At 41.8% G+C, this 136,765-nt stretch overlaps 16 protein-coding genes and 1 long non-coding RNA gene across 25 annotated transcripts in view; 9 read left to right on the forward strand and 8 right to left on the reverse strand.

The window, feature by feature from the left end:
• Positions 1–13,492: 13,492 nt before the first annotated feature.
• gale (UDP-galactose-4-epimerase) lies at positions 13,493–17,134 on the forward strand. Of its 2 annotated transcripts, none has more exons than XM_085390709.1 (11): positions 13,493–13,650; positions 14,300–14,429; positions 14,623–14,738; positions 15,091–15,204; positions 15,505–15,681; positions 15,762–15,875; positions 15,991–16,057; positions 16,160–16,245; positions 16,333–16,410; positions 16,559–16,673; positions 16,796–17,134. In XM_085390709.1, exons 2-11 carry the CDS (start codon positions 14,309–14,311, stop codon positions 16,855–16,857), a joined length of 1,050 nt encoding a protein of 349 aa, XP_085246835.1. In that variant the 5' UTR covers positions 13,493–13,650; positions 14,300–14,308; the 3' UTR covers positions 16,858–17,134. The 2 variants fall into 2 exon arrangements, with proteins under 2 accessions (XP_085246835.1, XP_085246836.1); XM_085390710.1 differs by having other exon boundaries at positions 14,626–14,738.
• A 153-nt stretch (positions 17,135–17,287) lies between these two features.
• Positions 17,288–21,035, forward strand: zbtb8a (zinc finger and BTB domain containing 8A). 2 transcript variants are annotated; one of them, XM_085390707.1, is made up of 4 exons: positions 17,288–17,591; positions 18,762–19,624; positions 19,719–19,888; positions 20,038–21,035. In XM_085390707.1, exons 1-4 carry the CDS (start codon positions 17,527–17,529, stop codon positions 20,353–20,355), a joined length of 1,416 nt encoding a protein of 471 aa, XP_085246833.1. In that variant the 5' UTR covers positions 17,288–17,526; the 3' UTR covers positions 20,356–21,035. The 2 variants fall into 2 exon arrangements, with proteins under 2 accessions (XP_085246833.1, XP_085246834.1); XM_085390708.1 differs by lacking the exon at positions 17,288–17,591 and adding an exon at positions 17,609–17,848.
• A 2,341-nt stretch (positions 21,036–23,376) lies between these two features.
• hmgcl (3-hydroxy-3-methylglutaryl-CoA lyase) lies at positions 23,377–27,882 on the forward strand. The gene is made up of 9 exons (XM_085390712.1): positions 23,377–23,528; positions 23,698–23,781; positions 25,513–25,620; positions 25,731–25,826; positions 25,950–26,098; positions 26,192–26,255; positions 26,344–26,532; positions 27,392–27,517; positions 27,644–27,882. The coding sequence occupies exons 1-9, from the start codon at positions 23,433–23,435 to the stop codon at positions 27,743–27,745; spliced, it is 1,014 nt and encodes a 337-aa protein (XP_085246838.1). The 5' UTR covers positions 23,377–23,432; the 3' UTR covers positions 27,746–27,882.
• Positions 27,883–29,032: 1,150 nt separating this feature from the next.
• On the reverse strand, positions 29,033–31,641 carry gjb3 (gap junction protein beta 3). Its single transcript, XM_085390713.1, has 2 exons — positions 31,487–31,641; positions 29,033–30,798 (listed from the first exon to the last, which is right to left on the reverse strand). Exon 2 carries the CDS (start codon positions 30,749–30,751, stop codon positions 29,891–29,893), a length of 861 nt encoding a protein of 286 aa, XP_085246839.1. The 5' UTR covers positions 30,752–30,798; positions 31,487–31,641; the 3' UTR covers positions 29,033–29,890.
• A 3,174-nt stretch (positions 31,642–34,815) lies between these two features.
• gjb10 (gap junction protein beta 10) lies at positions 34,816–36,779 on the reverse strand. The gene is made up of 2 exons (XM_085390723.1): positions 36,640–36,779; positions 34,816–36,251 (listed from the first exon to the last, which is right to left on the reverse strand). Exon 2 carries the CDS (start codon positions 36,156–36,158, stop codon positions 35,373–35,375), a length of 786 nt encoding a protein of 261 aa, XP_085246849.1. The 5' UTR covers positions 36,159–36,251; positions 36,640–36,779; the 3' UTR covers positions 34,816–35,372.
• Positions 36,780–37,516: 737 nt separating this feature from the next.
• Positions 37,517–46,122, reverse strand: ppie (peptidylprolyl isomerase E (cyclophilin E)). Of its 2 annotated transcripts, none has more exons than XM_085390721.1 (10): positions 46,053–46,122; positions 45,680–45,778; positions 45,542–45,585; positions 44,287–44,313; positions 43,793–43,874; positions 43,604–43,707; positions 43,391–43,514; positions 43,088–43,273; positions 38,604–38,746; positions 37,517–37,730 (listed from the first exon to the last, which is right to left on the reverse strand). In XM_085390721.1, the coding sequence occupies exons 1-10, from the start codon at positions 46,081–46,083 to the stop codon at positions 37,662–37,664; spliced, it is 909 nt and encodes a 302-aa protein (XP_085246847.1). In that variant the 5' UTR covers positions 46,084–46,122; the 3' UTR covers positions 37,517–37,661. The 2 variants fall into 2 exon arrangements, with proteins under 2 accessions (XP_085246847.1, XP_085246848.1); XM_085390722.1 differs by lacking the exon at positions 46,053–46,122 and adding an exon at positions 45,878–45,965.
• A 2,538-nt stretch (positions 46,123–48,660) lies between these two features.
• pabpc4 (poly(A) binding protein, cytoplasmic 4 (inducible form)) lies at positions 48,661–60,563 on the reverse strand. Its single transcript, XM_085391142.1, has 15 exons — positions 59,943–60,563; positions 57,471–57,664; positions 53,607–53,722; positions 52,530–52,669; positions 51,813–51,907; positions 51,601–51,738; positions 51,387–51,482; positions 51,044–51,313; positions 50,187–50,277; positions 49,995–50,090; positions 49,738–49,868; positions 49,567–49,657; positions 49,331–49,461; positions 49,125–49,249; positions 48,661–49,027 (listed from the first exon to the last, which is right to left on the reverse strand). The coding sequence occupies exons 1-14, from the start codon at positions 60,133–60,135 to the stop codon at positions 49,148–49,150; spliced, it is 1,884 nt and encodes a 627-aa protein (XP_085247268.1). The 5' UTR covers positions 60,136–60,563; the 3' UTR covers positions 48,661–49,027; positions 49,125–49,147.
• A 421-nt stretch (positions 60,564–60,984) lies between these two features.
• zpcx (zona pellucida protein C) lies at positions 60,985–63,572 on the reverse strand. The gene is made up of 9 exons (XM_085392473.1): positions 63,153–63,572; positions 62,969–63,081; positions 62,827–62,900; positions 62,583–62,754; positions 62,393–62,498; positions 62,228–62,313; positions 62,080–62,156; positions 61,148–62,003; positions 60,985–61,062 (listed from the first exon to the last, which is right to left on the reverse strand). Exons 1-9 carry the CDS (start codon positions 63,570–63,572, stop codon positions 61,041–61,043), a joined length of 1,926 nt encoding a protein of 641 aa, XP_085248599.1. The 3' UTR covers positions 60,985–61,040.
• Positions 63,573–66,741: 3,169 nt separating this feature from the next.
• tmem54a (transmembrane protein 54a) lies at positions 66,742–71,312 on the forward strand. Its single transcript, XM_085390523.1, has 6 exons — positions 66,742–66,900; positions 67,825–68,021; positions 68,378–68,437; positions 69,545–69,739; positions 69,828–69,965; positions 71,036–71,312. The coding sequence occupies exons 1-6, from the start codon at positions 66,867–66,869 to the stop codon at positions 71,159–71,161; spliced, it is 750 nt and encodes a 249-aa protein (XP_085246649.1). The 5' UTR covers positions 66,742–66,866; the 3' UTR covers positions 71,162–71,312.
• Positions 71,313–71,379: 67 nt separating this feature from the next.
• Positions 71,380–76,397, reverse strand: LOC146646379 (putative histone deacetylase 1-B). 2 transcript variants are annotated; one of them, XM_085390522.1, is made up of 14 exons: positions 76,243–76,397; positions 75,427–75,539; positions 75,235–75,352; positions 75,084–75,158; positions 74,822–74,960; positions 74,050–74,191; positions 73,881–73,973; positions 73,686–73,794; positions 73,449–73,589; positions 73,179–73,287; positions 72,675–72,805; positions 72,442–72,594; positions 72,255–72,306; positions 71,380–72,151 (listed from the first exon to the last, which is right to left on the reverse strand). In XM_085390522.1, the coding sequence occupies exons 1-14, from the start codon at positions 76,292–76,294 to the stop codon at positions 72,124–72,126; spliced, it is 1,455 nt and encodes a 484-aa protein (XP_085246648.1). In that variant the 5' UTR covers positions 76,295–76,397; the 3' UTR covers positions 71,380–72,123. The 2 variants fall into 2 exon arrangements, with proteins under 2 accessions (XP_085246648.1, XP_085246647.1); XM_085390521.1 differs by having other exon boundaries at positions 72,424–72,594.
• Positions 75,546–78,433, forward strand: LOC146646380 (uncharacterized). Its single transcript, XR_014908704.1, has 3 exons — positions 75,546–75,846; positions 77,043–77,127; positions 78,322–78,433. It is a non-coding gene; the product is annotated as an uncharacterized LOC146646380 (long non-coding RNA).
• lck (LCK proto-oncogene, Src family tyrosine kinase) lies at positions 77,347–93,051 on the reverse strand. Its single transcript, XM_085390519.1, has 13 exons — positions 92,891–93,051; positions 91,102–91,214; positions 90,548–90,608; positions 89,548–89,638; positions 87,742–87,840; positions 87,487–87,590; positions 85,174–85,323; positions 84,926–85,078; positions 82,627–82,806; positions 80,651–80,727; positions 78,828–78,981; positions 78,609–78,740; positions 77,347–78,518 (listed from the first exon to the last, which is right to left on the reverse strand). Exons 2-13 carry the CDS (start codon positions 91,207–91,209, stop codon positions 78,322–78,324), a joined length of 1,506 nt encoding a protein of 501 aa, XP_085246645.1. The 5' UTR covers positions 91,210–91,214; positions 92,891–93,051; the 3' UTR covers positions 77,347–78,321.
• Positions 93,052–95,420: 2,369 nt separating this feature from the next.
• On the reverse strand, positions 95,421–98,867 carry fam167b (family with sequence similarity 167 member B). 3 transcript variants are annotated; one of them, XR_014908890.1, is made up of 3 exons: positions 98,431–98,814; positions 97,042–97,969; positions 95,421–96,831 (listed from the first exon to the last, which is right to left on the reverse strand). XR_014908890.1 is itself a non-coding variant. In XM_085392212.1 (3 exons), exons 1-3 carry the CDS (start codon positions 98,865–98,867, stop codon positions 97,706–97,708), a joined length of 666 nt encoding a protein of 221 aa, XP_085248338.1. In that variant the 3' UTR covers positions 95,421–97,705. The 3 variants fall into 3 exon arrangements, 2 of the variants coding, with proteins under 2 accessions (XP_085248338.1, XP_085248337.1); XM_085392212.1 differs by having other exon boundaries at positions 95,421–97,969; positions 98,431–98,745; positions 98,781–98,867; XM_085392211.1 differs by having other exon boundaries at positions 95,421–97,969.
• Positions 98,868–100,765: 1,898 nt separating this feature from the next.
• LOC146646383 (myotubularin-related protein 9) lies at positions 100,766–108,707 on the forward strand. 2 transcript variants are annotated; one of them, XM_085391924.1, is made up of 11 exons: positions 100,766–101,284; positions 101,583–101,639; positions 102,075–102,183; positions 102,317–102,442; positions 104,139–104,312; positions 104,856–105,073; positions 105,148–105,309; positions 106,198–106,343; positions 106,602–106,818; positions 106,904–107,055; positions 107,202–108,707. In XM_085391924.1, the coding sequence occupies exons 1-11, from the start codon at positions 101,100–101,102 to the stop codon at positions 107,300–107,302; spliced, it is 1,647 nt and encodes a 548-aa protein (XP_085248050.1). In that variant the 5' UTR covers positions 100,766–101,099; the 3' UTR covers positions 107,303–108,707. The 2 variants fall into 2 exon arrangements, with proteins under 2 accessions (XP_085248050.1, XP_085248051.1); XM_085391925.1 differs by lacking the exon at positions 101,583–101,639 and having other exon boundaries at positions 107,202–108,705.
• A 154-nt stretch (positions 108,708–108,861) lies between these two features.
• Positions 108,862–112,317, forward strand: tdh2 (L-threonine dehydrogenase 2). The gene is made up of 9 exons (XM_085391927.1): positions 108,862–109,126; positions 109,255–109,458; positions 110,039–110,081; positions 110,166–110,236; positions 110,324–110,473; positions 110,566–110,738; positions 110,817–110,907; positions 110,990–111,259; positions 111,345–112,317. Exons 2-9 carry the CDS (start codon positions 109,269–109,271, stop codon positions 111,488–111,490), a joined length of 1,134 nt encoding a protein of 377 aa, XP_085248053.1. The 5' UTR covers positions 108,862–109,126; positions 109,255–109,268; the 3' UTR covers positions 111,491–112,317.
• Positions 112,318–113,627: 1,310 nt separating this feature from the next.
• Positions 113,628–127,554, forward strand: srrm1 (serine/arginine repetitive matrix 1). Of its 2 annotated transcripts, XM_085390970.1 has the most exons (17): positions 113,628–113,759; positions 114,670–114,759; positions 119,084–119,206; positions 121,360–121,530; positions 121,880–121,974; positions 122,071–122,319; positions 122,412–122,594; positions 122,690–122,809; positions 122,914–123,122; positions 123,319–123,399; positions 123,918–124,004; positions 124,212–124,347; positions 125,070–125,159; positions 125,359–125,838; positions 125,943–126,123; positions 126,467–126,643; positions 126,732–127,554. In XM_085390970.1, the coding sequence occupies exons 1-17, from the start codon at positions 113,739–113,741 to the stop codon at positions 126,840–126,842; spliced, it is 2,604 nt and encodes an 867-aa protein (XP_085247096.1). In that variant the 5' UTR covers positions 113,628–113,738; the 3' UTR covers positions 126,843–127,554. The 2 variants fall into 2 exon arrangements, with proteins under 2 accessions (XP_085247096.1, XP_085247097.1); XM_085390971.1 differs by lacking the exons at positions 113,628–113,759; positions 114,670–114,759; positions 119,084–119,206 and adding an exon at positions 119,214–119,581.
• A 3,114-nt stretch (positions 127,555–130,668) lies between these two features.
• clic4 (CLIC family member 4) overlaps positions 130,669–136,765 on the forward strand; it is a 17,396-nt gene continuing 11,299 nt past the window's right edge. Inside the window, exon 1 of the mRNA XM_085390934.1 lies at positions 130,669–131,006. Coding sequence (XP_085247060.1) covers positions 130,938–131,006 — 69 coding nt within the window. The 5' untranslated portion in view covers positions 130,669–130,937. The remainder of the gene's footprint in view (positions 131,007–136,765) is intronic.

A 136,765-nucleotide genomic window follows, 5' to 3' on the forward strand; every position in this document is an offset into this window, starting at 1 on the left:
GGCAAGTCAGAGTCGAGTCTCAAGTCACTGGTGTAAAAGTCCAAGTAAAGTCACAAGTCTGAAATTTTGAATTTCAAGTCCTTTCGAGTCTTTAAAAAAAAAACGAAAAAAAGCATGTTGCAGTTATGCTAAATGTAAATATTAGACCATGTAATTTTTAAATCTGTGTTTTTCTCAACACATGACAAAATAGTGAACTTAGAAAATATACACAAATTGTGAAATTGCACCTCTTTAAAATGCAGCTCAATTAAACCTAGCTCCAAGAATAATTTTCACCGACAGTTCTGAGATAAGCTGCATGTTATTCTTGGATGCGCTTGTAGGACCGGCTTTAAAATCGCATGACAAAAATATCATACATAAATAAATGATATTTTTAAAAAATATATAATTTAAAAAAAAACTGCATCACCAACGTAGCCTGGAAAACATTTGCTAGTTAGATGAAGTCAGCTATCTCATCGTAGCATATTTATATGCATATTTATAATTATACGGTTCTTGGAGTGAGTGCATACACTCATGAAGTTTAGTAACTTCCGGTCACTGCAACAAGCCCCGGTACAGTTTACCGACGGATGGGTGCAGGACCTTGAAATGCACCGTGTAGAACGAAAGACCATCGTACGTATCATAAGTTTACCAGTCTCACAAATCGTCGTCATAAATACACAATCGTTAACCGTTTATTAATAGGACCTTTGAGCTCAACGGTAATTAATTAGTAGTGGAAATAATTTCTGGTAGCATCACAGAAATGTAGCAGTGACAATAATATTGTATGCTGTAATCGTACTGGGCAATTAGTGATACAAAAAACCTGTTTTATCCTGTGAATAAAAGTATATGTTTTTGTCAATGTACCATAATAACAGAAGCGAAACACAATATTCTGTCAGGACAATTCACTATTTATGCACAATAAACAAAGGAGCATAGCGCGACAATTTCTGTTCAGCGCCAGACTTGCTTGTAACCTATATCACCAATTATGTTAAGAAAAATGACGCATTAACTACAACAGCAGACTGACCTTTGTGGAAATGCTTGGAGCAGACTAACCTGTGAGCTGGAGGGTTCTGGGACGTTATATTTGGTCTTTGAATGGCTGCAATCCAGTCGCATCTTTGTTACTTCGGAAACATGGCTCGAACAATTTCTCTTCAACGACGTAATCCGATAACAACCGATCTCTTTACCCGTCGGCTTCCCGTGGCTGTCATGCGACCAGCTATTGCAGTTAATAACACAACAGCTTCTTGACATTTTTGTGTTTCTTTTTATCGCTGTGTGACTGGTTTCAATTGAAAGCCTGCGTGCGCTAGTACCGCTTGCCACGAGTTCCCAGAATCCTTTGCGGTTCTACCCGTGAATGACGTCACATTTTCAATCTCTATATAATATGCATGTTAAATTTTATATTTGGGGTAAAATATCAAGTCTTTTCAAGTAAACCGGTTCAAGTCCAATTCAAGTCCCAAGTCATTGGTGTAAAAGTCCAAGTCAAGTCACAAGTCTTAGAACATTATTTCAAGTCAAGTCTAAAGTCATAAAATTAATGACTCGAGTCTGACTCGAGTCCAAGTCATGTGACTCGAGTCCACACCTCTGTTACAGCCACACGTTGACTTTAAAAACGTACCTACTTTCAGCCGCTCCTTTATTCACCGGGGCCGTCACAGCAGGTAACTCTGCACGTGTGATTGGCAGATTTTTTACACCAAATCAAACGTCCTTAGATGAATGTGTAAACCACTTTATCTTTCATTAATATAATAAATGCTATGTCATCATGACATATCTTTGTCTCCTGCTCTCACAGTTCTCCGCTGAGATTTATCAAAATCTAACAAATGCACAAGTCTTGGAGACATTTTGAGCTCAATTATCAAGTCCACCCTTAACACATGTACATTTCTTGACATTTGATTTGGGAATTTTCCAAACAAAGAATTCACAGAATTGGTACACTCTTCATTAGATTGCATAATTTGCATTCTCTTGTAATTGTGCTGCTTCCTTGATTATTAAACGATCACCCTAATTAGGGAGCATAATAGGGTTAATCAGACTCTGCTCGTCACACTTATTATTCCTCCAAAAAATGAAGGAAAAAGATACAGTACTTGATTAATTATATCAGCCTTTTCATCAGCTGGGCTACCATCCCCCCCCCCCCCCCTGAAATTAATATCATGTTGTAAATGGAAGGAAGGAGCTGGCCGGACACAGACAGATGAAAGATTTCACTCAAATTAATTAAGCACTAATTATGCGGCGGGAGTTGGGAGCAGTTTGCATAATGAGCTCTATCAAAAGAGATCAGTCATGAAGAGGGACTGTAGAGTTTCTATACAGCCTTCAGATCATACAGACACACCACTGCACTGCACGAAGAGGGCTAGCAGAGAAGTGGGAAGAGGGTTAAAGCACTTCGAGGCTTGAGTCGTGAGGTTGAGGAGTGTTTTGTTTGGTTTGTCAACATGCCGAGGATCAGAGCCTTCCTCACTTGTGCTACAAATATGGATTATTCCATTCTCACTTAAAGGTATCACATCTGTCCCGAGGCTGTGTATGTAATTTTTTTTCTCCCAGCTTAAGAATGAGATAATGAATTCCCTGGTCTGGCAAGAGCAAATAAGAACAGAATGTACCTATAAGTCCAAGCTAATCACAAACAACCTGCATCCACACTCGAGGGAGCTTTAAAGACCCTAATCACCTCCCACTCCAATTCTTGTGGTGTTCTGTTATTGCTGATCAGGGACTACACTGTGGCTATCTATTTAGACAATGGGAAAAGGGATTAAATAGACAGAAACTCTAGGTCTTAATCGCCTGTTTAATCACTGCAACTGTGCAGTCTGTGGAGCTGAGTTACTTGAACTGATTTGTGCCATAGCAGCAGCAATCATGCATTGGCTAATCAGGGTGCACAGCCCGGAACTGCCCTTCAAGGTCTCCGAGTGGAATTACAAAGACTATGATTAGTTAATCAAATGAAGAACCCAATGTCCTTTCTTTATTTGTGTATACACCTTATCTAAATGGAAATTGTATAGCTGAGGCACTTCCAGAAGGGCACATCTACATGTGAATGATCCTCCTCGAGTCCTTGGCACTGAATGCAGAATAAGATCTTTCACTCCCAATCATCGTGTTATGGCATTGTGGGGACTTTTACATGTCTGAATGATATTTGTTGTCGATGCGCGTGCGAATGATGCAATCACTCCGTCTGTTGTCAAGTAAATCACAAAGCAGTAGACGGCAACTCTTCGAACGCTCGTGATGATCTGTGGCAGAATGTCAAGACTATTACTTTGAGAAAGGAGAGAGGGGGAAGCAGACGGACAGCTTTCTGATTATGACGATAAACAAAAAGGAATGAATCAAATGTGCAAAAGGCTAGTATGTATGTATGTGGCACAGAGATGCTGTATGTAAGCCTTTAATCATGTTGGGTGTCTGCTAATCAGGTAGCCTCCTCTCATTGTTTCCTAGCAGAATCCAGATGATCTTTCCATCATCTGGATTCACTTACTGGTAATATCACAAATCTGTTGTAAAGACAACCAACCAACACATCAAACAAATACACCAAAGATTAAAGTTGTGTTTAAGCATCTATATGTGTTACTGATGCTCAGCTCATCTAAACTTTAGTCTCTCCTCTCAGCACACAGAGGTCAGAGCGACCTTCCAGGAATGGTGGTGCTATGGTCCAGAGAATTGATTGGTCAGTATCATAACCTGCTCCAGAAAGGTTATCTGGATAAGATGAAACCCTGCTTTGTAAAACTGGGCCCTGTTCTGACAGTAAATTAAGAAAATATTGAAAAAGTCACCATGTGGAATACACAGTTCTGTTCTTTAACTCTACAGGTGACCGTTTTCATGTCATCATTTTAGCTTTTCTTTTATGATCTGCTGACTCATATCTTAGTGACCGGCAGTAGTGGCACATCCATCCTTTTTGGTTCTTTTGGACACAACTGGGTTCCATGATTAACCGAAGCAACGCCATGCCAGAACCAACTGGACCATAGAGTCATCAGGAATGTGCTTATTGAGTTCGCTCATCAAAGAAGCCAGTGTTTAAATTTCCGTAAGCTTCTACACTAAGGACTTGTTTTTGCAACTACAGGAGATTACAACAAATGTAGATTAAGCCACTTACTTCACTTGTCTGACCCAGAAGTTAGGTCCATCTTTCATATACAGTCTATCGCCTGGTTTTTGTCCTTCTGTAATAAATTTTTCTCCTGGACATTTTTACTAGTTTGCATTAATTTGCTAATGCATTAATGGCTTGTGTAGGTTTTCTCTGCACAAAAACATTTCTGTTATGTTCCTTTGTGACTCACCTAGTTCATTTAAATCAGATTCAAAAAATATTTTGAGTCATTTTCACTATAATCAAAACATCTAAAACTCCGGTAAAACCTTCACTTGAACTACAACTGAATTTTAGCATCAACAGTCAACAACATGCTACATTTTAGTTGCTTCCAGTTGCTTTTAAATAACAAATATGTTCTGGGTTCACTACATGGTGTGCAAGAGTGTACAAGTCCAAGCTGGGAATGCCATAAAATGGATGCATCCGTGTATCTTTTATTGAAATGCTCATGCTAATGAAACAAGAATTCCAAAGGATGCTGTAAGAGTGTCGTCGACTGGGCCCAGCCAAACGCACATTATCATACACAGCCATTAAATGCGCTCTTTTCTTTTAGGTATTTAAAAAGCGTAAAATGCTTCCCCATATTTCCCCCCCACTATTTATCACTCATAACTGTGCGCTGAATTACATTTAGATTGATTTTAAATAAAGTCATTTTTTAGTGTTAAAGCTTTCTCTGCCTTCTGTCAGACATGCTGTTTGACATTGTGACTCTTGTTCGTAAGGAGAAAAGAATTTCCCTCCATTGCTTTGTGATAACTTCCTTCCAGGGCCAGCAGACTTGACCCGCACACTCCTACTAGAATCACCTCTATTATTAGTCCATGACAGCAGCCCCGTGGAGGGCGGGGGCCTCCCTGAAAGGTACAGGGTCGCGGATGTCCCAATCCATCTCTGTCTGCCAAGCGATTGATTGTGATTTAGTGCACGGGGCACGAGATGGTGGGGTTCCTTTCTGATGAGCGATAGGTGGGAACCCTTTGACTCCCAGCACATGGCAAGCAGAGGCAGGGCTATGATGAGGGGTCACAGGCAGCTGATGGGGGTAACTATGGTGGGTAGAAGCAAGGTGGGGGTTGTGTGGATCACAAGATAGAAGATGTCAGAGATCCAGGACAAAGCCCCTCTTCCCCAGCAGACAACCAACCGCCCGAGTCCATCACTTTACCCATCTATCACCCATCCGGCTTTGTGGGCAGCGTAGCAGTTGCCTGCTAATTGTTCATCATCAGGGGGATCCATCATCAGCAACGATCAGTGTGAATAGAGAGGGGCAGGGAGGCCACATCAAAAAATATAAGCCCCTATGAGGGGCGTCGTGCCAGCTGCTTAAAAAAGTGGGTTTAACCCACTGAAAGAATGAGTGACATTACCACCCCGGATTTACCTCCAAGACATATGAACACCAAGAGTGTAAGATAGAGCTGATTGGATGCTTAGAAATGAACAGCTTCTTCATTTTTGGATTCTGAATCAGGATTTTTCCAATATTGTGCTCTCAGAAACTCTGGGCACATACTGTGTCTGCCTTGATTAGGAGACTAAAATATGGCCAGAGTGAAGAGGATATATTTGATATCCTGTCAGATGCTCCAATTTCCCAGTTCTCCTCTAAATATTACCGACCCCAGACAGATATGCATAATACACAATATCTGACTGGAAATCAGAGGGAAATGGCTTTCACTTTTTTCTTTTTTAATTTCATTTTTAAATCTCAGTACTCAGGAGCAAAGTTCAGACAGAAAATATTCATCCCGCTGTTTTTTTTTTCTCCCACTTCAGGCCTGGTGTGAGACACAAGCTGCTCTAGGATGGATGTTAAGCCCAGCCGCAGCCTCGCTTCACTGGGCCGCTCCGGCAGCTTAACTCCATAATCAACCTGAGACCAGCTTTGCTAGGAAATACACTGCACGTGTTAGGCTGCATTTTTATATAATGAGGGGGGTTATCTGCTGTTTACTTTTTATTATCCACCCAAACATCCATTAGCCGTTCTCGCTTACCCTTTTAGAGGGTCGCGCAGGGCTGGAACTCCAAACACAAACGCCGTAGCCAGCCAAACCCAGAACCTTTTTGCTGCGAGACGCACTTCATACCATCGTGATTTATATATTTTTGTTTTTGTCCATTTAGATTTTATCCAAAAACATTGTCTCAAATACGTGTGACCTTAATATTATGAGGCCAGCAGTGAATAAGGCCAGCATATTGTCAATCACAGGAAGTTGTGTCAGCCAGGTCAATGTGTAGCCAGTAACCTGAGCTGCTGTTGACAGAACAGGGACAGGTGCACCAGCCAAACTAATCCATACATGCATGCCAGACACAGGTCATCCATTAAGGCAGATTGATTCAAAGCATTAAAAGACTGTTCCTCAACAATCCCTCACCCGGCCTTACCTTTGCTGTTGCCACGATACCAAATTGCAGTAATTCAAGATGGCCTGAACTGGAAAGGGAAAGGAATGTTCACTGTTTGCCCAGCTAATGCTGGAAACATTTTGTCACACAGCGGCCGAGGGAACATTTCTGGAAGTTTTGTCTGAGCTTTAGAAAATGAAAATGAACTGGTTGGTTTAGCATCTGATGTATTAGATATAGAGACTCTTTATTTAACCCGAATTTCTTGCTGCAGAAATATCGAGTACCTCGGGCTCGTGGGAGGACTTATACCCTGCGTGGCCATTTCACATAATAGCCTTGTACAAAAACATATAAACCAGATTTCACTTTGATTCAGTGTTATTATCAAGCCCACTCCTGTGAGGCCCCAAATGCCAAATAAAGGTTTACTGGCAGAGGCTAGACATCTGCTGCTTTCTGATTGGTTGATAATGCAGCAGTAGTCTCACCTGTTTTCCACAGCCCAGTGCATGGTAAACACCCTGAGTCAGACTTGCAGGGAGAAGGAGCCCATCTGGTCAGCAGCATTAACAACTAGCTCTTTAACAATGGCTTCCAGGAAAAGGAGAAGGGCACAACAGGCCATATCAGCCAATAAAAACAGGCTATGCATGACATTTAGCGCCTGATGTGGGGCTTAGGAGTATACAGGTTACCTACTGTCCACACCAGCCTCTGGCAATAAAACAAAAGCCAATCTCACAGAGTGAGGGGGATGCTGTGCATAAAGCTGCCTGTTTCAGCTGTTGATCTTATAAAATCTGTATAAAGATGCACACGGAGCATCAAGGAAGAGGATCATTTTCATATAAACATCAAGCAGCATAAAAAGCTCTTTTTTTTCTGCTATGCACAATAGTTTTCAATAATCAAACGGACCGCGAGAGTTAATGGATAGGCTCGTTTAGAAAGATGAAAAACATGAAAAAGTGCGAGACAGATAAGAGGAGAAAACCACGTCTACTTCTAGATGTGGACGCATATCTACAGAAAACCACTGAGGAGGTTATTTGACTAAACAGTGCCATCTACTGTTCTGCTGTTAAACTCTGAAACTGCAAATGTCACATTGCTGAATTTGTGATCACACCAGCTTCCTCACTGCTCTACAAACAGTTTTTCATTATTGTCAAACCTCCTGTGGAGCTGAACTAACGCACATTGCTACAAGAGGCCGGACAGGCTAGGAAACGGAGGCACCTCGGGTTTTTAAATATCTGATCGTGTCTGTTTTTTGCAACTAGGACGCAGAGGATGGATGCAAACTCTAAATAAGATCTAGGATTTATCAAGAGGGATGTGAAGACAGAAATGTTCGGGGTGGAGTTTGAACAGCAAGCAATGGGCTCTCTACAGCTGCTGGCACTAATGAGGATAATTACCCCCGTAATAACATTAGCCTATCTGAGGGAATGGAGGGGAAGGACAAGTGGTTGTGTTTGTGTGTGGGAGGGTATTCAAGCTTGTGTGTGTGCGTGCGTGCTCGTGCCTTTCCTTCTATCTCACTTGCGGTCTCTCCCTCATTCCCTGAATCTCAATATCTCTTTGTTAGCCCACAATAATTGTATTTGGGCCTCATATCCGCCATATCAGATTCGAGTTTGTACAAGGTAATTAGCAGAGGAAGGGAAGCCTCCACACCAGGAGGACAAATGCCCCCATGACATCATTCTGGCTCCACTCAGGAGGGGAAGCTTTTTCCCCTCGCTCCCTCTTACTCATCTTTCTTGTCATTCGGCTGTCAAGAAAGCGCAGTTAATGGGGGCAGACTTGTAGTAACAGGCAAAAAGTTGATGACATTGAAAAGGAGAAGAGCCGGGATTAAGAAGATAAAGAAATGAAGAGATGGAGGAGAAAATGGGGTGGAAAGTGATTTGAGATGAGATGGAGGGCTGTGTTTTTGCAGCAGGCCTGTAATCTCCAATCAGCTTCTACTAACAGACAGCAGGGGAAAGTTCCTCGGCGTTAATGCAGCTTGCCATTCAGAAGGAGCCGGTGTATCCAGCTGGGAGTCGGGGGATGAGGGGAGGATTAACGGGCACTCAGGTGGAGAGAGATGAAGAGAATCAGACGGAGACCCCGCGGATGGTCACACCCTCTCTCCCTCCATCTCTCACGCTCCTTTTTATTTTTGATGAACAAATGTACTCCGCCGTTTTAAAAGTGGAGTGGCGAAAGAAGGAGGAAATGATAGAAGCTTTACTTTAGGGGTGACTTCTCTATCTGTTGATGATTCTAATTTGGATCTGTCCTCCAGAAGACAAATCAAAAGCTTCTCCTGTATAGTGAAGGACTTGGATCTAGTATCTGCCTGCCGTGAAAGAACATCCCAGATTTTCCTTACAGATCAGTAAAATATGATCAGACAAATTTAAAAAGCTCCACAACGTAGAAGTGATTTACTCTTATGCTCTAATGTATCATTGTAAAAAAGTCAACTATATGCAGAGGCATTGTCAAATTAGTCATTCATCATATCAAATGAAGCACGACTGACAAACATCATGTCTTTTAATTTTATTTCTTTTTTTGGCTGATCCCATGTGCTGGTTGAGACATTTTTTCCTGAAGCCTCCTCATCAGCTGCTCCTCTAAACTGACTTAAATTAATGGCAGGTAATCTGCAGATGCCAGCTGTGCAGCATCACTGCCTTCCTCCAAATGATCAAAGAGTTCTTCCTCTTCTTCCTCGTGGCTACACGGCCTTTCATCGACTTCATCTTTGCAAAGAAGATTAAAAAAAAAAAATAGAAATAAAATATGTATGGTGTAGTTAAAATGGGTTTGCCATCCAGCTGAGAACAGTTAACAGACCTTGTTGTCTGAGAACTCACTTCTCTGAAAGTATTGTGGGAGATGCGACAGCAGCAGAGCGAGTCTGTCTGTCTCGAACAAGGCTGAACAGAAATGGGACTAAAAAGATAAAGAAATGAAGAGATGGAGGAGAAAATAGGATGGAAAGTATTTTGATAGACCCTAAGACAATTTTGTGTCTTGGCAGTTTAAGTCAATGCAGGTGAATGATGGTGCAACACATGTGAGTAAGGTCTGCACATTTTGTTGCTACTGTGTCATCTCAGCTTTCAGTCCAGTTTTGTTTCAAACAGAGGCTCTTTACTGAGGGATGATGGAACATATGACTCAACGCCAGCTTTTCTCTCTTTAGTAAAAATAGATCTTTCTCTCCATCTGCAGTAATTTATATTTTGTGGTATGGCTATTTTCTGGGACCTTTTCACACTTCCATATCCATATCTGAAAAACCTAAGGTAGGGAGAGCACTCATCCCTGCCTGTGCACGTACAGTTAGGCCCACATGTTTTAGGACAATGACACATTCTTTGTAATTTTGCCTCTGTAAACCAGTAAAATTAGGGGGAAAAAGTTTCACTGTCCAAAAATCTATGGATCAAAATGTACACAGACCCCTCGCAGAACAGGGGATTCATAAATAACAGACTGTGAGATCAGAAATAACATGAATGACATTAAGTCAGTGTAAAGGCGGGATGTAAAAAAAAAACAGCTTGCAGAGTGTGCAACAACTGCATGCAGGTTGAAGCAGCTTAAATACTTTATATTTTTGCAGATAAATTGAGATAGCACAAGTTTTCCTGTTTAAATTCATACTTCTCTGGTTAACTATTATACTTTGACAAGATGATAGTCAAACAACAGGTAACAGTTAACAATGTAAAAGCGTATTTTATTGTAACCTACCTTTTAAGCCACATGGATCATTCGGTATTCCAGAAATAAAGGGTCTGGTATCTTTTACAAAGTCATTTTGGTGATTATTATCCAGTGTTTGTTGTTTTCCATTGTGCAAAATCAGTTTAAATATTCTTTAGTATTCTTGATTAGATGATTTCTGGATGAAGGGGTGTTAAACTGGCACAGGACACAGTTTAATCTAACAGAAATTCTTAGTGAAACACTCAGTTGTGTATAAAAACTGAAGGTCTGCTCAAACCTGAACAGAAATGTTGGGATCATCTCCTGTCAGGAAGTCAGTCCCAGTCCTCCTCCGGTTCAAGCCTGGAAGAGGGTAGGCTGCGCTCTCGCAGCCAAAGGTGATGTCACTCCCTGGATAGCTGGAGAGATTTATGGGACCTCAAAGGATACAGCAAACTGCAGTAAAAGGAAAGGAACACCCCAGTGTTTAATCGCCTAAAACTGCTCCATGTCAAGATAATAATGCATTTACAGTTTTAAAATATGAACTTTCCTAAACTATGATGTATGAAAAACAGAAGTACATTAACTGGAATAACAGGGTCCCCTCCTGCTGAGGTTTTTGGTTGTGTTACTGCTGCTGGCAGCCTCTCTCAGCTGGCAAATACTGGGGTGGGTCCACCCATCTGAGCCACACACAGGGACTTTCTCCTGGCACGCACATGAAGGCTCTGGCTTGGTCCTGTGTCCCTTCTTTGGTAATTTAATCTGGCAACCAAGGCAATCTCCACAGTGGTCATATAACTTCTAAGCTCCATCTGGGTCACGTTACACGTTTGCACACAGCATCTGTAAGTGTCCTGCACCCAGTCTGCAGAGCAGCTGTCCGGCACTGGAGGGCAGAGGTGCTCGTCGCACTCCCTGCGACCCTCCACCTCCTCCCACAGCCGCAGACGAATATGGTGCTGGGTCTGCAGCCTGGGGGAGCGTGCACCATTACATCCATGCATACATAGACACAAGCAGAGCTGAGGCCTGCTGCTAACACACATCAGTGCACAAAGTCAAAAATGAAGTCTAAAGTAACCAACTGAGGCCAGACAATGTAACTGCAAAATGAACCACATTCATAAGAGAGACTGCATTCCTGTTTTTCTGCTCTCTTACAGTCAAACATGTTGTTCCTCCTCTGAGTTTTAAATGTTTCCTTCTGTCTCCTCTCCTCTGTCCTCTTCTGAATGGTTGATTTAGTTTTTTTTATTAATACCATTGAACATTGCTGAATTATATTGCCATGCTCGTGCCCCTCCTTTGAGATTTCTTCATCAGCTTCGATTCCTTCCTAACAAAGAGATGGAATTTACAGGGAATGAAGCGAGCAAACTTCATCTCTCAGGTATCTCTTTCCTTTTTTTTTCTTGCTTTACTCACAATTCTGCTGCCTTTCATCGTGTGCCAGTGAGACAGGACTGGAAACTGGGATTTACAAGAGCTACGGGAGATTCTGTGCAGTCTGCAGGTTTCAGGTTGAAGAACTTTTGTCAGCTATGATATTCACGTCTCTTAGAATTATGACTGAAACTTTAACAGATATAACTTACATTCAAGGTGCTGTATCTGACCAGTGAGGAAAATCATCATGTTTAGATTCACTAAAACATGAAGTCATTTTGCATCTGCGTGTTCGTTTTTTGTTGTTGTTGTTGTTTGTTTATTTTTACAGAGCCTGCTATTATTTTTGGGATTTGAAATGTTAGCCTGCAGTTTGTGTCTTAACCCTGTAACACTACCATATTTGACGCATGGGTTCTCTAAATCAGTGTGGTTTTATTTTAATTTCTCAGAGAGTTTAATAAATACTCCAGTTTACAAGAAAATTGATTTCTGGCAACTATTTCACAGTACAGGCATTAAGGGGTTAATATAATTGATTTCAGCTTCCCAAAAAATGTTTTAAAGTGTTCACTGAGATGTGCTGTGTAGCTTAACTGAGTTTCATAGGCTGCTGTGTCATAAAGACACTGGTGACTTAATTATTTGGGTTGGAGCAGGGTTCGGTCACCAGCAGCGGCTGAGACTGGGTGGAGGGCAGTTTGTTCAACCACGTCTTAATGTCATTTGCTTAAATCAAATCCATAAACATGCTATAATAATACGTTGTAATACTATATCATATGAGGCATTTAAATGCTATGAGGCCTGGTTTAAAAGCCTTCTGTGTTTGTGTTTACTCCTGCGAAGCTGCACTGCCGGTAAGTCCGGTGTTTAGGTAACGTGGCACTTTTCCTTTCGCCATCTAGTGTGGCTCTGTGCGTACACAGAGGTGGAGGCTCTGCACAAACGCTTCCTTGTGTAAATGGCAAAGAGGCGTGGCTTACCTCACACGTCACGTCGCTCACGTAGCACGGCAAGAGGATTGGAGATCCGTGAAGTTAATGAAGATGCGTCATTAAAATCCGTTTGATGCTTCAAAGTAAGAAATAAATTTGTTTAATGTTCCCAATAAATGTTAATATTACATTTATAAAAGAGCACAGAGGCTGCACATTTAGGGGTCACCCCAACAGATCATCTGCCTCACCTTTTCTCCAGCGTCCTCCTCTGTCACCCCAACACTCTCCATCAATGAACCTGTTTTCCTCCTCCTGCTGCATCCAATATATATTCAGTGTTCCTCTCCTGCACATGTCTCAGCCCCATCCCTCTAACTTTAACTCCAAACCTGAGCTGTCCTTCTGGTCACTAGCCTCCTAGCCTCACATAAGAAGGTTCTGGGTTTGAATCCAGTCTGGGGGTCTCTGTCTTGAGTTCGCACGTTTTTCCTGTGCTTACCTGGATCCTATCTGGCTTCCTCCGACAGACCAAAGACAATTAGTAAAGTAAGTATATAGGTAAATTTTGGTGAATTAGATTAGCAGATGAGAATGGATGGATAGACTGCTACTAATAAAGCATCTGATGGCCAGTGGGGTTAAAGTATTTATCAGTGTAACATTAATGGATGTCAGAATTTAAGGAGTAAAGGAAAAAGCGACAGATCTAAAACTAAACTAAACTGATGGACTGTAAAGAAGTCCATCAGTTATATTTATCCCATATGGTTTTACAGAAGTTGATTTCGCTTTCTTGAAACTAAAGTGAATTTACCATTTGTGCTTTTATTTTGAAAGTAGGCGTATAGGAAGTTGTCTGTTAAACTTTCGCTTGACTCCGCCCCACGTTTTACAGGAAGTAAAGAAATGTCTACAGGAAAAACTAGAAGACTTCACTGAATGAACTGACGGATAAACCTTCAACACTCACCTCTTCTGCTTCTGCTTCCGACAACGTTTATCAAGAGTCTCCACCGGAAACGCCTTTTCATCTCTCAAAGAGAAACGGTGAGTATTTTACAGAAACTCTAAATGAAAGTGAACTGTTGTGTCATTTTAGCACTTATTACTTAGGTTATGTTTTTATTCTTCAAGTAATATTATCAGTTTCGGTTATTTAGCCTGAAGAAGCAGCTTTTACTTTTTTCTCTTTTTAAAAACAAAAAGCCTTCAACGTTGCTCTGATCCAATATTTCATCCATTTGAATTAACTATAATATGTGGAGTTCTGTAGAGAGATAAAGTATAAGCCTTGAGATATTCTGATTGCTTCCGTGGAACAAACAGGATGTCTTCAAGCTGAGTAATAACTGTAACTGAGTGATAAAGTTTCATCATACAAAGTGCAGGGAAGTTGTGGCCTGTTGGAAAGAGAATATCACTCTCTCGAAAGATAAGATGGCTCTTAACAATAGCCAGTAGTCACTGACGTGTTATTCTTCGAGCAATATAATTGTTTCATGTGGTTGGACAGGTGAAGGCTTGAACCTGCTGACGTGGGACAATACAGGTGTGTCACTTGGCTTTAGACAGGTGTGTCAGGATAAAGCATCTCCTCATCCTCCAGTCAGGGTGGCATAGTTTTGCTTCCACTACAGCATTCAGACTGAGAGAGGATTTTGATTGACTTGATGTTATTGTATCTTTTATCCATCAGACCCAAAGAATGGCAGAGAAGGTGCTGGTCACAGGTGGAGGAGGCTACATCGGGAGTCACTGTGTGGTGGAGCTCATTGAAGCAGGCTACCAGCCAATCGTGGTGGATAACTTCAGTAACGCTGTGCGAGGTGAGCTCACCAATTAAGAGCTTTTACTGAGAAAATTACTGAAAAAACTGTAGGGTCTACCTTACAGGCAACTGATTTGGATTAATTAAAATTGAATTGAATTGAAAAGTAATCAGCGTGATACTTAGACCTAGTGTTTCTGTATGTGTGTGTGTGTGTGTGTGTGTGTGTATCCATTGTGTTTTGGATTGAGGAGAAGGGAATGTGCCAGAGAGCATACGCAGGATAGAAAAGCTCCTGAAAACCAGCATTGAGTTTCATGAGCTGGACCTCCTCGACCGCCCCGGCTTGGAAAAGCTGTTCAAAAAGGTCAGAAAGTTGTTACACTTGGTTTGTTTTTCCTAATTATTCATCTGCATCTGCTACTGTTTTAGAGAGTGCCAACAGTGTACACACTTTGATTTGTAAAGTCAGTGTGTTTGGGGTTGTTTGGCTAAAAAAAAACAGCCCGGTTTCTGCTTTACTGTTACACACATAAAACAATCAGCAAGAAGATAAATGCACCACCATTTAACTTTTTTAGCCTTTGTTTGTTTCCTTAAAAATGTCCCTGCTGGCCTGCATAAACTGTCATGAAAAGCAGTTCATTTGTAGTATTTGCATGCCTTAAATCTGAAACCGGCCTGTGTCACACATGTGCTTCTCTGTTTGTGTGCTGCAGCATTCCTTCAGTGCTGTGATTCACTTCGCGGGGCTGAAAGCTGTGGGCGAGTCGGTGGAGAAGCCGTTACTCTACTACAAAGTGAACCTCACCGCCTTCATGAACCTGCTTGAGGTCAGTCAGTAGCTCCTGGGTAAACTGATCTCAGATCTGCACTTTCAATCTTTGCTCTGCACTCATTATTAATCCCTGCTCTGACCTTATTCTGTGTTTGCTGAGCGCACACCCGTGTGTTCATTTGAAAATGAGCTGATAAATTCTAAAACCGCATCCTTCTGATATGTTATGCATGTGGAGCTCATCATAACAGCCAGAATCAGCCTTTTTTCCTCAGCCCTGAGCTGTGGACTGCTGACTCGCTGGCCACTGATTGTGTGTATGTGCCGTGTTTATGTGCATCTGCACGTCCCCCAGGTGATGCAGGCTCACAGAGTGCGCAATCTGGTCTTCAGCAGCTCCGCCACAGTATATGGAGACCCCCAGCGCCTCCCCATAGATGAGCAGCACCCCGTGGGAGGCTGCACTAACCCCTACGGGAAGACCAAGTACTTCATCGAGGAGATGGTCAAGGACCACTGTAAAGCTGAGAAGGTAAACTCAGAAGAAAGACATTCACAGACGCACACACTTCCATCTCCTGAGTTGTCTCATTATTCCTTCTCTGTGGGCAGGACTGGAATGCTGTGCTGCTGCGCTATTTCAATCCAATCGGAGCTCATTGCTCCGGTCAGATAGGAGAGGACCCTCAGGGTATCCCTAACAACCTGCTGCCATATGTTGCCCAGGTATCTAAAGTCTCTGCCAGATGCCACGCTGTGCTCATCATAGTGATTGTATTTCAGTCTTTCATCTGTCTCCATGAATCACATGACTCCGATTTGCTTGCATTGCTTAATTTAGGTCGCCGTTGGGAGACGAGAGTGTCTGAGCGTATATGGGAATGACTACGACACGATCGATGGCACAGGTAACGAAATTACTGCAAATCACTGCACTTGCTTTGAAATAGCACTTTAAATAGCAGCCAGATACTCGGTACCATGAAAACGAGGCTCCTTTCTCTTTGCAGGTGTGAGAGATTACATTCATGTTGTGGATCTGGCAAAGGGACACATAGCTGCTCTAAAGAAGCTGAAGGAGGACTGCGGGTGCAAGGTATAACAACTTGGAGCAAATTTCCATCACGACCATTGTCACATAGATGCTTTAGATATTTATTAGTGTGTGTGTGTGTGTCTGTAGGTTTACAACCTTGGGACAGGAAAAGGCTACTCAGTGCTTGAGATGGTGAAAGCCATGGAGAAGGCTTCCGGAAAAGAGGTGAGTCATCGTGGTTACTGTGAGAGCTGAATCATGTTTATAGTCTGTTTTCTAGAAGTGACGCAAAGCACGACCAATCTGGCACTGTGGAAATACCTCTGATCACCTTATTTTTCCATGTAATTAACATAATGTGTTTTCTGTTTAGATCCCATATAAGATCGCCCCTCGCAGAGGCGGAGACGTAGCTTCCTGCTACGCCGACCCTCGCGTAGCTGAGAAGGAGCTGGGCTGGAAGGCTCAATTTGACCTGGAAAGAATGTGTAAGGACAGCCACGCTGGAAAATCTGATTCTTCTCCATGATTGCTCTTCTACAGTCAAATAAATGCGTTGTAGCATCTCCCGTATGATCTGTGTTTTTTCTTTGCACTCCTTTCCATGCAGGTGAGGACCTGTGGCGCTGGCAGACCATGAACCCCACCGGATTTTCTAACGGCACTTGCTGACGCAACCCGAGCAGACTGTTGCTTAAAAATCCTCTTTTAAAATCACCAAAGGGAACCACCAGCTTCCTCATTGGCGCAATGACACATAAGACCTCAAGAGAAGCTGCATTGTTTTTATTTTTGTTAAACTCTAATGATTCAGCTGACTACAAGAAGAGTATCTAAATGTTTGTTTACTCTTTGCTGTTAGATCAGACTTAACAACTGATATTTTCTCTATAAATGTATTGATCTGTGAGCCATAACAATGAAAGAATAAATTAATTTTCTTACTGAATAGCTGAAACGCGCACTTTGCCTTGACTGTCTGGAGTGATTGTGACCCCGGTTTTTGTTGTTATATACATATAAAAAAAATTCTGAAATACGGGGGCAGATTAAAGATTCGGACCTGTGTGGTAAGGTTAGAGGAGCATCATGAGCCCTGCACAAATACTGTATGAATATCGCTCCTTTCGCAACGAGGGCGTCTGTTTAAACGGGGCACTGGGACTTTAAATGGCTCCTTGAACCCTCGGGCACCCAGTTAATAAACACCCACGTCAGCACTGTGCTCCAGTCGGTCTAACCGGGTTTCGGTCTTTAGGGCTGAGCAGGAAGTGCCTGACTGTGGACCCTGGACGAGCAAAGAAAAGAGCGGAGGGGGGGAAAGGCAAACGGGAATTAAACATGGATATGGTGGCGGACTTGGGGGCGAGCAGGCTGTACAGGGCGCCGGGTGAATCGAGCCACCAGTGAGTATCGATGGATTTTGTCAGGGGGGGTAAGAAGGCGTGGGGCGTAAGCGGGTCCTGCCGACACCTCGCGCCTGCGAAGCAGTCGCTCGCTTTGGGCAGCAGTCAAATCCTCCCCGCTGCTCGCCGGACCTCCGGAGAGAAGTGGGGGTGGTCTTGAGGATGAAAACGGGCGTGTTAGTGCGTCGTTGCCCTAGACTGTTACACAATGCGAATAGATGTGTTTTTCCAGCTCGCAGCGCGCTCACTTGCCGGAGGTTTGTGTCTGTTTTTCTATTGTGTGCTGGCTGAAGCCTGAAGTGGGCGTCGCTCCAGGACAGACAGACTGGGCTGCCCGCTTTCCTCTCGCAGGACTGCAGCACTGTCGTGTTGCTTTGTAGGTCGAAGGATGTCTGATTTTACGCGGAAGAGCTCGGTGGGGACGGTAGTCTTGATTTCGCGTGCCGTGAAAGGCACCGTGGAGTCCTGCGGGCGGGCGTTGCACCGTGGGTTGTCGGGCGCTGCGGAGGTTGTCACACAGCCGCGCTGATGGCTCATTAAACACGAAAGCGTGCAATCCCGAGCCTGCACGAGCACGGATTGAACAGGTTACCGTGAAATGAGAACTGTTCTGAAAATCAGGGTGCTGGACATTTTTTTTTCTCTTTGCGTGTCCGGCTGCAGTGTTTTATTTTCTCTTCCTACAAGTCTGACGCGTTTACTCCATCGGGGGTTTCCGGAGCGCGTGAGACCTCAGAAATGATTAAAGGTTTTGTCACCCGATGCTCTCTGACTGACTTGAGTCGGGTGTAACCCATTAGGAGAAGATTTTGCCTGAAGGATCCTTCAACAAATCAAAATGCAGAAAAAAGTCAGGTGGGCGGGCCCTCTGCTGAGCCCGTGTAAAGACAAAGATGCAATAATTGACAGCTGCAAGCATGTGGTGATGCTGCTGTGTTTGTTATGCTCAGATCAGTGTGCCATGATTACCATTGTAGGCTGTTACCAGACCATTAAAATCCAGGAGCCCGTGTTTCCTTTATTTATCTGTTAATTTGGCATTGGGAGAAGTTCAGTAATAAATGTCCACCGGGTCTGTGGGACCTCTGTCATTTCTTATTTTCTTGATAAAGAAGTGAGTGTGTCCTGCATACAGAGCTAGTGAGCAAGCTGTCATGTTGTCTCCTGCAGGCAGCCTCAGAGGTGGTTCAACACGGCCGACATCACAGTGTCTCACCAAAGCAACATGCTGAAGCAGCTCAACCAGCAGCGTCGCCAGGAGCTTTTCTGTGACTGCAGTGTGTTGGTGGAGGGCCAGCTCTTCAGGGCTCACCGCAATGTTTTGTACGCCAGCAGCGGCTACTTCCGCATGCTGCTGTCCCAGGGGCCCGATGACTCTGTCAACGCCACCTTCGACGTCTTCAGCCCCGAGACCTTCACCGTCATCCTGGATTTCATCTACTCCGGCCAGCTGGACCTCTCCAGTCACAATGTGATTGAAGTTATGTCTGCAGCCAGCTACCTGCAGATGAACAACGTCATCAGCTACTGCAAGAACTTCATCAAGTCCTCCTTGGACATCAGTGTGAAAGATGAAGACAGCGATCGCTGCCTCAGCTTGTCTGAGACCTGTAGCTTTACCAGCGGAGCAGGAGAAGACTCCACAGAGCAGCATCAGGGCCCCTGCTCTGTTAGCCCTCCACCTGCGCTCTGGACTCGGGACAACTCCAGATCACAGTCTAGCTTTATGGGAAAGGACTCGGACCAGGATCCTTCGGCCTCAGCCCTGAAGACTGACCCTAACAGCCCTGTTAACGAGCTCAGTGCAGATGCAGAAGACCTCCAGGACCCTCAGGACCCTTTGTACACCTTGCCTGGATCAGAGCGTCGGCGTGGAAAAGGGAGCACAAAGAGGCGAGCGTCCAACAGCGCTCGGTCCAACCAGCACGAAGACTTGGACATCCAGGAGGCACGGACACGAAAGGCTGAAAAGGCAGAGGAGCTTTACGCTACTCTACCACCGATTGTGGGTGTTATTGGACACTTTAATAAAGGTGTGTGCTGCCAGAAGATGATGATGACTGGAACACTTGGACAGAGATGATAGGAAAAAGTCAAATGTCACAATTTCTCTGTTCCTCTTTGCAGATTCGAATCCTACCATGCGCTTCAAATGCCCCTTTTGCACACACACAGTGAAGAGGAAAGCAGACCTGAAGCGTCACCTGCGCTGTCACACCGGGGAGAGGCCGTATCCATGCCAGGCCTGCAATAAGCGCTTTACTCGCCTGGAGCATCTACGCAGCCATTTTGAGACAGTAGGTGTTTTCACAGCAGATGGTAAATTTACACTTTCTTCTGTGTCCGTGTCGGCTTTCAGCTCCAGGAAAACAAGCTGCTAAACAAATTTACTCTAATATTGAATAAATCTTTATCCGATCTTTTCTTTTTCTTTTTAATCTCCCAGATTCATCAAGCCAGGAAGCTGGTGTGCAGGAAGTGTAAGTGTCAAGTGACCGAGGAGACCGGGCATGTGGTGTGTGAGGGCACGAGACGCTACCGCATGTGCACAGCGTGCATCCAGGAAGTGGGCTGTGACGACGTCCCCATGAACAGCCTGGAGGGGCACAACGAGGAGCCGGCACTGTTACTGGGCGTGGACGGGGAGGAGGAGGGGGACACAAAGAGGAGCTGGATGGTGACTGACGACGATGACCTGGCAGAAGACTCGGGCGCCGACCTCATCATCCAGCAAGTGGACGTCAGCGACGAAGAGCTGCAGTGAAACTGGACCAAAGTGTGCGTGTGTTTGTGTGTGTGCAGATGCGTAACCATATTTGAAGTGTTTGTGTTTTAAAGTGCCCCTGGTATGCTTATTTTCAGTTTAGGGGTTTACTACAATAAGTTTACATTCATTAGTATTCAAAAATCATTTTTCTCATATTGTACTGTGCATAGTGTTACTGCTGCTCCTCTTTTCACCATCGGCCTGAAATGATCTGTTCTAGGAAAGCGAGGTATCCAGCCAGAGTTACAAGTACCCCAGAGAGTACTTTAGCAAGAGCAGTTAATTAAATTACAATTTCATTAAAGAATTGATTGAACTTAAAGAATTTTTGGCAGATAATTAATTGAAAGTAATGGTTAAAAAGAAGAATTGGGCAAAAATAGTCATGCATAAATGATTCAAACATATAAGAAATGATCAAAAATGAAATATCCTGCTAAAAGCACAGCTAAAATCTTTAGCTAAGAGAATATGCAGTTCAAATGGTTCAATAGTGGATGAATATAACAGTTATATAACAGTTACAATTAAAACACAACAGAAAAATAAAACCTGTTTTCTAGGCTGTATTATAACACAACTAAAGATGGTTAGCCGTGCAGCATTTTTGTGATTTCTACTGTCATTAGTTTTTTTTTTTATTAAAAATGGAATAAAAGAAATTCACCAGGTCTTCAGTTCATCAGCCGGAGGGCACAAAAGCTTGTTTTCATTCTTCCAGCCTCGCAGAATACTTGGTTTGCTGACATGTTTTACATTTCGTTTGTAGAAAAGAGAAAAATGGCAGACTTTTAGGCAGTTGGTGCAACTGGATGTAGCTGAGGCATTCTTTGTTTAGCTGCTAAACTGGCATTTTACATGGTGACATAGAGAAGTAATGGAAGAACAGCCAGTTTCACAGGCAGTTTCACTTCAGTGTTTTGTGTGGGTGGGTGAAACTTTACTTTTAATAAAGGTGTGAAGAATAGGGAAAAACCCCAAAAGCTTAACAGGGGCACTTTAAAGCCATGCAGGAGAGTTTATGCATAAAATGTGGGATTCACTCATGTAAAAACATACGTTTATGATATGTTGTGTATTAGTTTAGTCTTTTCTTATCAGTTTGTTGAGCTTTGTCAGAAAAAAAATGAAGGTTTTCTGTTAAGCTTCATAAAGATATGCAGTATCTGAAGCATGCATATTATGTGTTTCCTTTGCTTCAATCATAATATGATATTATAATCTTTTCAATAAGCTTTTTTTTCTCTCGTGCATGAAAAGCTTTGGTCCTTTTGGCTGCTTTCTGCCAGCCTTTCAGCAAAAAGGTGAAGAACAGAATGATCACCTGTATCCTGTAGGGACAGTCTTTTTAAATGTTTTGTTATGATATGCAGTATGATACAAACGCATAATTTATTTGTTTGTTTGTTTGTTTTTTACTTTTGGACACATTAAAGATATTTTTATAAATTTGTTTCTGGGTCTTTAACTTTAATCACGAACAACCGAACGACTTCTCATTCAAAGGAGGCTCTGTTTTTTATTATTCTTATAGGAGTATTAAATGGTGTAAAGTAAGATAGAAGTAAAGTCATAGAAAAATAAATAAGATAAAGGACAACGATTGTGGGAAAACTGGTAACAGTGAAAAAGTGCAATAAACTAAACCTGAAAAAATTATAAAATTTTGTACATAGTTTTGTCATCTTGGAACAAATACATCAGTATATACAAAAACTTTACAACTCTGAATGCAAATTGCATGTTACCAATAAAATCAATTCTGGAGTCATTACGGCATCTGTGATGGAAAAGTTTAAATAATAAACGACAAAATATTACAACAATGTTGAATATAACCTATTTAAACAGGGGAAAATTGGATCAAGATGAAAAATTCAGTCATCTTCCAGTTAATTATCTCACTTTCTTGTACCTCGATGTAAACTTTCTATAGTTTGCTTTCATAATGGTGTGTTTTGTAGACACTGACAATGATTTTCTTACATCTTCAAGAATGTTCTTGGTTCGATGTTGTGGGGAGGTTTTTCTTAACCATGGAAATAATTCTGTGATCATTCACTTTAGTTGTCTGCTGAATTTCTTGCTATTCCTCTGATACACCTACTTTTGTTCTTTAAACCTTATTCTGAAAGTTCCTGTCGTGGAATTTTTTAGTAATAAAGTCTGCAACACGGTCAGCTGTGGTCAGGCTATTTTAATTACTGCATGCAGGAGAGCCAACACACATCAAACATCACAGTTCACAGTCATGCGAGCTCTGCCCTTAAGATGTTGCAGGTCTCTTTTATACCCACACACAGCTCTCGGTATCTTTTCCGTTACAACAGGTTTTTTGTCCCATGGGCTGTTGCTGGGCAGAGAGCAGTTTCCCATGAAGATCCCGGCACTGGTCTTCTTGGGAGTTTCGTCCTTGTACGCCCTTACAGTTAGCAGATAACACAGTGAAACATTGTTTCACAAGGTCATATTGACACATAATGTGAAAACTAGAATTTTCCCCATTACATTACAGATAAAAGCTACCAAACACAAGTTCAACACTTCGACAATAAATCAACTCTATATGTTTTATCTGGTTAAACTGCCTTGCCATTTACCACTGAAGCTCTGAAAATGAAGGACCACGAACACATAGTCTTTCATCCATAGTTTGCCACTGTAATAGTGTACAGATGCAAAATTACAAATATTGTGGACCTAATTATATTTTAAAAGGAAAGGAAACATATCTGGCCACAAGGAAAACCAAAAGTGAGCTAAATTAAAAATTAAAAGATAATAATTAATAATCTGGTTTTGCTTGAAGTTTCTTCCTGCTAACATTGAGTTTTCTCGTTCCACTGTCCACAAGTGCTTGCTCACAGTGGGTCGTTTGATTTTGAGTGTATTGTAGAGGATACAAAGCGCCTGGAGGAAACTATTATTGTGATTTGGCGCGTCATAAATCATAAACAATTCTTTCAGTTCCACCCTTTCGCCCATAGATGGCGTCCACGCGGTGCTTTCGTGAGCCTGTGAGGACTCCGCGCCTGGTAGGGACGTCGTGACGTCAAACCGGAGGCTGGACCATCATGGCGACTGTCATGAAGCTCGTCCACAGGAACGCTTTAACGTCGCTTATGGGGCAGCACTGCCTGTCGTTCAGCTCCGCGGCGGCGCACAGAGCAGTGAGTTTGAATTGTGTGTGATATGACGCGCTGCTTAGATGCACGGCCGTGTTTGTCCGCTAGCTGTTAGCGTCCCCTGCTGTTATGCTAATTGTCGTTACATGTTCGAGGCCCCTAACCCTAGCTGATGGTAATTTAACACCACTTGTTTCTTCTGTTCGTGTTTTAGGCTGGAGTAAGAGCGGCCCAGGCTTTTCCAGGGAAGGTGAAAATAGTGGAGGTGGGACCAAGAGACGGCCTTCAGAATGAGAAGGTAGCGTGTGTTTACGATGGCGCAGGCGCATAGTTCGTGCTTTGCGTCACCAGGTGATAACAGAGTTACCCGAGTTAGTTATGTCGATCCTTACCAGGGCTCTAGACTAACTTTTTGACATGGGCGCACCGGTACGCCTAACTTTAAAAATTTAGGCGTACCGGCACAAAAGTTAGGCGCACTCAAATTTTTCAACCGCATCGCTTAACACCGCAGTTTTACATGTGCACTTTCTTTGGGGGGGGAAGTCCATACAGACAATATTAATTTCTAAATTATTAACTAACAAACTTGTGCTTAAAGTGCTTTGTCAATATTGTAGAAAATGTTAAAAACTTAATCATCATCTTGGCCTCCTCTGACGACCTGTTTGCTGCTGTCTGCTGCTGAAAGGCCGTGGGGAGAGGGGACACTTGGGCAGTGCATTTACTGCAGCATATAATGTGTTTTCTGGATACACTGTGCTTTTTCAGCATTCAAATATTGATGGCACCGTGTCAGAGCACTGGCTATGAATTTCAGACAGATCAGGCCTTAACTTAACAAAAAAGTTATCAATAGTTCTTTTCATCTTTTCTTATTACCCACAGCTACAGTACATCCACTTCTCTCAGGCCTAGGCTGCTCACTAGGGCTGAGTATCATCACTGATTTCTATAATCCATTCAATTCCGGTTCTCAAAGTCCTGATTTGATTCAATTTAGCCTCAGACAGTCAGAAATATTATAATTCTGATCATTTATCAGTACTGATACACATGAGACTTCATCAGAATTGTGAAAATCACAGCAGATGCCTTTGTGTGAAAGTAACTGAGAATAAAACACAGGAAAACATGAAGGAGATTTTCCTGGTCTGGCTTTTTATAGCAGATAACCTTAAAAATATTCTGCAATTTTGCATAATTTTAAGAAATTTAAATTTCTTCAGTATTGAACAGCAGAAATTAGGCTTTCTTGTCCGAGGTCATTTAAGTGAAAAAAGAAAAAGCGCTGTAAACAACGCTAGACTGGTGGGTAATAAGCGAATGAATAATGCAGAAAACAGATTTGAGACGGGAAACTGTTCCTGAAGTACAGAGAGAGAGAGAGAGCTGTGCAGGAAGTGTGATTTTTATCGTGGTGGAAGCAAAACAGCAAAAGTCAGAGGGAATTCATGACGACATTGATCAAATGTGAAGCGCAGTTTGCTGCTTCTTTTGCTGCAGGCTCGGTGAATTTTGGTTGGAGAGAGGCAAAACCTGCAGCTCAGAATCAGCGCAAAAAGACGTAAACACAGCGCGGACCCGAAGAATCGCTAAGCTCCGACAGCGTGTCCGTGTTCAGGCCGTCGGGTGAGAAAGCCGAGAAAGACGAAGCTGATTCTGATGTGTTGGGTCCGCTCCGTGTTTAGGTCTTTGTGTGGAATCCGTTAATGAATTGATATCGCTTTATTCAAGCTACTCACCTCTCTCTTCCACCTGCACTTTCAACTGGACCACGGCCAATCAGAGAGGTCCCGCCCCTGACTATCTCTGATTGGTTTAGTCCACGATAGGGGCATAATGTGTGTCTGTTGTTGACCACACGGAGAGTTACAGAGATTTTTTTTTTGTTACCGGAACAGTTGGTCGCACCTGTGCGACCAAATATTTATTTTTAGTCGCACCACTGAAAAATTTGGTCGCATTTGCGACCAAATTGGTCGCACTCTAGAGCCCTGCTTACATAACCAACTCTTTGCACTTTCAGACTCTTGTACCAACAGAGGCCAAAATTAAATTAATTAACATGCTGTCAGAGTCGGGGCTGTCCGTCATTGAGGCTACCAGCTTCGTCTCCCCAAAGTGGGTTCCACAGGTGAGTATGCACACGCACACACAGTGCTGGCACATCCGGCTAAGGGCAATACACAAACTGCATGACTTCTTTCTGTCACTGCTGACCGGTTTCTGTCATCCAAATGTTAGATGGCAGACCAGGTGGAGGTGATGAAGGGTATCAGCAGGAAGCCCGGGGTGACTTATCAAGTCCTCACCCCCAATCTCCAGGGTTTCCAGGCTGCTGTGAGTGTCAAGCATCCAATCTCATCAACCGTCACTACATAAACATCCTCCATCGCCATCTTCACACACAATCGTTGGTGCTTCAGTTTAATTCCTCACAAGAAATGCTCTTATTTACTTCAGGTCAAGGCAGGAGCCCCAGAAGTAGCCATATTTGGTGCTGCGTCTGAGCTCTTCAGCAAGAAGAACATAAACTGCTCAGTAGATGAGAGTTTACAGCGCTTTGACGAGGTTATGAAAGCGGCTAAAGAGGCCGGTGTGCCAGTTAGAGGGTAAGAATAGTGGCCTCCCCTCAACTGTCAGCAGATCTTTAAATCACTTCAATTGCCCTCTAATTCTTGCTTATGTGCTTCTTGTCATCACAGTTATGTCTCCTGTGTCGTCGGATGCCCGTATGAAGGCAAGGTGGCACCTGAAAAAGTGGCACATGTGAGTTATGGCTTGTTTAAAAAAAAAAAAAAGCAAAACTATTTTGCATTAATTGATGTTGCCGCTCAATCTGTCCTCTGCCTCACAGGTAGCTAAGCGGCTATACTCCATGGGCTGCTACGAGATTTCTCTGGGTGACACCATCGGAGTGGGAACTCCAGGCAGCATGACTAAAATGTTGGAGGCAGTGATTAAAGAGGTGCCCGTCAGTGCGTTGGCGGTGCACTGTCATGACACCTATGGCCAGGCTCTGGCTAACATCCTTGTAGCTTTACAGGTCAGGCTGGTTTGAGACTATTTTGTTTACACACACATATTTTAGGGCTGCCACAAACGATTATTTTGATAGTCGACTTGTCAGATCATGCATCCATTGGACCTGAAATGTACAGCTTATTGCTCCAGCATGTATCTGCTCTTACATAACTATCATTAGCTTACAGCTTAAAGTGTTTAAGGTATGTGCTCCCTAAAAATAAAGATACGATGACAGTTTATTAAAGATTAGATTAGGTAAAACTTTATTAAAAAATTGTTCTTGAATTCAACCATTTCTAAGACACGTGGGTGAAAATCACCTGACGTTAGTGTTCTAGGGTTAATCTTTGAGTAATGCAGAAGGATAATTGGGTGTCCTTTTAGCTGATCTGTTGTTTGCAGGATTGTACTCAAATATTTGATTTCTTTAGGCGGGGTTTGTATCATCAGGCTTGAGTTTGCCTCACTGTTGCCAGCTTGGGCGCTACTTTTTAACCTTCTTTAAAAAAATACAGAGGAAAAACATTATTTGTGGTTCTGCTTTTCGGAGCAGGAGAGTGAGGAACACCTCTCTGTACACCGAGTGAGCTGCAGCAAGGCTGACGCTTTTATTGTTTGTAAAGGGGGGAAAAGGAAGAGTTGTTCTGTTGCTTCCAATTTTCTTTCTGTGTGATTATATAGAGGAAGTCACATGACAGCCATTAACTTCCAGCTGGTGGTGCCATGTTGTTTGTGTGTATTTTTTCTTAATCACCCCATTTTGCTGTTGATTACCACTCAGTCTCTTTAAAAGAGAACCTGGTATTTTTGAATAGCTGCAGCTGGTCACTGTTGTCTGTTTTCCTGATTTCTATGCTTTGTGTTTGTTTGTTTTTCAGATGGGAATCAGTGTGGTGGATTCATCAGTAGCTGGACTGGGAGGCTGTCCCTATGCCCAGGGGGCTTCTGGGAATGTTTCAACTGAAGATGTAGTTTATATGCTGCACGGACTTGGAATTCAGACGGTAGGAGGACTTCAGACTTTGTCTGCGTCGATGCTGCTCGATCTGCTACCTGGCTGCTTGAAGATAATTACGACTTCCGTGCTTAAGTGCTCTAATATGACCTCTTAAATTTTGTCTGTACCCCAGGGAGTCGACCTCTCTAAGCTGATGGATGCTGGAGCTTTCATCTGTCGAACCCTCAACAGGAAAACCAGCTCCAAGGTGGCACAGGCAGCCTGCAAACTGTAGAGGAACGACAAACCAGAGGCTCTCTCTCTCTCAGACTGAACACTAAAGCGTGATTATGTAACCTGGAGCTGTCTGTGTTTTTTGTTGGGTTTTTTTTTTTTTTTGGGGGGGGGGGCGCGGCGGCGCGGCGTTAATTTATCTTCTATGGAAGATCAGGATCAGTAGGCTATGCCAGTCAAATCGGAGTAAAATATCTAATTGGATATTAATATGACAGCATTGCTGGAACGGTGCCTTATGTAAAGTAAGTGTAATCACATCATGACCTGTGTGCCTGTGTTTTAATAGTGTGCTTGCATTAGTTTCCAGGCACTGGCGAAGCCGACATGATCGCCAGACTTTGTTTATAACAATAAATTATCCAGTAAGCATCTTGTGGGCATGGATGACATCACCGTTTGAGTTTCCATCATTCTCCATCCTCGACTCAGGCATTGAGCTGGCTGGTGAAAAACTGTATTGACACAGGTTATTTTTATTTTAAATGTATTTATTTTCAAATCTAAAATGCAAATGTTTCTGTAGACTTTGTTTTAAAAATAAAGATTGATAAATTGTCTTGAATCTTAAGGATCACCTGTGTCTTATCTGGTATGATTCGTGGCCTGAAAGGTAGCTATACCTATACTCACATTTATTTTGTGCTTTTTAACCGTACCTCACACCCACAGCCAATTTAGAGTCATCGGTTAACATGACATGTACGTCTCTGGGCACCAGAGAACATGCAAACTCCTCCAGAAAGGCCCCAGCTGGGTTTCAAACTAGTACCTTGTAACAATGAGTTTGCAATGCAAGTCAATGGAGGTGAGAGTGCATCTTCACCATTTCTATAGTAATTTTCCAGCTTGCGTAAATGACTCAGGATAAAAACGGTTCCCGCTACACCTTTTAAAACCGGCTTTGTGAGCCTGACAGGCAGATTGAGATTCCAGAAATGTCCGCTAAAGATCTTAGACAAGCAAAGCCCGTAGGAATGAGTCGGTGACCAAAATCTAAGTTATGTAGTTATCTAAATTCTAACTTGTTTACAAATGTGAAAGTTGTCAAACGTATGTTGATTTTTCAAATCAACGTATGTTTTTGAAACAACTTGAACATAATATAATGACAAGCAGACGTCCCACCTGATCACAGATCGGCCTAAAAAAAAATTAATCAAGGGGATTAAAGGCAGCTCTTAATAGCAACAAAGAGGATGAAGCTAGGGCTGTTTTTAGACATTTTAGGCATTTGAACTGGCATGGAGTGACGCTCTGATAAAAGAACAAACAGAAACATATTCCAAACATTTAACATCTTTACAATAATAAAAATGAAATAATAACAAGGACAGGAAATACAATTCCTCAGAGCTTCCACAGTCGCCAATGAATGACTCACAAAAATACTTGAATACAGTTCCGTGAGCCGTGTGTGTGTCCACAGTCTTCCAGCACTGAATTAAACAGCAGCATTCCTTTCACCTTTAAAATCAACAGTGGTCTTGGATCAGATGGCGTTGTGTACAAGTACGTCAAAACACAGCGTGTCTACAGCATAAACTGAGACCAAGCAACATGTCTACCAAGGATTCAGAAGGAACAATGCAACAACAATAAATGCATTTTTTGTTACCATAGTTGATCCTAAATGCAATAGAAAACTCATTTTTTAAGCCAGTTTGCACAATTTCTACTATTCCTCAAACATACGTATCACCAAACGAGCCTCCACACTCTGCTGCACAACACTTTACTATAAAACTGGGAAAGGAAATCCATGATTTAAGTTCAAATTAAAATAAAGGGATCACAGAAGCAAAACGGGAAGTAGGGTGCTCAGACATGTGGATACTGGCAGGGAGGATTCATTACCACCACCAACCCCTCACCGCGCAGTGAACCTTTATTAAAAAATTCAAACCGCATATCACTAAAAGACCAATTTTGCTTCAAGCCAAAACAAAAGTTCATGTGCTCCTTAAGTGTTGCATGTGGACACAAGGGTCCACAGGATGAATCCAGTACTGATGACTCAACTTCCAGGCTCTGACAGAATGTAGTTTGGCTCATTGTTCTGAGTCTCTCATTTTTTTAGTTCTGTCTTTGGATTGCAGCCCAAACTCTGCAGAGCTTTTGCTCTTTGGCCTGGTTTCAGCTCTGATCATGAGATAGATAGGTTAGGAGCAGAGGCTCGTATCTTCTCCTCAAGTCTGATTGCAGATGGTCTGTATGGAGGAGACTTGTATGAAGATTTGAGGAATGAAGGCTTTTCCTTTAGATCATGCTTCGACCCAACACGGTTGGAGTTGTTAAAGGGGTCCTCAAAGTCGTCATGTTGGATGTCCATGGCGCGGTTGCGTCTTTTAACCTTTTTTGCACACTGTACAATGCGCTTGTAGATGAGATAAAAGATCTCACAGATATTCAGGACGATGCAGAGGGCTGAAGCTCCGACCATGAAGTATGTAAAGACTTTTTTTTCAGTGGGGTGACCAATGTAGCAGTCCACAATGTTCGGGCAAGGCGACACTTCACACTTGACCAGCCTTGGCAGGTAGAAGCTGTTGTATATTCGGTGGAGGATATAGAGGAAAGCGATTTCAATGCCCGTCTTAGCAAAGAGGCTGATCAGGTAAGTCCACCATAAGCCGCCATGTTTCTTGCCCGTGTTGTTGTACAGCTTGGTGTTCTCACCATGCTTGGCCTTGTACTTGCGCTCACGGTCATCACGATACGCCACATGCATGACCACCATTAATGATGGACAGGTGACAAAGATGAGCTGCAAGGCCCATAGGCGGATGTGGGAGATGGGGAAGAAGTGATCATAGCAGACGTTGGCACAGCCGGGCTGCTTGGTGTTGCAGTCAAAGTCCTTCTGCTCGTCACCCCACACTCGTTCTGCTGCCACCACATACACCAACACCCTGAACACAAACACCACTGACAGCCAAAGACGCCCAAATGCCGTGGAGTATTTGTTCACCCCACTGAGGAGGGCTTGAAAGGTTTTCCAGTCCATGGTCTAGTCTGGCAGTTAAGTATCTTGGTAGCAGTTTCTCTTCAGACCTGGATGTGGTAAAATGAAGAATGGTTGAGCATATATTCACTATCACCTGAATTATCTGCTTTGAGACTCTGAACGTTAGTGTTTGTGAGCTCTTACATACGAGGCTTTCTTTAAAAATAAAAACATTTTCTTACTTAAAAGGAAAAAAATGGCACTGGATCTTGTAAAGCTGATTTTTTATTTAAAAACAGCTCCCACTTCTAATCTATCAGTGCTACCAGAAACACCCACAAACGCAATTATGAGGAGGCTTCATGCCAGCTTGATCAAAAAGGAAATAGCTGAGCCAACACTAACACACCCAACCTTATACACATAAAATGTACTTTTTGGAACTTTATAGTTAAACAGTTAAACATTAAAAGGAGATATATAAGCACCAGTCCTATCATGTTAATTTGTTTATGAGTAGACGCGGGTTCTTGGAATCTTTACAGGTCGTTAAAAAAGCCTTTTACGCACGGGCTGTCTTGGGTTTTGTTTAGTTTTTTGACTTTTTGGACACCGCGGTACGTACATGGCTCTTCTCATTCACCAGAGATAAATTGCAGTTACGTAAATTGCTCCACGAAAGTCCGCGAATCGATCACTCAGCCTGCGATCATTTCCAGCTTGCGCAAACGCGAAGTACATTTACGAAGTTTAAATGTCAAAATCAAGAGGAGGAAGAAAAAGGTTTTCACTAACCCAAGAAGGTTAATCCATAATTGTTCCAAACTGATGCAAGCACGTGTTTATTCCCCGATGATCTGTCGTTTCTTTTAGTTCGTTTGACTCCTTTAGTGCACAGACTTGGCTCTGCTCGCCAGGTAAGGGAGCGCAGTGCTGAGAAATGTCTTTGTGGGTGTGGTTAATACGAAAGACTAGAACTTACCCCCAGATTTTCCTCATCTCCCTCTCTCCATGTGCCTCTTGTTCGCCAAGACAGTATAAAAACTATCACAGCAACGAACTGCGTTGTTTCCGGGTAATTCTGGTAGGATTTGAAAATACGGGAGCAATCACCACACTTGGTTCAAATGTACTGGTGGCAATCTGGGGACCACCAGGAATCATTCTGAGGGTCTGAAGATCAGACTTATCATCACTTCACAATGAATAAGAGTTTTCTTCCCCACACATGTACCTTCTGAGGTGTACCAACATTAATCTGACTGATTAAATCTCATCGAACAGCGTTAACTGGCATTAAAACTTTTCAATATATTACTTATTTATTTTTCAAAGGGTTAAAAGGCAAAGCACTTAGCTTCATTTTTTATGTTTGAGGATTCCAAGAACAGGGTTTGCTGCCTTGCCTCAACTTGTTTCTGAGTGCTTAACAGAGTAGACTAAAAGGAGGACACACCCTAAGGTGAATACATTTTTTGTTGTTATGTGTGACTCTTCCTCTTCATGTTGAAACTTTCCCTACACTACTTTTTTTCTTCTTCTTTTAACGAGGTTAAAGCAAAAGATTAGACTTTTGTTAGCGGGGAGATCAGTTTATATATTTGTTTGATTTGTGTTCTTTTCTTTGTAAATGAATCAGTTTTCTTCTTTCAAGGCTGAATATTGTGTTTCCTTTATGCTTTTTGAAACGTCTACTCGTCTCAGATAACAACTCACAAACTCCCAGAACGCTCAAGCTCCTCTTCATTGTAAGATCATAAGCTGCAGCTTTTGTCTCCTCTTTATCATCTGTAGGTTAAAAACTATTGTATTATTTTGCAGATGAAGATCCTGTCTGGAACATCCAATGTCTGTTTGTTTGAAATTCCAGGGCCTTGCTACAACTTGCCAGCTCTTGTGCTGAAAGCATTTCTATTCAGTCTTTGAATACAAATAATATAATGCAATAACATAAGTCAGGTTTGTTTGTACTGTTTAGTATCACAAACACAATGCCCTAATGGGTTTGATACAGGCTCATAATAGCCATGTCTCCCCACCAAACACAAAAGTTAAAATAAGTCCAGGAAAAGTTCGCAGAAATCACAGAAGTTCCTGTTCAGGTGTCACATGCACGGTGCAAAACCAAACCTGATCATCAAGTTAAGTTACTGTTACTCTTTGCACCTTGTAAACCGCTTAAAAGACAAAGATATAATAAGAACTGTGAACCAGAACCAGGTGAAAATGTGCACAACCACAATTAATTCAACTGTATATCTTTAAATGCTTTAGAAAGAACTTCCTTTACATATTCCAGTCTTGCATTCAAACAACAAACACCTTTGTGTCATTTTGTAAATGTAAAAGCAACACTAGATGCAGATTGTTGGAGTGGTGCTCTCTTTAAATGACATGGCTGAACTTGAAGCTTCAGCTGTAGCTGAGCTTTTCAGGAAATCCTCTGAGGGCAGGGCAGCACAACATCAGCAATTCACAACTTAGATCAGTTCAGTGGACAGAAATTACATTCAATTCGGGGAGGGGTTAAAAAAAAGAGTCTTCTAGACTTTAAATGAAGAACTAGTCAAGGCAGATGAGGCACGCCTGGAAAAATGCAGTCTGTGACTCAACCGTGGCAAGTCTTTACGTGAGAGGCCAAAACGACAGGATAAACACTTCTCTGGTTGTGATGAAAGTAAGGAAACAGAACAGAGGAAGTTGGTGCAAGATGAGAAGATACACCAGGGAAGGTCTGATGATGAGGCTCATTAAAGAAAAGACCCACACAAACAGACCACATAGAACAAGCACAGAACAGAGCTGAACATAAAGCTGCTCTAAATTTCAGTGCCAGTTTATATTACACAATACTTTATGTGACGAAGGTTAATAAAGTTATTATTGGGTTATTGTCATCACCAGAAAATATCAACTATCAAAGGTCCACGTTCGTCTTGTGCCTTTTCCCTTGTGGAAGGATCCTCTAAAAAATCTTGGACTAATTTATGTTAATAAGCCAAATCATGACTGGTCACACTGCTTCAGGAAAACCTGCATTGTTCCATGACAGGAAAACATTATGGCCTTAACTACAGTTATTCTCATTTCTAATGCATCTAATTGTGCTGGACCTGGTGGGAAACAACCACCTATTCCAAAGTTTCTCCTACCAAAAGCCCCAAACTCAACAACAGCGAGTTAAATATGTAAGACAATGTAAACTTGCAAATATTCTCATTTGTGGCAGACGGTACCAGTGAGTTTTGGGGGCATTAGTCAAATAATCTCAACTACTTAAGATTCTCTCAATCAATATTTAATTCATCTCTAGATGGGCCCAACAAGGACCTCTGGCAGCCTGGAGAATATTTCTGAAAGTTCAGGTAATTTTAAGGATCGCTTGACCTAAGTCATGTACACACATACCAAAACAAAATTTTCTGCTTAGTGCACATCTGTCATATTTCTGATGGCATTCCACAGTGAAGGTGAAAGTGGCTTTCCTGAATGTTATTACGATAATCTACAGACCTCAGGGGTAATTTTTGAAAAGAGTGTCTACTAAAATATACTTTAACACTTCCAGTTGAACATTCACGTCTACATGTCTCAATGAGAGCAAAAAACTCTCTCCTTAGATCTACTTCATCTCTCTTACAGTGTAAATACTGAAGCTGTCCATTCAGAATAGCAAATTCCTGTGCTGGGTGGATCCACACGTCAGCAGGGATGAAACAAACCGAGGAGTGGGAGGTTCCTGCTCTGCCCGTTTTAAAGTACCAATCAACTGTAAAAAGTTATGAGGGCGCTGCTCATGGCAACAAAGCAATTTGTGCAGCCAATGAGAGAGGGCCTTATGAAACACACGGATGAAGGAAGAAAACAAGAGAAGAAAGTCTGACGCCTTAGTCCAACCACAGAACCTCTAATCCTTTTCTGGACAGGCCGCCTGCTTTACATTGTTCTGCATGGGAATCTGTTTACTGGAACTACAGCTCTCATTCTGAAGTTAATACAGTATATGCTGCAGTGTGTGGACCTCTAGGACTCAACCCTGCACTAATAAAAACACACTCAAAATGCAAAATTATAATCTTTAATGAAAAATAATCACAACAAAACTGCATCTCAGTACAGTGAAATATAAACACCCTGATATCACTGACTGCTCTTTGTTCTCTACTGCATGTACACAGGAAATACAGAAAGTAAAATGCAGCAACTTTCCAACCTTTTGATAAATAATGAAAAATACAGTTCACCAAGAGTCTGACACACTGAGTGTCTGAGTCAGAGGGAAAGACTGCACACAGTTTGAACCAAACACCTTGAGGCTGGGCAAGAGCAGAAGGAAAATCTTACACACAAACCACATGTGTTTGTAAAACCTTACTCGCCAAACCAGCGAGTGACTCATGTATTTGATCTCAAGGCTCAGTTGGACACCGCTTTGCACAAATTGTTTTTTATTCTCTGCAAGGGCTAAAGAAATGTAAACTGTAAAATAAGTCCCTACAGCAGAGAGGAGTGCAGAATTTAAACTTTTAAAACCATATAGAATAAACTACACTGCAGTTCAGTCTCTGAGAAGAAGAAAAATCTTCTGTCAAGTCTTTTAAGGAGGTTGCTGTAGAATGGCGAGAGACAGCTTTGCTTTCCCATGTCTTTTTCATAAAGTCTGTGTAATGTTCTCAGTATCTCAAGATACGACGACATAGTACGACTTCTTTTCAGTGGTGCCTTGTTCCGCTGACTTTAGAGCGTTTGCCTCCATCAGTTTGCTTCCACTGGACATTGAGTGGGTGATGACCTGACGAGAGTGATGGGCTGAGCTGAGAAACTCATGGCAGCGTTTTCCGACTAGGTAGAGGATTTCAAAAAAGGAGAGGAGGATGCAGGCCAAGCTGGTGACCACCATGAAGATGGTGAAGATTCTTTTCTCAGTAGGCCGAGAGATGAAGCAATCCACCGTGTTGGGGCAGGGATCCTGTGCACACTTAATGAGACTGGGGAAGCTGTAGCCCTCGTACATGTGGTAAACGAGGAAGACGAAGGTGGCGTCCACGCCTATTTTGAAGACCAAAGTCAGGATATAGGTCCACCACAGGCCTCCACGCTTCTTGCCCGTGTTTGGGTAGAGACGCTTGCAGTTCTCGCCATACTTTAGCTGATTTTTCCGTTCTCGGTCCTCCCTGTAGGCGACGTGCATCACCACCAGGAATGAGGGGCAGGTGACGAAGATAAGCTGGAGGGCCCACAGGCGCACATGGGAGACGGGGAAGAAGTGGTCAAAGCAGACATTATGGCAGCCGGGCTGATTTGTGTTGCATGTGAAGTCTTTCTGTTCATCTCCCCACACCTTTTCTGCTGCCACCACAAACACCATAATTCTGAAGAGAAAAACAACCGAGAGCCAAACTCTGCCGAAGGCTGTGGAGTATTTGTTCACTCCGCTGAGGAGGCCCTGGAGAACTACCCAATTCATGATGACTTTTGTTCACAGTCTGTCTTCTCTTGCTGCTGATGGAAGAGAGAGGCAGCCGTTGGTGGAACAGACCAACGTGAGGGATGAACTAGCCTGAAACAAGAAGAAAACGCAGTCGAATCACAAATGCATAAAAAGGGAGAAGAAACAAAGTGTGGAGGAGCTGGGTCATAAGCGTACACGTTTGCGTGTTTACACGGATTTGGGGCGACAGTGAAATACACAAATCCGTGTAACGCGAGCAGAAAAGAGACTAAAAACGTATACAGTGTGTTTTCAGTTGCAAAATGTCTGACTTTGGCAATCATCTGCGTGCGGAGTCTCAATCCGTCAAGTCAAACCAGCCTTTCCACTTCACACAGTTTTAACAGTTAACGCGTAATAGCGCAAACCAAAGTAGACAACAAGCACTAAAAATCCACTGAAACAAACTCGCTTTAATATCTGAGCAACTCCTTTACACATGTCTGTGAATACTCACAGTTTAAACCCAGATGTCGCGGTTCAAAGTCGGAGCGGAGTTTGGACGAACCTCTCCGATGACACTCTCGGAACATTTCCCGACAGGATGGGAGTGGAAGGGGCGGAGTCGCTCGTCTGCCTCGAGCTCAGTGTGTTCAGGTGAAATAACTGCTCCACCTAGAACGTGTTCAGTCATGGGGAGTTATTTTGGCTGCTTTGAAATATGCAACAATAATTCCGATGCAACTTTTTTTCCTCCTCGCTGTTATTTTTTAGAAGACTAATTAAAAATCAATGATGTGGTGGATCCTGTTCAGCTGGGAAACAACAAGCTTAAGCAGAGACAGGCAACAGGCACAAGTTAAGGTAAACTGAAAGAATGCATATGTCTATTTACACTGTCTGCTGCACGTTTGTGCTAATTTGCAGTTTTTTTTTATCTGCATATTCGCTAAATAACGTTTCCCGAAAAAAAGTCATTTCAACATTAAAATTTTCTGTAACGCCAAACGTCTACTTTCATTCTTGTTCTAAATGTCTTTACATTAGAGTTAGATTTATTTAAGTATATTATGCCTAATTTGCATATTACTCTTTGCTTTATAATTTGCAGTTCACATTAGATATTCCTGGATTGGAACCGGCCCCTCTCTACTTTTGTGAGGGGCAGCCAAACGGAGGAAGCGAGCTTTAAAGGGAGGATGGTCTTTAAGTGAGTTGCACTAAAACCCAGGTTAAGATTAATTGGGATTATTTGAATCATGCAAGAATAAAATTACGAAGCATATTAGGTCCCTGTAACCTTGCAAAACCATACAACAGTAAATATGTGCAAAAAATGGCCTTCACTGTGGAGCTTTGAATAGGTAAGCAGATAAGACAATCAAAGAAACATGTTTCATTATAAAATGAGTTTATTGAAATATTTACATGGCAGAAGATCTGGTTTCAAAGTACAAAACAGCAAAAGGTCATCTTGCTCTCAGACATGTGCCGCTTACACACACACACACGCACACACACACACACAGTGCTTTTTATTCACACATACTCTCCACAGTCCGAGATGATCACTTTCTGCTTCGGCTTTCCGTCTTTGGTTCCCTGAGCCTGCAGAGAGAAAACAACAACAAGTTATCTGACATGACACGATCGTTCACTGTCAGTCCTTTAAATGGTAAATGGCCTGTATTTGTATAGCGCTTTACTAGTCCCTAAGGACCCCAAAGTGCTTCACACATTCAGTCATCCAGCCATTCACACACTGGTGATGGCAGCTACATTGTAGCCACAGCCACCCTGGGGTGCACTGACAGAGGCGAGACTGCCGGACACTGGTGCCACCGGGCCCTCTGACCACCACCAGTAAGCAACGGGTGAAGTGTCTTGCCCAAGGACACAACGACCGAGAGTGTCCAAGCCGGGACTTGAACCGGCAACCTTCCGATTACAAGGCGAACTCCCAACTCTTGAGCCACGATTTAAAAGTGACATCTACAGGGCCACAGTAGTCCAAGCTGTCTCTGCAGATCATTCCAGAAACAGGGAGCCACGCGTTTGAAAGCGTTGTTGTCCGATTCTGTTCTGAATGTTGTGAGAGCTTTTATACTAGTATACTGAACATTCCACCCCCATATTCAACATCCTTTGCTCTCCACCATCTCTCTTCTGCACATGTCCAAAACATCTCAGCATCGCTTCCTTAACTTTGTCTCCAAGCTGCACAACCTGGGCTGTTCCTGAGAATTTTCTAAACAGAAGGTCCACCACTGAAACGCTCCAGATGCAAAATGAAGGCGTGAAAAGGCGAAACAAAACTGTGCTGGAGAGGTCTGTGCACCCATCCGGTGCATTCCCAGGTTTATGGAGCACAAATACTGGTGTATATTGAAAAAGAACAGTTTTTTCTTAACAAAAACCTTTACAAAGTGAAACAGCCAACACCATTATAAAGAAAACTCCTACTGCAGCTTTGACCCTTACCTCCATTGCCCTGAGTACATCCATCCCCTCCACCAGCTCTCCAAACACCACATGTTTGCCATCCAACCAGTCCGTTTTGTCAGTGGTGAGGAAGAACTGAGAGCCGTTTGTGTTTGACCCAGAGTTCGCCATGGAGAGTTGCCCTGTGTGCATAGGAGACAACAGTTAGTCAGTCAGCCCTGCCTGAGTCTAGTTCTGCTCGAGGTTGCTTCCTATTAAAAAGTAGTTATTCCTTTCCACTTTCATCAGGTGCTGCACATAGGGGATCATCAGATTTTGGGGGTTTAGATCAAATACCGTAGACCATAAACGATCTGCTTTAGTGAATTGGCAGCATTTCAATAAAACTAGCTTCAACTCTTTCCATCCATTCGCTTCCGCTTGTCCTTTTTCAGGGTCACGGGAGCCTATCCCAGCTGTCGCAGGGCTAACACACAGGGACAGACAACCATTCGCACTCACATTCACACCTTTGGGCAATTTAAATTAATCAATTAACCTATCCCCAATAAGTGCATGTCTTTGGTGGGAGGAAGCCTGAGTACCCAGAGAGAACCCACGCAAACACGGGGAGAACATACAAACTCCACACAGAAAGTCCCCGGCCTGATGGTGGAATTGAACTCAGGACCTTCTTGCTGTGCGGCAACAGTGCTAACCACCATGCCACCCACCACATTCAACTGAATGTGGAAAATATGTTGTTACAATATGTCTGCACAAAGTCTGTGATAACATTACCAGTATTGCAATGATAAAACGTGTGTATTAGCTATACAGGCCTATTGTTCTTCTTTATCAGGTCCAGTCTGCTCGCATAAGCACCAAACGCTGAATAGCCTCGATCCACTCAATCAACAAAAGTAAAAGAATTCAAACATGCTTTTACTGAGGTCAAAAATCTGAGGGTAAATACATGCCACGAGTAAATAAAATAGCTTTTCTTATTCACTGTGGATTTTGCAATGTTCGTTCTGCACGTTCATATAACAATGATGAAGAAATTATGATTTATCAGTCATCTCTATGTCATGAGTCTAAAATCATGCCTTCTGTGCAGAACCTGCCTACATATAGCAGTGCTGATAACCCAAACAAAAACCTAGAGCACCATGATAGCTGGGTAACGTTCTTTGTGTTATGACAGGGAATGCGCACGTTAACACGCTAATAAAAATATAAGACTCTTGAAGTTACATTTTTAGCCTCTCAGCAGGTAACAAAAAGTTATAGATTAGAAGTGGCACTACGAATATTACAGTAACACACCTGCCAGGTTTCAAGTGATCACAGATCGAGTTTGTCACTGAGATGAGTCTTCCATGTAGGATTTGTTACTGCAAACTGTGAGCTATTCCAGTATTTACTTTCCTTTAGTCAGTTTGTTGAGTGGGTTGTGCCTACATAGTTAATCATGTAGCCTGCAAACTACTTTAAAAAGAACTCAATTTCATCTATAACGCTAATTTTAAAAAAGCCTTTGCGTCAGTAAAGTTCAAAAAATCCACCAGTAAGGTTCATTCTTCGTTAAGGCATTACTGTAGTTTTCAGGCTAATAATCCTGAAGTGCCAGAATTACACTTAGTGCCATTTATGTTAAATAGTAATTGACAGTAGTGTTAGTTTAAATAAGTGTTAATTAAAAGTCAGATAAAAAGATTATTATAGCAGCTCTTAGTTACGATGGTATGAGAAAAGTGGTGAGAAAAGTAAGTTTGTCATGAAAAATCCCACTTGTTTGACTCGTGTGAATGCGATTGGAGGATGGACTGATCTGTTACACTCGCTAACCTGTGACTGAATTCTTGACACAAGTCTGTCAGCGAGTTATTTGTGTTTCCTCACTTGATTTACGAGTTTTCAGCTACATATGCAAAGAATTCCAAATGTCAGCAACAGCTCTTCAGTCATGCCACGTTGCTTTTCAACGCTTTAGCAATCACAGGTTTGAAACAAAAATGCTGGCGTGTCCAATCTGGTCGTAGGAACAGGAAGTACGAGCCAACACACCTTTGTCTTTTGTTGCGCTTCTGACGTAAATCACAAAAGAAATGATTCACACTGAAAGACCCATTTTTCCAGTGTTAACAAATCTGGAGACTCTCACCGGATGCTCCTAATTTTATTCTTGGTGATTTTAACAATTGTAATCTTAAGAAATCACTGAACAATTTCTTTCAATATGTCACTTGTCCTACAAGGAATAACAAAACGCTGGATTTGTGTTATGGACCAATTAAGGGGGCATATAAGTCTGTGGCCGGACCTGCGCTAGGTTCTTCGGATCACAATGTTATTCATCTCCTCCCTGCTTACAGATCTGTGATTAGGAGGGAGAAGGCCTGTGTGAAGCGGACTAATGTCTGAACAAAAGACAGTTGTGTTGCCCTTCAGGGGTGTTTTGATTGCACCGACTGGTCCTTGTTTCAAGAGAGCACTTCTGATTTGGATGAACTCACCGATGTGGTGTGTAGCTACATCTCTTTTTGCAAAGACTCTGTGGTTCCAGTCAGAGAATTTAAGACTTTCCCTAATAACAAACCGTGGCTCTCTAAAGATATTAAGGATCTGATTCTTAAAAGGAAAATTGCTTTCAACGAGGGAGACGTTCCCACTATGAGAATATTAAGGAAGGAGGTGAGGGCTGCAATAAAGATTGCCAAGATGAGGTATAGAAATAAGATTGAGGCAGAACTCAGCAGTAACAACCTCAAAAGAGCTTGGCTTGGTATGAAAACAATGGCAGGGCTACACACGAAAGGTAAAAGTAATATTACCTTAGAGGGGTTTACCTCTGACAAACATCTGGCAGACAGTCTTAACAGTTTTTACCTTCGTTTTGAGAACTTTGACTGTTCTAGGCAGACCAGCACACTGAGGGAAAAGACTATCACTCCCCCATCAATTTGTATTGATGAGAGGGGGGTAGATAATCTTTTTAGACACACTAAAAGCAAGAGTCCTGGACCTGACAACATCTGTGGACAGGTACTGAGAACTTGTGCTGATCAGCTGAGTGGGATTTTTCACTATATCTTCTCACTTTCTTTAGAGCTACAGACGGTACCTAAGATTTGGAAACATGCTATGATTGTTCCTGTTGCTAAGGGCAGTTCTCCTAAGGCACTGAATGATTTTAGGCCTGTGGCTCTGACTTCTTTAGTGATGAAGACATTTGAGAAGATAATTAAGAAGGAGATTTTAATGCAGGTTGAACACCATCTTGACCCCTTCCAGTTCGCCTATAGAGCAGGAAGAGGTGTGGAGGATGCTGTTGTCACACTCCTGCATCTCTTGTATAAGCATCTTGAGGCCCCTCACACCCATGCAAGATTATTATTTGCTGACTTTTCATCAGCATTTAATACAATTCAACCCCTCTTACTTGCTGACAGGCTTTACAATCATTTCAAGCTTGACACTAGTCTGGTCGGCTGGGTGACAGACTTTCTGACTAATAGGTCACAATGCGTGAGGGTAAATCATGTCTTTTCTGATGTGCTCTCCTCCTCTACTGGATCATCCCAGGGTTGCTGCCTCTCTCCCCTTCTGTTCATTCTGTACACGAATGAGTGTCGCAGCAATTTCACGAACAGACATATCCTGAAGTTTGCTGACGACACAGTGATCGTCAGTCTTCTAGTGGGGGACGAGTCAGGCCATGGACAGGTTGTAGATGATTTTGTGAATTGGTGTGATGAGTCCTTCCTGTCACTTAATATGTCAAAAACTAAAGACATGATTATTGATTTTAGGAAGTCCTCTTATAGCTCATCACCCACTATCATTAAAACTGCCGTTATTGGGATCGTTGAGAGTTATAAATATCTAGGTGTGGTACTTGACCATAAACTGTGTTTTGAATCTCATGCTGATGCCACTACTAAAAAAGTTCAACAAAGACTGTTCTTTTTAAGGAAAATGAGATCTTTTAATGTCTCATCCGAGATGTTGTCTTTGTTTTATAGAAGTTTTATCAAATCTGTGATGTCTTTTTGTATCGCTGCCTGGTTTGGTAACCTGACGGTGAAGAATAAGAATCGGTTGGGACTTCTGGTAAAAACTGCTAGCAAAATTTCAGGGCGCTGGCAAGATGGACTTTTGGCCATTTACAATAGAAATGTGCTTAGAAAGGCTCATTCTATTATTAATTGTTTGAACCAACCACTTCACAGTGAGTTTGAGTTGTTGCTTTCCGGCCGTCGTTTTAGAGTACCTCCGAGGAGGACTAAAGGACTCCAGGTCTCTTTTATCCCCACTGCATCTTCTCTCCTCAATGGCAAATAACTGTCCTTGGACTTTCTATCACTATTATTGTCATTATTATTTTATAGTATTGTTCTGTTTATTTATATCCTGCTGCTAAACTAATTTCCCCTTGTGGGACAATAAAGAAATTGAATTGAATTGAATCAGCTAAAAACCAGGAGCCTTGTTGACATGCTTCACTGCACCTTCTCAGAACAGTATAAACGACTGCTCACCTGGAGCTGTGTGTTTAAGGACAAAGTTTTCATCATCAAACTTCCGGCCATAGATGGACTTCCCGCCGGTGCCGTTGTGGTTGGTGAAGTCGCCTCCTTGGCACATAAACTGAGGGATGATGCGGTGGAAGCTGCTGCCCTTGTAGCCGAAGCCCTTTTCGTGAGTGCACAAGCAGCGGAAGTTCTCTAAAATTAAAGAGAAGAGTTGTTCTAACAGATAACACAGGTTTCTTTCTACACACATGGAGACCAGTTCAAAAAAAGAGGAAAAATTTGGGATTTGTAGCATATACACATACACACCTGCTGTCATGGGAACAATGTCAGCCCGGAGCAGGAAGCGCAGTCTCCCTGCTGGCTTGTTGCCGATCTTTATGTCCATGTAGACCTGAGGATTTACTCTGCCCTTTTTAGCCGGAGGCTCACCCTGCAAGAACAAATTACCGCCTCACATCTTAACAGATTTATAAAGGGAAGACCTCACAGAGACACAGATTAGAAGTGAAATCCTCTCACCTCCTGAGCTGTAGTTTGGGGTGTTTCTCCAGCTGCTGCCTCTGCCTCAGCTTCTTCAACGGTCTTCCCAGAAAACTTTTTCAACCAGTCATCATCCGACCACACTGCAGGAAAGGAAGACTTAAAGTTTGAACCGCTATTGTTTTTTTTAAAGAGACAAACAAAATGTATGAAATGTTTGTTATTCACCTGGTCGAGAAGAACCTTCTTTGATTCTCATGGGTTTGGCAATATTGACGCGGACAGTCCTTCCAAAAAGTTCAGACTCATTCTAGAGGGATAAAAAAAACATTTTAACAATAATCAAGCAGATTAAGGTTTTTAACAGAGTGACGTTATCTGTGAGTGTCTGCATAACAACCATACTAAGAGCTGCTCCAGATCTCAGACTACTAAGGAAACCTGCTTCAGTGCTTCCTTTAATACCTAATTTAGCAGATGATACACTAGACTGTCCTTTATGACACTTAATGAAAACAAATGATCAGGTGACTGCTGTGTTTTCAATCATGTGCCACGACTTTCTAATATTTAGGGTCGTGGTGGGGTTGGGGACTATCCCCGTTGTCATAGGGCGGGAGGCGGGGTACACCCCGGACAGGTAAAAGGGTTCTTTTGATGCTGTTTTTTGGCTATTCAATGGGAATAACGTCTCTGGTCTAGCAGTTATATGAGAAACTTACCATGTTATCAATAGCTGCTGCAGCATCCTGCAGAAGATGAGAAAGAAGCCGTAAATAGGTTATGAGGACAGAAATATGTTTCTCCTGAAGTCACCAATAACCATTCAAATGACTCACTTTGGTAAATTCCCAGCTCTTAAAACGGCAAGATGCAGATGAACGCTAATTACTGACTAATACCCAAGTTAATACTAAGTGATGATGCCACGCCAGAGAACAAACAAAACTACTTCAACAAGGAAGTGGAAGATCATATTAAGATTTAATACATTGTCATTTTTAATTTAAATAAAAGTATACAGAGCAAGATCATCATGTGCATAAAATAATCTGTGATTGGGTCATTTTACCTCAGTTCATCAAATTAAAACAACAACAACAAAAAAAGATGGATATTTCAAAAACGAGAGAGAACATCAAACTTTTTTGATATAATATGAACACAAACTTCCTCTTCCTAAAAGCGATGACTTGGATTTGGTAGGTAGTGTCATACCTGTGGAATTACACACTCGAGATGAATGAAAAGGTGTTTTTGTAATATGTGTAAAACCATTCACCTAATGTGAACCCTGGCCTTAAAGATACTATGTGCCTTACTGGGGATTTATGCTTCAGTGAGAAATATTATAACTGCAAACCCCTTTGAAACCCTACATCCTAACCTACAGCATAACATGATGTCCAGCTCCCACAAAATCTAACTACATGTGGGGTCGATGCAGCCCACAGCTACTGTGAGTGGCCTGCCGCCGTCAAGCAAATTCCTGGAGGATGATGGCTGAAACTATCAGAGTGGATGTGAGAGAATGTACAAAGAAGTGGAAGAACTGGAGGGACAAGTATGTTTGACCCTTAAAAAAACTGATCATACAAGCACAAGGACCCAGGAGGAAAAAAAAAGTAGCAGTGTTTTATTTGTTTCTATCATAACTCACAGCATATAAAGCACCAGGACATGACTGTTATCTAGCTTTGTAGATAACAGGTTTTTTAAATGATATCGGAGGAATATCCAAACAGCTGCCTATCTTCATCCCCATTAAGTATTTTTAGTAAGATTTTTAATGACAGCAGGGACCTGACATTTTGCATAATCATTATTAAAAAGAAATTTTTGCCTGGAATTTTTTTTCAGGAAAATCTGACCTGACATAGAATGACCCAACGATACTTGTTCCACTGCTGTATCATTTACATAATACCGTTAATAGGCTAATATTAGCACACTGTAGGCTGTATACGCCGGACTCACCTCTGCAAGCTCAAATTCGATGAATGCAAAACCTCTGTGCTTCTCTGAAAATGTAAAGCACAAGACAAAGCCAACACTTTCATCTTGTGCTGCTGCAGGGTTTATTGTTAATCGTGGTTAAAACGGTCCTGATCTTACCCGTTTCATAGTCCAGCGGGATCTGGATGTCGATGATGTCTCCAAAGGGAATAAAGGCAGCATGGAGCACCTTCTCATCCACCTCTTCTGCTAAACCACCTGACGTAAACACGCATTTTTAAGATCCGCATTCCAAAAAAGGGAAAAACACTTTCAACAAATACAGTGTAGAGAGCTGGGATAACGGACAGTATTTACATGCCGGGTTAAACGTGAGCTCATTTTTCGGGCTAAACTTCGCTTTCGCGCGTCTTTGTCGTGTTCCTGACATGCGCAGAATTACTGTTACGATACAGATTTATAATACAGTCGTAAACTCGTAAGCTACATACACTCAAACAGCGAAAATTTAACAAAAACGGCCATAACGTACCCACATACAACACCCGCTTGTTAGCCGCCATATTGGATTTAACCCTTCAACTTTGAACCCAGCAGCTTCCTATTGGTGGAGAGAACCAGAACTAAAACAGGCAGCCTCGGATTACTGAACTCTACCGCCCCCTGTCGGAGGAATCTCCCATTATTACAATAAACTCTGAATTTTACTTCAATTTGGATTTAAATATTTGTAGTTTTAAAGCCACGATGCAATCTGATCTTTGCTTTGATTTTTTTTAAATTAATCTATTTTTGTCCAAGACCGTCCCGCTTAGTTATCAAGCCTATGTAATCAAATTACAGGAAATAAGTAACTTTTATTAAATCAAATCAAATCAAATCACTTTTTTATTGTCACATCACATGTGCAGGCACACTGGCACAGCACATGCGAGTGAAATTCTTGTGTGCGAGCCCCACAAGCAACAGAGATGTGCAAACACAACAACACAAACGAGCAAAATACAAGAATGGCCAACCTGAAACTAATAAATATATGTACAATATATAATAGTGTATGCATTTCTGGATGTGTATACTAAATATTTTCCTACGTGTGTGTGTGTGTGTGTGTGTGTGTGTGTGTGTGTGTGTGTGTGTGTGTGTGTGTATACACATTTTTACAAATTAAATAGTAAAAAAATAAAATAAAATAATAATAATAATAATAATAATAAAATATATAAAATATACAGAGTTGAATATGTGCAAAACAAGTGGCATTTATATACAGTGTGGAGTGCATAATGTTGAAGTTCCAGTAGTGAAGCTGAGGTGTCTATGACGTGTTCAGCAGTCTGATGGCCTGATGGAAAAAGCTGTCTCTCAGTCTGCTGGTACGGGACCGGATGCTGCAGAACCTCCTTCCTGATGGAAGCAGTCTGAACAGTTTATGGCTGGGGTGACTGGAGTCCTTGATGATCCTCCCCGCTTTCCTCAGGCACCGCTTCCTGTAGATGTCTTGGAGGGAGGGAAGCTCACCTCCAATTATCCGTTCAGAGCACCTGGGTCACACTTGAAAAGTGCCATTAAATCATAGTTACATTGCCATGGATTACTTTTTTGTTTCTCTTTAAACTGCCACTTTAAATTGGTGTAGAGGGAAGATGTTAAACCATTTTATCACTGGGTTCCTCGAAACAAGTGAAGAAACCCTTACAGGCAAGCTTCCATGTTAGTAAGCCAAAAATAAAATCATTTGATGTGGGTACAGATTTGATTAAATAAAGGCACGAGCAACAACTTACAGTTCACAGTGTAAAAACAATGGAGCATAACTTGGTAAGATTGCTTAGTGGCAAAAACAAGAGCAAAGCAGAAATTTAATGGCAGCATCCAACGTGAAGGCAGAGTTAAAACATACTCCGAGGTTTCCAATAGAAGACTTAGCAAAAATGGCAGGAGGACCTAGAGTTTCCATTACTTTGGGCATAAAATTCGTAAAGGCTCCTGTTTTCTCTTTATTAACTTTTAATAGAGTCAAACTAATTTCCACATGTCTCTCCTAAATCAAATATTTTCTCTCTGCCTGAAACCAGTCCTTTAATCCGTCAGAGAAATTAATCACAAATAGTAGAAAACAATTGCAAACTTCACAATTCCTCAAAACTGTTAATAGGACAAGCTAAAGATAGAGTTTAACATTTTACTACAACCTTTTAATTCTTTGCAAAATTTGCATTTTCAGAAGTAATGTGTAAGCACTGCAAAGCCACTTTGACAGTTTCCACACTGGATCATTTGAATATAGGGAAACGTTTCCTAACTTTTTTCCTTCTTTTTGATTAAATGCTAAAAAAGAAACACCCTAAATAACACCAAACACAACTTATAAGTACGTTATCATGTTTCAGTATTACTTTGTACCAAAGTGTTTATCAGACACACACTTAAGTGTGTTTGGTCAATAACAGGCTTTGCAATTTTGCCTCTGCACACCACCACCATGGATTTTATGTCAAACAGTCAAGATGTGACTGGAGTGACTTTAACCATTTTTAAAAACATAGTTCCCCATTTTCAGAGGTTTAATAGCAGCTGGACAAATTAACTTAATAATTTTTCTTGTTTTTAATATTTGGATGAAAAATCAATGACTGCTGAAAGACTAGAGCCCATGAATATCATCGGGTGCTTCGTTTCATCACTTGAGATGCTCGGCCAGGCTGTCACTGCAGTCACCTTCAGTTGCTGCTTGGTTTGTGGGTCTGTGCCTTCAGTTTTATCTTCAGTAATGAGAAAAGGCTGCTCTATTGGGCTGAGATCAGATGCCTGACTTGGCCACTGAAGATTATCTAGATTTATTTACCTGGAGTAAACTCTTGCTTTTGCAGCTGTGTAATTCTCCATTTGCACGTTGTAGTGCTCTCTGTGCGGCTTTATTACAGTTGTCTGAACCTGAGCAGAGTCTATAGCTCTGCACACTCCACATCACATCCTGCTGCTTCCATCAACAGTCACATGATCATTAAAGCTGGTGGTCCAGTTCCACTGCTCGTGCCATAACATTACCTCCATCACGTTTCACAGATTACTTGATATGCTTCTCCGCTTCTGCACACTTTCCTTCTCAATTAAAATAACACAAGGTGAGTCGCCTGGACATATCATCCCTTTATTGAAATTACCACACACCCATTGATAACGTGTTAGGATGGAGGAGTCATCTCACACCAACATGAAGCTTTCAAGCAAAGACAGAGAACAAGGCTCTTTTTACTTCCTCTCCTTTGCCACAAAATAAAGGGCCTTTGTTCAAGATTCATTTGCATCACTGCATCTGGCGTGCAGCGTTAAAAGTATTACAGAACTACAAAATTATGCATTATGTAATATTTTTTCAAAGTGTACATTTAAAATAATGTTTTCCTTTTTTTTCTTGATTTTTGTTTTTGTGCGATTGTTCAGAAGACTCTGGGCTTTCCAGCGTAGTGCGTCTCTTCCCATCTCCTCTCAGTTTTCTATGCTCTGAAACAACACAATGTCTTCCCATTAGTGCCGCACAATCTTTATTATAGCCTAATGAACCTGATTGATTAGCTTGACTAAACATGGATTTCCATACCAAGTTAGAATAGCTCAGAGTCTTCAGGATGTGGCAGCAGCAGCAGTAGGAGCCATGCCACCTACTTTCTGGGTGGCGTCTTTCTTCGCCTGGTGAGCCTGTAGAACTGCAACAGCTTCTTCTACCTGTACAAACACAAACATGAGCATGACGCAGCTTAGAAAATGGATACAGGACTATTCAGTGTGCTTGAGGTAGCGAGGTACCTTTGAACGTAGAGACTCATGGGACTCAAGCATGTGTAGTAATTCAGAGTTGTCGATCTCCAGCAACATGCCAGTGATCTTTCCTGCTAGGTTGGCATGCATGGCCTGAATCAGTGGGAACAGACGCTCCCCTACGGAGGGAAAAAAAAAAAAAAAAAAAAAAAATTGTGAGTGAGTATAAATTTGCCCAAAAACCAAAACCCTGAACAGCATTTGTTTGTATCTGTCAGTCTTACCCAGCATCTGTTTCTGCTCCTGAGGAGGTGCAGCAGCCAGCATGGAGGCCGTGAGGGGCTCTTGGCCCTGAACGTGCACAGCTGGCTGAGTCTGGAAGGCACAGTTAAGACTTAATGAGGAACAATGTGTCAACATTTGGATGCTTAATGTGGGAGAAGTTAATGTGATACCTGCTGTAAGGCAATAGGTTGCACCACCTGGGGGTTGGGGTTACGGACACCAGTGGCGTATTTGTAAGGAGGCATGGCCCGAGGACCGGGGACTCCAACTGAAGGACGAGGACCCATGCTCTGACCACCAGCTAGCAACCACGAGGAAGAAATTACAGTTTTAATAACACGGAAAACATTTGTATAACATCAATATCATTGATTTCAAATTCCAAACCCACAGTCAACGAATTGATGCTATTTTTTTGTGAATGCACCTCGTGGGCCTTGTGTGCTGCTGCTAGGACTCATGTGTCTGAGGTTGGCACGGGGCCCTGGCTGACGCAGCGAGCTGGGCATTGCTTGGAAACCCCCTGGAAGTGATGAAAGAACAGATAAAAACAATGTGAGTATGGGCATAATGTTCAATATATCACAGACATGTGCTCCATCATGGTCCACAGGCTCACCTTGACCTCGTCCACCTTGTTGCTGCCATCGGGGATTTGGTCGCATTTGAGCGATCTGATTGGGTGCATAGTATGTAGTCCTATTCTGAGCCTGATGAATGCAAGAAAGTCAAATGTGTGATCAATACAAACTTATTATTTTGGGTCCTTGGAGACAATCAGAACAACCCTGACAGCACCATACTCTCTCCATGTTGAGCCCAGCCTCAGGCCGTAGTAGCTAGTCCTCATAAATCAACTCTTTCCCCCATAAAAACGACATTCGAGGACACCCCAGCACCCTCAATGATCAGTTTTGACACCTCAGTATATATCAATAAAAATGCGGTGGGACGACCATTAGAATAGTTTCTGAGTTTTTCCAAGGATAGCTTCATAGCCAGAGACCACCCTCACTAACCTCTGATGCACACCCAGTCATTTTGTTCTTCAAGCAGGCCTGAAATATGACAGAAACCACCCTGAACATGCATGCGTTCCTACTTGTAGGCTTTCAAGGGGAGAAGAATTAAGTTGCTGCTGCTTCTGCAATGCACTTTGCAACCGATCTCCACTTTGCATGGCATTACTACCTGCTCTGTCCTGTAACAGGTGTCGCTGCTGCTCATCCAGCTTCTGTCTTTTCTTTGTTTTTGCAAAAGAAGTCATCTTTTAACCAAGTGGTCATGACTGAAATCACTTTTTGGAGCTTTTTCACAATAACACCTGCACTACAGCTCTAAACAAAAATAGTAAAGTTGAACAAAGAAGGTGAAAAGCATCTGTGCATTTGTGATTGTAATATAGCCCTTTCATATTAAACACAGTAATACAATCAGTTTTAAAATGCACATCAAGCCTGAATTTGATTCTCACACCTGCGGCACAGCTGGCATGAAGTATCCACTAGTGGGCTGGAACTGATTAATGATGGCATTAGCTGGCATGGCTCTCATGCCAGCTATTCGCTGCATGTACTGGTTGGTGAGATGGGCTTTGCGCTCCTCTTTGCGCTGAGCAAGAGCCACGTAGAGAGGTTTAGAGCCAACAATACGCCCGTTCATTTCAGTCACAGCCTTGGTAGCCTCTTCAGGGGAGGAAAAGCAGACAAAGCCAAAGCCCTTGGAGCGCCCCTCCTCTAGCATCACCTAAAATACAGACAGCGGAGGTAACTTATGTGTTGAAGTCTCTTATTTATTCAGTGTATTGAGCCATTTTTACCTTAGCACTTGTAATTGAGCCAAATGGAGAGAACTCCTTGCGCAGTTTCTCATCATCTATTGTGTCATCCAAGTTTTTAATATAAAGATTAACTCCCTGAAACAAAAGGTACGATTTATCCAGAACCATCAGCTTACTTACTGACATTGAAATATAAATGTTTATAAAATTAATTGATTTTTATTTTGACAGACAACCAGTAGTTTCGGCAGACCTGATAACGACTGATCCTCTCTTGTTTCAGCTGCTCAAACTTCCTCTTCAGCTCCGCCTGCCTCTCCATTTTCTTCTGAGCTCGGCCCACGAACACAGTCTTGCCGTTGAGTTCAGTGCCATTCATCTCCTCTACAGCCTTAAAATGAAGCCACATTTGTCAGAGAAAACAGACAAACGCACACTTGACACATTTCCAAAAGTACAAAGTACCTTGTTGGCATCCTCATGTTTTTCGTAACTAACAAATCCAAACCCTCTGGATTTGCCGCTGGGGTCTGTCATCACCTTCACACTGAGTGTTTTACCTGCAAAGGCCAAAAAAAGTGGATGGAAAATGAAACAATGTGGCTGCACAGGAATATCAGTGAAGCACAACATTTTTCAACTTCATCCATTAAAAGTACAATTCACAAATTGCTCCCAGTGCACCGGCCAAGACCAGATCTGCCCCCCCCCCAGGAAGTTCTGTTCTGGATTTCTGCATCTGCAGTGTGCACTGGATTATCTTTACTATTTCCAAACAGTGACCCTTCAAGTTGGATTTACTTCTGGGTGAGAGGTCAAAGTCAAAGGGAGCCAAGTCTGGAAAGACTGTGGAGCAATAAACCACACTTTAGGTCTTTTTGGTTGATTGATCACTCCCAGGTCTTCCCCTGGAGGACAAATTCACAGTACACGATGCGCATGCTCCTCAGTGCCCCACTAATCAGATGCACCACCTTCAGGCTTGCGCTACTGCTCATAATGATCCTAATCAAGAAGGATGAGCAGTTTTGACACAGAAGTTTTGTTTTGCAGTCCTTCCAAGTTTCAGGTCTACAGTGAAACTGCAAGTACCAGTGGTCAGAGCGATCTAAAAGTAGCAGGAGCGCTGCAAATGCTGCAGCTCTTCATCTGGAAATGATCAGGAAACAAATTTAGATTTACCGTATTTGTCAAAAATCTCCTTCAGGCGTTCATCATCCATGTCGTCCCCAAAGTTCTTGATGTAAACGTTAGTAAACTCCTTAGCTTTGGCACCGAGTTCAGCCTCCCGTTCTTTGCGAGATTTGAAACGACCCACAAACCTGAAGACAGAGGGAGAGTAGCACAGGCACACTCTTGGAAAACAGGCTTGACAAAAGAGAAAAAAGCAAAAAACAACAAACCAGACTCCATCTCTTTTGACTTCCACTTTCCAGTCTACAAAAACACTGGCTGTCCGGGGTTCCACGTTAAGAATGATCAGCAAAAACCTAACCCCGCAAACACAAGAACAGGGACAACATCCACAACACAAATTCACAGCTACGTTTCATCATGGGACTCATCATTCCTGGGGTGAACAACGTGTACAATCCATTCAACTGCTGTTAATACCACCAGACGCAGGCAGATATGTCAACACAGTGGCAACCATCTTAATTCTTGGTCCAAAACTTGATGTGGAGGTAGATGGAGAGGGATGGAGGAACAGTACAAACGAAAGCTGAGGAGGACCAAATGATCTTATATACCTTGCCATGATGACCTCTCCCCTTCTGCCATCCAGTATTGCATTCCTGCATTCGATCCATCACTAAAACACACAAGCATGGTCATACACACACACACAAACACTCCAAGATGGGTGACCAGCAAGTGAACTGAGGCAACAGAAAATGCAACTGGTAGGAAGGAAAGGTAAGAGGTTTTTAGTCTGTTGTCTCTTAGTTTAGAGGCTATCGTCAGACTGGCGGCAGTAAGAGATGAGTGTATTAGTCATATTATTCACACACAAGCTCACCAACTGAAAAAAAGACACAAAAAGTCAGTTGACGCAACACAAACGTAGAACACACAAGTCAGATTTATACATTAGACACAGAAAACAACACGATCTGATGCACATAAGCTGCGGTTTTCAATATCATGATAACTTTTATATTATATCAAAGTCATCTTGAAATTCAGGCAAATTCTTCAAAAGTCTTCCAACAACATTAAACATCCACACCTCCAGTTCAGAGATTATCAGACACTCACACCTTGCGGTCATTCAGAAGCATGCCGTTCATCTTCTCGATGGCGCGATCAGCCGCGTCCTGGGTCTCAAAATGGACAAAGGCGTACCCCTTGGAGCCGTTTTCATCACACACCACCTACAGTGCAGGGAGACGCACATAGACACGATTATGAATGAAGGCAGTTCTTTCATTTTGAAGCAAGTTCGACATTTGGAGAGTGGCGTAAGGCGACTCAAATCGGTTTTATCACTTCTCTGGATGTGTCCAGTGAAGAAATTATGTTTTGCTGTTTTAAATGGATTTATTGTTAAACTCCTTTAATGTAATTGTAATTTTTCATATATTTTTTCACTGTTTTTAATTAAAGTTTCCTTTCTTTTCTTTTTTTCCCCCTTAAAGATACAATAACAGATTCTAGGCTGCTGCTATCGGCTACAAGCTTAAACAGCAATACTGTTTAAGTATTGCTCAAAAGGATCCATTATGCTTTTTTTCTAGAGTAGCTTTGCATGATTGCCTGTCTGGAACAAGCCAGTCTATCTCCTCAATAAATCCATTTTCCAAATGGAATACCTTCACAAACAGAAAGTTTGAGGGGTGCTTATAAACTATCTGAAATCAAACATTTGGAGTGAATCCTGAGGTTTTGGCTTTAAAGGATTATTTGTACATAAACTGACGTCATTACTGGAAACACTTTTCATGTGTAACGTGAGCATCCACCACAGGAAGAGTAATCTTGCACCAAATACACCAAATCTGTCAGGAGTTCAGCAACCAACATGCACATCTCAGACCTCTGAAGGTTCTTATCTATATCAGATATTTTGATCACGTTGCCTAACAACCACCCACCAACAGCTAAAGCTGCCACAGGTTTCATATTTATGCACCTTTAACACCATATAAAGGCACTTTATCGTTCTTATTTTATGACAAAAAACATCAAATGTATATATCCTCTCTGAATATAATGACATATGATCTATTATTATACCATCATGTTGCCCGGTGTTTGTTAGTTTGTTGCCTGGGAGTCACCTATCCACAACAATAATTTACTGGCTATAAAATTTAATGTGTGATAAATAACTAGTAAGTAAGTAAAGTAAGTAAACTTTATTTATTAAGCGCTTTTCACAGACAGGCAATCACAAAGCGCTGTACACAAATATTAAAATATTAAAATAAACAATAAAATCAATAGACATTATATACAATGTAAAAGATAAAAAGTAAATAATGTAAAAAAAATAAAATAAAATATGTAGATCAACAAAAGGCTTGTTTGAACAGAAGAGTTTTTAACTGTTTTTTAACCCTTGTATGGTGTTCGGGTCTGTGAGACCCGTGTTCAGTTTTTTTCAAAAGAAAAATTAAACAATTAATTATTTTTTCACGTGTAAATGTGTTGTGTCTTTCCACTCACTCCACTTGATTATAACTGATTTATTTATAACATTTTATATAAAAGAAAAACGAGAAGCACATTAATTCATAAATGTGATCTAACAAAGGTAAAGGGAAAAAATTAACCATGTTTGCTGTTCATATGTCTTGTAATTGGGATGAAGTAAACATCTGTTGAGTAATTTAACATAAAATTGTTTGATAGTGTTAATTTGGAAAGCCAAAACTCTAGCGGGTCCACCAGACCCATGAACACTGGCTGAGTAACAAAAATACGAACACCACACAAGGGTTAAAAGAATCCACAGAGTCAAGCAAACGTAATTGTAGTGGTAAACTGTTCCACAGCCTTGGTGCAACAGACTGAAAGGCTCTGTCCCCTTTTGTCTTCAATCGTGTACGGGGAACAACTAAGAGACTCTGAGTCTGTGAGCGGAGATGACGAGCAGCAGTGTATTTTAAAAGAAGCTTGGATAAGTAATCTGGAGCCTGGCCATTTAGTGCTCTGTATGTTAAAACAAGAATTTTAAAGCGAATTCTAAACTCTATTGGGAGCCAATGTAAAGAATATAAGATGGGAGTGATGTGAACACGCTTGGTAGAGCGAGTTAGTAATCTGGCTGCTGCGTTTTGTATTGTCTGGAGGCAAGAGAGAGATGATCTATTCAAGCTAGTAAACAGGGAATTACAGTAATCTAAGCGTGATGACACAAATGCATGAATGAGTTTTTCCAGTTCAGCTGAGGAAACCATATGTCGTAGTTTAGATATGTTTCTTAAATGATAGAAACAGGAACGAGACAAAGATTTTACATGAGAGTCAAGCCCAGGGAAGAGTCAAATATTACTCCAAGATTTCGAATATTTGACTTGACAGATGGACAGAAAGAGGCAAGAACCTGACTGATTTTAGAATGTAGCTCAGGAGGAGCTATGATCATGGTCTCGGTCTTGTTAGTATTTAGAACAAGGTAGTTGCTTGAAAGCCAATCAGAAACCTGGGTTAAGCACTGGACTAGGGTGGACAGCCTATCCAGCTGATGAGGCTTAAAGGACATATGGAGCTGAATGTCATCAGCATAAAAATGATAAGACAGGTTGCTAAAAGATTGAATGATACTAGCTAAAGGAAGCATATAAAAAGAAAATAGTAATGGACCTAAAACTGAGCCCTGTGGGACACCACAGGTCAGGGCAGCAGTGTTAGAGGAGAACCTATCAGTCCTAACAGAGAAGGTCCTGTCTGATAAGTAGGAAGAAAACCAGTCTAGGGCAGAGCCAGATACACCAGCCAAAACCTTCAGCCTGTTAAGTAGGATTTTGTGGTCGATGGTGTCAAAGGCTGCACTAAGATCAAGCAAAATGATCACAGAACAGTTCCCTGCGTCAGATGCCATTAACAGATCATTATAGACTCTTAAGAGAGCGGTCTCTGTAGAGTGCTGCTTTTGAAAGCCAGACTGAAAAGGGTCAAGAATCTGTAATTTACATAATAGAGACCTGAACTGATTTTCAACAATTTTTTCAAGTAATTTACTGACAAATGGCAATTTTGAAATAGGTCGGTAATTACTAGCAGAGCTAGGATCGAGATTCTGTTTTTTTAACAGAGGAGTTACCTCAGCATGTTTAAAATAAGATGGAACACAGCCTTGCCTCAGTGAACTGTTGATGATGGATAGTAATGTGGGACCAATGCTGGTGATAGACCCAGACAGGACAGAGTGAGGTAATATATCTACAGAGCATGACGAGGATTTCATTTTACCTAAAACTATAATTAAGTCATTTAGTGTGATTGGAAAAAAGGAGGTAAATGATCCAGGACAGCAAGGGGTATCTTCATAAGGGGAGGCACTTGAGGAAATTTTAGATTTCAAGTCCATCACCTTATTTACAAAGTAATTAAGGAAAGTATTACAATCTTCATCGGAAAGCAACAGAGCATGCTGGGTTGGAGGAGAAACAATACTGTTGATGGTATCAAATAGAATTCTGTGCTAAAGGTGCTAATTTGTCAATCTTACAAAATAATAATTTACCAAAGCATCTCATTTTGGTTTTTCCCTCAGGTGCATGTTATTCACCCACAAAAGTATAGCATGAAGCATTAAAATATGCAACAATGAGAAAAGTTAATTTATGACATCAATATGGGGGTATATTGGATAGAACCTATTCTTCACCATCAGACCAGAAAAACTAAAGAAAGGCCTAACAGGTCCAAATGAAGAAACAGGTGTGGGGACATTCCTGTTCCCTTTTCTTGTTTTGAACGTGTGCAACTACCAAAAAGTTGCAAACTTGGTGCATTTTACAGAAACTGAGGCAAAAAGCAGTTGAGGCGTTGTTTTTTTACATTTGTCCTCTAAAAGGCTTCTGTTAAACTTGATCACTTTATTTATGTATGTGTTAAATTTCAAACCAGCAAATAAATTAATACATAAATAAATCAGTGTTATGTCAACTGTACCTTGCAGGAGAGGATGTTGCCAAAGGCAGAGAAGGTGTCGTACAGGGCTTTGTTGTCAATGGACTTGTCGAGGTTCTTGATAAAAACATTGCCCACACCCGACTTCCTGAGGGAGGGATCTCTTTGGGACCACATGATTCTGATTGGCTTCCCTTTCACCACGTCAAAATTCATGGTGTCCAGGGCTCTTTCAGCTGCCGGAGGAAGAGCAGAGAGGTCACAGGAAAGGTCACTGGTGGTTATTTACATGTCAGAAAACATATCAGTCACCTTTATGTGTCATGCTTCAGTCTGTTATCTGCTGATACCATGCAACAATAATAATGCAGCCATTTTTAATGCATGCACTATAATAATAAAAGAGAGAAACTGCTTAAATGCATTAAAACAGGCCGCTAACATGTTCAAAGGGGTGAAGGTACTGCAGCAGACAATAAGGCTGATGAGCTTTCTGCAAGCAGCTGGTAAAAGTGTGGGGGGGCAGCTGCAGTGGGCTAGCTTGGAGCACATGTCTCCCTGTTCTGATTAACCACATGCTGCTGAGCCACATGCCACTTAGCAATGCAGCAGGCCTTCATTTAAACACTATCAGAATATCAGCTCATGTGGTAGAGATGAGCAGTAATATGTTTGCATTGACCTTTATTCTGTGATCTGTAGGCCCAGGCGAACAAATGTACCCCCCCCCCCCACACACACACACCATGTGGGCACATGCCAAACGTCCTTTTGTTCACACACACACACACACACACACACACACACACACACACACACACACACACACACACACACGGCTTTCCAGCTGAAAGTGTCTGGTAAACAAAGCGGAGCTGCCTTGCGTCTGCTGGCATCAGCAGTTTGGTTTGCAATTGTACTTCACAACCTGTGCGCTCAGGGAAGATGTGTGGTCACCGTCAAAAAAAAAAAACAAAAAACGGGACTTCAGGAAGGTTCAGAGTTGGGAACTTTATTCAAAAAAGGCCAAAGTGACCTCTGTTGACCTCATATATCAGATGTGTTGTTTAGAAGAGAAAATGGAGCCATTAACGGTCTTGAATTACCCATTATTGTTAACCACTTTTTATTTAAGCATTACGGAGCAGGCACGTTTTGGGCTGCACAGGGGGAAGCTATATTTAGAGAGGGGTCCTGAGAGGTATGTGCTGGCATGGAGTGCGAGTAGGGCATTCTCTACCACTGATGGGGAAGAGACATGTTTAAAAAGAATGCTCAGAAGAGCGACACCCGGGTTTGTGTTTGTTTACAGATACAACTGTGACATTAAGAAATGCAGCAGGGAACACAGTGAAGCATGAAGACCGCTGTTTCATATGAAACGCTCTTTACTGACAACTGCTTTGTTATAGTTTTGCATTAGTAGCTGTATTATTCAGGCACAAAGCTACTGCCCCACAGACACGTGCTCAGGACTCCATATAAATGCCCAGCAGCCAACACCCCCTCCCCCCTGGTGTCTACACCTCTTGTAACAAATGGTGTCTTCTAACTTTTGGCTCTTCTCACGTTTGTAACGGAACGATATCCTGAAAGCGAGCCACTCGTAACCTCTCATTTACTTTGGCTTTTGGTAACCAACTCGAGCGCAGATAAGCTGTGACAGGTGTTTTTTGTTGATAGGACAAACAGTGTCAGCGCACCCCCAAAAAGAACCACAACACCTGCTACCTTTGCTCAGTGCTTTGATACTCCTGCATTGTAACTGGAAACAGTTTTATCACAAAAGGTACTTAACAGCACTGCTGATACGGTTACATATACATTCACTTTTGTGTATCATGACAGATTAACAGCTTTGAGTGGTGAGGATATAACAGATAACCCAACAGTGTGAGTGAACTAATCCCAGCTATTAAAGCTGGGATTCAATTCAAATAGAAACAGGATCAGGTTTTTCCATTTGCAGTGAATATACAGACAAGCAGCAGCACAAACAAGCAACAAGCAGTGCAGCGGGCTCAGCTGTGCTTGTCTCTTTCATGCTTTCAGTGAACATGCCAGCAGAGGGCAATGGGAGTTAGTTTCACTCAACTCATTGGCCCTTTAAATAGGCACAGAAATGGGTCATTTTGGTTTTTAAAAAGGTGTAGGAAAAGACTCCATTTACCCAAATCTAGGCCTGTGATTTATGGGGATGGTTTGTTGATTTTGGCCAACTTTTAAGGACAGTTTAAATTCTGCATGTTCTGGGGGCTTGAATTACATCAGAGACACACACAGGCTGCTATATTCCCAACCATACACGAGAACTGGGACGTGCTTATGTAGGTCAAATAACTGATACAGTCTAAAGAACTGCTATGAACATTTCACACTGCAAAATTAACCACATTTATTTGCGTTTAATTCAGGCTCTGTACACAGTTTCAATGGCAGGCTGAAAATGTCAACATGTTCACGCCTTGTGGAGGCAACGTGCTCACACAGCACAGCTATCCCATCCCTGCTTACCGTCAGCCGGCTGTGAGAAGTTCACATAAGCGTATCCCAGGGACCGCCGGGTGATCATGTCTCGGCAGACCCGAATGGAGAGCACCGGTCCGGCTGGGCTGAATTTCTCGTACAGCATAGCCTCCGTGATGTCGGGGTGCAGGTCGCCAACATAGAGAGAAGCCATCGGATAACTCCCCGTCGCTGTGTTCATATCGCTGATTTCAGAGGATGAACGCAAGGCTTCGTTTTAAAAAACGCCAGAAAAATGTCGGTATGGTCTCTAATCCGGATCCAAACTGCGCTTTGGTTTAAAGACACGCTGCACAAACAGCTGATCGGGCGTTTTGAAAATGCCAAACCTGGAAAAAGCAGCGCGATAAAGACGTGTGTCTTCTGAAGTGTTTCCTTTAAAAAAGACGACAACTTCGAGTTAAGCCGGAGGCCTGATGTTTGTTTGTTTTTAAATAATATTTTGCTATTTTTTTTAAAGGTTTCTATTTCTTTAAGTAGATCTGCACTTTTTAAGATTTTGTGGATTTTATATTTTTTATATTATTTTTATTTTAAGTTTTTCCGGAACAGTGAGTTGGACACTCACGGTTGTTTTGTGGCCGGGGAAAGAGACTGCGTGGGGGGAAGCATGGGCACTTTATAGAGAGTGACGGTGCGGAGGAAATAGTGGCCCGGGTCAAACTTGGGGTGGAAAAAACACTGAGCATGCGGCGTAAAAGGGAGAGCGCACATGGTACTGTCCCAACTACAGCGCCCAGCTCCCTACAGCGACATCTGGGTGGGAATAAAAGCCTTTCACTGTAGCCAGGATGGGGCGTTTCATAAACAGGCTAATAATGTGATGCACTATTGAGCACCGGTGGAGAAATGTTGTGAATGAGTATGACTGCCTTATTTAGTCGACAGTGTCATTTAAAAATGCAGCTTGTATTTCAGACTTGCTGCTATGATGCCAGGTTTCTCTTGGAAATGAGATTTTTACCTGGATAAATAAAGGACTAATACAACTTTTTTTTTTTTTAAATAAAAGTGTAATGAGACCAGATAAGTGCACATCAGTTTTATTTATCTCAAGTACAAGTTTAAAGTCTTTTAAAGCCGTGGTTATTCTGCATTCTTCATCCTCCTGAGGAAAAACAAAAACCAAATTAAATCAGCCATCTTCACATGCATTAAACAGTCTGCCAGCTAACTGCAAACAAGTCATTTACCTCAACAGATTCAAGAAAGTTGAGTGCAGCCCCTTTAGTTTCAACTGTTTTCTTTCCACTGGACTTGTCTTGTGTACCACTGCCTCTTCCTCATAACTCAGTGTCTGCGACCCATCAGCAGCTTTGGAAAAGGAGAGTTTGGAGCGCGTTATTGGTGGGATTTCATCTGTTCCTTCAGGCATCATAGCACCATCTGTCAGCATCTGGGGCAGGTCATCATGGTTTGGGTCCTTAATCTCATTCTGCAGCCATTTTTCACTTTGGGATTCCTCTACAGCAGCTGTGTTGTCCAATTCTGCTGAATTTGGCCGTTCAACCAGCATAAGGTACTTTACACTAATCTCAGCTGGCAAAGAAAAGTTAACCGGTTCCTCTTTGCTGTCAAAGTTACCAGATCTTCCAGACCGGCTTTTTCTTTTGAAGTCCTCTGGAACAGCTGGGTGTGGAGGACTCTTCCATCCGTTAACTATAGTTGGCAAATTCATAGTTGACGGAGAAACACTACTGAAACTTTGACCTTTGATCTCATTGGTCGGATTCGGATGAGGTTCTTGATTTGTGGTTGAAGAATGCAGTTTGGTAATGTCATTTGAGTCAGACTGAGGAGGCACCTGTTCAGGTAGCCAGAGCGTCAGCCTGGTGGCAGGGTCCTGACTTACAGCCACTACACCCTCTGGGCCAGCATTGAACTTGCTTCTTGGAACAGAAGAAACTATCACATCAGCAAGATCTGGAAGAGCAGACTGCATGGAGTTTGGGACGTTAGCGCTTTCTTCTTCGGCGATTGAAGGCAGAGTTCTCTCACCATCTTCATCCACAATGACAAAGGGACCAGTGCTGACCACAGCTTTGGCATCTGAAATGACACGCAGCAAGTCTGTTATAAAGTTTCTGTCTTCCATCACCTTCAGACAGAAAACCAAAGCACTTACCACCAGGAAGGTTTTTGCCTTTACACCTTGAGCTACAGCACTCACATGCCTCCAAATCACCACTTAGTTCCTCCCATCTGAAAGGAAAGTTTCATTTATAGGACATTGGTAAAAGAAACAAACACATACATTATGTGAATATTGATACCTTGATTCAATCACATTGTAGTTGCAGGATTTAGAGCCTGGGGTGACACCTTGGCCTGAGATCAGCACGCTACAGTGGATATACAACTTGTAGAGAAGAGTACACAACTCAGTTCAGAGAAGATTCAGAGCTGCACATCAGTGCAATCCGTTTATAGAGACTTACCTCAGAAATGAGATAAGACGTGTTCAGAACAAAATTAACCGCATCTGCGCTGTTGGAGGCCACAAACGTCACTCTAGTAGTGGAGGAACCCAGTGGGGTTACGCACCTGCAGTAAGCAGCGATATCACAGGCAATCAGAAGGTTAGACATAACAAAAACAGTTGAGATAGACACCCAACTGAAAACTCACCCTTTGTTAAATATGACTGTTTGCCTTGGTTTGGCCCGAGGCTCAGGGAACACAGAGACAAAGCAGGACTGGATGAAAGCCTCTTGATTTATTCTGGTTTTAGCCAAAACCTGAAGATTGACAAGCTGGCCTCTTTTGTAGATATTTGACTCTGCTGCGCTCGTCCAGGACGCTGCAGGAAAGAACTGTGTTTACAAATTAAGCTGCAGCTAAAACTTGTTGTTGGATGTGTTTTATTACTTACGACTCATGGCTTTGATGCTAATGTCATCATTCTCAGGAAGTGCTGTGTCGCTAAACTTTGGAATCTTGTTCAACCTGTAAATACATGGACCTACTGTAAGTATGGTTGGTGACTAGCTGCAGACACTGAAGTAAGAACATACCTTTTTGCAACACAGAACACGTGGACTGCAGAGGGAGTTTCCCACCAGGTGGGAGAAATTCTTCTCAGATTCAAGAACAGGGTGTTGGTGAACACCTCCAAGTCATCCTCCACCTGTAAGATGGTGCAGTTTTGGTAAAGGCTTCATAAAAAGATGCAGAACTGCAACAGAACTTTATGCTCACCATAGGTGTAGTTCCACATTCACCAAAACCATAAGTGAAGACAAATTCATTTGCAAGCTCTCCATTGCTGAAGCAGCCATTGCCCAGCTGTATTTCCTCTCCAGTCAGTTTGAGACCACTGACACTCTTATCAACCAGCACGGTTAGTGTAGATGCGTCACAATACACCTGTACTCTGGGAACATTGAGGAAGGGAGAGAGTCCAGCTAGCCTGTGAAAGTCGGGGGTCCAGGATCGCCAGGAGCTGAAGATTGTGCCTTGCGGAGTAAAATCAAAGTTTCTTCCAAATGAAAAAGGCACTCGATTTTCATAAACTCCCACAACATCCTGGGTGAATCTGCCATTGTGATACAGAACAGACTGAACAGCAATAACACAACCAAGAAACACACATAAAGATATCTGCGTGGTCCCCATCATGAGCCCCAAACAGGACCAACAATTCAGCTCATTCTCTTTGACAAGTGCATCATTAATAAGGTGCAGCGATAGTGGAGACAGGTGCTGGCAATCAAGCCAATGAAGCTGACTGGAAATGATTCTTTATTCAGTGTTAACACCACGGCAGGTGGATGGGACACATCTAAGATGCTGTTAGTGAAAAATGCAAAAATAAATGAAGCAAAATGTGTATCTTGTTCACATTTGTGGTTTTTCAGAACTTGGTTTTAGAAATCACTCCGTTGAAGGCCCAACCAGCTGCCGTTTAAACCTGTTCTTGAGAACTATTCTAACCAGAAGGCATAAAGACAGGATGGCTTTATATGGAGACGAGCTGAAAAAAGCTAGTTTCAGACAGAGGGACACTGAAGGGCTGCACCAAGGCCCAGTTTAAGATAAGTCAGGATTATTTGGAACTATAAATTATACAAAACTGTTTTAGTAGACTCCAAACACAAAAAATATGGTGCTGGATATAAGAATTATGCCTGTTTGTAAGGTGTTTGTGGGCTTGGTGATAACATGAAAACTTGTAGGTTAAGTCATCTGGCAGGCCATTCCTCGGCTACAATCTGAACAAACCAAAAGTTGTGAAAACTTGGTTAGTTTGGGTTAATCTAATGTCTATAACACCAAAAAACTTGTATTTATGTTACAGAATTTTCTTAGGCAAAAATATTCAAAATTATATATTTCTATTAAGTAGATGAAAGACATGTAATTTAACTCTGGCTTTTCTTCTGTGTTGAGCGAACCTCGAGATTTAAGATTTAAGATTACATGTGTTAGATGTGTGTCGGCACACATGGCAGAAAACAAAATCACACTATAATTCTGGAATACTTTCAAGGAATGAAAGGAGTTGAAGGATAGCACATAAGAGGAAACTGGTTATAAAAGATTAAAGAAAGACATAAACTGAGAGCACACCACCTTCTGCCTCATCTAGGTGGAGCCATTGTCAAAAAGCTGACTAAGGCTACGTTCACACTGCAGGTCTTAATGCTCAATTCCGATTTTTTGATCAAATCCGATTTTTTTTTTCTGCTTGTTCACACTACAAATAAAACGCGACAGCAAACGCGCTCTAGTGTGAACGCTCAAAGCGGCCCGCATGCGCAAAAGAAGATGTCACACACAAGGCGCTCTGTTTAGACCCAGAGCAAACAGTATTGTTTGATTGATGGCCCTTAATATAAAGACTTCGGACTTTACGTTTCCCAATTTTTGCTTTAAGTTATTTTGTTATTTGATAATGTAAATAACCTAATAATTATCCTTATTGCTGTTTTAGAGGAGCGGTGCTTCAAAGGATAGTTGCAGATTTTGAATTTGGGGCACTGAATGTGGTTTTTAATCTGCTTTTTTTTTAGCAGCTGACTAATCGATTAAGACCCGATGAATACAGAGCATTTGCCCAACACTTTCTTCTTTTATTTGACACTGGTATTGTTGTGATGGATTGTGCAAAGTCAGGAAAATTTTATATTTGTAACCTAGGTCTCTCCCCAGCAATATAAGGCTTGAGCAGGCAAATGCAGTGCTGTGCAAAAGTCTTGAGCCTCCCTCATTTCTTTACATTTAGCTTCCAAACAGACATTTTTTTCCACTGGGTTTTCTGGAGGTCTTTCAAAGGTTTTCTTTGAACATTGGCCACATTTTCACTCATTTTAAGTCCCGTCCTTGTACCTGACAATTTTTGGAAGAGTGTTTGGTTGTTTTTGTTATGTTTTTTACATTCGTTAAGACACTTAACACTGACATATGAGTCACTTAAGCATTAAAAAGGGATCTAACTCATAGGAACCAGTTTTTTGTCTACACATAATAGACACGTTAGAACAAAAAACAAATTTAAATTGTAACTTTTGGCTCTTTGTCTTAAAGAATTTTACAGATTGTTCCCATTTCTTTAGTAGAATCTTTGTCAGAGATAAAATATATTCACAGGCATGAAATATTACTTTTGCACAAAGGGATTCCCAGAAAGCTATCAGCTGAAACCTTGGCATATATCATGCAGTCCTTAAAAACTGAGGAAACTGGACAAGAGGAGGACGAAACAGTATCTGAAAGCTATCTGTAAAACACAGTGGAGGTGCTGTCATGTTTGGGGCTCCATTTCAAACATGGTGTGTTTCCTATTAATGGGATTATTAATGTAGAAAAGCTTTTTGATATCTGGAAAGCATCTGATTGGCCACAGCTTCATTTTTTTTAGCATGACAATGATCCCAAGCGCACTAACAATGCAGTATAGCATTATAGCATACCTGAATATAAAAACACACAAAGGAATACTCCCCGGCCCCTCAAGGCTTGTTAGACTTGTACAAACTCTGCTTGTGCCTTATCTGTTTCCATATAGTGTAGTCTACACGTTTTAAGAAGTAGCTGCACTAATTCCCAATTTCCTTGCAAAATATAAAGAAATGAGGGGTGATTCAAGACTTTTGGTCTTGTAAATAACAATTGGCCTATATTCTCATTCTGGGAGAAGGAAGGTTAAATCCAGGTTTAGTTTTATACTTTTTGCAGAGAATATGTAAGCTACAGTCAACAGCATTCATAAGTATAAGAGTATTTCCCAGCAACAGACAAGGTTTGTCTGAGTCCACTTAAACCTGCCGTTGTGGTAAATAAATTACACAATCATGAAGCACGGTGACATGGGGATTAGCACTGTTGCCTCACAGCAAGAAGGTCCTGAATCCATCAGGGTGTTTCTGTGTGGAGTTCTCCCCGGGTACTCCGGCTCCCTCCCTCCAAAGACATGCAGTTAGTGGGGTTGGGTTAATTGGTAACTCTAAATTGCCCACAGGTGTGCGTGAAGGTCAGTGGAAATGGTTGTGTGTCTCTAGGTGTTAGCCCTGCGACACACTGGCGACCTGTCCAGAGTGTACCCTGCCTCTCCCCCTAAGACAGCCGGGATAGGCTCCAGTCCCCCTGCGACCCTGACAAGGAGGTTAATGGATGGGATCACGATCATGACACTTTTTTTAAAATCTAAAAACAATCTAATAAACTATAACAATAGCGTATGTGAATAAAGCTGTATTGTTTGTAAACATATGAATACTTGTTATTGTCTCCGACCGACACTGGAGTGTTTTTTTTGTTTTGTTTTGTTTTTTTAAGGTATCGTGGGCGGAGCTTCCGCTCAGGTAGAGCCCGTGTGTTCCCAGGTGTGCGGCGTTTAGAAGAAACCGACAACCCGCCGAAAAACGGTCGAGTCAGAAAGCTGTCGAGAATGAATTTACAAACGACAATAATATGAAAAACAAAGGAAACAGAAAGACGGGCACAGGTGAGTTAACCTTTCACGTAGTCTGGCAGGTACCGAGCAGGGGAATGTACGTGCTAAAGTTTCTAGGCGTGGTCTGTGCTTTTGAACATGGAGCTCAGTGAGGAAGAGACATAATCAAACCACAGTGTTATTGTTCTATTATAACTTAATATTTTAGTGTTTTTCTCGCCGTTTATACCAGTTAAGAATAATCCACCCATCGTATGGTTGGGTTTTACTATCAGTGATATTTCTTTAGACTTTCCTTGATATACAAGTGGTGGGAAAATGTGTGGCAACAAAGGACAAACTGCCAATATTATGACTGAAAACAAGTATTTCAACAGCACCCACCTGTGCGTGAGAGCAGCGGACCATTGGGCCACCTCTGTGTGCTGATAAATGTTTGAACACCCCACCCTGAGCTTTGTCTTGTTTGGTTCAGGATTTTCTTACATGGTCTCTAAACATGTGTGCTTCACTCTTAAAACGAGGGACACAGAATAGTGCACCGTGAGCCTGCTGAGACCTGCAGTCTTACCACAGCTGCAGTATTTTCTGCAAGCAGTGGAAGACATCTTAAGGCCTCTCTGCAGGGGGCTGGGGATAATTGTGGTTACTGCCTTGTTCTCATATTGTGCTAACCGCTGCCCCGCTTCCTTTTTAACTCTGCATAAGCCACGGTAAAGTCTGCACTAACTTCACACAAGGTCTCAGTGTTTCACATTGAGATCGTATTTCAGTTCAGTTCACATTTAATAAACTTGTATGCACACGCGTCAAGCTGATGTGCACACAGCTGTCAGAAAGTATGAACTGCTGCACACACAATGCAATGATGATGTAGCTGTTTATCCGTTTCCCCCCGGCAGAGATCATCATGTTCAAAGCTAAGTTAAGCTCATGATTTCAAAATAACATATTTTTGGTTTTGGCTTCCCTCAGGACTATGCTGTGCCAACCTCAAGGACAACAAAGTCTTGATGAAGATGGGGTTGGCGCTGGTGCTGGTGGGCCATGTAAACTTTATTCTTGGAGCACTGGTGCACGGCACTGTGCTCAGACACATCAGTCTGCAACGCCAGGTCAAGAATTTGGTGTACCCCATCGCCAATATCATCGCTATCATGGCAGGTCTTTTGGTAAGGGCTAGGACTGACAGCTGCGTACTGTTACATACTGCATATTAAAAGGGAAAAAAAGAGACAAAATTACAGAACATATATTTAAGGGTCATTAATGGCTTTATCCTGACCACACCAAAGGGCCAATCCCTGGATTAAACAAACAAACAAACCCATTGAAAAGCTGCAGGAGAAGCAGGTTTACAGAGACAAATTTACAATCAGAAACATGATCAAACCATCACAATGGCACATTCAGTATACAGCTGGAGTGTCCTCTCTGTCACTTGAATGTTAAACTGAATGTTTGAGTCATGTTGCGTCATCTGTCTGAGTAATCATCTTCTTTTGCTGAACTTCTGGTTTTTCTTTAGGGAGGGATCTGTGGAATAACAGCTATAGTCCTATCCAGAAACAAGAAAAACAGGATCCTGGTAAATATTCACTTTGCCAAACGGCTCTTGTTTCCTGGCTGCTGTTAGAACCTGCTTTTTGTTTGTGACTCAGTGCGTGTGTGTGTGTAGATAACGATTTAAATACGTAACATACTTGCATGCAAGCGTAAGCTCCAAACAGGTTTGAAACATTGGATGTGTTTTCACTGAACAATCTGTGCCATCAGCTACATGCTAAATGTCATCTTTTCTATCATGGAGAAATATTTCTATCACTTCCCAACATACACTACAGCTCAAAAGGCTTTAGCCAACTCACACTTCTTTATATTGTGCTACCAAGGAGTGCTCTTGAGCAATACTTCAAAAGTTGACTCTGATCATCTGGACGTAGCGTTTTCAGTCCAGATGAACAGAATCAACTTTTGGAGATTTACTTACCTGGATGATTGAGCATGCATCAAGACTCTTGAGCAATAGTTCTCCAGGCATTCTAAAGCTAGCGTCCAAAGTTGTTTTGTTTTTTTGCTTTGGTTTTTTTGTATCTGTATCTGAAAATTTTCAGATTGTTTTTGAGATTTTTTTTTTTTTTTTTTTTTTTTGTTAATCCACGTAACACTGACCTATATGAACACATTTCAAATTGCTTCTTTAGGAACTTTGTTACAAGTAGCCTGTCACAAAAATCACATAGTTTGTTCCAGTTTCTTCAACTGACTCTATGAAAAATGCTGCAGTTTAAAAATAACAGTTTGACAGGCATAAAATAGCAGTTTTACCCAGAGTGCTGTTGGCTGAAAATTTAGATCTTAGCATATCTTAGCCTGATGTGCAGTCACATCACACACTTTCCATCAGGAATGTGTCTAATTGGCCACAGCTTCATTTGATTTATTTATTTGATAGCATGACAATAATCCCAGCGCTGTTTTGGCAGTGCAAAAAAGCATACTTGGATGGAAAAACACACAATGGGACATTTTGAGTCATGGCTTGGCCTCCCCACAGTCCCACAAAGCTTTGAATGTCGTTCAAGAAGCCTGGAGAACTTTTCCTGAATAGTACTTAAAGGTGGTCATTTCAAGTATTGACTTTCAAGATCATTCGAATTGTACCAACTCTGTTTTCGTCGTGTTGTTTTTGCAGATATGGGTCCTGCTGGTCTTCAGTTTCATAGCAGGTTTCCTGGCGTCTGCCTCCACGGTGGGCTTGTTAGCTTCTGTGATTACAGCTATTATGTCCAAAGGAAAGGCCCTGCTGTCACAATGCAACGCAGCCGTTCAGAATATTAGCTCTTTTAGCATCACAAACGAATGCCCCTTTGATCCCACCCGTATCTACGTAAGTTTAATATAAACATTCATCTAGTGACCGCACTTCTGATTTGAACTGTTGTGTGGTGATCAGTTTTGCACTTTGTTTCATCAAGGCGACCACCATCATTCTGTGGCTGCCGCTCATCTTTATGTCTGTTGTGGAAGCAGTGTTCTCCTTCCATTGCTTTGCTGCCTGCATTTCATTCCTCTACCTCTGTCCATGCAGGAAGAGGCCACGTGTGAAGAACAGGGTAAGCGACAGTCAGATCATTGTCAGCAGCGTTAGCGGTACATTACTTATTAGGGTCACATCATAGTAACAAATTTCAAGATTTTGTTTCTGTGAGGAAAATGATAACGATAATTTTCTACCTGACATTCTTACAATGATATCTCTCTGTAATAAATATATATTAAAAAGGCAGACATGTAAATGCTGAATAATCATCAGCCAGACGTCACGTCTAGATTTGGTTGAAAAATACTTTGAAAAGAAAATTTGCAAAGATGTTGAAGATGTCATATCGCCATCTGTGGGACGTCCTTCTTGGTCTCTCTAGCAAGAGAAAGTTTGTGTACAAGAATAGTTTTATTTGATCATTTTAACGACCATGTTTCCTATTCTTATCACTTGTGCCTTCTGTTTGCAGTAGTGTGAATAATATCTCTTGCTTGTCTGACTGGATAACTATCGTTGGTGGAATTAGAGTATCCATCCAGCATACATGTACAGCTATCCTTCTCTGGTTCTGTTTTTACAGTCACTGATCACTTTTGAGTGGCAGCAGAGCAAAGAAGGGAAGCGATGATTAATTTTAGGAAAAAAATGGCATAATTTTAAGAAAACGTGAAGAAATTAAACACAGAGGTTGATGCAGAAATAGCAGCAGACTTTGAGTGTCTCTGTGCACTAGAACAATATTAAAAACTGAACGTGTGCACTTTAAGCACTTTTATATAAGCACTTTTCCAGTGCTCATATTAATAAGGTCTCACCTATTTGAAGTAAGGAAAAAAGCCAGCTACGCAAGAAATGTATCGCTGTCATCGTAGCCCTGTAATTAATACCGAATCTGATGCATTAAAATTGTTCTTCCATTAAATTAATATTTGTGCGTAACACAGTTTTATTTATTTTTCAGCTGAAGCATCGGTGCAGCGTAATGATCTGTTTTGAACCAATTTCTGCATAGCTTTGCAGTAGCTCTAACCAAGAGATTAGAAGTTGACATCTTATTACCACCATGAAGTAAACCTGTGCTATTAATTCTATCCCATTACCACTGTTGGAAAACATCATGTGAAATCATTCATATTTCAGATGCGGAGATCTGCTGAAACCACACCAGCACTGCAATACAGGGAGACGGACACTGAAGTGGGATCTACAGAGCAGGATGACCTGCTGGACAGCAACACTGCTGGGGTGCAGAGTGACTTACTCTGAAGCAGCTGAATCTAAGAGAATAGGTTACAAAGTGCTGAGCTGCACTGGCTAAAGCGTGGATTGTTACACATTTAATGTATGAAGACAAGTTGACAATAGGGCTAGCCTTTTTATATCAAAATGCATTGTATTCTTGTGTTAAAGAATTAAAACTTTTCCAAACAAAACTGAAAACTACGGGACCTTTTGTTGCTCAATAACATCTGGAAGCTGTCGTCTTTTGTGTTGAACACTTTTACTGATGTTTTTCAGAATACAAATTTATATATACACACACAACAGATGATCTCTGACATGTCTTGCCTCTCAAGTTCCTGTGAGATCTAAGCCTTACACTAAGTCTGATTCAATCTGACAAAACGTTATCAATATCACAACCCGGGAGCCCCAGAAATCAGACAGATGTCATCGTGGCTGTAAAGGACAGAAACTAGAACCTAAAATATAAAAATATGCTTACGATGTGCCACAAAAGCTAATTGTGAATGTTATGTTCAAGCGTCTCACTGACTTTGGCAGGCAAGACCAGTGACACAACATTACAGAAAAGGATCTAGGGTACCAGCATGCTGTTCAACTACATATTCAAAGGCACAGGACAAAAGTGGGACTGAAATACCTAAAATAAAGTAGCCAAAATATCATGATTTAAATAAATTAAATCCATCAGATATATAAAAGCAGACATTTGCGAAGCCATTTTTACAATGTTGGTCACAAGAGGGGGGGAAAGCAAGTATAAGAGCATAAAAAAACGAAACCGTATACAAAAACAACACTTCAGTCCATTAACAGCAAAGTTGAAAAGGTTTTCTAGAAAAACACAGAACCCGTCTCCATTCTCATGGAGAGAGGTCTCATTGTAAAGTCAAAGTCCTTTATTTGCTTCCACTGCAGCAGTCTTATCCAAACAAAATCTCCGTTCTGATCTGTTGTATTGGCGTCACTGGGTGCTGAGGACCTCAAGGTGTCTTGGATTCCTCTTTTGGCCTAAAGAACCCAGAGTAACAGCGAGTAAGGACATTATTAGCATTCCCACTTAACCACCTCCTGGACAGCAGGGTCAATGTGTGTGTGTGCACTGTTTTCTCACTTTGATGTGTCCATTTTCTCCTCCTCTGGCACCTTCTCCTCTTCTTTGACTTCTGTTAAAAACAAAAATAGCATCAGCCACCCCGAGAGCCATAAAAATCATATTTAAGTGCTCTTGATATTACAGAACTACATGAGATAGGTGAGATGAGAATGAAAAGCATAGATACCTTTTGTTTCTCCCTCACCTTTCTTCTCCTTTTCTTCTCCCTCTTTCTCTCCTTCGGATTTAGTTCGCTTGGCCTTCTTGAAGCTGGCAGCATTTCTGCGGCCTCCTTCACCTTCATCCTCCGAATCAGAGAACTCCTCCTCACAGGCTATCCTCTTGTCACGAGAACGAACTGAGGGGTTAAATTTGAACATGTTACACTCTCCCGTCTGGCAGTTTGAACTGAACTGGGGTCTGTGTGAAGGTTCTTACTGGATACGCGCTTGTTGGGATCCTCCTCCTCCTCATCCCCGCTGTCCTCCTGCACTGCATCTTCTGGAATGGCCTGCATCTGGACACCAGGGGCATGAGGGAGCATCCGCAAGTTCTCAAACAGGCGCTGCCTAGAGGGGAGAAAGAGGATTTTTCAGTCAAAACATTTTCCACAACCTATGTGAGCTGCTCTTTTCCAGCAAGGCTGCTATAAAAACTAAAGAGCTGTTGAGGAAGAGCTTTGTGTATGCCTTTCTTCAATTCTAGCCAGGATACCAGATTTGTGTTCATTTAACAGGCCCAGGTTTCACTCTGTGTGAAACCTGGGCCTGAGTGTAAGCAAACAGACCAAATTGCTGATTTAGGTTCTGTTTTAGGCTACAATGTGTCATTTTGGAACATGTTTTGCTGGCAGGGTGCCACAGGATATTTTTGTTCTATAAAATGTGTCGTGGCTCAAAAAAGGTTAAAAAATACTAATTTAATCTATTTTCATGAGCTTACTTGATCTTCTCCAGGTAGTCGTTGGTGTTCTGATTGGTCATGTTGGAGGGGCTGATGTGCAGCTTGAAGTCTGGCCCAAAGTACTCAAAGTAGTCGTTGTATGGAAGCTCTGTGAAGCAAGTTTTATTAAAAGTATGTTAATGCTTTAAGGAGGCTGCTGGCCTCCTTTAGTGCTATGAAACCAAAGTTTGCTGCTAGTTCGTGGGACCAGCACAGAAGAATGTTACCCAACGTCTGTGTCTTAATTACAGCAAAGACATTTAAACACACCATTTGGGATGGAGGTATCTAGGGCCACGGCAGTCTCATACGTCCAGCAGCGTGCCACATTACGGATAGTATAGCCTCCTCCACCCAGCATAAGCAGTGGCAGGTTGAAGCTCTTCATATACTCCACACACTTAGCATGACCTAAAGCAAACAACATGGAAACAATCATTAAGCCTTCTTTAGAGTCTCAGTCCAATTTAGATCAAGAGAAGAGGATTTTTGTTTTAGTTAGCCAACCTTTGATGGTGAGGTTAAAGCAACCAAGCCTGTCTCCAGACAGCGAATCGGCTCCACACTGGAGAACCACCGCGCTGGGTTGGTACATCTCCATCACTTTAGCCATGATCTACACAAACAACACAAACACTATCACGAATGTTTCGTTACAAAAATGTCAAAGTGCAAAAGTTAACAATAGTTTTTTTTACTCACAGGCTTAAATATGGCTTCATAGGACTCATCGTCAATCCCATCCCTCAGTGGGTAATTCACAGCGTAATATTTGCCCTTTCCAGCTCCGATGTCCTACAGATAACAAAGCAAATATCAACTGGCTGCATTACCACACTGACATTTTGAAATGTATTCATCAAAGACCTACCCTGAGGTCACCGGTGCCAGGGAAGTACTCTCCATACTTGTGGAAGGACACGGTCATGACACGGTCTGTGGTGTAGAAAGCCTCTTCCACACCATCTCCGTGATGGATGTCAATATCTATGTACAGAACTCTCTGGTGGTATCTGAAAATAAAAGGAAAAGTTCTTGGAATCCACATAATGTCAGAAATATCGTCATTTACTTTTGAGGCTATATCACTTGTGTGCTTTGGGTCAGTGGCTTCCTTCATCTTGCAACAACACAGTTTCTTCAAAGAACAGTTTGTTATCAGCTGTGAGGTACCAAAGAAACCACAAACCACGATGCTTCTTCCAGTATGTTTTACACCCGGAATGAGGTTTTGGTATGCAGTGTTGCCTTTTCTTTTTCTGCCCTCCCAAATGTGGTCTTTTGAATCGAATTTGGATTTTGGTGGGCCTTGACTTGACTTCTACAGTGTTTTTGTCATCATTCATGCCTTTATTTACACCTCCTGGTATGACTTTTGATGGATTTATACTGAGTATAGTGAGTCTGATTTTGCCTTTTCCAATTTGTGCATACTTATAATTCTTCATCTAAGGCTGTGTGAAAGTTGTTTGTATCGTGCTATAGTTCCTACCAACCCATCTGTCTTGCACTGATCACTGATAAGAGTGTGGGACCTCCTCAACTTTTGTTTTCAATCTACTCATCTAAAACGGTATCTTTTGGAGAAGTAATTTGCAGAGACATTTACTTCCCTTTTCCCTGCTGTAGCATTTTTGACTTACTTCAGTAACTCCAGGATAGCCAACACGATGTCATTGACATAACAAAACCCAGAGGCCTCTGACTTCTTGGCGTGATGAAGGCCTCCAGCCCAGTTGATAGCAATGTCTGTCTGCTGTTTGTTCAACTTCACAGCACCGGCTGGAGGACCGCGAGGATGTGAGAATTGAGAATCAGATTAGGTTGAATTTAGCAGATTACTGACATTATTACTGAAAGATGCTGCATGCCTCTCTGATGAGAGTTCAAATAAAGAAAACTCACCAACGGAGCCCCCGCCTGACAGCTGGCAGAACTCAAATAATCCATCAAACACTGGACAGTCCTCCCCCACATTAACTGTAAAGAAAAGCACAAAATTAGTCAACGTACACAATCAGTTTAATTGACTTTAGCTAAACAGCAAGTCTCTTACATCTCTGCATTTGTTTGCTGTATTCTGACATGTTATCGGGCCGGATTGAACGCAGGAACTTGATGTAATCGTCACTGTGATACTTGGTCATCTCCTCTCCACTCGCTTTGTGTGGACGCTGCAACAAAAAGGGCAAATTACTTACAGCTACTAAAACCAAACTTACACATCCAGACTGTAACTTTCACATACATATATTTCCATCTTTCTGTAGAGGCCATAGTTCAGTAACAGGTTGTGTGTCATGCGGATTCGGTGGGGCTTCATGGGATGCCCCTGTCCATAATAATAGTTTCCAACATCACCTGAAATGAGAACAAATAAAAACACACTGGATTACTATTTTACTCTACAGGCACGACCTCAGTTAGGAGAAGCAGAGCTGAAGTACAGAGGTTTGCACGTATGAAACATCCATGCAGCGGAAAAGGTTGTGAAGGTATCCAGCTGTAACTTCACGCAGGTCTGTTAAGGACCTCAAGCCAAGACACGCAGATCAAAGAGTCTCTGTTAAAGTCCAAAGTCGTGGCGTACACGGAGGATTTAGTGCACTGTGGGTCAATATCGATGAAAAGCGTTTTTTTTAACCAGAACCACCGACATCTGAAGGAAGTAAGACGACCTAACCAAGTGTTAGCCTACTATTAACCAACTGTATTAACAATGAAGTACCCATTGTTAGCCTGCTAGCTAGTAACATTAACTAGTCCAGTTAAAGTAACAAGGTCCGGAAGAAAACGCTTTTAAGCAACATCTGAAAAGAAACCCTAGTATTTAGACAGTCTGAGCAAATATTATTGGAACATTAAGGCTCTGCTCGGACACAGCGGGACTGTGAGCGGCTCAGATGCTGCAAAGCCGCCTGCGACTCGAGCTAGCTACGTTAGCAACAGTGCCAGGTTAGCAGGAGGTTAAAAAAAAAGAAACGGTAACCTTTGTTAGTGCAGAGAGGCGGGTTTGATTCATCAACACGCCAGCGGTTTAGAGTGCAGCCACCCCAGTACTCACCATCATAGTAGTAGCAAACTTTTTTCTTTGTTCCTTGAGAAGTAAGCGCCATTTTTAGTCCGTTTTTAGCTGAATTTCACCGCCGCCGCACACACACCGCAGGAGACAACGGCGACAAGAGGCGGAGAGTTTGTGCCACGGCCAATCAATGGAGTGTGATGCTACAGTCTCGCCACAGGGGGCGACAGAGGGAGAGGCTGACAGAATCCACAACATGAACATGAACTACAGCGCGGATGAAATTATTTCTGTAGTTTACCTCATTAAAAACAGCAATATCATAATTGTTTTTAGTTAGAAGAGATTTTGCTTCATCCAAATCTCAACATTAACATAGAAGCAGAAGTATAATAAAGATAAAGATCCCTTTAGGGGTCGCCAAAGTGGATCATCTGCCTCCATCTCAGCCGATCTGTCAGCATCCTGTCAGCCTCACCTCTCCAACTTTGTCTCTATTTGTCTCTGTCCTTCTGATGTAGGCATTCCTTATCTTTTCTATCAATGAAAATCTTCAGCTTGACCACCTGACTTTTTTGTTACTATCATTATCTCCATTTTCCATCTTTTTCTATCATAGAAAAAGATGGACTATGGACTATGATTCATAGCCCTCAGAGCCTGCTGTCTGATCGTGTGGGTCAACTGTTCCATCACCATTGCTTCTCTCCATCATACCAGCAGCTCTCCTCCGTTACCTGTCAGTCTTTAAATTTAACGTACATACTCTCACCTCTGCCCTGCCTTTCATTCTCTCTCTGCTGCCTAACACACCTTCTCTTTTCTTTTTCATTTGTCTTCAGCCGACCTTTGCACAGTTTCCACCTTCACCCTGTTGCCCAACAGCACCAAAGGAAGTCATTGTTAAACTGGGATCTGACTGAAAAGGTATGAAGATCTAATTTTTGGTTTGGCAAAAAATTTACTGTGTTCTTCCTGATACAACTCTCTCGATTTATCCAGGACTGGAACCAGCACTACAGGTATGCTGGCTTTTGTCTGGTCAAAAAGCAAAGCAATTAGTATATTTAACTATAAGTAAAGTCAAAGCTAAAACTCAGATTGATTTTGTTTTATTTAACTTACAAAAATAAATTGTTTAGGGAAAAAAAATTACAGTACTTGGGGAAAGCCTCCCTATATTATTATTATTATTATGAAAAACTGAGCTAGAACTGATGCTTTAATTAGTATAAACTAAACTAAAAGCAGTAAACCTACTCAAGCAAACCCACTCGGGAAAAGAAAACTAAATGGAAAACAAAAATTAAAAAGAAATAATAAATATATAGAAAAAACAAAAAATGACTGTGTTGTAAACAGCATTTTAATGATGCAGCTGCTTTCTCCATATTTAATCAGAGGCAAATTTCTCAAATATAAACGTCTGTGTTATGTAAATAAAATCCTACAATAAGCAAGTAGCGCTGCCCCTAAAATAAATACAGCATTGTAAAAATATTATTTGCCTTTAAAACGAAATGCAGTACAAGTTTAAAGAACCCAAGATCAATGGAAGATTCAGAAGTTACCCCAAAACTTACAGTACTCGAGCAATAGCAATAGTTTGACGGCTCTCATGATTTTAGGGTAACGCACTGCAACATCAGCAATGATAAACTAAAATAATGCACATGTCATCTGGTAACAAACAACATTCATGAACAGCTTCTCTTTTTTTACTGAAATTAAAACACTTTCAAAAACATTTATTAAACAGCAGAGGTAAAACACAGCTGAAGCAGTGAACAGTATTTACACGTTAACAACAAGCACCAGGAGAGCAGCTGGTTATCCAGCTACATCAGTCAGTCCCCAGTTAATTCAAGCAGCTTGGCGATCACGCTCCCCTCTGCTGCTGGCTCTGATCCAGCTGGTTCATATTCATAGTTCCATAGGTAATAGTATCATATCTAAGTGGTCATGTCAGAATATATTTGATGCAGAAACTTGGAAAATGTCTGTTTATCCCTATCAGTAGAAAGGCATGCATTCTTCTAAAGAAAAAAATCAAAATCCAGCATCCACTGTCACAGGCTGTGCCTTAGTTTGAATCTGTTTATTGTATGTGTCTATTCCTAGCTATTCCTGGTATTGCCTCTCTGTGGATGTGAAGAAATCCTCCAGAACATTCCTCAGGTACTCGAACGTAGGTCTCTCCTCCGGATTCTCCTTCCAGCAGTGACACATGATGCTATAAAGAGCATCGGAGCAGTTGTCAGGCTGTGGCATTCTGTAGCTCCGCTCCAGGTTCTGGATTACCTCTGGGTTGGACATACCTGATAAAAAATAAATAAACAAATAAGAAATCAAATGTTTTTACAATTATTATTATTACTAGAATGAGTAATACGAGTGTGATCATTTACCAGGGTAAGGAATGCGTCCATATGTCACTATTTCTGTAAGGAGGATCCCAAATGACCACACATCAGATTTTATGGAGAAGGTGCCATAATTAATAGCTTCAGGGGCCGTCCATTTGATGGGGAACTTTGCACCTAGAAACAATGGAGAAGATTAAACAAGAATCTATGAAATGCTTTGAAATAGAGCCGAAGAGATGATATAGGTAAAGCTGTTGCTACCCTCTCTCGCTGTGTATTCGTTGTCCTCTATGAGTCGTGCGAGTCCAAAGTCGGCAACCTTGCAGATGAGCTCATGAGAGACGAGAATATTGGCAGCTCGCAGATCTCGATGAATGTAATTTTTCTGCTCAATAAATGCCATGCCGTCAGCCACCTGCAGGGGACAGCACAAGACAAAAGAAGCATGAGTGTGTGTGTGTGTGTGTGTTCAAGCACAAAATAAATGGCTGTGTACGGCCTGTGTGTATTTTAGCACTGTGCAATGTTTGTGTGTTAGACACATGAACCAGACAGATTCCCAAAGTAGGGAGTTGACTACTTCCTCGGGTCAGTTCTCTCTACCCTTTCACCTCTGTGCTCCACCCAGGTGCACAACACCAGCTCTACTTCCCAAAACAAAATGCTGCAGTCCTTGCTTTGCCTTCCCACAGACTGAGAGTTTATTACAGTGGCAGTCTGTGACTCATTCAGGTACAACACAGCTCATTTTGAAAGACGTGGACCTACAAGGGACTCTGATAGTGCACTCCGATGAATAAGGAAATTGATGCTAAGGATTTCCACAGAATTCACCACTCCACAAACACAAATTATCTGATACATTTATGGCAATCTGTTCATTTCTCTAGTTTTATCTAGTTTTTCTGAAGCTGCGGTGCATATTTCAGGCGTGAGAATGTGTCACATAGGCGGGGAGAAACCTGAGATGTACGTATGTTTGCGTCTTTCACAAAGTGGCAGTGTGACCTCCACCTCTACCTCTTTATACCTCTTTACACCTTTGTTCCATTCATTTGATTGTGGCATGAAAGAAATAATGGAAAGCATTTAAAAAGTTCTTAAAACCACACTTAGATTTGTGGTTGCCACTCTCAAAATATTATGAGTAAAATCTCTAATTCCTCTAACTGCATGCATGTACTTTGATTTAAACATAAGGTAGGGTTGTGACCACAGCAATAAATCACATTTGTCTCTATGGTCCACTGCATGGTGGTTACAGTTACCACAAAATCTATCAGTGCATAACTGGCTTGAAAACGTTGATTCTGTAAAAATGCGTTCACTGCTGTGCACAAACTCCAGCCCTCTGCAGCGAGCTCTGAGGCATTCGAGAATTTGCCTCTTGCACATCGAGAATCTCGTCAGGTTAGACTTTGAAGCTTCAGCCTGCCTTCCTGTGGTTTTGTTTTCCATTCCCAAACCTACACATTTAACTTCTTTGACAGGTTATATTTCACAAAGTAGGAGTGGGTACAAATAGTAATATATGCTTAAAATTTTGCAGCTGAAGCCAGTGTGAAGTCAGCAGTTGGCTGGTTTAGCTTTGCTTTGCATTAAGACTGGAAAGATAAGGAAGCAGTGGGTCTGACTTGAAAGAAGTTTCAACTACACTTTTTCGTTTTCGACCTAAGCTTATTATAATACTTTCACTGCCACATGTATTCGGTGGCAAAGGCCATACTTTTAAAATTTTAGCTACGTTGGCATCTTTGTGCAAATGTGTGATTAAAAAAAACACAAGATAAAATGTTCAGGCAATAGCCCCCTTGTTCGGTGGTAATAAGCCTCTGTGGTATATGTGCCACAGTGTCTAGACCAGCCTGCATTCATCAACATGGTTTCACATCTGCACGCACACACACACACACACGGTTCTGATATTATCACCAGATTAAACTAAGCCTCAACAGTGGGTACTTTACTGCGTGGAAGTGCTGTGCTAGAATAATAGGAAGTGAAAAACGAAATCTTGTAAATAACTTGAAGAGAGGATGGAGATAAGTGGGCAGATATATTCACTGTAACAATAAATGTCTTGCCTGAGATGACATCTCTATCAGGACGTTCATGGGCAAATTGCTCCCCTCTGTTGTTTTCAGGTAATCCACCAGGCTACCTGTAAGAAAAATATACAACTTAAGTTTTCATTCATTCAAAAAGAATAACAGGTTGCATAATGGCGCGTCCACATTACTGACTGTTATGCAACAAAGATTAGGCAACAATGAATGCTAAAATGAATTGGAAAAAACCATGCACTGTCCACAAGACTAATTATATTTCCCTTTATCCACAACAAAAGCCCTCGCGATTCTCCGCAGCCATAAATACAGCGAGCTGGACCAGAATAGCACCTCAAATCAGTGAACATTTTACTTGGAGGAAGCAGAGACCATCGGATATGTTTCTGATAGCTGACTTTGTGTTGACTTTGATTAGCAGAGAACAATACCTCTGTGCACCACCCAACCAAGTCAGACCAAAGGAAATAGTTTCAGAGGAATGACTGTGCCAGGAAAGAAGAGGCAGTTACTCCTCTGCTTAAGTCCGGAGGACAGTTTTTGAAGTATGAGAACCAGGGTAAAGCTCTTTGTCAAGGTCACAAAGGGAAGCTGGGATGGCACGCCTGTTATTTTCCATCTTTGTTGTCTCTGATAATAAAAAAAAGGGAGAAGCGGAAAAGATGGGAACTCCAGAGCCGTCCTTTCTTTTCACAACAGAAGCGACAATTGTGTCCCGTTAACATGTGGATCCCAGACAAAGACACGGCCTCACATAGAACCAGTGCTGGTGGTTTGCAAGCTACTCACAGACGACTATACAAAGGCACGCCATTCATTTCAGCAGTAGGGCCGTTGTTGTGTTTGTGACAGCATCTCTCTGTGCATTTTGCGATTGTTCCTCTCAGTGAAAGATTTGTGGGCAGTAAACCTTTATTGAGAGTACTGAAACTGCTAACATGATTTGTGATTCACTGCAATTCCTCATATGTTATGTAAGAGGAGAGGGGAAAAGAGGAAGACACAGTGGCGAGATGCTGAACAAACTGTTATTCAAAGCGCTGCGGCATGTTTGTTTACGGCCGCAGCGGTGCAGTGTGCCGACATTTGTGTAAATGTGTCCCTGGAAAAGAGCCAGGCACCATCAGGGGTCTGTGTGAACAATAACACAGTGATTCATCCTCTCCTAATTTAACACCCTTCGTCTCAGACGGGCCGGAGAGACTTCCCCTCGATGCGTAAACACCAGTAACCTGTCTGGAAGGGGCCCAGCAAAGAAGTGAAAGTTCATGTTTGCTTTGAAACATTTTAGCAGCCAGCAGTGAAGGCCACGAGGAGAAGCCGAAAATGGCCTATCAGAGCTTGGCCGCTTCATCAAAGCAGCAAGTTTTGAAGGGAAGGGCCCGTGAGTTACTGTGGCTGCCTCATTCAGATTTCCTCACACGACTCGATTCATGTAAAAATTACAGAGCTTCATCTCTTATCAAAGATCAAAGTCAAACAAACAGAAGGGCAGCTGTGGATGTACCATCAAAACCTATTCTACTGATTCAACAGGCTCACTGAGGTGGAGCAGGTGTATGACGACATTATGACTCAGGGAAAAGAAGAAACGCATTGGGCTGCCCGCTCTTTTGTTCGAGCATGTGCTTTCACCCAAAGTCTGATAGGAGATCAACATGTTTAATCCTGAGCGTCTATAACAGCACGAGAACTTACAACAGAAATTCTTTTGTCTTTGCTGCAGGCTGCAGGCACAGAGCTCACCCTGACACGGCAGGAGATGTCAGACAGGCTTAGACATATTTTAGATTACTTAATTGAATGGAAAGGAGCTGGTGTGATTACAAACGCATATCTCTTTAATTTACCTTCAAATAGGAACTGCTCAGAAACACTGATTTATTTTCCTTTAATGCTTCAGCTGACATGTGGAATTCCCTCTTGAGTGTTGGGCGCTACTAGCTCATTAGTAAAATTCTCCAGGTTGTGACACATGTTGTGTTTCTGCCTACCATTTTCCATGTACTCGGTGACAATATAGATCGGCTCCTGGGTAACCACAGCGAAGAGGCGGACGAGGCGAGGATGCTGCAGGTTCTTCATCATGTTGGCTTCTGCCAAGAAAGCTTCCACTGACATAGTGCCCATTTTCAGATTCTTGATTGCCACTTTCCTGTCGTTGTTGTAGACACCTGAAAACATATGGGCATATAGATATCACAGGGTGAACTCATGCTGGTGTTTACCACTTAGCACTTTTTACTTTAGTATGTCAGAGCTGAAAAAATTGAGCTAACAAGCAAGTGTCAAAAAATGGCAAGTGTTTGAATGGCCACTAGTGGCTGGTTTAACCTTCCCATAGTTAACAACCTTCCCATAGTCTGGTGCAAAAACAGGTTTCTAACTGTTTCACTGTTTAAATCGTGGCAAGAGGACATGCAAACGCATGACTGTGGGTTGAAGTTTGAAAAAGACAAAAGAAGTGTTATATAAATACACATCCATTTAGCCTTTGGAGTTACACATTACAAGGGTGTGTCTGCCTTGAGTGTCTTAATATTTAATCTGTTACCCACCACCAGTCCAGTATTTGTGCAGTGCACCAGCACAGACTATGACTGTAACTTGCTGAGCGGTTTGTCAGTGAGATGGCTAAAATGAAGTGGGTGACTCCACGTTTGCCGTTGATTAAATAACATTGAATGCTAAATCATTACTTTTGTGTGCGGTCATGACTAACCAAGTCAAGTCAAATGTTAGAGTGCTGCTTGAAACAAGTCACCCAGTACTTTATATAGTGTAAGGTAAAGACCCTAGAATAATACAGAGAAAACCCAAGAATCCGATGACCTCCTATGAGCAAGTACTTGGTGGCTCGAAGGAAAAGCTCAGCTTTAACAGGAAGAAGCCTCTGACAGAACCTCAGTGTCTGGGGTTGAGGGTGAGGGGAGGAGCGTTTAAAGCTGAATGGCGAAATGCGGTGTATAAAAATGTTTGCAGGCTCCGTGCTTCTGAAAATGAAATCATTGTGGGTGTAACAACAGAAGATTTATTATCGCACAGCACGAATCCCAGCTATGGAGACATTTGGTAAAGCTGTCTTTTAATAAGATGTTTTATCTTTATTTTATTGTCTTTTTTTCCTTCCCTGTAATGAAGGCCGATTGATATCATATCGTGCCAAATATGTCAAACAAAGCAAAGTCAGCAGGACTCCACTCTACTCATTTTTAGAAAATGTAACAACTTTTATCCACAATCAAATGTTAGATTATAACCCTGAACTGATTGCCAAACAAAGCTATGCCTCTACTCCAACTAAGAATGTCCTGTTCTGTCCACACGAGTAATTAAGCCCGTCTAGTTGCCGGCTGGTGATTTGATGACTCTAAACACAGCTCTTTTGTCACCAGTGGAGCGATTCAACGTGGGCCAGGCGAGCAACAGTTTTTGAATGGCTTTCATGCAAACAGGTTCTCATTCCAGCTCTGGAACACTGACACCCTCCTCATGCCAACTAAAGCCACAGCCGAGCAGTTTCACTTTCAGTTACACAAAGCGCTGAACAATTCACACCAAACATGAAGTGCAGCGACACTGTGAGCAAATTATTTTTACTATTCAAAGCATCTCTCTGCCCCTTTTATCTACTATGGAAATCTCGTTAGAAGACGTAGTTGTGTATTTTCATGTGCATGTGAATAAACATTTCAAAGCCAGGGACAGTCGCACCCACAATTCAAGAATGTCACTGAACCAATGTTTGGATGAGGATGAAGAAACAAACAGAGCTCTGGCTACATGGGAGCAAACATTGTAAGTATAAAGTGGCTGTGAGTGGAGAAGTTCCATTGTTGGTAATGTTTAGCTCTTAAAGAGAGGTTTGTTTGGGATGTTAAATTGTGCTGGCAAATGAGGATGGGGAATAGAGGGAAAGTTACCCCTGCAATTCAGTAATAATGGGGTTGTGGTACAGATTAGTTCAACTGATACCCATGTGATCCAAACACTTTGTGTCTTGTTTACCTTAATCCTTCACAGGAAAGCCAGATTTATGCTGCTTGAGCGATGTTGTGTAACACGGTTAATACCTCCCATCACTCTTCAGTTAACCAGCTCAAACAAGCCTACAATTAAGACTGCATGGAGGAAACGCTTCTGCATACACTGCAGAAAAACCCTGGCGAAAACTTTCTGGCAGCCACGCAGTCAAGGCCACAGCCAGATTGAGCAACTGGGCTTTGTACACACGATCTTTTTCTGCAAAATTCTGCAAACCTTTAAAAGTCATGCAAATGGAAATGCACTTACCCATCCAGACTTCTCCAAACTGCCCAGCTCCGAGCCTGCGTTCCAGTTTCAGAGACTCACGAGGAATCTCCCACTCGTCCTGCCACCAGGGCTTCTGCGGTGCCCTAGACTGACATGGTTTCACCAGCTTTGTGCACAGCCCGTCTGCATCACCTGAATGACAAAGAAAAGAAACGTATAAAATTATTAGAATGAAGACTCCACAGTAACCAGCAATATCGATAATCCCCTCAAGAGGCTGTACGCACGTGAGTGATGATGGACGAGCTCCTTCAGCGAGTTGAAGGATATCTTCGCTGTGATGTAGAAGCCACCATTGTCCATGTTGCGGATCCTGTAGTGCTTCACTCCTTCACCTGTGTTATGGTCCAGATCTCTCACTGACAACGAGTATGATCCTGGAACAGGAAGTTAGAACCATGATGATTTACTCTAAAATGTCCTAACTAAGCTTTTCACTGTCAGACACTTAAGGCTTTCCAAAATACATAATCCACTACAACGCATGAAATTAGTAGCTAATGTATTGGAAATGTCAATATTAATACATCAGTACATTAGTACTATTAAAATTTTTTAATTTTCTCATAATATAGACAAAGTTTAATGCTAAAATGGCCTTTGAAGCAGAAATAATGTTGTGGGCTGATTCGCTCTGCGTAGATTTGCAACATCGTGACAGCTTTAATGCTTAAAGTTGCTAATCTGATCATTTTTACCAACCAGGAGCATTGAAAATCCTTTCCACCTGACAAACCTGAGATACATGCACTATCTACTCCCATGTAACATAAAAATGTTTGCTTTGTTTCCCATAATGCTTTAAACAGGAAGCATATTGGTGTCATGGAGTTGTTATAGCTTGAACACACGTGGTAACCTCTGGGGCTTGAAAATTAAGAAAAGGCTTTGATGAGGCAGTATTAGGGTCTCAGCTGTTGTGAGTGACAGGTCGATAATACGTGTAGCTTCTAGCTGTCTTCCAGGTGTCACCTCACCCGCTTCCTGTCACCGAAATGGACTTTTTGAGCATGTTTGCTGCCATGTTAACAGACCGTCCAGCAAACTCTTCCAGTTTTTCGGTGAGTGACTTACTAACAGCGAGTAGCTGTGTGTGCATCTGGATGCATCTTGGCAATTAAGCTAGCTAATATAGCACTCACTGACCATATCAAAGATGGCCAACGTGATGGGGTGATAGTGGTGTTTGCAAACAGACTACAGTTTTCTCAGTGAGAAACAGCCCCAGCCCTGGTCTCTGTTAACAGTTTCCTGGTGGTTTTATGGGTTTAGTCGCTGGTTTTTGGTGAGATTTTCGATTTGTTGAGTAAAACGTTACCGTAAGTCCATTTTGTAAAGTTTTATCATTCTAAGTGTCAGAGAGCGGGTTTATCGAGAGGATGCTCATTGGCTAACGACTTGTGGTTTTCATATTAGCACTCAACCATCTGGTCCAAGTATTATCACTCATTGCTCCACAATAGTGAAGGCCATAATGCCAAACTTCAAGCTGAAAAACATAGTTGTGCAATCATCTATCTTTTATACACAGCTTATGTTTTATTCAGCTGAAGGTGAGAGTTTGAATCCTGTTACATTTCTGAAAATTTACCGCTTCAAAACTAAGAGGAAAAAAAAGGATTTACAAGCAACCAAATGATGCAACCATCACTCGATTAAGCTGGCAATGAAGAAAGCATGACAATGATTCTCAGACAGGTTTTGGTTTACGTGGCTGGGGTCCTCTTGTAAAGCTTAATGCACATATGGGAACACCCCTCAGTAACCAGCCTACATTGTAGAGACGCTGGTGTGGTCGTCTTTTTGTTGGAAAACGATTTGGGTGGGTTTTTTAATCTGTTTTTATTGTTTTATGTGTTATGAGGTTTATCTTGTTTTTATGGACTATGAGTCTGGGATAAATAAAGATTGATTGATTGTAATAATTTATATTTTATAGTCATTTTACTACAATGCATAGAAACATCACTTTTCTCACAAAATGTGAGTCACCGTGTGTTCCAGTGTGTTATGAGTCAGAGTTAAATATCTGTGGTAATCACACTGTACTGCGTTGTTCTGTGAGGCTGTACGTGGGCACAGTCGAATACTTTAACAATTATAAGGTTCATTCGACGATGTTAAAAAAGCACAGTGTAGACCGCCGTACAGAACTGTGTGCCAGTGGCTAAAATAATGAATCGTGGCACACTTCAGGGGGGTGAGCATTTAGCAGTCGTGGCTTCATTTCCAGTGAAATTAATGCAGCATGTAAGTCATATTTTTATTTTAAGCAAGGAACAGGAAAACAAAACTGAAACAAAACAGATGAGACAAATTGGGAAACAGGTAGTGGGATTACGGGAAATGCACGTAATAACAAAACTGACTGCTACTGAGGAAACCAGTCATATTGTTCATGAGCTCACTTGTTCCATTTAGGTTATTAAAGGTTTAAAATGTGACATATAGCATTTAAGTGCATCTCAATGTGAAGTAAAACAGACTGCTGAGAAGCCGCCTGTTGATCTGCGCAGTCGGTTTTCTGTAGAGCATTTTACCTTTGGCGGTCTCACTCTCTCGAATCAGGAAGGAACCCTGCGTATTCCCAGGAGCGAGGAGCAGCCTCATGGCTTCGTTTCTCGAAATGTTCCTGAAGAACCACCTGCAGCGCAAACACACCATATGCTTCACACTTTGAGCTAACCACTTCCCTTCCCTCAGGGACAGATAATGCATTGCATGACATGAGATGGTGTTGAGGTTGAATGACATGGCTTTGAAAGGCGTGTCAGCGTGCTTCCTGTGTGACGTACGGTTCGGTCTCCACGGTGGACAATGCGACAAAGTTGTAGGGGATGTAGCCCTGCTGGCCTGTGGTGAGAGACTCTGCCAGATACCATTCTGGATCATCCCTGCATGTCAGAAGAGGCAGCAACAATACTCTGAGTTAGTTATCATAGCCGTGATGTGTGTCACACAGCTTCAGAAAACAGGTTCAGTTCAACCCCAAAAAGGCCTCAATAGTCTTTACGTGAATAAAATGAAGCGCATCGCTGGGAGGGAGAAAAATGTGTTGCTCTGTGTAAAAGAAGAAGACGCTGAAGGGAAAGAAGGATGCTCAGCACAGACTTAATTGTAAACGGCCCTAAAAATGAAAGATTTAAGATCTTGAGCTACATAAATTAATCTTGTTATGTCGTTGGAGTTCTGCCTAAAATCATTAACAATTGTCACACGTTTTAATACAATATTAGCTAGCAGTCGTTCCAGGAAGTTATGTTTTCTATGTCACAAACATATTTTTTTTACTAAAAAACTGGTAAATCTTGCTACATTAAGTGTGCATGCAGAACACTAGCTTTTTATATTTTGATATATTAACTTTAACTTTCAAGCAAAAGATTATTTTCTTTTCTGCGTACATACACATATTCGAATGAGTTTCTATTGCACATTTTTATATTTACCCACATATATATAGCACAGTATGTCATATGGCTTTATTTCCTTTGCTGTTATATGTATGTTTTTCTCTTGTTAAAGTTTGTGTTTCCTCTTTCAAACCCGCAAAATCACACGTCTGAATTTTTTGGGGGCATTTTTTTACATTTATTCAATTTTCAACAGCACACATTGACAGGAAGTGTTGGGTGAGATCATGTAGTCATAACATCTCCCATCTGAAAATACATTCTAAAACATATGGCGTGTATTTACAGTGGGTGCTCGGCAGTCCAGCAGACCCACAGCTGTGTGCAAGTATGATTAAAAGCTGAATTTAAGTCATTTGCAAATAAGTTAATCCCAATATTTAACTGAAAACGTACAAAGACAATATAGCAAAAAATGTGCTCAATTTAAATTTGGCGTCAACAATGCATTAAAAGAAAATGTGGGGACAGAGCAGTTAGAGACTGGAAAAACTGTGTAATACGCAAAAAAAGCAGTTGGTGGAACATGAAGCTAGAAATGTTAATTAGAAACACGATCGTTTTTATAACGAGCGTCGCGCAGATGTTTTCTAATTTAAGTCTTTATCTGAGTCTTTCGTATTTAACCCTAGGGCGAGGCTGAGCACTTGAAATATCGATACCCATGATCTAAAAACACCACAGCCATCTTTTGGTGTAGTAAACAATGCGTACTGCCATGCAGGTGACAGACATTCTTGCTTATTTTAGCAAAACACTGCTACTCTGTATTATTATTACAGCAGCTTGGCTTCACTTGTGGTCCAGATGTGTCAGCCATCCCAAAAACAAGATTACCCCAGCTGTTCCAATCAACAAACAAAAAAGAGATTTCACTTTCAAAACTGCAACGATTGATTTTCTCGTTTTCCTAACATACACAGGGTCACGATACACAGTGGAAAGTGTGTCAGTCCCAACTTTTTCAAACATATTTCTGGTATTAAAGTCAAAATGAGTGTATATATAATTAAAAACAAAACAATGCAGTTTCTCAGTTTGGGTTGTCTTTGTACAATCATCAGTTAAATGTCCTGGTGTTAAGGTTTTATAGCTTATGCTCCACTATTTATGGGGTGAGTGGATAATGGACCAGATTAGTTCTTGGTTTCGTTGCAAGACATTGCTGTGTGTTTAAAAGCAGATTACTTGTTGAGGATCTTGAGTTTGTCTCCTTTGTCGAAGCCGAGGTCGCCGTCATGAGTGGGCTCATAGCTGTAAATGGCCACCACAACGTTGACTGCAAGACAAAATTTGTAGTTTTAGATACAATTTTACTTACAATTAACATGAAAAGCTTATGTCAAGCTTATTTCAACCTATTCCATTTTACATATCTGACAAAGACATGTGGGGCCCTTTCACGGCGGCACATTGTAATGCATTACATTACACAGAAAAAGCAAACGATCCCCTGTGAGCGTGAGCTGGCGATGGCGAATAATCCCCTCTCGTCAGAGTGTACGAGAACAGCAAGTAGACATTTACAGGTGAATAATTAAAGATTTATTTATAGGGCAAGATAATGGCATTATAAATTGTTGTCTTTTCATTATTTATAGAACTAACTCCAACTTAGAGGCTAAAAATATAATAGATAAACTAGCGGAAGCTGTTTCCTGCATGGGGAAGTGAATCATCATAAAAAATGTGTCACTACATGATTTACTGTAACTACTTGCTGCAACTGATCCTGGATCACATTCATTATTACACAAAGGACCCAGGAAACAAAGTGTGGCTGTGGTACTTGAGTACACAATAAGCCCAAAGTTACTTGAATAATTTCATGCATACTTGGTCATATTTGTGTAAACAGCAAGAGGAACCACCGCGGAAACCAGAGAATGGAAAGCAAATGGAAAACTTTGTGTTCATAAACAATGAAATGGAAATATTTATAATGTGATGGGATGAGGGAAAAGTCCAGATGTACTGACACTGACACAATAAAAAAAACTATATTACATAATTATGTATACAGTTATTTTCAAATTGTACTCATGCAGTGCATCTATTAGCCCGCAGGAAAATGTCTGAAGTGCTAAACTGAGGCTGTCGTGTGTAACTAAGCGAAATAATTAAAAATGGATTTAACTCCATCAGGATAAGTTTATAGACAAAATTTACTTTTTCTAAAACTTATTACCTGGTAAAGGTGATGTAGGAGGTGTCATCTGCGATGGATATGGAATCAGCTGCTCTGTGTACTGGGAAGAAATAAACAAGATTAGATTTCCATTTTATACTTTGTAAGATTTATGCGGTCAAACAAGACACCATCGCACGTCACATTCACTGTAAGACCGTGAAGTTCTACGGTTTCATACGTGGATCGTGACGGTAAATCGTAAGACATGTGGTTTTCTCCTTTATTTCTGTCATTTCCAGTCTAATGGGAAATCTAATTCTCAGAGAGGAAACAAACAACATTGGACAGATAGTTACGCCCGCATTTAGTTACACAACCAAAAGGAAACTTTCCTCACAGTTATGTAAGTTATACAGAAATATATGACAATAATCAACAACAATCCACACAACACAAAATACACTGTGGGTTTACAGCTTATGTGTTTGTCCCCCAAGTGGTCATTCTCACACACACCACAAACCAGAAGCTTTTCATGTATGGACGCTCATTCATGTGCACCAACACACTCACACTAATGTGCACATGCTACACACAAGATGAACACTTACTGGGTTGCATGATTGTGGCGGTATGGGACAGTTGCAGTGTTCGCAGATTTCATCCAAGTTCTCGATCCACTCACTGTCTGAATAGTCCGAACTGCAGTTGCAGCCCATCTTTTCTGCACGGCGGAAACTTGTGGTTATTTTCAAAAAAATCTGATGCTCATAAAATGGGAACAACAAATTAGCAGTGGAAGAAATGGCATCTTAGATTCACCAACGAATGATTCCACGTCGCTTTACAACCACATATTATAATCACTATTTAAAATTATGTAAGTCGAATTCTCTTGGAAAATCTAAAGAAAAACAGTTTGAGTAAATCTTTTTTGGCTAAATTTGAAATTGTGTGCTCTAAAAAGCTTTTGCTTCCGAAAACTGCTTCAGTCGGATGTGACTGAGGGCCTCGCCTCAAAATGGAGCCTCAGAGGGAAATCGGGCTCAGAAATAAGAGTCTGAGACCTGAAGGGACTTTTTTTAAATGCTACCCTGCGTCAGTTAAACAAAATCACATCCAGAACTGACACAGTTTTGCTATAATGTTCAGCACTGTTCAATGTTCAGTCACATCGGGGCGTTTCCTGCTCTCATTCTGGAGAAAGTAAAGCAGGCCCTGCAGAAGTGTACCAGTGTTAATCTGGTATAATCCAGCATCTGCACGTGCTCTGTATATTGTGTTTTAGACTGGTACTCTGTATGAACCGGCTTTCTCAGGCTCGCTTGGCTCCCACCAGACCATTCATGGAAGAAGGTCAGTGGGCCAATCGCAGCAGCCGTCTGTCCCAAAGGCTCAAAGCCGTGAGAAAAATCTGGAGAGTAACAGCCCACTACTGCCCTGAGACCCCAAGAAAGGAATCACAGAGGGATCATAAAGATGTTTTTATTTTATCATCAGCACTCCTACACTTACTGACACACACTCGGGGAGTAATACAAGTCAGCATTTTCCACTGAGGGGTTACCCTCTGCTTTTTATCATCGACATCTGAAGGCTTTTCCAAAATCATACTGATGGTTGTTGTTATTGTTTCCAATGTAACCAAGGCTACTTCAGATATTAAGTGTACCAGAAATGATGTGATGAACCAAGATTTTAAGACTTTTGACTTCAGTCACTCATTGTCAGTTCAGAAGCTTGAAGAAACAAACCATAAAAAAATCATATTTTTGTAAAAAAAGAATAGATTTTAATAGAGTGGAATAGATATTCGATTGATTTAAGTTTTTATGTAAATTGCTGGTACACCATTTTAACAGCATACTGTTAAATTTATTTACCGTTTTAACAGTTGTCATTGTCGACATTGTTTCCATATACAGACAAACTTGTATAGGAAGTGTCAACTTTGTATCAAAATACTTTAATACCCAAACTTTTTTTTTTTGAAAATGTTATTTAAAGACAGATTAATAAAGTAGATTTACAGAAGCGTTGGTATTTCATTACAAGAAAACGGTTTGTTCTTTTGTGGTCACATCTTCCTTGTAATGCAGATTTATATCAACAGAGGAGATAACCAGTAGCTGAATGCGCTTTGTTACTGTTGTGAAGCAGGCTGAACATTATTCATTTATTTATGGATTTATTTTGCGTTGCTGCTATTTGTTATTTTTTTAAGTTCAGTAAACTTCATAGAAAAGACCAAATTTGAAAACAAGCCCCAGATTTATGTAGAATATTTGCTTTAAGACAAGAAAGACGTTTAAATCCTTTCCTGTTACACCTTTATCACAGTTTCACTTTACTTCTTTGACCTAATCTTAAAGTAAGAAGAATCACACGTGTGAAACTCACCTCTTTGGATATGAAACGTCTCCTCAAGCGTCCAATAATGTCCAATAATGTCAGATTTCAGGTGCCGCCATTGGGAAATCTTATTTAAATCTTCTTTTTTTTAAAAAAGAGCTGTTTAAGTGCAGCAAGCAAGTTTTTCAGCACTTGAGCCTAGGTGTGAAGATGTCATCATCCGCTTCTCTTATTATAACACTATCACAGGAGCACTTGTGCGGCGCCTGCATGCACACATGCGCACTATGGAGGGGAGCAACCCAGAGAGTTTCCTGTCGTTGAAAGGTTGAGGGTTGCTCTGCAGGCTTTTAACAGGTGCTTACTGTGCAGCTGTGTGAGAGCAAGGGGGAACGTTATGGGCTCTACGGTAAAGGGGTCAGGACAGCACCTTTCCCAAACACGGAACAAGACATGAATTTTCCAAAACAGTTTAGAGACGGGGGGCTTTTGTAGGCCGCGCTTTTGTGTCGCTCGCTGTTTGCATTTAACGTGCGACTTGCTGACCTTTAAAGTAAAGAACATCTTCAGTGTGCAGCTGAGGTGTTGGTCCAGAGCGGTTCAAAAGATATTTGAATATCTTGCAGCACTCGGGACAGTTGCATTAAGTCAACAAGACTACAAAGTTTTCTTTTTTAGTCAAACATGTGGTTTGAGGATATTTTTGTCTGTGGCCAAAAAAGGCTTTAAAATTAACCTTTGGTCTTGGTTTACTCAGCTTACTATTAAAAAATGTGAAAATATAAAGAGAAAAGCCTCGTCACAAGCTCCACGTCTCCTTTAAAGAACATTTTGTAACATAGAATCATAATTTTAGCTCTAGCAGGCTGTCTCATGGTCACATTTCTACTCGAGAAAAGGCATAAAGTAAAAACCTCTCTGCCTGTTAACACCCTCTAAGCCTGTGCTGTCGCATTTTCGACATTTCATACAACTCTAGCCGTGGACCGCATCTCTTCTCTTGTGGTGAACGGCTGCTGCTACATAGCGTGCACTAGCAGGAAGTCAGTCCAAACATTACAGGAAGTGCACAGAAATATGTGCTTAGAAGACTGCCACAGCATAGATTAAGTCTCACTCATGATGAAACCACCTGAGTTCACTCTTTTTTCCGTTAAAGTGCAGAGTATAAATCTAGGAGGATGTGTGAAACGTGCTTCATTTTTCTTTTTTTTTTAATTTTGAGAGTGATGTAAATAGGTAGGTGCATGTGACAGAAGATAAAGTCTAATCATCCAAGAACTCTTTGATACGTGCTGGGAGAAAAAGTGTCCCGCCATGTTTGGAGATCAGCTTTGTCCAGGCCTTCTGGAGCTTTAAGGGTATTCCTTTCTTCCTCTCGACCACAGTTGTCACTACTTCCAAATGTGGTTGGAAATCACATTCTGTTACGCAATCAAACTGCGATGCTATCAGTGTGCAGAAAGTTTTCCAGACCTCCTACCTCCTGCTACATGATGCAGGTGCTGGCCTCTTTCGTGAATGTAAATGAGGGCTCTTTTTTTTTGCCTCTAGTGCTTACTCATGTGCATCATGTAGGCTTACTTGGCTTTATGATAAACAGATGGATTACTATTCTTTATTTACACTGTAATATCTTCTGCTGGTTTGATGGCAAGCAGAAAGATACGGGCGAAAAAGGGTCACGGGAAAGTATCTACAGGGCAAAGAATGAGCAGCCTGAGAAACACAAGTCTGCAGCCCTTTATTCTGAAAGCATTCACTCAAGAATACGGCCTCAAGCCGTAGTACTTAATCCTCTGTGTCTTCCATATGATACTCATTTCCATGTGTCTAACTATTGAGGTCCCGCAACCCACATGAGATCACACGACTCCTGAAGTATGCCACTTGTGATCATTTCAACAGTCTTAGTTGCGCTCTCATTTAACACGGCGTCCGCGCTCTGCCAAGGCATATTTGGTGTCGAGCTTGACTATGTCTGCTTCTGCACATCCCTCCAGGGCCCCTTTCATACGTCTGAGTGTTATAGCAGGTCATGGCTGTCTCTTGGGAAGGAAAGAAGATACCGTTGTGCCTGGGTGGCTTTAGGACCGAGGGTGGATGATGGAGATGGATGTGCTGGAACATGTGGGGATGTTTTCCCTCACTTACACCGACAGAAATCATACAATCATCAGCATTTCATATCTCTGTTCATCCATACTCATGTCTGCTCCTCCCATCTCAGAACAAGCCTAACTCTAATTCTAACTTCAACCAAAACTACTTACAAAAAGGCTGTTTAAAAAAAGAAAGAAAAGAGATATCTAACCAAAACTTTCAAGCTTTTACAAAATATCATGACTCTAAACGCTTGAAACCTCAACCTGTTTCTGAAAAAGATGGCTGGGAATGTTTTCATTTCACTCTATTCGCTGTGTGGTTTCCTGAGACACTTACGTTGCTCAGATGAGAGGTTTTTTTGAGAAAGCTGTGACCCATTCTGAACAGGCAGGTGTAACACTGTCTCCCATCATATAGTAATTATAACTGATTCAAATATGATAAATAAAACCTCTTTAATATGTCTTTTATGTGAAAGAAAAAGATTTAGGAATTTACACTTTAAGGCGTTTTTTATATATATTCATTCAGTTAAGTCATTACATTCATATTACAACTTGATTTAACAATCTGCATAGAATAATACATTTAATAGATGTTTTACACTTTTAAACATCTGAATGAATTTAACCAAAGTTAAATTCATTCATTCTTTAAAAAACTAAACTAAAGACAAAATCATTTAAAACATAAAATATACTTGGTCACTGGCCAGCCACATATAGTCTAAAATCAGTGCTCTGCAGCATCCTGACGTGCTAATGAAAAACAAAGAACATCGGACACGAGCTCCTGGTTTGTGTCACTGCAGCTGCTAGGTTGCAGAGATATTTTTGGTTTGTGAAGAAGAGGTGTAAAAAATGCTGGAGTGTGACCTGCCTGTGGCTGCTGTAAGTGTCTGCATTAAAGGACTTTGTTTACTTCAACGTGTTGCTGAGCATTTCTGTATCGGCCCAGACCAGACAGGAGCAGCTGCCTTCATGCATCAGTTTCAGTAAAGCTGTGTTTCCCAAACTTTTTGGCTCGTGACCTTTTAAAAGGGTCGTTAATGGCTTTGCCTAAATCTTACTTGACATTCAAAGTGCCGAAAAATATATTTGATGGGAATACATCTGACTCTTTTCAGAGGTCATGACCCAGTTACTTAAAAAATAAATGAATAAAAATCTGCAGACGTGAACATCATCTATCTAATCATGATGCTTGTAAAAGCATGATGGCAAATAAGAAGTAAAGAGGCTTTAACCTTGCTTAACTGCAGTCCTCACATGGCAGATCACGGTAGATTAAAAATAAAACTTGAGTCATGATTTCAGAGAAGAGACGTTGCTGCTGAGGTATTTAAATGTATTTTAGGGGAACGCTATTAGATTCCATTTTATTGAAGAGAAGCCAGGCAAAGTGAGAAACTCACAGCCAGAGAGATGAGTAGCATGAGTAGCACTGCAGGCCACAGGGGAAATATGTGATTTTTTTTTTCATTCAAGCTTGAAAACAGCTTCAATATGTTTTGTCTTTATTTCATTTTCTAAATTGTAACATCTCACTTTTGTTCCAAGACCTATTTAGGCTGGCAGCATAATTTCTGAGGTGATGTAAGGTAGTGTGACCTGAACACGTGGGAGGGCTACTTTCATTTCTGTATAACCTTAAAGTTGACCTAACATTTCCTCATTTTCTGTCAAATGAATAAGATCAGAAATGATTTCGAAATCTGTAAAAAAAAAGAAAAAAAAAAAAAGAAGAAGATTTTCTGTTGTTTTTTTTATCAGGCAAATTGTTGCTTCTGTTCAGGAATGCAAGTAAATGACTGTAATTCTCAGATAACATTAATTATATTTTTCATTTTATTTTCATTGCAAATATGAATTTGATTAAAGCGCCTGCACGTGCTGACAGATTTCAGAAAATTAAAAGTTCATTTGGTAATTTTCGAAGGCATGCTCTAATGCATGTGTTAATCACTGTATATATAAGTTATATCTGTTCTAGGCACATGACAATGGAGAACAGTCATATTAAACATGAATTAAGTTCCCAATAATGAGGTCAGTGTATGCAAAGTAATCCCCGTGAGCCAAAAGCTCAGGCACAGACTGCTCCAAACACAGTTTCCGACAGTTTTTTCTAATGACCTCAATGAGAGGGGATAACCTTAACAAAATCGCCTCACCTCTTCTCAAGAGGGGCAGCCAATCACAATAAAGGTGGCTTCGGGGAGCTCGTTTCTAACAGTGGGTGGAGTGAACTCAGTAGAAGGTAAATAAGGCATATTTGAAATGTGAATTTCTACTGCACTCCTGCAGAGTCCAAGAATATGAACAGATTTATAAATGAGTTATTGTCCCGCTTAAACTTCTTTGTTCAATATGAATTTGCATCACCAAATCACCTTGGTTTCTGATATTAAAAATATACTCAGTTCACTGAGTATACTTCAGTCTAGCTCTTAGTCTTCATTAATTCTCTCAGTCAACAGCAGAGCTGCCCAGACCTCATCCAGCAGGAAGCTGCGTGATGATAAAGGTGTATGCCCCTGCAGGTCTGTATGCACAGGCTTCCTCCTCATGCATGTCATACCAAGGCACACATCAAAGTCATCAACGTTTTCATTTTCATTCACAGCTGCTAGTGGCTCATCTTTACTTTTGCCCCACTGCGCCATCAACGGAAATAACCCTTTATAACAATAATGCCTACACAAACACAGAGGAGGTGACGGAGCGTCCTCGGTGGCATGAGTGAGGCCTGCGGTCTTTAACACAGTGAGAAACGCCTGGAGTTGATATTCATCTTGGTGAGGCCCAGATGCTTTAGAGGGGTGGACAGAGCAAAGGCAGCCTTCATGGGGATATCACACAGCAGGTCCGACTCCTCTCCGCACTCCTCCAGCTCGTACGTTGCGTCGTCCAGCATCTCCTTGTGACGGTGGCACACTTGCTCCACTTTGAGCCGATGGATCTCCACCCGCAGACGGATCAGCTGACGGGCCAGTCGGTTGTCCTGAACTTGCATTTCCCTCTGAGGGTAGAGGAGGGATGGAGGGAGCGCGTTTGAGAAGAAAGTGAGTTTCAGTGTTCAGTTTAGCAGAACATATGTGGAAGTTTGGATTTGGATGGTGCCTATCTCCTCATCAAAGGGTAAAAATCATGTGGACTACATGGGTTGCAGCTTATGAGAAAACAGGCACCATATTGTTTCGCAATCTGTGTGTTTAGACTTCTTTCCCTTAAGTTAAGACAAGCAGTCATGCAAGCAAGATCACTGACACCTAAAGAGATGCCTATCTGTTTTAAAGGTGAAGTAGGAGATAGATAGCTATCTGTATTTCTCAAGAATGGATAAGGACTCTGTATTATTTATTTATTTACTTATTCATTAATTAGTTTTAATGATTGGAGATTATCAAGAAGTGCAAATTATTTCTCAGGGCGTGACGCATCTTTAGATAAAAATCAAATCAAATTTCTGGAGGAACTCACCAGCTCTTTTCTAAGATGCTCCAGGGCATCGTCCATAGTGTCAAAGCCACAGATGCTGCCCACAACCAGTTCTGACCTCCTCAAAATTGCCGGCACGGAAACGACTTGCTGTCCTCCTGATTCGGGACCGTCCGCGGAATTTCTTTCCTTCCACGCTCGGCTCTGTACGCGCTCCTGCCACTCGAGGTAGGACGGTCTGCGGGTCTGTAACTTCAGCTTCTCCGTGAGCGCTTTCACGCTGTCCAGATCCTCCGTGTCGCCCTCGGAGGACGAGCCGTCTCCAAGCTCCTTAAAATCCATCGGTGCAGCAGATTGCTGATACACGCTGAGCATTCAGGGAGCAGGCTCGCTTTCTGCGCTGGCAGCTTGGCGATTAGAGCGCAACAGGTCCATGCCTCCTCTCCTTTATAGGGAGAAATAGCGCAGTGACCGCCCATCCCGCACAGGACAGGGAGGCTGGAGAGTTTGCAAGCTTTTGTCAGGCGAGGGAAAAAGATATCCTGAAACCAAAGTCTGAGATTTTATTACTGTGCATTCACAAGTTAAATGACTTAAAACTATTTAAAATAGTTTTACATTTATATTACAGGAGAAACTGCCAAAAGAAGAAACGAATACAGATGTATGCATGTATTTCCTGGACATCAGGTTGATGTGCAGGAATCGCTTTTCTCTTTCTGCTTGCCTTGCTTTGCATTCTGGGGTAGTTTTGATCTAAAAGTGGGTCAATTAACTGCGTGCACTGAAGTACAGATTAAATTTCCATCTGCAGTATGAAAATGGAAATAATCAAGTAAAGTACAACAAACCTGCGCCTGGATGTATGAGAAAAATCTATACATACTTACATACTTACACACAGTCAGGTGAAAAACCAAGTTTTCTGTTCAGCTATGTAAAACAGTAAGTAGCCTACAGGCTTACTGTGCAATTTCCCAACAAATTCCCCTCAAGGTCAGACTGAGCAATGCTCAGAAAAACTGCAAAAACCCAGGAGCTCCATCTCAGACTCTACAGGCCCCAGTTAGCATGTTAAAGGTTAAAGTTCATGACAATAAAATTAGAAAAAGACAGAACACGTTGGCTTCTTTGGAAGGGTTGCCAGGAGAAAGCCTCCTCTCTAAAAATAACATGGCAGCACAGCTTAGGTTGGCAAAGTTGCAAATGAACAGTCCATAAGACTTCTGGAACAACATCCATTTGTTTGTCCATAACGCACAGCACCATGTTTGGAGACACCCAAACATAACTTATCAGCCCAAACCAATTATACCAACTGTGAGCATGGTGGTGGAAGTGTGCTGATTTGGGCACCTAGCAGTCACTGAGTCAACCGTGAGCTCCTCTGTATACCAATGCAGAATGAAATGTGGAGACATCTGTCCAACAGATAAAAATTGGCCAAAAAAAAAAAAAAAAAAAGCAAAAGAATTAATGTGCTGCAATGATCCAGTCAAAGTACAAAACTCAACCTGACTGAAAAGAGCTGAGCATGAATGAATTCCTGCAAACCTCAATGAGCTGAAGCAACGCTGTAAAGACGAGCGGGGCTAAAACTCTTCCACAATGATGTGACACATCGATAAAGTCAAACAGAAAACTGCCAGAGGTACTTCTACAAGCTTCTGAATCATGGAGGTGGAACCCACCATGACTGCATATAAAACTTACTGGATGCATATCTAAACTAGTTATTTTAGGCCTATGTTGGTCACTTTTTTCTTTCATTTTAAAACTTGTTTGTGGTGTGTTTTCTTGCATCAGTGTTCCTGTTTTTATTATTGTGGTTTATGCTGCATGAATTATATTCCCTGGGGCAAAATGTGTGTTTAAATGGATGGATGGGATAGGACAAAGCATCATATTTTCCACTTGGTTCAATAGCCCACACGTGGGTGCGCTGATACACTGTACTCTATGACGTTACGTTTACTCTTTACAATAAGGCTAGATACTTATTTATATATTTTACAGGTGACTTTATTTAATGCAAAACATCTCAAATTGCAAAATATAATGAAACTAGTCAAAGCTGAAAGTTGTAGGTTCAGTACCAGCTACACTTGTTCACACTGTAATGCATCGTAATACCAGCAAAGTGATACTGTGTCAATATTTTGTAGCTGACAGATTTCAATAGTTACACACAGCAAAAGCCAACTTGGCAGATGAGTTGTGATTGACGATTTTTTTGTGCTTGAGTATGGCGCCATCTAGTGACAACCTAATATACTACAGGTACTTCACAGTGGCTCTCTTCCCCCCCCCCCCCCCCCCTCTGCAGTGCGCACAAGTTGTGATAAGTGTCACTTCTCACTCACTGTCTCAGGAAACGTAGACTTCCGCCTTTTGTCGCCTAAAGCAGCACATTTTCCACTCCCACGGCAGTTAAGCTTAGCCAGCTGTGTGTGCAGAGGTGTAGCCACATAAGAGGACGACAATGTTCAGGAAAATATGAAGCTTCTTCTATTTATAGACTTCTTATCGCCAATCAAACAGAGCGCGGCTGCAACGCTGCCCAACCAGCTGTGCGTGCAGAGGAGGAAGCCCGCTTTCGTTTTCTTACAAGAGAGGCGAGGACGTGATTGAGGTGCTCGGCCACTTCTGTAGTTTAGAAAGTACAGAAACAAAGTTCTGCAGACGGACTTTGGGTGTTTGAAGGGGAGCTGATGGAGTTTGCTGAGCACATCAAGACGGCCAATGTGGAGGATGTTGTGCTCCGACAGCCGCTGCAACCCCCGAGCAGAGGAACCCTGTGCATCACCGGCCACCACCTGCTCTTCTCGGACAGGGAGGAGAGTGACTCCCGGCAGGTTTTATTGCTCCTTAGGAACATCGATGCCATTGAGAAAAGGTGAGGGAGGATTGAGATCAGAAAGGTGATAAGGAACCAGATCAAAAACGTGTCTTATAAGAAAAGTAACGAGTATCCTGCAAGAACAATGTCGCACTTTTCTCTATCTCAATTATTTTTTAATTGATTAAATTGATGATTAAATATTTGATGGTGGACTTGTGATTCTTAGAACTTATTTATTATGATTATAACTCGCATGATCAAACCAGTAATCACACTAATCAACACGAAACGGTGTGAACTTGCCGGTAATTCCTCTGATCTCTCATTCCTTCCTCAAATCTTTTTTAACCAGTGTGGAAAACCTTACGGGCTATTCCGGCTTCTTCTCTAATGCAAGCCACAGTGAAAGGTTGGACATCCTCTGTGTTGCCATGTCATGCTGTGTGCTGCTCTTGATGCAATTCTGAAGAAGTAACATTTCCCAACAAGATTAATGCAACGTTTTTTCCGTTTGCCACCCTCCACATGCTCAGAGCTGTGTACTGCTTGCAACTAACAGCTTTTTTTCTTCGTAGCTCTCTGAAACCTTTTGTTAGGTATTGCCACCCCCCCCCCCCCCCCCCCCCCACACACACACACACACACAACCTACCTGACTCGTTTTGCCCACTTTTTCTGCTGCAAGTCGAGCCTCATGCACCGCCATAGGCAATAAATGGGGCTCTTAGAGGGGGTGCATGTTTTCTTTTGTATAAGAATCATATATTTGTGTTTGTGTGTGTGTGTGTGTGTGTGTGTGTGTGTGTGTGTGTGTGTGTGTGTGTGTGTGTGTGTGTGTGTGTAGGATGTCTGGTTCATCTGGAACAATTACGATGAAGTGTAAAGATCTGCGTGTGCTCCAGCTTGACATCCCAGGCATGGAACAGTGTCTCAACATTGCACACTCTATCGAGGTACACAACTAATGCAACCTGAAACACACAGGCACAAGAAAATAACTGTTGGTCTTAGAGTAGCCTGCTATTTTTCTGCATATGTTTTTCACTTCTTTGCATGTATCGGTAATCTCTCTTTAACTTTCTGCAGACACTGTCCTGTCTGGACTGCGTGTCCGCAATGTACCCTTTCTTTTACCGACCTGTTGATCTCAGCCTGCCGGAGCAGTGGGGTCTCTCATCTCCTGAAATGCACTACAGTCAGATGAAGGAACTTGTAAGCAACATATAAAACTCTGTATGCTTGTTTTCTGCTGTAGATAATTTAATACTTGTAGACACAGACATTTTTCAGGTAACATTTTCCAATAATGTCCCTACAACCACATGACAGGAAAATGCCAGGGAAGTGTAGGGGTCGGGATTCAGGATATCCTTCTTGCTTAGCTTTCATTTGTTTTCCCCTTAACTTCAGAATGTGTTGCACACAGCTTGAATTCATGTATAACACACCAACGTCTTCCCGTGGGAATGGCATGTTGCTATGGTGAAGGGTCGCAGCTGAGGGCAGCATTTTTGCATGTGTTTTACAGACACAAAATTCCCAGAACATGTAGGATATCTGTGCTTTTAACCAGACCAGCCTGAGTAGTGTTTTTCACCCATGATAAAGTGGCTGGAATTTGCAAGTCCCAATTATTTCTCTCCCACCGACTCTTTCCATCACGACAGGAGCTGAGCTGTTCTGTCTAGTTATAAACTACGAGCTTCAACCATTCTTACAGAGTTTTTAAGAATACCTTTTACAATTTAGGGAACTTGATGATTAAGTTTCTTTGATAAAATTAAGAAAAGTGAGAAAGTTGTTATAGCGGTAAGGCAAACAGAGCTATAGTGATTTAACTTAGCCTGATACATTATAGGAGAATTCTTCAACAGCAATGATGGTGAAAGAAGCGTGACACCTTACTTTGGCGCAGACCGGTGATTTGATGCACGGTTTCTATGGATTTATGTCATTGTGATGTTTCAAATAAGAGTGCAGGGATGTTTTAGGATAGTTGCTGAGTGGCTTCCAGAAGGACTTTAGTTTAGCTTAGTTTACAAAAACATTAGAAGTAGCTGTAAACAGCTGATCTGGCGCCCTGCAAGGGTAAGAATCAGTGAGCTTCAGAAGCAACATTTCTGAAGCTCACTGATTACTATGCTGTCTTTTTTTGATTTTACCTGTTTTTATAGGCAGGCTCCTCTGGTCACCAACCTCACAGTGCCAAAAAGACTTAAAAAGACTTAAAAAGAGACATGCCCCACGTTAGGTTTTGTGCACATTAAGGAAAGCAGATATTCAGTAGAGGTCTTTGAAAAGGAGCTTTCTTTACTTGGGAGAGAGCCGAGCTACTGTTTACAGTACTTATGCTTAAGTAACCAGCTGGTTAGAGTACATTTTTATTTGTTATATTGAGGAAATGGTACCTATTCATGAGGTTAACCGATTAGAATCAAGTTCCACAATTTGGGTTTTCAGGACTGCACCTAATCAGGTGTGGGTACTACTGAGAAAACATGTCCCTAAAAGAGGCCACACAGGAGTGATCCTGCAGTCTGGACATGAAGAAAGGTTCAGATCTCCCTAAAATCATCCCTGAGTTCATCAACTGGAAAACAGTCTGTCCAGCAGTAGTCATGGTCTTTTATTTTTCTTAATCTCTTACTAAGAAATCAAATAAGCCATAATAGGGCAGTTGTTATTAATTAAAGATCCACTAAGGATTAGCTTGGAGCATAAGCACACGCTTTATGCAAAATAAAAATAATGAGACTTTCCTCACCTATGAACTGGACTACTCCCAGTCCAGCTCAGCTCAAAGTCCCCTGTGACTTTAGCAACCGGGAGGTTAGCATGAATAATAACAGGTTACTTGATACTAAAGCTCACATTTTCCTTTATCGCCTTCTCTCTCACTTTTTTTCAGTATGAGAAGTGGAGACTGAGCACCGTGAACAGAGATTACTCGGTTTGTCCCTCCTACCCTCCGGCAGTCATCGTCCCAAAAAGCATAGACGACGACACACTGAAAAAAGCAGCCAAATTCAGACAGGGAGGACGTTTCCCTGTTCTCTGCTACTACCACAAGAAGAACGGCATGGTGAGGTGATTTAGTGTTCACTTTTAGTGTCACGGTTTGTGGCAGAATGGCTAAAAGCAATATAAAATGTCCAAAAAGTCCAAACATGAACAGAAAACATCCGAGGAAACAAACAATCCAACGACTAACACAGGAGAGACAGGGGGACAATATATAGTCGAAGGAAGTGGGAACGGCTGAGGACAAGACACGGGTGAAGAGAATCAAGACACAGGATAAAATATAACTGACTACCAAAATAAAAGAACTGATTTGCTGAACATGGTGAGCTTGACACAGGAGGATAGACCAGTACTCAGAGGAAAGAGAGTGAAACTAACATTCATAAAACCAGTGAACAGAAGAAAACTGTCAGAAAACTGCAACACTTGAAACCAGGAAGCCATAGAGAAACTCATTCGATAATGATACAAAATACAAGAGAGCCAAAATCAAAGCAATCACACGAAAATAAAAGAATTTAAAGTCCCAAATTTAAAAAACTGTTATGGTTAAGGCTACACATTTGACTGAACATTGTTAACAGGATGAAAAATGTTGTAGGTCATCATGCGCAGCAGTCAGCCGCTGCTAGGAGCCAATAGGAAGCGCTGCAAGGAAGATGAGCTGCTCCTCCAGGCTGTGATTGAGGGTTCGGACAAAGGCTACATAATTGACACTCGCTCCATGCAGCAGGCTCAACAGGCCAGGATGACAGGTGGAGGGTTTGAGTCTAAATCGTTCTACGACCGCTGGAAGAGATTTCACAGACAGATGGAAAGGTGTGTTTGCTGACTGTCTGATAATACTGATTTGTCAAACTTGCTTCGCTACACACTGCCTCATATGTGTGCAGGGGTAAAGCTCTCCAGGAGAGCCTAATTAAACTGGTGGAGGCTTGTGGTGATGAGTCCAACAACATGGACCGCTGGCTCAGTAAGCTGGAGAATTCAAAGTGGCTGTCGCACGTCCAAAATGCTCTTTCTACTGCCGGCCTGCTGGTGGAGTGTGTGGAGAGGTATGAATAACACCCACACTCTTATGACTTGGAAAACTTTATGGTAATATCTTGTGACTAATTCAATTTTATCTGGAAAGTACCAATTTACAGCAACTCCCATCTCAATGTGCTTTTTATTGTAAAGACTCTATAATATTAGAGAGAAAACCCACCGAGGATCAGCACTTTGTGACAGTGGGGAGGAAGAAATTACTTTTAACAGGAACAGAGCTCGGACATAATCAGGATCAGGGACAGGCAGCTATCTGCCTTGACTGCTCTAACTCTAAGCTTAGTCTTTAAACTTTCCTTTTTGCTAAAGCATATAGTTAGGGCTGGATCAGGTGACCCTGAATCCTCCCTTAGTTATGCTGCAATAAGTGTAAGCTGCTGGGGGATTCCCATGATGCACTGGGCTTTTCTTCTTCACTCACTGTGTTAATAGACCTCTCTGCACTGAATAATACTTGTTATTAATCTCTTTCTCTCTTCCACATTATGTCTTTATCCTGTTTTTCTTCTCTCTCCTCAACCAATCACAGCAGATGGCCCCGCCCCTCCCTCAGCCTGGTTCTGTTGGAGGTTTCTTCCTGTTAAAAGGGAGTTTTTCCTTCCCACTGTCGCCAAAGTGCTTGCTCATACGGGGTCATGTGATTGTTTGGCTTTTCTCTGTATGTATTATTGTAGGGTCTACCTTACAGTACAAAGCGCCTTGAGGTGACTGTTGTTTTGATTTGGCGCTCTATAAGTAAAATTGAATTGAATTGAATGTAGACACAAGGAAGTGAGGGCAAGTCAACAACCACTTGTTTTAAATCTTGAAGAAACAGAAAGAAGGCCATAACTGTCTTCCTTACACACAGGTTTGTTTTTCTTGTACATGTTAATGAGTGTTGTTTCTTCCAGGGATGGCCATTCTGTTCTTGTTCACGGCTCTGAAGGGACAGACTGCTCTTTGCTCATCAGCACTCTGGCTCAGCTCATCATGGATCCATGCTGCCGCACAGTGGAGGGCTTCTTGGGACTGCTGGAGAGAGAGTGGATACAGGCGCGTGCCAGGTTTTAAGTCGGGGAGGATTACAAAGAATTTTAAATGTCTTTTTTTCTTGATTTGCTCCCATAAATGTTGTCGAGAATCCAAAGAAATGCATTGTAACATCGGGGATCTCTGTCTACTTCTGACACGAGTTTCCAAACAAGCGGTGAGCTTTTAAAAATAGAAGCACACCCAGCGACTACAGGACTGAGCCTATCTGTTGCCACAAAATTAGATCCTAAAAGCTGACACGTGTTTGTGTGTTTGCAGGCAGGACACCCGTTCCAGCAGCGATGCGCTCACTCAGCTTACTCCCATGCTCGTCTCCAGCAGGAGTCTCCGGTGTTCCTGCTGCTGCTGGACTGCGTGTGGCAGCTTTGGCGGCAGTTCCCCTTGGCTCTGGGCTTCTCTGAGGCGCTGCTCCTGCGACTGGCGACTGAAGTTTATGCCTCGGATTATGGCACCTTTCTGTGTAACAGTGATCAGGAAAGGTCAGTTTTTTCTACATATTTAAAGATTGCTGCCGAGTGTCTTCATTTCAAACTAAGATTCACACTTTGTTTGCCCTTCAATCAGGTGTGCCTTGGAAGTAAAGGAAAGGACTCACTGCTTGTTCCGGGCTCTGCTAAGGCCCACGGAGAGGGATTACTACTCTAACCCCCTGTATGAACGCACTGAGCTAGCAATCTGGCCCTCAGTTCATCCTCAGTCCCTGCAGCTCTGGAAAGGTGAGCTTTGCCCTGCACTTGTTTTCAGACCTCATCTTTTTTAGCCTTTAATGTAATTGCAGTGTTGCTGTTCTGAGCTTATGTTGTTACCGCTTTAGTTTAGTTTAAGTGTTGGTGCTCACTCTGCCCCGCTGTCTAACCCTCAGGCTATTTTTTGAGGTGGACCCAGCAGGTTCGTCACCTTGAAGAGGCTCAGGAGGAAATCAGGAACATGGTCATTGAGTGGGGGAAGTTAGCACGCAGCTGATGCCTCGTTCGTGTGAATGAGGTGGGATCACATGGTTCCAAGGAGTTAAAACAAAATACCTGATTTTGATTTGACCTGTCGCCTTCAAGGTTGCCCGCTGGGCACTTCTGGACTGTTTTCGCCCTGGCTGAAACTTGTAGATCACTCTGAACCTGGAAGTCCCATTCTTATTGCACACCATGGATTTAAAAACGTCTATGCCAGTATGATCCAGCTTTTATTAAAGATACTTACCTGTGAAGAGGACAGTGTACCAGACCAAACAGCAGACTCCACAGTGTTCCAGTCAGGTGAGGAGTGTGAGTGCGTTGAAAAGGCAAGACGATCTTCATGTTCCTCCCTTAGAATGATATTCAAGTTGTAGGCTCACGATTTTAGATGTGTTCCAACACGCATCACATTCAGAAATGTGCAGGGGGCAGAAGAATTCGATGAGGATTAGACTGACTTGGACAAAACCGTTAGATTTTGGATACATGTCTAAATTCACCTGTTTCACAAAGCTGTGGATACCCATTGTTAGAGATGTTAAGCAGGAAAATGGCACACTGAATTGTAACTAAAATGTTTTTCAAAGAAGGAAAAATCACCAACAGTGAAGCTGTCCAACCACTCAGCTCTGTTTACCGCAGTGGAAAATCTTAGTCTTTTTGAAGACGTGTGAAGACTTGCCTTCAAAACGGCAGTAAAGACGTAACAGTATAGAGTATATGAAGTGTCCCTCCTACCTCAGTCAGACTCAGACCAGTTTAGCAGAACAAACAGAAATGGCTGGCGTCCTCGATGTTTTATATTTAGACAGGATCTTAAAACCGCAGCGGTCCGGAGGTGACACAAACTTGAGAGAAAGATCAGCTAAATTTAAATTAGGTGCTTTTTATTGACAGAGTTGCAGAACTTTGTGATCCTACCTTGTGTGAATTAGAGAAGATGAACCTGATGAATGTTAACAATATGCAATGCCTAATGTGTTTTAATGTACAGTATTTTTTACACTTGCATAAAAGTTTTCTTACAAAAAATGTGGTGCTTGTGTGATTTTAATACACTAGGCTTGTGTTTCGGTCTAGCATTTTCATATATATTTATCCCATATTGTGTTAAATAATGATTGATGTTACTCTGATTTCTCTTTTCTAACCTGTATGCTAAGATAGCCTGACTGCCTTATGACTATAGATTTACATTTACTAGACTGAAGCAGGAGTACCTTTACAGCTCCCCATGCATCACTATGAACAGGCATATTTCACCAACATGTCTAAGTGATTCCTTCAGAACTCTGGAGCTGTTAAATACAGAGGACAAAACTTGCCAAAGCTTTGTTATTTTTCCAGTGTTTAGCATAATTGCAAAGGGATAATGATTTCATGATATGTATTCACTCATAAATATTATGAATAGAAGTCAGCTGTATAACAGACACACCTCCCAGTCCTGTTAAGCTCAGCTAAACACTCTTCACAATGCAAATCCCTGTGCACAGCAAGTCAGCATGTTTGCACACACGTTGCTTTGCACGCTGGAGACTGTAGTCCTGCTCAGTCAGGAGCCACAAGCCCTGGTGATTACACAAAGTGGAGAAGAACCACATAGCCCAGCATGACTTAACGCACCTGCTTATTTATCCAGCTTGACTGGGTGAACTGAAACGGTGACCAATGGGCTGGTAATCTTTTTGATTCTCACCCCTAAATGCTGTCTTATCAGCTCTTATTTTATAGATTAGTTTAGTGGACTAGTTGTGAATTCACTGTTACATCTGCTGCTTGTGGAACAAGAATCATCTGCCTGGGATTCTTTTTCTAAATCATAAGGACACAGGTAATACATTTCCCCCTTTTTTAAAACATTTCGAAACATCTTGTTTGTGTCCAGGTGTCATTCAAGAGATTTTAAAGGGTTTGGTGTAATATATTTGCTCTGCTTAAGTTTGGTGTAACTTTGTCAAGGACTGCTCCTGGACATGAAACCGGGTGTGCGGGTCTGTGTGCCCTCTGCGGCGGTGCTGGGCCTGTTTTGCCGAGGCTGTCTCAGCAGGTCGCGGAGCTGGCCCGGCCGCAGCTTCAGTTCCACCTCCAGGGAGATGAGCAGGTGGAACAGCCAGGACACCAGCCCCCCATCTCCTCAGGAAAACGTGCGCGTGCTCATCACAGGTGATGCAAATTTCCATCCATCATTAACGCACAATAGTTGCTTGTGTGTGACGTCGATGTATTCAGGAAAGGACTTTTCCACAGTTGCCCAAACACTGAGCCTGGGAAGCTGCCATTGTTTTCTACCACTTTCACTGCGCTGCCTCTGTTCTGAATTGTTGTGAGAGAGAATGAGTCGGATCGTTTCCAAGCAGAGCCCCAGTTTCAGATCAAATCAAGTGTAGAAATATGATAATGAAGAATTCGTTTTACTGGAGTATCAGTGTGAAATGCTACAAACATGTGCTGCAGGGTTTTTTGAGTTGTGTTCACTTTGCTCCAACAGCGGGAGCCCATTTTGATTCATCACAATAGAGTGTGTACAGACAGTGCTAGTGAAATAAAAGGGCCAATGGGTGACTGTGGGGAGAATAATAGCCTGCTGTCACTTTTTGTCCTAGGATCAACAAACAAAAAGCTTTATTCATCTGAAAGTGAAAACCAACAACATGGATTTTACTTTTATCGATTTACCAGTCTTCCACAAATACAGATTATCTGTGTGCACAGGTAGAAAGCTAACGCCTGCCTTTGTCTGCAGGTGGGCTTGGGCAGTTAGGTGTGGGACTTGCACAGATGCTGAGGTGAGATTGTAGAAATTCCTGAGTTCTTGAAACTTGCTAAAAGGTTTGAAGTTTAAATATCATCATACTTTTGTTAATGTCTAGAAAACAGTATGGAAGGGACAATGTAATCCTGTCAGACATCAAGAAGCCTCCACCTCACGTTTACGCCAATGGTATGTAAAATCTAATTCAAGTATGCATATTACTTTAAAAGTTACCGATTACTTTACTTTTTTTCTGGCATCACTGTTGTTTTTTAGGCCCGTTTGTATACGCTGATGTTTTGGACTACAAACACCTCCGAGAACTTATTGTAAACAATCGCGTCACTTGGCTGGTCCACTACAGCGCTCTGCTTAGTGCTGTGGGTGAGGCTAATGTGGCTTTGGCACGAAAGATCAACATCACAGGTCTGCTTGAACATGCACATCCTTTACACATAACCAGGTTTTAAGGAACAATCAGGGTTGAACTCGTGCTCTCTTCTTTTCTGCCCATCCAGGCCTACATAATGTGCTGGACTTGGCCTTAGAGAACTGTTTGCGCCTCTTTGTCCCCAGCACTATTGGGGCATTTGGTCCCTCTTCTCCACGTGACCCGGCCCCTGACCTCTGTGTTCAAAGACCTCGAACCATCTACGGCGTGTCTAAAGTGCATGGTGAACTGATGGGGGAGGTAAAATGTTTTTTGTACACGTGCTTACAGAGACGCCTGTGACTCCATTTCATTTTCAATCAGCTTCTCTTTCTTTAGTATCTCCATCATAAATACGGCTTGGACTTCCGCTGCCTGCGTTACCCTGGAGTGATATCAGTTAACACACCTCCTGGTGGTGGAACTACAGGTATTACCTGTGTGTGTTGTGCAAATGTACTCCAATCCATTGGATGTCATAGACTAAGTGCTCCGGACCTCTGTCTTCGCAGACTACGCTGTTCAGATCTTCCATGATGCTCTCAGCACAGGTCACCATGAGTGCTACCTGCGACCCGACACCCGTCTTCCCATGATGCATATCTCTGACTGCCACCGTGCCACGGTAGAGTTCATGCAGGCTCCAGAGTGCCAGCTGTCACTGCGCACCTACAACATAGCTGCCATGAGCTTCACCCCTGAAGAGGTGGCCCAAGAAATCCGCAAGCATCTCCCTCACCTCAAGGTCACCTACAATCCTGACACTGTCCGCCAGACCATTGGTATGGTATCTTTTTGTTTTTAAACCACTGGTTGGACTGATAATAAACCAATATAAAACTAAATTGTCCTTGCTGGTTTTTGCAGCAGACAGCTGGCCTGTAAGATTTGATGACACCAATGCCAGGAGAGACTGGGGCTGGGCGCCAGCCTTCGGGCTTGAGGAGTTGGTGTCGGACATGCTCCGCTCCATCCGAGACAAGAGGACCAGCGAGGGTTTGCCAGTCAGCTAGCAAAACCTGCTGCACCAAGACTAACCAATGCCCTACCTACCACTGACTTTTCTTCAGTCTACATTTACCAACAGCACACTTTGTTTTACTTCACTTTTACAAATTGTCAACCAGTATCATCTGTTTGTCTGGAGCATTGCTGCACCGTGCCAGGGACTGATTGTAAAATGGAAATTCTCAGTCATAACCTCTTTATATTCAGTGGAAAGTGAGATGTCAAACACGTGCACACACACACACATGCACACACACAGACACACACACACTTCAGTCTTTTCAGGGAATCAGATGCTGTCAAACCTTCTCTTCATCTTTGTGGTTTTTATTGTTCTCATGGTATAAGCATCACTTTACACATGGGCATGTTGCCTCAGGTGGAACAGAAACATTTCTTAAGCTTTAAAGAGTTTCAGATGTTGATCACATGCATGAGCACACCAGCGTGTTTCAGCGTCTGTTACAATATCTAACACAATATGGACAAGTTCCACGTGTAGAACAACAAATCTGTTGGACATTTTGAATCCAGGATCATCTGGAATGACTGACTCAGTTGACTTTGGACTGTAATGAAAAATCATGTATCCTGGCTGTTTTGTAAAGCACTCTTTTATAATATAGGCTATCAAACGAAACTCACAGTATATACAACCGCACTACCTTTGCCGTGGCACAGAACAGGAAGCCTTTACTTTTTTGCCAGCGGTGTGATTACAAATATGAATGAGTAACAGTATCAAATGAGGCCGTATTTACTTAGGAAAACAATATATTAAAAATGCTGTGTACTTTGAATCAGACCTTTAATAATAAAAATGTTATTTACCCAAAGAGCATTGAATACCGTACGCTGCCAAAGTTTCTTTTTTCTGTGTCGTTTTTGCATCCAAAACACCCGATCAGCTTAAAAACAAGAACGCTATAAAATGAAAAATGTAACTTCTATTTAAGAAATAGTTAAAGTTGTCTCATATGCTTTCATTCTCTAATTTGTTTGAGTAACATATACAAAATTAAGGTATTCACCAGCCACTTTGTTAGGTACACCTGTTCTAAATATCTAACTAGCCAATCACACCGATTAAGGCATGTAGAAACAGTCCAGATAGTCTGCTGGAGTTCAAACCAAGCATCTGACTGGGGAAGAAACATGATTTAAGACACTTTAAATTGTTATTTTCAGACTGGCTAGATTTTCCAACACAGCCATTTCTAGGATTTACAGAAGTCTAAAAAAGAGAAAATATCAAGAGAGTGGCCGCTCAGGTGAAAATCTAGCGAACAGGAAGGCAACAGTAAATTAAACAAAACAAAACAAAACAAAAGAAGTTATAACCAAGGTCTGCAGACAAGCATCTCTGAATACACAACACATCAACGCTTGTAGCAGATGGGTAACAACAGCAGAAGACTACACTGAGTCCTACTGGGTGAGTTAAAAACAGGAAACTGAGGCTACAAGTCACACAAGCTCAGCAAATTTGGACAAAATAAGACTGGAAAAGCATTGCGTGGTTGACAAGTCTGGGGGGTTACTGCATGTAAACACAACTGGTTCTCTTACAGAAAAAGCAATTAGTCTCAGTTTCAGAAATCTAATTTAATGATCGTCATTATGATGCATGCAAATGTTTAGTATTCTGTAGGAAATGGACCACCAGTTGACAAAAGCAAACTAAAAAAATGTTACTGAAGTTGCTTTGAAGGACAAAAAACTGATAAAAATGTTCAATTATTTCCCCAATTACCACAAGAGTGATGATATAAATGACAGATTACCTCTTATTTTTTATTCCAACATAACACTTGTTTTGCTGCACACAGAATTTTCATGGGAAGCTCTTTAATTTTATCATTTTTTGTTTTTCTCATTTGTTTATCTGAGCATTTATTCTTACTGGTGAATGGCGGTTGGTGAGGTTCAGGTTTTGACAAGCCCCTAACTGGACAATGAATAAAAACAAAATACCTTTTTAAATCCACAACATTTGAGCAAACCAGTTTAAACCAAGGTTTGGGTCTTAATAATATCTGTGCAAGCTGTCTCTGCATATTGAGGCACATTCTAGTCTGCCATATTTCGTGCATCAGGTGATGAGCGGAATCTTCTTCCTCCTCCCACTGTAACTGCAGTACCTGTTGCTTCCTGTGGGGGCACTCCATTCATCCGGCTCGTCACCCTGAATTTCACCGGCGGACCAGCACACAGCTTTCTCCACAGCACAAGTTACGATCCATTTCACCTAAAATGGACGCGGGATTCTTCCGCGTAAGTTCTTCAAACTTTTATCTTTGTATTTGGTATATTATTATTTAGCTGCATGTAGATCTATATACGTTTTATGGGATGGATGTTTCCTATGTGTCTTCAGTGAAGAGCCATGTAGCTAGCTAAACAGCGGTCAGGGCTTCGACTATCAACTGGGAGCCAACAGTCTCAGGATTTGCAATTAGTCTGCTTCACTTGGTGTATTCTGGGAGTTGTTGCGTGTTCCCTATATTGATGTTTTCTGTCTTATAATTTATGAAAGTGTGTAACTTCTTACGTTAAAACCCCGTACGTGTTATTTTACAGACAAATTTACAGGAAATAGACGAGTCAAGTTAGCTAGCTAACTAAAGATGGCGCCCGGGCGGTGCATCGCTCCTGTCTCCATGAGCTAGTCACGACTGCTGCTGTGCTGGCCTTAGCAAGCCCTCCGTGTTTGCTGAATAATGACATTAATGTGTCTTTTAATATTCTGTCAATGTCAACTCCGCTGTCAGTCAAAGTAGCCTTCGGGCTGTGCCTATTATTAGCCTGTGCGTTCGCTTTCGAGGATTAAGCAAGTGGTTAGCATGGCTAATGCTAACCGACTGGTGTCAGTGTCGCCTGCGGCTCAGTTAGATGAGCTAAAAAGAACATGAAGTGGCGCTCTAGGGAACACACGTGTCTTAAGTATTTATTTTAAGACACATTAGCTTGAGCAACGTAATGTTTTTCCATCTTAAACTTTGACTCTCGTTAATGTTATCGGTAAGTAAGACTGCTGTAACTAACATGGGCCCAATAGTGAGGAGGCTGTGCAGCTTGAGACTAAAAACACTGTTCGAGACGGGTTTCTGTTCTTCTCTGATTTGACATCTCCGATGAAAGCTGATCATCACGAATCCGCTGATGTTGGCTGTTATTTCTGCAGGGTACGAGTGCGGAGCAGGACAACCGCTTCAGCAACAAGCAGAAGAAACTGCTGAAGCAGCTGAAATTTGCAGAATGTTTGGACAAAAAGGTAACATTTGTTTTTACATTTTATTTTCTCAAATAATTGTTAAAAAAATCATGTTAAATAGTTATCTACAAACTTGTATCAACATGAGGCAGTTTATGGCAATCTGTGTAGCCTGGACATTCATACACCACAGGTATGAGGGTGTCTGTGAGAGACATTTTAATGGCCACCACCTCACCAGGCCTGTGATTAATGAGCTTAAGTCAGGTTTTTGTTTTGTTTTTTTTCTTAATCCGGTAGCAAAAAATAAAAGGTAAATGTTAATTTTTCTGTTAAATAGTCATTACTTTAACTTTGGTTTATTTATATATAACCTGTTTATATTTTTAGTCTCCACCCAAATGCCGTTTTTGATCCTTTGCAGGGGACTGCCTGGTCAGTAACAGGTGGGACAACAATTAATATACAGTGGGGCAAAAAAGTATTTAGTCAGCCACCGATTGTGCAAGTTCCCCCACTTAAAATGATGACAGAGGTCAGTAATTTGCGCCAGAGGTACACTTCAACTGTGAGAGACAGAATGTGGAAAAAACAATCCATGAATTCACATGGTAGGATTTGTAAAGAATTTATTCGTAAATCAGGGTGGAAAATAAGTATTTGGTCACCTCAAACAAGGAAAATCTCTGGCTCTCACAGACCTGTAACGTCTTCTGTAAGAAGCTTTTCTGTCCCCCACTCGTTACCTGTATGAATGGCACCTGTTTGAACTCATCATCTGTATAAAAGACACCTGTCCACAGCCTCAAACAGTCAGACTCCAAACTCCGCCATGGCCAAGACCAAAGAGCTTTCGAAGGACACCAGGAAAAGTATTGTAGACCTGCACCAGACTGGGAAGAGTGAATCTACAATAGGCAAGCAGCTTGGTGTGAAAAAATCAACTGTGGGAGCAATCATCAGAAAATGGAAGACATACAAGACCACTGATAATCTCCCTCGATCTGGGGCTCCACGCAAGATCTCATCCCGTGGGGTCAAAATGATCATGAGAACGGTGAGCAAAGATCCCAGAACCACACGGGGGGACCTGGTGAATGACCTGCAGAGAGCTGGGACCAAAGTAACAAAGGTCACCATCAGTAACACACTACAACGGCAGGGAATCAAATCCCGCAGTGCCAGACGTGTTCCGCTGCTGAAGCCAGCGCATGTCCAGGCCCATCTGAAGAGAGCACATGGATGATACAGCAGAGGATTGGGAGAATGTCATGTGGTCAGATGAAACCAAAGTAGAACTTTTTGGTATAAACTCAACTCGTCGTGTTTGGAGGAAGAAGAATACTGAGTTGCATCCCAAGAACACCATACCTACTGTGAAGCATGGGGGTGGAAACATGATGCTATGGGGCTGTTTTTCTGCCAAGGGGACAGGACGACTGATCCGTGTTAAGGACAGGATGAATGGGGCCATGTATCGTGAGATTTTGAGCCAAAACCTCCTTCCATCAGTGAGAACTTTGAAGATGAAACGAGGCTGGGTCTTCCAACATGACAATGATCCAAAACACACCGCCCGGGGAACAAAGGAGTGGCTCCGTAAGAAGCATTTGAAAGTCCTGGAGTGGCCTAGCCAGTCTCCAGACCTCAACCCCATAGAAAATCTGTGGCGGGAGTTGAAAGTCCGTGTTGCTCGGCGACAGCCCCAAAACATCACTGCTCTCGAGAAGATCTGCATGGAGGAATGGGCCAAAATACCAGCTACTGTGTGTGCAAACCTGGTAAAGACCTATAGTAAACGTTTGACCTCTGTTATTGCCAACAAAGGTTATGTTACAAAGTATTGAGTTGTATTTTTGTTATTGACCAAATACTTATTTTCCACCCTGATTTACGAATAAATTCTTTACAAATCCTACCATGTGGATTCATGGATTTTTTTTTTTCCACATTCTGTCTCTCACAGTTGAAGTGTACCTCTGGTGCAAATTACTGACCTCTGTCATCATTTTAGGTGGGGGAACTTGCACAATCGGTGGCTGACTAAATACTTTTTTGCCCCACTGTAGTTGAGTAACATTTAAGGAAAGCCACAAAAGTTTTTGATTTAAAGTCCTTCTTTTTTTGTCACTGTAACTTCTTAAAAAGACACAAAGAAGTGACAGTGCGGTTGAGGGTAGGACGCCATCTAGAGCGCACCACATTTGAATAAAAGTGATTATTGCAACACGTTATCACTTATAAGGAAAACTTGACACATGACATTTTAAAAGCAGATCTTAAAAGAGCCAAATGTGTGATCAGTTGCTACATTAACGTTAAGCATTGTTTGTATTTGTCTTCTGTCTGTGTATTTTTATTTGTATATCACATATCAGATTCATGTTACTTGCCCAGTGGCTTCTAAAGAAAATGAGCTTTTTTTTGATAAATTCTGGCATGTGTAAGTTTTGTATTATTTTGGATTGATGACCACTAAGTTGTTCCATGGTCCACACATGGTTACACATTGGTCTTAACAAGCAAAAGATCCCAGGTTCTTCAACATAACGACTGACCCATGACGTCCATTAATATAAAGCGTCAGAGTCAGATAAAAACAATTTTAAGGTGCGACGAGATAAAAATTAAACTGGATCCCAAAAGGGAACTTTTTTTGTACAACATCTAAAAGTTAAGACAAGTACAACAAACATAAAACCAGACAGCTTTATAGAGTAGAATGATACATTTGGTAAAGTAAATGTAATATGGCAAAACTAATATCTTGCGTTAAATTAAATTAAAAATAAATACAGTAAAATATAGATTTATGCAGAAATATAAAGCCGAGCTTTGTGCTACGTTTTTCCCCCCAAAGCCATCCGTGGTGAGAAAATGTTAAATCTTTTGTTTGACAAAAAAGGTTTTTAAATTTACCTTGTATGATTTTTAAATATGTAAGTCAGATCTTTTAAGGACAGTAAAGCTTTTTTTCTTCTTTATTTAAATCCTTGCCATAGATAAATCACTGTGTTGTGTCTTGTGGGATTTGTGTGTAATCTATTTAGTCGTCAGACAGAGTGAAATGGACAGGTTTTTGTCAGATAACACAATCGCTTTGTGCTCTGATTGCATTTTGTGCCCATTTTGAGCCAGGAAAATCCATGTTACATAATAATATATTTATAACAAAGCAAAAAAAATACCGTATTTCCCGGACTACAAAGCGCACCTAAATATTAGCCGCACAAGCTAAAATCAGGGGAAAATCCTGTTTTGTACATACATTAGTCGCACCTGACCAAAAGCCGCAGGTGTTTCAATGTTGACTTATCATATGTAAGAGAATATGCACAAAGGGAATTGTCAGGAAAGAGATGGCTGTTTGGAGACATCACTTTTATTAATATTTTGAAAAACAAGTTATGGGTACATATTTGCACATGTAGTACATAACAGTAGCCTACAGCACACCAGAAAAATAGATTCGGACTACCTTTTAGGCTCAGGTGCAGTGACACAGCTTTAACAAGAAGAAAAGTCAGTCATTCACCACCATCTTTCTCTTCTTCCTGCGCACTAAAACCACCAAAGTCCTCTTCTCCAGTGTCGGATACAAACAGGCTCATGATGGCTTCGTCATCCACTCTTCTTCTCTCCTTCGTTGTCACTTTCAAAACCAAAGAAATCCTCATTGTCAGTGTCAGAGTCGAACACCCTCAGAAGGGCCGTGGCGGTGTCCTCCTCTCCATCATGCAGCAGTCCAGCCCTTCAAAATCCGTTGGTGATCGTGGATGTTTTCACACTTTTCCACGCTGTCAGAATCCACCGGTGGAGTTGGGCATAACTTGCTTTTTGGGCATAACTTGCAAGTTTATCGCCGCTCATCATCCACGCCTCCCGCTGAATGCGTAGCGCTACTTTGAAGTTTGTTTTTCGCGCTACTTCGTACGGCACTACGTTGCCTGGCGGACGGACATGTGACTAACATACCACTCTTGAACCCCGATCCTTCCGCCAGGCAACGTAGTGCCGTACAACAGCGGAACACACAAAACAAATCGTCTTACGATATGACAAAAATCACGGACAATCCATAGAAAAGCCGCACCTGACTAAAAGCCGCAGGGTTCAAAGCTTGTGCAAAAAGTAGCGGCTTATAGCCCGACATTTACGGTAGTTAAAAACGACTTACTAAATCTGGCTACAAAACAGAATCGCAAATATCAGATGGAATTAAAGCAGCTGTGTATAAAACAGTGTGAGCTGGCAGCGCAGGGTTGAAATAAACCGTTAAGATGAGAGAAGAGACAAAACGTTATGAAAGATATCTTGTATCTGTACAGGTGCATATAAACAGGTGCTGCTGTTTCTCATCACTAACGGTCTGTTTCACGCTCAGGTGGACATGACCAAAGTGAACCTAGAAGTCATCAAACCTTGGATTACGCAGCGAGTCACTGAGATTTTGGGGTTCGAGGATGACGTCGTCATAGAGTTCATATTTAACCAGCTTGAGGAGAAGGTAATGTCTTTAATCGTGTTTATTTTTTGTTCTTTCAGAACTGTCATATATTGAAGGGCATTGCTTAGTACTTAGTCAGTAAGAACGATATAAGCAAATAATTACACGTCCTAGTCAAACTGAGATTGAATGGGAAAAGTAACAGTTGGTGTAAGACTGATTTATAATGACATTACCATGTTTTGCTGTTATGTGACAAAGTGCCTTTATCCAGCAGTCTTCTAATGATGATGTGATTTATGATTTAAAAGGCCTGAACCAATATGGATGTTATACCTTGCATCAGAAGTATAGCACCAACACCTAATTAGCTCTCTCCTGAGCCCAAAGTCACTGAGCCCAACTCTCCCTTCATGATGCAGTGTGTGGTTTGAGGTGAGTTATATGCAGGGATCACCTATATCATGTCAGTGAAAGAAACGCCTAAAAAAAATAAATCAATTAAAAAAAATGCCATAATCATATTCTTTGTAGGTGTTGACAGCCCATCGGTAGACTGCCCAACTCTCTTTAAACGTAACAGGAGGTACAGGCTCAAAACAGGACATAAAAGGGCTGAAACAGCCTGATTTTCTGTACTTTCTACCAATTGGGTTATCACGCAAAACTGAAAAGTATTGTCTCACTGGCCACCTCTGATTGCAAGTTTTTACTGTCTTTTGCACTCTGTTGAGTGTGGTCAGAAGTGTTTTCGCTTTCACTTGTTACCACACAAAACAGTCATGTGAGGGTGTCAAGAACACAAGTGTTATAACGTCACTGCAGCAAGTTGAGAACTTCAACCTCTGGAGGTCAGCATAAACCTCGTAAGAAACAATACTTTTCAACTTGGTTTTAAGTTAGTACAAGTTCACTTATTTTCTACAAAACCCCTCTTAACAGTAAACCTGTAATATTGTAGATCCTATTTTTGTAGACTAAAGTGTACATTCACTCCAGGCTGTTTTATTTTAAGCATTATGTCCAGCTGTTTTCCTTTCCATAAACTCTACTCTGTCCCACTGATAGATCAAAGCATGTAAGATGTCTGGAACTTGGGTAACTTCCATTGCACAGACATACTTTATAAAACAGGAAACATTTCAGATAATTTATACTCTGTATTTGTAATTACCATACTGTCAGTGTACTCGTATATTTTTTGAATGCAAGTTTTGATTTCAGTGCCATTTATCTTCGTTTATGGCTCGTTATTCTAAGAAAATCCAGATGTATGTATTTTCATATTTTATGTCGCCAGCATCACACATGTGTATTATTTTTTACTTATTATTTTATCTTTTACTTGCCAGTGGGTGGGCTGTTTGAGCTAAATTTAAAGGGTACTGTTGCATAATGGAAAACAGTTGATACAGTTAATGAGATTACGCTATCTCACAATCATTCTATCAGTTGTTGAAATAAAACTCAGTTTTTGTGTAACTGTGTACTCATTATTGCTTGTTCGTCTCTTGCAATTTAGATAAATGATATAACATTAAGCTCATGGTGGTTGAGTCTCAAGCAGTAGGGAGGCGGAAGCAAGCCAAGGGAGCTCCGTGCCCACTGATCCCACGGGACTCACTGAAGACACCGGAACTGTACTTGCAGTGTTGGGTTTTAATGCACTCTGTATTGTGGCTGTTTGTTTACCTCCTGAAGTGTAGACGGTGGGGAGACTGGAAAGCAAGGGGTGGGTAGCGGCCAAGGGGATGTATGGTAGTGGGCTAGCACTGAAGAAATCAAATTATACTACAATTTCTTTGTATTATGGGAGGTTTTGTTTTCTTCTTTTTATATTTTGTTATGGTAGATTGTAAATCTAGGGCAGCAGAATTGCATGCTGTGTTTATTTTATTTCTTTAACATCATTAGATGTGTCTCCCCTCAGCTAGCTCACAATCTCAGTTTCCTGAGTTTGTGAGTACAATTTAAATCAGTCTCATTTTTGTAGGTTGAGTCTAATATTGGATCCAGGGATGTTAAATAGCCTAGTCAGTGTCTTACATGTTTTTAAGATGGTTATCTAAATAGTCTGAGGTATAAATTTATAGAGGAGTAGAAGGTAGGGAGCCCCGTTTGTGGGACCCTACCCCCCCTTGCTGTTTGGTCTTCAAGTATTTCAATGGCTACGTTTTTGTTTTTTCTCTCCTCCCTTCATGTGTGTGTTGCAGCACCCGGATAGCAAGATGATGCAGATCAACCTGACTGGCTTTCTGAACGGGAAGAACGCCCGGGAGTTTATGAAGGACCTCTGGCCCCTGCTGCTGAGCGCCCAGGAGAACATTGCGGGCATCCCATCAGCTTTTCTGGAACAGAAGAAAGAGGAAATCAAACAGAGACAGGTGAGTTTTTCTAAATGGTGGAAGCGGGGATGGGCAAGATCACGCTGAGCTTGGTGGCTTTCCATTTATCTTTTTTTGAAAGTGTGTCATACAAGACTTTTTTTCTTTTTTTGGGTGGGGGGGTGGCTTTTGTTGTGTTTGCACAGCTGCTCCTCAACAAATTACATGTAGGAGGGGACCTGTAGCACAGACACGGGAATATAATGGTGTAAAATAAGTATTGACAAATTGCAGTAATAAGACCCCTTTTCTGTTAAAAAAAACTCTATAAAATATATCATGTTGAACTCAGTAATTATTTAAAAATAGGAGCAAAATGATTCATCTCTCATTGATCTGTTTCTGGCAGATTGAACAGGAGAAACTTGCTTCTCTGAAGAAGGTGGATGAGGAAAAGAAGGAAAAGGACCTTAGAGAACGGGCTCAGTCAAAGAGCCCCAGGAGGTACGATTATTTTCATTTTGAGACCCATAGATGGAACTACAGCTTGTGAATTCGTTGTAGAACATGCAAACCTCTTGTATTTGCCTCTCTGGCCAGACGGAAAACGAGGTCACCATCGCCGCGAAGGAGGTCGCCATCACCACGGAGGAGGTCACCAGCGAAGCGGGAAAGGAAACGCAGCCCCTCACGCTCACCAAGGCGCAAACAAGCTAGTCCAGTTGGTGGCAGTTCACCCCCTCCGCCCCTGATGCAGCTGTCCACAAAATCTTCAGAGGAGCCAGTAGAACCAGATACTTCAGGAAGAGCTGTGCCAGAGGCAGTCGTCCAAGAAGCTTCTTCCACCTGGTTTGTGGAATTCTTGCTTTTATTTGAAGTGGGCATTTAGTTGGACTGGTATTATTTAGAACTTAAGACATTTAAATACTTTTCTTTTGCAGTGAGACAGTTGTGGAAGTAGTGAAAGCCGACTCTGTGAATGAAGTCAAAGAACAGTCGCCAGAGAAAACCCTTAAGAAAGAAGAGAGACCGAGGTCACGAGAAAGGGAGAAGGACACGAGGAGGGAAAGACACCATCGCTCACGCTCTCATTCTCGTTCTCGCAGACGCCGCTCGCGCTCTAGGTGATTTGACGTGTGGCTTTAACTTAAACTTTCATTATGAAAAATCAAAGTCTGTAAAGGAGTTTTCTATATTTGCTGATTCTCTACCCAATCAGATCGTACTCCCCTCGCAGAAGACAAAGTCCCAGAAGGAGAATGTCTCCTCGTCGTAGGAGCCCTCCTAGACGTGCGCCAGCTAGCTCCAGGCACAGACCCAGGCGTTCCCCCGTCCGCAGGTCGGCATATTTATTTATTTTTTTGTATTGGCATGGATTTAATATTTTACTTCATGTTGTCTGTGGTATACAGACGCCTTTAAGCCTTTTTTTTTGTCCTACAGGAGGCGCTCCCGCTCTGCTTCATCCTCTGGTAGCAGCTCATCAGGCTCTCGCTCGCCTAAAAAAGCAGTGAAAAGAATATCTACCACACCACCCCGAAAACAGGTCCATCATCCTGATACTTCCATTAGTCCCACAGGCAAGAACAGACGATCACCGTCTCCACGAGCTAGAAGGGGCCGGGGCTCTCCTTCCCCACCCAGATCATCAGGTGTGCTTCAGTTCCTCCTTTGTACATTATATTAAAATATTTTTACCTATGAAAACATTTGAAGACTTTATGCTTCTTCTGCACAACCAATGTTGGATTCCAATGTTAAACTTAATGAGTATCTCTAAGCTCGTTGCTGTTATTTTAATAAATCTGTGACAAGTGCATATAATTTTTGCTGTGCATTGTTTTTCAGGGTTTAAGAGAAAACAAGGAGGAAGGGCTGATTCTCCCCCTGACAACGTCAAGCCCAGACCATCTGAAGGCTCCGACTCGGGTAAGTGTAAAACGTGTTAAAGAACCATGCTGCCTTTCACCTCACGGATCTCGAAATATGGTGACTGTTTAACACTTTAACTCATCACTTTGCGCCCTGTGCAGTTACTGTGGCTTTCAGCAGGATGTACATGTTCACTTGTCATGCTTGTGCACCGTATTGTGTACTTGGAGAGCTTAGTTGTAATTATTCTCATTGAGAAATTTAATTTACCAACACATAGTTGGGTACTTGTGTGAAATTCTCAGCATTCCAGAGCCTCAGCCTTTGGCTTGCTCCCACACTGAGAAGGCTGAGTCTGTGTAACCTGAAGGATCTCTTTACAGGGTGAAGCTGAGCCACCAGAACTGTTAAGAAACTGTGTGCTAATGCAAGGGGAAACTATAAATGTTGTAACATGATGACAGACCAAGCATCACAGCTATAAGTCTGTCTTCTGTAATACTTGTAGCATTTCCTTGGCAGTCTGTTTCCGGCTTTGCTAACACTGATGGGACACTCAATGCTCTGCATTTCAGAGGAGGATAAAAATGAGAAAGGGGCAACAGCAGATTCGGTGCAACAGCGACGTCAGTATCGCAGGCAGAACCGACAATCGTCTTCAGGTTAAAAGCGTTTTTATCCCCGTTCTTTCTTTTCCCATACCCCCGCCCCTCTCTCTTTAACGAGTCTGTCCATGTCATCTTGCACTCATCGTCTCATGGACTTTTGAAGCTGTGTCCTAACCCCAACCTTGGTGTTTTTTCCCTGACCGCATACTGCCAAGGCTTCGCTGAAGCAGCTCTTGATGTCATTTGTTTGTGTGGTTTCAGAAACGGGGTCTTCATCCTCAGAAGATGAGGCGCCCAAGAGGGCAACAGGAGGGTCAGGTGCCAGAAATGGTGAGGTCAGGAGGAGGCGCAGTCGTACACAGTCTCCTCGAAGGCGACACAGGGATCCCTCCCCGAGGTCAGATAACACAGTATTTACACATTATCTGACTTTTATTATCTCACTTTAACCTCGAAGTCTTAATAGTTTGTGCTCTGCTTATATTGTTTGTATGTATTAATTTTATTCCTCTGCGCCGACAGAGGCCTACTCAGGGCCAGACAGTGTTACGTTAAGTACAGTGTATCACTATCCGCCCACTTTCATCCATAATGTGGCACAAATGGAGCTGCGTGGGTGCTGCTCTTCCTAAAAGTGGATGTTTATTTTCCACATAACATAGTAACGTAGGCTGTACTAGCTGGAGAGCACTGGATCACAGTCTGTGTTGTTCATAGAACAGCTAATATCTTTTTTTTTTTCTCTTTTTTTTTAAGTCTTGCTCATTGTGCTCGTGCCTGGCAGTGGGCCAGTCTCGACCCTGGGCTTTGCAGTACTGTGGCTGAAGCTGACTTGCAGTCAAATCTAAGTTAAAGATTGTGACGCAATTTTTACATTAAGAATTTGTAGCTTTTTTGTCACTGGCAGTTATTTACTGTTGTGTGTGTGTGTGTGTATATATATTTTAATCCAGTGATTGCTTTAGTTTGGCCAGTGAATCCTTTATTACCAAATTCCTTCAAGGTCTGTATAACAAATGTGTTGACTCTTTACAGACCTTGAATAAAGCTGCAGCTTGTCTAGTTATGGGAGGCGGGCGGCCACAAGTTGGTGACTCTGATTTTGTTTTTTCCTTGCAGGAAAAGACGCTCTCCATCTCCAGTACGCAGACGTCGCACCCCTACTCCTCCTCGGCGTCGCAGATCTCCCTCTCCTCCTCAAAGACGCAGGTATAAGAATGTTTCCTTTTAAATTTAGACAAATGATCTCTCCAAACTTCTGTGTTGCAAACAGACTCCTGGGCAATAGCATGTGTTTCATACAGGAGTCATTGTTCCTGTCTTGTGGTTTTTATGAAATACTTAAAATTTTATGAATTACTTACCAATTTTAAAGTATTTCCTAAAGGTTGTATTTCCTGCTTCACAGGTCTCCTTCCCCACCACCCCGTCGTAGATCTCCATCCCCCAGACGATATTCTCCCCCTATCCAACGTCGCTACAGTCCTTCACCTTTGCCCTCTCAGAAAAGGAAACTGTCTAACTCGCCAATGAAACGCTCTTCACCGGCTACCAAGCGACGTCCCTCCAGATCCCCCAGACATAGAAGCTCTCCTCCTCCAAGAAGACGATCCCCTCCCTCCTCGACATCTCCACCCAGACACAGGAGGAGCCCCATGCTGCCACCTGGGCGGCGAAGCAGAGATGCTCGATCCCCTGTTGCGGCATCCAGACGCCTCTCCCCATCCCCTGCAAACCGCAGTCACGCTGTTAGAGGATCCACAACCCCCCCACGGCGCTATGAAACCTTGAGCACATCTCCGTCTAACCAGCGCAGACAGCAGTCACCTCCACACAATAAAGTCATCCGCAGAGTTTCACGCACCCCAGAACGCCGTGACAACCAGAGGTAGGGATCACTTATGTATCAGACAGAACAGCGTTTCAATTTCTGTTTACCTGTGACATTTTTGTGTGCCAATTATCTGATGTCACCTGTGTCATCTCTCTCAGACCATCTCCAAGCCCTCAGCCTATAAGAAGAGCGTCCTCCAGATCTGTTTCCCCTGAACCAGCAGCTCAGAAACGTCCGACTCAAGCATCCGCCTCCCCCTCCCCGTCTCGCTCTGCCAGTGCGTCTCCACCACCAGCCAAGAAAGCCAGCAGCGGTTCTGGAAGTCGATCTCCAAGCAAGGTTTGAGCTTATTCGCAGATATAAAAAAAAAACAATTTGAAATTATTTTTTTTTAATGAAGGATGGTGGGGGTTAATGGTCTAACTGTTAAAATCTGTGCACGCCAATCATGGCAAGTTATAGCCTCAGGAAGTTGAACTTTTGCAGCATTGTTAAAAGGAAATGTCATCATATATGTTCAGTGTTTTTAAAACTTGAAACTGTAAATTCTAAATTCCTCCAACAGAAACACATTAACTGTAAGCTGAGCTGCAGCACCGTTGCCATAATCCTTCTCTTAACTTTGTGTTGATATAAACATGCTTCATGCCTGTGTCGTCAAGTTCTGATGTTTCTCTTTCAGACTTCGGATGTTGACGGCGGTGCAAAGAAAAAGAAGAAGAAGAAGGAAAAGAAACACAAGAAGGAGAAGAAGCATAAAAAGCACAAGAAACATAAGAAGGAGAAGAGCAGTAGTGCTGCTGTGACTGGAGACACACAGGAGAACCAGGCTGCAGAGGAGGACAGAGATTCCAGAAAGGTAACATCAGTTTCCCCTCTGTCTGATTTCTGTTCGGTACAACAGCGGATATAGGTCGTTGAGTAAATGATGCGTTGTTGTTGTTTAGGAATCGGACAGTGACGTGGAAAACACCTTGGATGATCTGGAAAAGCACCTTAGAGAGAAAGCGCTGCGCTCCATGAGGAAGGCCCAGATGTCTCCATCACAGATGTCCTGAAAGCAAGCGGCTCTCACTCGTGAATTTTCCAATCACTCTTGATGTTTGTCATCAACCTGGTTCAGCTTTAGAATGTACAAATTGTTAAACCTTGACTTTTGTGTTTCTTTTTACTGGTTTGGTACATTCTGAAGGGTTTGATTTGTTGGTTAGTGTATTATCTGAACTGTAAAGAATCTTGTGATGTTCATAATTTTAATTTGTCAGCAGGGAAACAAGTTAGGCTCAGAGGTTTTGATTTGGGCAGGTTAAATATTATTTCCACAGCCTACAGTAGATTCTGTTGAGAAATGATTGCATGTGCAGTGATTGTCTCTGATGTGCATGAACCACTGACCTTATGAAGTATAGGTAACTATACAGTAACATACAGTTACTTTTGCCTTTTAGTTGTGAGAGACGGCTGTGTCCACTATTAAAGAGGCTGTAACGGAACCTTTTGTCCCATATTGTAACTTAATAGAGGTTTCGGCATCATTTAACCTGCTTATTTTTGAGTTTTAAATTCTTGTTTGAAGACTATGTGATACCTGCTTTGTTTTTTTTTGTTTTTGTTTTTTTTCTTTTCCCAAACCGATAGATGATGCAGTTTGTGTTGACACTCTTGTACCAAGCTAATCTCTGTGGGACTGCTAATAGTATCTTTGTATTTAGTAATTTTGCCTCTTGTCATCTTGTCCTTTCAGAATTAAAACCTTTTTTATAGGATTAATGGTTTTGGAACATTTTGTCATTCTTTTTGGTTGTAATAAAATGTTGTAGAAAAGAATCTAAAAAGGGATTATTATTATTCTCCTCATTATTATTATTATTATTATTATTATTATTATTATTATTATTATTATTATTGTTGTTGTTGTTGTTATTTGTTTTATTTGTTTGGAAACATAGGCTGCTGTCAGGACAAGCAGCAAAAATGCTAGTTTCTATTTTCTGTACGTAATCAAAAGTGCAATTGCCAAACATTTTTGTGTCAAATCAGTAAAATTCTGTTAAATCCATCTTAAAGGACAAACATTTTTGGAATAAGGTTCTGTATAAGGCCTGAGTTCGTTTAGCTTAGATTTAATTTGAAAACAGTTCTATATTATGTAATGTATGAGATCAAATTTAAGAAGCCGTGAGCTTAACAAACATACAGCACTGAACTCATTTAGACAGCTAAGTAACTTCTGACATTTGAATATTCTTCAGGAATTGTTCTCTGGGCTTTTGAGGGACATGCAAAGCTCTTGTTTGGATGTTGTCTGCCTTAAGATGAGCCCACACTGCTTCAGTAATGTTGAGGTCTGGGCTCTGGAGACCAATCCATGACCGGTCATGTTACATCGTGTGATTGAGATAGATATAGATAGATATATCTTTTTTATTTATTAAATCCAGATATGATCTTAGTGCGCTGTCAGTGTGTTTGGGATCATTGTGACTTTGAAATGAAGCTGTAAACAGACTCGTTCCAGTATTTTATGCTGGATCAAAATTGGAAGACGTTTAGATCTTCTATCAATTTTGACATGATCCCCAAACTATGAGGCGTTGCACCATGTTTTACAGATGGCTGCAGACTCACTGTTGTACCTGTATCGTCCACTTTCATAACACACACACCATGCTGTTTTATGAACTTAATGGTTTTCAGATAATAGCTGTTTAGGAATCACTGTCAGTAAATTGTGCTATCTTTTGTCATTTTTCATTGATTGTATTAAAGAAGTGTTTATTTTTTTAATGCAAAGTTCCTAAAGATCCAATTTAAAATGGGTTCTTTGTTAAGTTGTCTGTGAAATGTGGACACAACACTGGTTCATCCCTTGAGTTAGCCTTTTTTATACTCGAACAATTCATAAGGTCTAACAAACAAAAGGATTGGACTGAAAACGAGTCAAAAAACAGCCAAAGAAAAGCTTTGAAAGATCAAAGCTGAACACCACTTTAAAAAAAAATTACAAGTCTGGCTCTTTGGAAGCTAAATTTAAGGAAGTTTGGGGTGGTAACAAACATTTGCACAGTAGTAGATGTAGACTTCAGTGCAGATGCAGGAGACACCTCCCTCAGAACGTGTATTTACCCCCAGGCAGATTTGCCTAAAGAAAAAGTACTATACCATTACTCAGCAAAGCAACAATTTCTCTGACTGGGTGGATCTCTAACTGCCTGAAATATGATTGTGAATTATGAGCTTCTACCACCACTGACATTTTGTGGTAAATGTCATTATCTCCACCACACACATACAGTGTTGTGATCTCAGCAGCACGTCTCCTCCTCATGATGGCTTCCATATGTTGCAGGTTCATGACGATGAAAAACGCTAAAAGGAAAAAGAGGGAGGTCCTTTTTTAAAAATAAGAAAATCTGTGAAAAAAGTAAAGTTCATGATGGAAGGGGCTTGTGGAACAACCCAAAGTAACAGTTTTCTGCATAATTTTATCAGTCTCTCACATTGTTATGGAGGAATTTTACTCTACTCTTCTTAACATTGCTTCAGTTCATTGAGGTTTGCAATCACCACAGCATTTTAGTCAGGTCAGAACTTTGACTGGGCCCTAATTCCTTTCATTCCAATGTGTTTGAGCTTTAACTTTTGGACAGATGGCCTCATATCTGACTCTAGAATACTTTGGTACATAGAGGAGTTTGTTTTCAACTCAGAAACTCCGAGGTGCCCCGATCCTGTGGCTGTAAAACAAGTGCAAATCATCACCTTTTCATTCTTTTTTTAGAGAGAGAAGTTTTCTCCATTCATACTTTTTTACTATTTTTCTAATTTTACTGTCATGATTTTTAACATTTAACATGCTAACTGAGGCCTGAAGAGTCTGAGACGTAGTGCTTGTGTAATGTCTCTCAGTACTACACCGTCTGACCTTTGGGTAAATTTGTTGGGATTTCCTAACCTGGCAAAATTGTAGCATTATGTTAACACATGCATGAATGTGTCAGACCAGCAGGCTGCAAAAGCTTCTGCTCTTTTGCAGATGATCAGTTAACCAAGTAGATTTGATTACCTGGCTTCCACTTATCCTCCTAATTCCTAAGGAAACAATGATTTTTTTTTCATAGGACTGCATAGAATCCCTAACAAGAATTTTGTGACTCTAGGTTCTGCTTGATTTTTTAAAAATATCATTAAGATTAAGTCCAAGGTTTAGTTTTTCCTCACCCAGAACTCTGATAACTCAACATCAGTGAAGAGTCCTTTATTGAACGACCTGTTCATAAAAGCAGTTTCTGTATAGAAAAACTGCTTCTCGAGTCAGCAGCAGAACTTTGAATTTGACTGATTTCTCTAAAACTTAATGCCTTCTTTCAAGCAGCAATGCCTGCAGCTTACAATAAAACAGAATAGACCCAAATATTTAAATAAGATAAAAAGTAAGCTGAAATTAAAATAAAGGAAAAATTATTAAATTAAATTATTTTATTATTATATAATTTTTTAAAAAGGAAAATATTTAAAAATTTAAAAAATGTATTTAAATGTATATTTACAACAAAGGAAAGGATTCTGACTTTTTTCTCAGAATTTAGGAAAAGAAGAAGAAAAAAGACGTGCCCACTTTTTTTTCCCCAGTGGCCCTAATCCTCTTCTGTAATAGATAGATAGATAGATAGATAGATAGATAGATAGATAGATATAACTATTATTTCAACTGACTTACTGAATGTTAAAAACAAACAAACAATGATACTACTTTTTTATGGTGCCTGTGCCACCCCTATGAAAGTCCTGGAAACGCCCCTGCGTTTTACTGGGATCCTTAGCGACCGGACTCCCTCCACCTCCAACCCTCCCCGCTGATGACGTCACGCTTTAAATATTCCCGTAGCTTCTTCACGCCGTCCTCGTCACCATCCACCCAGCAGATAGATCCTGTGACGGGTCAGCCGTACGTGTGTAGCCTGGAAACATTTCTGTTGTCTGGAAGGCGCCGCTGCTCTGGTCCGCTTTGCTCTGCAGAACCTGGAGGGAAGAAAAAGGCGTCTTCGGGATTGAGTGCGCAAAAAAAGGGGGGAGGCGGATAAGAGCTAAGTCGGGCGTGGTAGCGGGGAAAACTCATCTTTGTGAGGAGAAACTTCAGAGCAGCAGCTACCATGTCGCTGTCGGTCCCGCAGAACGGAGTGAAGGCGGATAATGAGCCCGTTATCGAGCTCTTTGTGAAGGTAAGACCGCAGGATAAGTTTTTCTCTCTCTCACTTGGCTTAACCCACATCTGCGCATTGTGCTCTCACGCGCTTTATTTCTGCCTCGAAAGCGAGTAATGTTAGAGATTTGCACATATAGTGTCTCCACGCAGGACGGCTGTATGGAGGCGTGTGTTTGAGAGGCTCGGAGCTACATGTTCATTTACATCCATAAACCTCTTTGCCATTGTGGCCATGTGGAGCCCGCAGTGTCACCAGCAGGGCGGATACGGCCATCTCCCACCTCTCCACCCCTCAGCGTGGGTGCAGATCAACCTGCCGTGCTGAAAACTGGGCGCTAATTCTGCAACAAAAGCCCGGCAGCTGTGCTTCACAAGAGTCCACCCGACAGTGGGATACATGCTGCAGGTGCATTTTCGTGTTTGGGGCACTAAGTGGTAGATGGTATGAGAACTGACCCTGGTTCAGCTTTAAATAAGAGTGCAGGGTGTTTGATGTTTGGTTCACCAAAGCAACAAAGAGCCTGAAGGACAAACTGCTTCACCAGTTTTCCAGCTTTGTTTCACACACAAAAGAAAGTGTGTGGCAGACAATGCTGTTGGTGCATTTTCATTAAAATTGTTTAAAGCGGGCAGTTGGGTAGCTTAATGGATGATCTCCTGCTCAGTGGAGACCCTGGTGGAGGTGGTGGCGGTGGATGCCTGTTTTTTTTTTTTTTTTGTTTGTTTTTTTCTTTCTTTCTTTGAGCCTGATGCTTCCCAGAGCGGGAAAATGGCACCAGGAAGAATAGAGGGAGAAGCACACTGGGACTGAAGGGGGCTGGGGTAGTGGGAGGAGGCTGTGGGGTAGCGAATTAGGTGGTGGAGTTTATGGGTGTTGGTACGTTAGGGTGTCACTGACCAAAACGGCAGGCTCATAACAGTAACAGTGGATGATTGCGGCTTTGAAAACACTGATACATGCTACATATGAGAGCAATTACCCTCGATAAGCCCAATTTATAAAGGGATCCCTATCTAGGAGAACCACCTCCATTACATCATATCAGTTGGATGCAGTACAAACCCCGCCTCCGTCCTGTTTGTGGTGCTTTTGTAGACTCTGAGTTTAAAGAGGAGGTCTCCTCAGCGTAAAACTACAGGAACAAACCGTCCAGTGCTGCTTCTACTACTGCATTTCACTGCCTACAGGAGAGGTTACATCATCCCGAGGCCTGGAAGGTTTGCACTTGTGGCCGGCTCTTCCCTCCCAACCCCTCCCTTTCTAGCCCGCACAGCCAGAAGTTTCTTCATTGTGTATCTTCTGGACACGTCTGCGTGGAAGTGTGCTAGCGTTTCCCTTCACTCCCTCTCACATGGCTCCGTGTTGCATGTACCAGAGTTTGACTTGTACACATCTATTATTCATGCAGCCGTTTTCACTGTGTTGCATTAAACACAGCCATGGGAGACAATGGCTGGCATGCAGGTTGCCATAGGCACATTGCTGTTAGCTGGGCCTCTGGGAACAGCTGATAACAAAGTGTGTGTGTGTGTGTGTGCTCTCCACACACAGCTGTCAGATCTGTTAGGCCTCTGCCACATATCAAAGCTGACTAATTATGCTTCCGTAATATCAGTTGCCACAGTGTCCATGTCTATAGATTGAGAGGCGTCAACACTGTTTACTCATTAAAAGTAGCTGGCTCACCCAGTTCAGAGACTGTTCGATTATCTTGCAGCTTTTTACCACCAGTGTTTATAGCAACAGTTGTCAAACTGCTATGGGAACACTTGGAGTGGGCTCATCGAGGGTGGGGAGGTGAAGCTCGTGTTGTCTCCGTTTATTGCTCTGTCACATCAGCACAATGTGATGACTTTGTAAGTGGGAGGATCGACCCTTGACCTCATCACAGCGCAGCAGGTTAGATATTGTTTTTGATCACAAGTAGCTGTTGGGCTGTGGAGGGTGACTTCCTAGCATCCACCCAACACATTAGAATACTAAATGAGATGTCGTAATTAAATGGGAGAATAAAGCTTGTATCTATCTTTTGTATTTGTATTTATTTGAAATTGTTCCTCTTAATCACGACATCATCCAGACTTGGGAGCACATTGGACTGCTTTGACCTAAGTGCAGAGCATTGCAGATCAGTGTTTTGTGGTAATGGTGCTGTCTCCTGTCGGTCCCCTTTCCATGGTCACGCCAACTGTTGGGCTTTTCTGTGAATAAAACTAACCTCTGCTTAAATGTGATTGGTCAGTCGGGCTCGGGCTACAAATGTAACCTGAAAGATTCACACTTGCAACCTCTAAATCCTCACATTTAACACAATCATTCTGCTCTTCAACGGTTCTCACATTATTTCCTCGCCAACTTCATCTCCTTCTCTGACGATCAGCTTTCCCGCCCTGATGGCATTCAGCTCCAACCCTTCTGCTGGTTTTGGGGGCTATCACGGTAGAAGGCGACTCTCCTCTAACCTTATTCTGTTTATGGTTATTCCACATGTTTTTGGTACTGCCACCTGGTGACAGGATGCAGCAACAACATGTAAATGCAAAGCTGTGCATAAGATGGGAGCACAGCCATGCTGGTTCTTTACATTCTTCATTGTTGTTTTTGTGTTCATAACTTGCACTCAAATGATTCTGTATGTTTTATTCAATTTTCCTTACGAAGATTCTCTGAATTAATTCGGGACATGCATGCAAATGAGTCATTCTGCACCAGCATATGATCATGGGTGGATGACAGTGAGTGGAATATAGATGAGCCAAAGGAAACAAACAGCCTTTATCTCCACTCGCATTTGTGCGTCTGCTGGCTGAGACTGTGCCAGGGTCACACGACCGGTCGCAAAGCCTTATGCTGCTTCCAGCTCTCAGGCCAGCAGAGGTTGAAAACATGTTCAAGAAGTGCTTTTAGGTCTGGGTGGCAGACTGTTTACAGTGGAGATGAAGGCCTACAAAGCCCAGAGAGGAGTTCACAGCTATGCAGCGCTTTTGTGCGGTCAAGGAGGCTAAAACGTTGTTAGCTCGGTCTGTAAAAGAGAACAATGACAGCTCGGGTTTAACTTCATCTTAACGCGTTACACTCTGAGCTGTTTGCAGGCCTGGCCAAGATCGGCTCATCATGTTGTGCAATCAGTTGGAGCATGTGACGGTCAGATGCATGGCTTATATACTGCGGCTCGTAACAATGCACTGCTCACCCAAAAGCTGTAACCGTTAAAATGTCGGTAGTTTGAAAGGTTTAGTATCGCTACCCTTAGCAGCGAGGTTCCATTTATTGTTTGTTTCTTTTCAGCATAAAATAAACCGTTCCTTTGTCCCTCGGGTGGTATTCTAGGGAGCTAAGTGCTGTTTCTTTATAGGAAAATCAATAGAGCGCTTTATTTTTTGTGAGTAACGCTGCAGTCAGCATCTTGAGTTAGAGGACAGAGATTAATGGCTTGTTAGTGGTGTGGAGCTTGCTGAGCTTGTGCTGTGTGTCCTCGTTTCTGCACCATGGACTTGCTTTTGCAGCACCTGGCCTGTCACAACTTCTTCTTTGTAACTGTCTGGTTGACTGACTCTCTGGCCACTGGCCTAATCGATCTGGCAGTGTGTTATTACACCAATCTGAACTGGGGCTTTGGAACCACTCAGAAGTTAATTTATGTTCTTGCCAGTGGACTATAACATGTACTTAAGCAACACGGCCCTAGTTGTACCTAAATAAATGGCTCTTATGTAAATGATGTTCAAATTTAAAAGCTTGAGGGGCGGAAGAGCTGGTCTCATTTCTGTGCTGTTCAGTCAGGAAGCCGATGGTTAATAAAGCATTTTTCAATGACCGGAAATGAGGTCAGTCCAGAGCAGCACGGAATGGATCCAATCACTGAGTCATGTGTTATACTATTATTGTTAAGGCTGTACCTGCCGCAGCCTCTGGCTGTAGCTCCTCTATTACCTTTATTTTCAGAGGTTAAACTACATGCACTACATCAGTACTGACTGTAATCCCAATCATTGATGAAGGTGCATGCTTATTGCTGACTTGATGCTTTGCTTGCGGCAAACATTTGTATATGTGGAAATGCAAAGTCAGGCTTGTCCATGAGTGTTTTGCATGTTAGATTTTTATGATGGTGTAAAACAAAAACTGTTGATCATGCACCAGACAGGCACTGAAATGCAGCTCGCCGGTGGGTCAGAGTCTATCCTGATGATGTGGCTGGTGTTTGTGGTCTGGGCTTCTGCTGCCATATATGTATCTGGCATGTGTGGTAATGGCACACTAAGGATGTGTTGATGCCAAAGGGTCATAGCTGTCTAGACGGGGCTTTTGTCCTGAAGAAATCACTACAGGGTTCGGGGTTGCTTTAATTACATCACTGTGCAGGCAGACTTCAAGTTTACTGTTAAAGGCTTTTTCAGGAACCAGTTTTGTGTCATTTCAAAGGAAAGTGTGAGGAGAAACGGGCAGGAACAACGCAAACATTTGGCTTTTGTGTTTGCGAGTAAGAGCGCGTCTCCCTTTATGGTCAGTGAAATTTTTGCAGAGGTGGGGTCGGGGCCAACCTGAGTATGCAGCTTATTGTTTGTATTAGATACTTGGAAAAAAAACAGCAGAGCGAGGAGTCAGTCGGTTCATGCTCGTCTCCCACATTTACTGTCTGCTCTGCCTTCATTTTGGATCTGCATTACTCATCACTTCCACTCACCCTGGGCCTGGAGAAACCTGACCTGGCTGCTGCTTATCTCCTCTGGTTATTCAGTAAACTTACATCATTGCCACAGCAAGAGTAAGCCTCATTTAGACGTCAGCTTTCCACAACTTTCCACTGAATCTGACTGTGAACAGTAGGCCTGTGTCTCAGTGGAAGTCTTAAGTTTTCCCCTGAGTGATGTCAGCCTGAGTCACAGCCACAGAGAGGATGTTGCGATGTTTCCATGTCCCAGCCGAATCCGACTCCCCTGCGCGCTCGGGCACCCACAGTGTCTCAGGTTGGAGTGATTCAACCAGGAGGTCAAATCTGACCGGCTGATTTGGTCAGTCTGCCAGGAACCCTTTTAAGTACCTAAAACTTACTTCACATGTTGAACTATTGCTCTTCTTCATTTCTTACTTTTTCTGATTTTCATCAAACGGCTGCTGAATTCAGATTGATTTATTTGGGCAGACTTGACAGGCTGCTTGGTATTAACATAAAAATGCTGTTTTGTTTTTGTTTTTTTTGTTGTTGTTGTTTTTTTTGTTATCCATAATCTACTTTATGTTTTTATATCTTCTTTATGATCAGCTTGGTCTATAAAATGTCTCAGAAGTCCAAACACTGGATAGTTTGTGTGTAAAAGTTTTTAAAACAGATTTTTATTTTATTCTTAAATAAAACTTGATAAAAATTAGATCCTTTCCAAATAAAATAAGAACATATTATTGTTTTTATTCCTTTTGGTGTCTTATTCATAGAAGTCAGCTTATGAATAAGGCGGTGACATATACAGAGTCAGTTCATGTACAACTAGGAAAGTTTCTGGAGAAAATGCTACAGCAGAACTTCTGTATTTTCAGTTATTTTACATTGTTAAATACTAAAATTGGCTGTGGTTCTTTAGCTGACCCTCACCCTGCCATGTCTGACAGTGTGTCTCATGAATTCCAGCCTGACTCTGTTTAGCTTAATCATTCAATGCCAGCGTAAGCTGACAAACAGCGGGCAGTTTTTGGGTCCAGCTTCTTTTAATCCTACCTTGGCCTATATGTGTGTGTGAGTGTGTGTCCAGCAAACAGGGAGAGGCGCTGCCATG

The sequence above is a fragment of the Rhamphochromis longiceps genome, linkage group LG19, assembly GCF_057381845.1.
Source record: "Rhamphochromis longiceps isolate RC_006_pf linkage group LG19, R_longiceps_female_GT1.1, whole genome shotgun sequence".
NCBI classification, from domain to species: Eukaryota; Metazoa; Chordata; class Actinopteri; order Cichliformes; family Cichlidae; genus Rhamphochromis; species Rhamphochromis longiceps.

Coding starts and splice junctions, on each gene's coding strand:
- gale (XM_085390709.1), top strand. CDS start 14,309: ATGGCAGAGAAGGTGCTGGTCACAGGTGGAGGAGGCTACATCGGGAGT. Junction 15,205..15,504: donor CCTTCATGAACCTGCTTGAG/GTCAGTCAGTAG, acceptor CACGTCCCCCAG/GTGATGCAGGCTCACAGAGT. Junction 15,682..15,761: donor ACCACTGTAAAGCTGAGAAG/GTAAACTCAGAA, acceptor CTCTGTGGGCAG/GACTGGAATGCTGTGCTGCT.
- zbtb8a (XM_085390708.1), top strand. CDS start 17,754: ATGAAAACGGGCGTGTTAGTGCGTCGTTGCCCTAGACTGTTACACAAT. Junction 19,625..19,718: donor TATTGGACACTTTAATAAAG/GTGTGTGCTGCC, acceptor TCCTCTTTGCAG/ATTCGAATCCTACCATGCGC. Junction 19,889..20,037: donor TACGCAGCCATTTTGAGACA/GTAGGTGTTTTC, acceptor TTAATCTCCCAG/ATTCATCAAGCCAGGAAGCT.
- hmgcl (XM_085390712.1), top strand. CDS start 23,433: ATGGCGACTGTCATGAAGCTCGTCCACAGGAACGCTTTAACGTCGCTT. Junction 23,782..25,512: donor ACGGCCTTCAGAATGAGAAG/GTAGCGTGTGTT, acceptor TTGCACTTTCAG/ACTCTTGTACCAACAGAGGC. Junction 26,256..26,343: donor CACCTGAAAAAGTGGCACAT/GTGAGTTATGGC, acceptor TCTGCCTCACAG/GTAGCTAAGCGGCTATACTC.
- gjb3 (XM_085390713.1), bottom strand. CDS start 30,751: ATGGACTGGAAAACCTTTCAAGCCCTCCTCAGTGGGGTGAACAAATAC.
- gjb10 (XM_085390723.1), bottom strand. CDS start 36,158: ATGAATTGGGTAGTTCTCCAGGGCCTCCTCAGCGGAGTGAACAAATAC.
- ppie (XM_085390722.1), bottom strand. CDS start 45,950: ATGTCAGGAACACGACAAAGACGCGCGAAAGCGAAGTTTAGCCCGAAA. Junction 45,779..45,877: donor GCTCACGTTTAACCCGGCAT/GTAAATACTGTC, acceptor TGTTTACGTCAG/GTGGTTTAGCAGAAGAGGTG. Junction 43,875..44,286: donor CAGCAGCTATTGATAACATG/GTAAGTTTCTCA, acceptor TTATCCCTCTAG/AATGAGTCTGAACTTTTTGG.
- pabpc4 (XM_085391142.1), bottom strand. CDS start 60,135: ATGAACACAGCGACGGGGAGTTATCCGATGGCTTCTCTCTATGTTGGC. Junction 51,483..51,600: donor AGAGGATCAGTCGTTATCAG/GTCTGCCGAAAC, acceptor CTTTTGTTTCAG/GGAGTTAATCTTTATATTAA. Junction 49,250..49,330: donor ATGAGTCTCTACGTTCAAAG/GTACCTCGCTAC, acceptor GTGTTTGTACAG/GTAGAAGAAGCTGTTGCAGT.
- zpcx (XM_085392473.1), bottom strand. CDS start 63,572: ATGATGGGGACCACGCAGATATCTTTATGTGTGTTTCTTGGTTGTGTT. Junction 62,755..62,826: donor TAGCATCAAAGCCATGAGTC/GTAAGTAATAAA, acceptor TCTTTCCTGCAG/CGTCCTGGACGAGCGCAGCA. Junction 62,499..62,582: donor ACAGTCATATTTAACAAAGG/GTGAGTTTTCAG, acceptor TGCTTACTGCAG/GTGCGTAACCCCACTGGGTT.
- tmem54a (XM_085390523.1), top strand. CDS start 66,867: ATGAAAAACAAAGGAAACAGAAAGACGGGCACAG. Junction 68,438..69,544: donor ACAAGAAAAACAGGATCCTG/GTAAATATTCAC, acceptor TTGTTTTTGCAG/ATATGGGTCCTGCTGGTCTT. Junction 69,966..71,035: donor GGCCACGTGTGAAGAACAGG/GTAAGCGACAGT, acceptor TTCATATTTCAG/ATGCGGAGATCTGCTGAAAC.
- LOC146646379 (XM_085390521.1), bottom strand. CDS start 76,294: ATGGCGCTTACTTCTCAAGGAACAAAGAAAAAAGTTTGCTACTACTAT. Junction 75,159..75,234: donor CAGCAAACAAATGCAGAGAT/GTAAGAGACTTG, acceptor TTTTCTTTACAG/TTAATGTGGGGGAGGACTGT. Junction 73,288..73,448: donor AGATACCTCCATCCCAAATG/GTGTGTTTAAAT, acceptor CTTGCTTCACAG/AGCTTCCATACAACGACTAC.
- lck (XM_085390519.1), bottom strand. CDS start 91,209: ATGGGCTGCAACTGCAGTTCGGACTATTCAGACAGTGAGTGGATCGAG. Junction 87,841..89,547: donor AAACTCAAGATCCTCAACAA/GTAATCTGCTTT, acceptor TCTGACATGCAG/GGATGATCCAGAATGGTATC. Junction 80,728..82,626: donor CACCGAGTACATGGAAAATG/GTAGGCAGAAAC, acceptor TTTTTCTTACAG/GTAGCCTGGTGGATTACCTG.
- fam167b (XM_085392212.1), bottom strand. CDS start 98,867: ATGGGCGGTCACTGCGCTATTTCTCCCTATAAAGGAGAGGAGGCATGG. Junction 98,746..98,780: donor CCAAGCTGCCAGCGCAGAAA/GCGAGCCTGCTC, acceptor AGCGTGTATCAG/CAATCTGCTGCACCGATGGA. Junction 97,970..98,430: donor AGCATCTTAGAAAAGAGCTG/GTGAGTTCCTCC, acceptor CTCTACCCTCAG/AGGGAAATGCAAGTTCAGGA.
- LOC146646383 (XM_085391924.1), top strand. CDS start 101,100: ATGGAGTTTGCTGAGCACATCAAGACGGCCAATGTGGAGGATGTTGTG. Junction 101,285..101,582: donor ATCGATGCCATTGAGAAAAG/GTGAGGGAGGAT, acceptor TTTTTTAACCAG/TGTGGAAAACCTTACGGGCT. Junction 106,819..106,903: donor TGTAACAGTGATCAGGAAAG/GTCAGTTTTTTC, acceptor CCCTTCAATCAG/GTGTGCCTTGGAAGTAAAGG.
- tdh2 (XM_085391927.1), top strand. CDS start 109,269: ATGAAACCGGGTGTGCGGGTCTGTGTGCCCTCTGCGGCGGTGCTGGGC. Junction 110,474..110,565: donor ACGAAAGATCAACATCACAG/GTCTGCTTGAAC, acceptor CTGCCCATCCAG/GCCTACATAATGTGCTGGAC. Junction 111,260..111,344: donor CACTGTCCGCCAGACCATTG/GTATGGTATCTT, acceptor TGGTTTTTGCAG/CAGACAGCTGGCCTGTAAGA.
- srrm1 (XM_085390970.1), top strand. CDS start 113,739: ATGGACGCGGGATTCTTCCGC. Junction 113,760..114,669: donor TGGACGCGGGATTCTTCCGC/GTAAGTTCTTCA, acceptor TTATTTCTGCAG/GGTACGAGTGCGGAGCAGGA. Junction 114,760..119,083: donor CAGAATGTTTGGACAAAAAG/GTAACATTTGTT, acceptor TTTCACGCTCAG/GTGGACATGACCAAAGTGAA.